The 140,235-nt window shown below is 51.2% G+C and overlaps 5 protein-coding genes across 16 annotated transcripts; 3 read left to right on the top strand and 2 right to left on the bottom strand.

Annotated features, from left to right (window-relative positions):
• Window positions 1-29,667: 29,667 nt before the first annotated feature.
• On the bottom strand, window positions 29,668-65,418 carry ERMARD (ER membrane associated RNA degradation). 8 transcript variants are annotated; one of them, XM_087817764.1, is made up of 19 exons: window positions 65,050-65,418; window positions 62,571-63,045; window positions 46,742-46,910; window positions 45,321-45,460; window positions 44,512-44,613; window positions 43,908-43,997; window positions 42,055-42,152; window positions 41,575-41,711; window positions 40,548-40,662; window positions 39,763-39,865; window positions 39,112-39,141; window positions 37,628-37,696; window positions 36,173-36,346; window positions 35,595-35,678; window positions 33,717-33,808; window positions 32,847-32,972; window positions 32,258-32,476; window positions 31,193-31,306; window positions 29,668-30,155 (listed from the first exon to the last, which is right to left on the bottom strand). In XM_087817764.1, the coding sequence occupies exons 3-19, from the start codon at window positions 46,857-46,859 to the stop codon at window positions 29,987-29,989; spliced, it is 1,980 nt and encodes a 659-aa protein (XP_087673890.1). In that variant the 5' UTR covers window positions 46,860-46,910; window positions 62,571-63,045; window positions 65,050-65,418; the 3' UTR covers window positions 29,668-29,986. The 8 variants fall into 8 exon arrangements, with proteins under 8 accessions (XP_087673890.1, XP_016068426.2, XP_087673889.1 ...); XM_016212940.2 differs by lacking the exon at window positions 65,050-65,418 and adding an exon at window positions 63,172-63,964; XM_087817763.1 differs by lacking the exons at window positions 62,571-63,045; window positions 65,050-65,418 and adding an exon at window positions 48,810-49,063.
• DYNLT2 (dynein light chain Tctex-type 2) lies at window positions 49,615-60,547 on the top strand. Of its 4 annotated transcripts, XM_087817765.1 has the most exons (4): window positions 49,615-49,722; window positions 55,533-55,739; window positions 58,055-58,213; window positions 60,277-60,547. In XM_087817765.1, exons 1-4 carry the CDS (start codon window positions 49,615-49,617, stop codon window positions 60,385-60,387), a joined length of 585 nt encoding a protein of 194 aa, XP_087673891.1. In that variant the 3' UTR covers window positions 60,388-60,547. The 4 variants fall into 4 exon arrangements, 1 of the variants encoding a protein (XP_087673891.1); XR_015714592.1 differs by lacking the exons at window positions 49,615-49,722; window positions 58,055-58,213 and adding an exon at window positions 57,810-57,885 and having other exon boundaries at window positions 55,650-55,739; window positions 60,277-60,301; XR_015714590.1 differs by lacking the exons at window positions 49,615-49,722; window positions 60,277-60,547 and adding an exon at window positions 57,810-57,885 and having other exon boundaries at window positions 55,650-55,739; window positions 58,055-60,107.
• Window positions 65,419-67,331: 1,913 nt separating the features above from the next.
• On the top strand, window positions 67,332-84,159 carry PHF10 (PHD finger protein 10). Of its 2 annotated transcripts, XM_087817761.1 has the most exons (12): window positions 67,332-67,607; window positions 70,184-70,290; window positions 73,103-73,233; window positions 73,854-73,937; window positions 74,821-74,954; window positions 75,050-75,199; window positions 75,802-75,911; window positions 76,225-76,378; window positions 78,044-78,199; window positions 82,384-82,492; window positions 82,762-82,950; window positions 83,967-84,159. In XM_087817761.1, exons 1-12 carry the CDS (start codon window positions 67,332-67,334, stop codon window positions 84,050-84,052), a joined length of 1,686 nt encoding a protein of 561 aa, XP_087673887.1. In that variant the 3' UTR covers window positions 84,053-84,159. The 2 variants fall into 2 exon arrangements, with proteins under 2 accessions (XP_087673887.1, XP_016068429.2); XM_016212943.2 differs by lacking the exon at window positions 67,332-67,607 and having other exon boundaries at window positions 68,293-70,290; window positions 73,860-73,937; window positions 82,762-84,159.
• Window positions 83,213-86,152, bottom strand: C5H6orf120 (chromosome 5 C6orf120 homolog). Its single transcript, XM_087817762.1, has 2 exons — window positions 85,983-86,152; window positions 83,213-85,599 (listed from the first exon to the last, which is right to left on the bottom strand). The coding sequence occupies exon 2, from the start codon at window positions 85,559-85,561 to the stop codon at window positions 85,007-85,009; it is 555 nt and encodes a 184-aa protein (XP_087673888.1). The 5' UTR covers window positions 85,562-85,599; window positions 85,983-86,152; the 3' UTR covers window positions 83,213-85,006.
• A 1,958-nt stretch (window positions 86,153-88,110) lies between these two features.
• On the top strand, window positions 88,111-117,191 carry WDR27 (WD repeat domain 27). Its single transcript, XM_087817760.1, has 22 exons — window positions 88,111-88,296; window positions 90,891-91,032; window positions 92,602-92,742; window positions 94,214-94,311; window positions 95,492-95,543; window positions 96,739-96,809; window positions 97,883-97,979; window positions 98,871-98,967; window positions 100,406-100,506; window positions 100,973-101,034; window positions 101,321-101,442; window positions 101,861-101,943; window positions 104,013-104,091; window positions 104,849-104,923; window positions 106,067-106,164; window positions 107,363-107,452; window positions 109,273-109,394; window positions 110,297-110,430; window positions 110,810-110,907; window positions 112,186-112,307; window positions 114,566-114,663; window positions 115,382-117,191. The coding sequence occupies exons 1-22, from the start codon at window positions 88,111-88,113 to the stop codon at window positions 115,533-115,535; spliced, it is 2,322 nt and encodes a 773-aa protein (XP_087673886.1). The 3' UTR covers window positions 115,536-117,191.
• Window positions 117,192-140,235: the final 23,044 nt, after the last annotated feature.

Raw genomic sequence — 140,235 nt, 5'->3', positions numbered from 1 at the left:
CTGGGCAACCAGTGTCCCATGCACACGGGCTGTGCAAAAGCTCCAGAGGCATTTTCCGGGGACTGTGGCTGTGAACTTACAGCAATGACCCCCCAGGAGCTCTCAGGAGCCCTCATATCTGAGACAGTCTCAGTGTAGAAACAATCCACATGCAGGCTTTCCAAGGTTTCACCCCAACTTGCGTTCACACCAGAGAGCAAGGTGTCTGGCTCCTTCCGTGAGGTTTCAGAGCTTAGTTCCAGAATCATTCATTTAAAAGAATTTTCTTTGGAACTGTAGGCATTGCCTGTCCCCCTGCGTTGTCCCCTGTCTGTTGGGTGCAGGACAGGAGGCTCGTGCGTGTGGCAGTGTCTTCGCCACAGAACGCGGGGGGTTGCCGTGTGGCCGGCCCGCCTGCCGGAGGACGTCCGTGCCTGGGGCAGGCAGTCGTGACGGGCTCATTTCCAAGTGCGTGGTGCTCGGTCTTCGGAAAGAAAATAAAGTCTAGGAAACAGACACCCTTTCGCTTCAGCTGCTAGGAAATCCATGCAACAGCGTCTCCTGCCTCCCGGTGTCATCTCCTCTCGCTTAGGTCTCCATCAGCCCTTCTCCCTCACGGTCTTGCTGCACTGCTCTGAGAGATGAAACGTTTCGTGGGAGGGTGGCTTGTGGCTCCTGTAGGTGCTGTTATTTGTGTCTTGCCTCAGCTCATCTCCCTCTGCCCGCCCCCACCCCCACCATGGCCACCATTCATCCCCATAGCCCTCGACGTCCCTCCCGCACTGTCTGGGAGCCAAGGCCGTCCGTCGAAAGCTGTGCTGGGGAGACCTCGAGGCTGTAAATCAGCCTCCGCCCTGCTGTCCGGCCTCCCTGCTTCCTCGAGGCTTGGGGTGCTGACATTTACGAGGCCTGCTTGTCATCACGGGCTGTGATTTGCAGACTCCAGGTTTCTCCTAGCGAGGCACTCGCCTGCCTTTCGGGACAGGCCTGCAGGGTCATGCCCGGTGGCCTCCACCTACTTCCTGCTTCCTCTGTGGTCCCAGCCCCACCTCCCTTGCTTTTTTGGGGGTTTCCTTTGGAAAAACAACTCAGGTAGATAAGTCTGGAAAAGCCATCTCCAGCTGGGTGTCTTGCAGCAGGCTTTCCCAGAAAGACCCCAGGACGGGCCACTTGACTGCAGACCTCCAAACAATGGTAACTGGACCCCTGTCGTCCAGCACTGTCCGCAGCAGATTGTGGGGCTTCAGCCACTTGCTGGGTCTGTATCCTGCTGTCAGGGGTCCATTGCATCCCCTCAAATTCAGTATCAAAGTCCTAACCTCCAGCACCTCCAGCAGCCTGTGGCCTTACGTGGAGATGGGGTCCTTGCAGATGGGCTCAGTTAAGATAAGGTCATAGTGGCCAGGGTGGGCCTGGCCCATATGATTGTGGACACAGACTCACAGAGAGGGCACCCTGGGGACACTGGAGTCAGGCCAGAGTGGAGTGCCCTCCCTGGAGCCCCCAGAGGGGGCAGCCCTGCCCACGCCCTGCCCACACCCTGCCCACAGACCCCAGACCCCAGCCTCCAACTGCAGAAGAAGAAACTCGTGCTGCTTGAGCCGGTCTGAGGTGTTTCCTTCTAGCAGCAGGAGAAAGTGGCTGCACCTGGCAGGTTGCTTCATTTCTCTTTGGTGAAATGGGGATTAAATGAGATAAAGGAGGAACTAGAGCCTCAGCAGGCTGACGGGGGTCCCGGCGCGTGCCTGCTGTCGGGTGCGCAGGCGTGGGGGCCTCACACAGGACTCAGCATCCGGAACGCCCTGCGCCGAGGGAAGGGTCAGTGCCTCTCAGCTCCTCACCTGTCTGTGCATTTCTCTGTCACGGGGAAGACCAGGGAATTCGTCGTCACTGGACATTACATAAGAGAAAACATACGCGGCCTCTGTGAGGTTAAAATATGAATATTTGAAGGTGCATCATAAAGATGCTGTAATTAAAGGTAGTCTCATCCGTGGGGCTCGAGGAGGGAGGGCTGGGGTTCCCCAGGGGCAGGCTGTCCTCCCGTCTTCACTGGATGGACATGACCCTCCTCGACAAGGAAGGAACAAGTCACAGTGATGTGTTTGCAAATCAGATCCTATGGATTCTGGCCTTGAAACTGCACTTGCCCAGCCAAGGTCCTGGGGCAGGTCTCCCCACCTCTGTTCACTGTATGGTGGGTGGACAGATGTGGGTTGCCAGGCACCCCTTCCTCTCTGTGGCTGTCACGGGGCCAGGTGGACATGGGTGACGACCTGCAGCTAGAACCAGAGACTGGCCATTGGCACTGATGTGGGCATAACTGGCTGCCCCCTGAGTTGAGAGAATAGTGGTGCCAGTGACATCACCACGATTCCGTGGGCCACCCACGGGCTCCACGTCTTACACCCAGCCTACATTTTCACTCCTGATCTGAATGTATTTCACTTGTGGTAGAAATGGCCTCCTAGGGTTACACAGAACCAAGGTCCACGCCCCTCGGATACTCAGGGGAGCCCTTGGGCTGTGACTCGGCGGAGCAGGTGTGCGGCTCTGAGGCTCACTGAGAACGTGAAGCCAGACAGAGTCCCAGAGCCCCGGGGACAGCAAGGACAGCTCTGCAGGTCACAGCATTCAGGCCCCCGGAGCCTGAGCTTCTCCCACACCTGTGGTCTCCGGGCTGGATGGGCATCACAGAGCTGGGCTCCTCCCGGGGCCCACACAGCACCACAGGCGCTGGGCAGGCATCTCCTGGAAGGAAAATGGGGAATCCACGCCCTGGAGGCCACAGCCCCCGTCTCAGGAACATGTGTGCCATTGGGAGGAGGGCGCTGCCAGAAGGTGGGGGAGGCCAGGTCAGGTCAGAGCAGGTGCCCCAGGCCCCCCAGGCCCCACTGAAGATGGGCAGGGTGTGGGGGTGGCAGGGGAACGGGCTTCCTTGGAAAAGACTTTGTTCCGGAGATCAGAGCAACATTGGAGAAAGGCCGCTGGCCTGTGACGCACAGGAAGGAGCGGCCTGTCATCTGGGCCGTGGCCGGCGAGGGGGAGGCTGCCCCAGAACTCATCACCCTTCCGTTTTCTGATATCCTTGAGGCCACGCCCTGCTCCCCAGACCTTCCCGGGACGGTGCTCGGGAGAGACCCCGGGCAGCAGGCCAGGATCAGGACACACTGGCCCAGCCCAGTCTCCACCCCCTCTCAGCTCAGCACACTCCGTGCTTTTAAAGGAGAGACATGCGTCATTCAAGCCTTGCTGTGCCCTGGGCTGCTAAGGGCCGCAAGTTCTCCCTTGAGCCACCCAAACAGCCACCTGACCAGCTCCAGTGGACGAGGCCCCTGGGTCAGAGGCGGCAGGTCCCCTGTCCGTCTCAGTAGGCGGCAGAGTTGAGACTCGTGCCCGGAGCTTGTCTCCATCATCTGCTCCTCCTGCCGTTTTGAACCCTGAGCACCAGAAGCTCTGAGCCAGGAACCTGCCTGAGGGAGGGGGCGGGGGCCCTGCAGTCACGGCCACATGATCCCTGGGATGCTGTGGGACAACCCAGGGCCGAGGAGACGCTGTGCTGGCCAGAAAGTCTGCGGAGAACACGGAGTGAACACTGAGTAAAATAAACAAGGCTGCAGCCGATGTCACCACCCGCCCTCTGTGACCCCGTGACCTTGCCAGGACGCAGAGGGGACACGGACATGAGAGCACCCTTGCTGCCACTGTGTATACCAGCGGCGCCTGCAGACCTACTGGGTGCAACACTGAGACTTCCCGGACCAGCTTCATGGAATTTGCAAGGTTTTCCTTTCCTATGTGACCTAATCGAGAAAAAGCATTACTGCCTCGGAGCAGACTCAGACGTAGGCAGGGGGCAAACCCAAGGCAGGGCTGGGCTTCCTGGCACACGGCCACTTACCTGCTCCCGCACCTGCTCACCTGCCACATGGGAGCTCGTGCACCTGCTCACCTGCCATGTGGGTGCTCAGAACTGCCTGCTGGCTGCCCAGCACCCTCCACTGCACCTGGAGGTGGTCCCGGGCTGGTGAACACCTGTGCTCCCTTAGTGAGGAGGGCGGAGCGTGGTGTCCTCAATTCACAAAAGTTACAATCAAGTTCAAGGGGACAGACATCTGCATGGAATTTCTGGCTCAAAGCAGACATATTTTAAACGTTCAGGCTACTCCTCTACTGATTGGTTGAGCAGCATTTACCTGGAAAGCAGGTGTGCAGTTCAGAGCAGGCGTGGTCAGCCAGGGCCGCTCGGTCCTTCCTCTGTGCTCAGGCTCTGGTGCTGGGCATCCCAGAGGCTGGGCTGGAGGGGCCGGGGTCGAGGAAGTGGCCGCCTGGCTGGCTGGTCATTCGGGAAGTCCCACATCCTGTCCTCCCTTCCTGCTCCATAAACTCTCTGCTCAGCGTCCGTGGGCAGATCTGCTGCTCGGTGGGAGGGGCTGGGGGTAGAGATGCCAGCAGAGCCGTCCTGGGGGCCACCGCCTCCATCAGTCCTTAAATCTGGGAGATGGCGGTGGCCCTCTGAGGCTGGAGGGTGCAATCCAGAGACCCATTGGCCCAGAGAGGCCATGGATATACCTCGTTCTCTGCCCCATCTGCAGGAGGCCAAATGACCTGCTGAACCCCAGGCCTTGGCCCGGCATCTCCGCCATGTCTGTGCTGATGGGGCCTTATTTCCATCAACAGAACACCACCAGTCCAGCAGAGGAAAACGCCGGGTTGGCTGTCTACTGACAACAAGACTTCACCACAGCTAAGTCTGAGGACTGTCCCCTGCCCCTAGTGTCTGTGACATCTGCAACACGTCCAGGTGTCACCCGGCAAAACCATTGCCTCACCATCAGTCCTGTGTCACAGTCCTGGGAGGGTGGTTGTGGACATGCTGGGTTCACACCCTCTGCATTTCAGAAACAAAGGAAACGTTGCTGTTATGACATCCCTTCTGGTGGTTAGACGTGTCAGAAATTTATTATTATGGTTACAGTGTCAGGGGGTTACCGTGTCACGCATAGCATAACTGACTGTGTTTAATAATTCACATAATGGGGTCTCAGATTTGCTGCACTGAGACGGTGCCACGCTCCACCAGGATTTGTGGTGATGACGGCTATTTCTAAGGCCACGGTGGGGTCACCATGCATAGCGAGCTTCTCGTCAGCAGGAAATGAACTTCCCTTCCCCTCGGAGCTGTGCCGATCGTCTATATATCATAGTGATGCGGCGGAGTTGCCAGGCGACAGTGCATTTCATAAATGGGATTGACCACGACTGAGTAACAGCGGCGGCTGTAAAAGCACTCGCCAAGACAAACACTGTAAGGATCATCAGACTTTTTGCCCGAGGGTGCAGCCTGATTACCAGATGGGGCCACAAGGAAATGGGCCCTGCCCATCCCTGCTCCCCCTGCTGGCCCTGGTCCCCTTCCGCCCACAGCAGATTCACCTGCACTCTTACTCCTCAGCATCAGGAACTTGCTTCTTGAACCTACCAAAGCCAGGTCACTGTGTGTCCGGGCAGACGACGCCACGGAGAGGCAGCCCTCTCCACGTGGAGCCACGTGTGTTAGGGTCACTTGGGCTCCAAATTCCACATTCCCCAAGTAAGAAAAACAAAGAGTGAATGGGGTGCAGGTTGGAAAGCTTGCTGTCACACATGCATGCAGACCGCACACACATGCATGCACACAGAGACCCCATGCACACCCACACCCACATTTACATATGCACAAACACACATGAACACACAGATGCACGTGCACATACCACACACATGCACATGCACAACCATACACCACAAGTGCACACACATGCACACACCACACATGCACATACTACACATGCACACACTACATGCTCACACGTACACGCAGCCACTCCAGCTCACTCTCCGTGGTTCTTCACCTCCTGCCCAGAGTATTGTGTTGAGAGACCTAGCTTTTCTCCAGGCTGATGAGAGACCAGGTCTCCACCAGGTTGGCCCATAACAAAATAGCACAGGTTGGCTGGCTTAAAGAATAGACATCTGTTGACCACTTGTCCAACCTCACTGTGACCACTTGTCCTCCCTGCTGACCATCCATCCTCAGTGTTGACCATCCATCCTCACAGTTGACCACTTGTCCTCACTGTTAACCATCCATCCTCACTGTTGACCATCCATCCTCAGTGTTGACCATCCATCATCTGTGTTGACTATCCATCCTCACAGTTGACCACTTGTCCTCACTGTTAACCATCCATCCTCACTGTTGACCATCCATCCTCAGTGTTGACCATCCATCCTCACTGTGACCACTTGTCCCCACTGTGACAACCCCACCATCTTGGGATCATCTGACAACACTGCCTCCTGGTTCTGCTTCTGAGCCCTCAGGTCTTTTTTATCACCTCATTAAGGGGCACCCCTTTCCTTTAGCCATGGCTGACATTTTCTCTTTCAAGTACCACCCTACAAAGATGAGCTCACGATATTTTACCCCAACCTGGCTCCACTTCCTGAGTTTAGCCTCTCGATCAGTGGCACTTACCACTCTGTGCCCAGTCCCCAACGGGACCTGGGAATCACCCTCAACCCTTGTCCCTCCTCCTCCCTACTCACGACAGGGCCGATAGTAGAGGCTGGACCAGGACCAGGACCCGGACCAGGACCAGGACCAGGACCAGGACCAGGAATGGTGCCAGAAAAACTACAGATTGTGGAAAGAGACCCACAGGGCTTTCAGTCATGAAGCAAGATGTAGGAGAAAGAATAAAGGGGTGCGTGAGTCAGTGCAGATCCCACTTAGCCCCCCTGAGATGCAGGCTCGTCACCCAGAGCAAAGCCGACAGGCCCTCCTGCCTTGTTGAGCTGCCACCCTGTCTCCTCCAACCTCTTTTACCAGCAACACATGACGAACAAGGCCTTCTAAAGGTTGCTTTTTCCTCCCACACAGAAACTCCTGCAGATTCACTCGTGATCACAATCCGCTGGGCTAGTAAATGAGATACCGAGGATCACTCGCTGGAGGTGTTATTTATTAACACCGGTTTACCGGGAAGGCACGTAGGAGGTGTGGGGAATGGTAAGTGGAGGAAGCTGGGATTTTCCAGTCTCTGTTGCTGCTATTAATCATCATTAATAATTACAAGAGAGAATCGAACAGATTCCTGTGGTTCGGGACCCAGGGGGATGAGCCTAAACCATGCGCCAGAACATGGCCCTGGATACCTGCGGCCGCAGCCAGCAAGCCTACCCCCAACTTCAGGATGAAGGCAGTGGACTGCAGCTTTCCCCCGGCCCCGTGCAGCAGGCGGAGCCTCTGGCTTTTCTGCCAACAGTCAAGGTGGATGGAAAGACTGCTTGTTGCCTAAGGGGTGATGCAGCACCTGAGAGGTGGCCCCACCTGGCTTCTCCTTCATGGCCCCTCCCCCTCCAACACACTCCATGCCCATCCCTCTGTCACTTTGTAAAGATGCATCTGTAATCCTACCTGATATGCAGGAGTGAAGAACACCACACCTCTACACACATGAAGCGAGGATGTGAAAATGCCCCTGGAATCCCCTCTTGGGCACTCACGCCCTTGAATGGGGCATTCACCTGTGGCTGGCCAGAGGCTGCCTTAAGTTCCTTGCCATGTGGGCCTCCCTATCTTGGCTGATTGCATTGAAACCAGCAAATAAAAGAATATCTTAGCAAGATGTTCCTTTTCTAGAGCCCTGGTACCACCCCAGGCATTTCCACATCAGGCCAGTCCAGACTTTGATCTTCGATGGCTGGTGTGAACAAGGGAGGGTAGAGCTCATAGGGGCTACTAAGAACTCAGGGATCTCAGGGCCTGAGAATCCTTCCAATAAGGGACAGCTGCATGAGATAGGAGGCCAGCTGGGCGCTGTGGTCATACCAGGCTGCCCTCCAATGGCAGCTCCCTCATCTCAGAGCTGTGTGACCCAGGTCTGTAAGGTGCCTGACTTACCTGTGATTCAGGTCCTCCGACTGTCAGGTTGTGGCTGTAGCACTTTGGGAGCACTGGTATCACACAGGACAGCTTGGCTTCAGTTCCACTTCTCACCAACTAGGTGCACAACTGGGTAAGTCACTTGGCTTATCTGAACTTAAGTTTCCACATCTGAAATGAGAATAGTAAATAAGATTTTTGTCACAGGGTTGAGAAGAATTAAATATAATGTAAAAAATGTGTTTAATATAGAATCTAATGTAAATGCTCCAAATTACTATTCATGATGGTGGTGATGATGTTGATGGTGATGATGGTGGTGATGGTGATGATGGTGATGATGGTGATGATGGTGGTGATGATGGTGATGATGGTGATGGTGATGGTGGTGATGATGGTGATGATGGTGATGGTGGTGATGGTGATGATGGTGATGGTGGTGATGATGGTGATGATGGTGGTGATGGTGATGGTGGTGATGTTATGATGGTGATGATGGTGATGTGATGATGGTGATGGTGATGATGGTGATGGTGGTGATGGTGATGATGGTGATGGTGGTGATGGTGATGATGGTGATGGTGGTGATGGTGATGGTGATGATGGTGATGTGATGATGGTGATGTGATGATGGTGATGTGATGATGGTGATGGTGATGATGGTGATGTGATGATGGTGATGGTGATGATGGTGAAGATGATGATGTGATGATGGTGATGATGGTGATGGTGGTGATGGTGATGGTGGTGATGGTGAAGATGATGATGGTGATGGTGATGATGGTGATGATGGTGATGATGGTGATGGTGATGATGGTGATGGTGGTGATGGTGAAGATGATGGTGATGATGATGATGATGGTGATGATGGTGATGTGATGATGGTGATGGTGGTGATGATGGTGATGATGGTGATGATGGTGATGATGGTGATGATGGTGATGGTGATGGTGATGGTGGTGATTGTGATGATGATGGTGTAATGACAACATAAAGCTTTTAGTTGGTCTTCCCTAACCAGCTTCTTTCATATGTGTTCTGTCCACAACCTTCATGTCTGTGGGCATCCTTCTAGTGCCAGGTATGCCTGACCCTCCTGTAGAGCTGTGCTCACCTAGAGCCATGTTTTTGTCCCAAACCAGTCTATGCCTGCTGTAATTATGTAAGTCACTATTGCATGTCAGGCATTTTGGAGGCAGTGAATATACACACACACACACACACACACACACACACACACACAAAGTACAAAGCATTGCTACATGAGTGTAAAAAGGAAAAAGAATAGTTTCTATGAGAGCTGACATGGATTTTGAACGACCTCTTAAAAGTGTGTAAAAAAAAGTCACACAGACATGGGTGAGGCACCTAAGCCAGTGGGGCCCTCAGGTGTCTTCGAGCACCTGGCATCCTCCATCTGTTTTAATGGAAGTGGAACTGGAGTCCTGGCTGATGCGATTGCTGTGGTCTATGCTTGAAGAGCATGTGAGGCTCCACAGAACAATGAAAGAGTGTGAGCTCCTCTTGAAAGGGTTGAAAATAAGCCTGAATGTTTCAGAGAAATTAAAATGCTACATGAAGTAAGAGTTTCTTAGAACTGAAACTGACTTTCAAGTAACAGAACAACCAAAGACCCCACATAATGTTGGATAAATGACTCCCCCACCCTCATATCAATTGACCAGTCCACCCATCAACTGACTAGAATCAAATCCCAGCGACAGCGTGGCTGCTGCAGGGGGCTGGACGTCACGGGGCTGCTCGCGGGGCCACCACAGGCAGGAGTAATTTCCTGACCTGACAGCGCTGGGTGACCACCTGTGTCCTGGGAGCACTTCCTGTCGGCTGAACCTCTGGAAAGGACTCTGTTGCCCCTTCCCAGGCGTCGACTCTGGGAACTGGGACTGTGGGACAGGAGCAGCAACCTGACCAGTGACCCTTGGTGACAGATTAAACAAACATGTAAAAATTAGCTGTAAAATAAACTTCCTGGGCCCCAGTGTGAGCCTCCTACACTCTGCCTCCCTCCCCCCTTCCTACAGCTCCCCAGTGTCCATGGTGGGCCCACTCACCGGGCACGAGGTAAGGACCGGGCTGGGCCCAGAATGCTCTCAGGTGGGTGGGTGGGTGCCGGGAGCCCTGAGGTCCATCGTCTCCCTCAGACCTTCCTCTCCATCTCCTGAGTGTGACACTGGCTCAGGGCTGGACCACTCTAAGCCTCGGTTTCCCCTCTGCCAAGGAAGGGGCTGTGAGCTCCCTGCTCTGCACGCACTCTGAGCAGGGCTGGGGACATGGGGGGGCGGGGGGGTTGGAGGTGAGTGTTAGGTGCCAGTGGTCACCGTGGCCTCCCTCACCGTGCGTAGCTCTGCACTATCAGTTTTGGGGTTTTGGTGGTGCTCGAGGGGCCGTTCCTGTGTCTGTCTGCGCCTTTCCCTGCATCCCACCCCTGCCTCCTCTCTACTACGCTTCAGACCCCCAGGCCCTCTGCTGGTGTTTCATACACGGTCCCAGTTCACCGCCCACAGGCCCAGGGAGACGACGGAGCCTGATTCCTCACGGCTTCCTCGACACCAGGAAGGGGGGCTGTGGGAGTGACACCTGCCCTTGCTCTCGGCCATTTTCACAACCATCCCCAGCGACCCCAGGACTGACGGATAGCCCACCTTTTGTTTTAATTTATTTATCGTTTTAATTGAGGTGTAACCTACATGTAACATAAATTCCCAGTGTTGGTTCCCTCTTCCCTTGGAGACTGAGGAGAGTTTCCAGGAGAGGGAGTCTTTCCTGGGACCATAAATTTGACACTGCAGCCAAGTCCTGGCCGGAGAGTGACCCATGAAATCAGATGCTCCATGGGAGAGGCTGCTCCGGACCCTGCACTGGACTCCTCTTCCTGGGTAGGGAGGAGATGTAGGCTGTGGACACCTGGCTTTTCCTTTTGCTTTTCCCACCTGATACTTTCCTGCTGGGACCCTGAGATGAATGAAGTCACGTCCTGCGCCTCCGTGTCTGCAGCCAGAGCTGGCCACATGCACACGCATCCTCTGAATGTGCTCTTTAACCCTAAAATCCATGCAGAGCAACCCTGCTGGCCTGTGAGGCAGGTCCCAGTGTCATCTACCTCTTGGGGGTGCACACACACATGCACACATGTGCACACACACTGCCAAGCATGCACGCACACACGTGTGCACACATGTTCTCACAGTGCACATATGCCCACACACATGTGTGGCGCACACATACACACACGCACATGTACACACCTGTGCACACAGAGCCCCCTCTCCGCCCTCCCTTGCTCCATACTGATTTTTGCTTCTTTCCCCTGTCACCTTGTCTCAGGACTCGGTGTTTTCACCATGATCCTGACCATGGCCCTCCTTGGCTGGGAGATTAAAACAGCACAGCGTCGATTGCTGAGACACGGAGGGGATGTTATGTTAGGGCCGGGTAGGCACAACCTGCACTGTGTGGACAGCTCACAAAAGGTGCCCACAAAACGTGGGCTGTGCCAGAGGAAACAGACACTGTCCCTTCACGTCATGGCTGTGTATGTCCAGGGCAACGTGCTTGAAACTCCGGGTTTTGTGTTAATTGTTCTTTGAAAAATGTTTTCTGTTCAATCTGAAGGGTGGTAAAAAGAAGGTGATTTTCATTACTTGAGAGCTGGTCGCTGTTATAATTTCAAGCAGCCCACACCCGAGCTTTCCACAGTGCTGATGAAGGAGGGAAGTGGCCGGTTCCGGGACTTCCTCCAGGCGTCTGGTGCTGTTATGATTTACGGGCAAGGCCATTATCTCCCTGATGCTGTTATCGCCCGGCCTCCCTGCGCACAGGCACTGGCTTTATCTCCCCCTCACAGCCTGACCTGCTGACTCCTGCTGGATCGGCCGCGGTTACTGTCCAAACGGCATAGGTCCTCCCACGTGAAGCCAGGAGGGGCCTTCGTGACAACGGGCCCCTGCAGGACCACGTGTGCAGCTCCAGGTCCACCGGAGAGCGCAGAGTCTGACCACACGTGGAGGTGCAGCCGGCGTCTTGCCCGCACCTGACATCCTGGCCCCGCGCGTGTGACAGGCCGTCCATGGCCGGTTCAGGCTGAGTAGGGCTCACATTTGGGGAATGAGGCAAGTTGCAGTGAACAACGTGGACCACAGAAGGGAAGAGTGGATGGGCCGGGAAGAGACCTAGGCCTCTGGCTGAATTCCATCGCGTCCATTTCCCGCACAATGCATGGTCCCGGATGCAGAACTCACGCCGAGCCTTTGGCTCACTGAATGGAGTGCAGCCTGTTCCTGGGATGACAGCCCTGGGCATTTACTTAGAACAGTTGCGACCGAACCTGCTGTCCCCTCATCTTCACTCTTGTCAGGTGCTCAATGGAGCAGACATGGCCCAGCCAGTGTGGCTCAGTGGTTGAGCACTGACCCAGGAACTAAGAGGTCACTGGTTTGGTTCTCATCAGGGCACAGGCCCGGGCTGCGGGCTCGATCCCCAGCAGGGGGCCTGCAGGAGGCAGCTGATCAATGACTCTCATCATTGATGTTTCTCTCTCTCTCTCCCTCAACCTTCCTCTCTCTGAAATCAATAAAAACATATTTTTTAAAAAATAGAGCAGAGACGACCCCAGCTCCTTCACCATTGGCCATGAGGGCACCCATGGAATCAGGCACCCATAGAATCAGGCACCCATGGAATCAGGCACCCATAGAATCAGGCACCCATAGAATCAGGCACCCATGGAACCAGGCACCGTGGAACCAGGCACCGTGGAACCAGGCACTGTGGAACCAGGCACCATGGAACCAGGCACCTGTGGAAGCGGGCACTGTGAATCAGGCATGGTGAAACCGGGCACCCATGGAACTGGCACACAGGAGGGAATGGGACCTCCACACTGTGTCTACTTAAAGAACTGAGCAGGACGTAACCCTGCACACCACTGGTAACGTCAGCAGCGAATTCTCTGACTTAGAAATAAGTATTGTGCAATAACGCCTCCAACATGAATGTTTCCTTGCCCCATTCAGCACAGAGGTAATAAAGCGAGCGACTTGGCCTTCTTGGTGATTGTCGTCAGGATCACATAACCCTTCACTGTGTTGTGTCCAGTGGCGGTTTCCAATGCCAATACGTGAGTGATACACAGGAATCGAAACTGTGAGGACTGACCATGACCACCAAGACCTAACGGCACCTGGCAGCAGCCTTGCTTTGTCGTAGGAGAAGCATTGATGTAAGTACTTTGGATGGTGAAAGAAGGTGAGTGATTTAACCTCCTCAGTGCGTGACAAATGAAGGCCAGGAAAACGCTTTCCACAAACAGCAGTTTTCCTCCAGGAACCCAGCCACGCTCTGCCCATCCCGAGTGCAGCCAGTGCGAGGCCGGGTGGGGGGTCGCCCACAGGAAAGAGTGGACGTGGCCTGTCCTGTCACACACTCACTGTGAAATGACTCAGGACAGCTTCCTGAATGTTTCGGCCACATCCCTGCTGACGGTAAGCTGAGCCCATCGGCCAAGCCTGTCCCTGGCACTGCCCATGCCTCCTGGGCTCTGACGGGGCCTTAACCAGAGGCAGCAGACACACTGCGTGGTCCCTACCCCGAGGGCGTGTCCGGGACAGGCCAGCCGGCCCCTCACAAATCTCATCGTGCTGTGTCTGTTTCCCACTAAAATAGCCTATTGCTCTTCCTAAGTAACTAAAAAAAAGTTTTTATTGATTTCAGAGAGAGGAAGGGAGAGGGAGAGAGAAACATCAATGGCGAGAGTCACTGATCGGCTGCCTCCCGCACCCCCCGACCGGGGATCGAGCCCGCAACCCGGGCCTGCGCCCCGACCGGGAATCAAACCCGGATCTTCTGGATCCCAGGTGGATGTTCAGCTGCTGAGCCACACCGGCCGGGCCCTAAGTGATTTTTAAATGTTTTTGTATAAAAATTCTAACCAAGCTTTAAGGTAGAAGAAAGAAACGACAATCACCAGAAACGTAACCCTGTGGTAACACAGTTAATACGTTGGTGACCATCATTTATGCATCTGAACACACACAGAGACACACACACAAATACACAGGCACTCACACAGACACGCACGCTCTCACGCATGTGCGCGCGCACACACACACGCACACGGAGGAGCCTCACACATGAAGTGTTCTCACGGCCACTGGCCTGTTCTGACCTCCGTCCCCTCCTCCAAACTCCCACCCGGATCGTCACTACCAGCCATCGGCTGTGGCCCCCAGACTTCCCCTCGCTCCGAGGACTCACACACAATTACACGTGTGCATGTACGTGTGTGCATGCCATGGCATGTATAGGGCACCGTGTCACTGTGTAAAAGGCAGAGTCATGCTGTGTAATGTTTACTGTAAGTCCCCTCACTTTGGATTCGGTTCCACGTGGGCCGGCAGAGGTCCCATCGCTTCTGTGACAGAGCCTGGACGTGAATGCTCCACCCCGGCCTCCCTGCTGGGTCCTCTGGGCACAGGGCATGGACTGAGCCCGAGCCACCCAGACGCCTGCGAGGAGCCCTCTCCACAGAAATGTGTCAGAAAGCGAGAACGCCGGAATCAGAAAACCGCAGTGTGCGGCCCCTTGTGGAATCGCGGGTCTGGAGGAGGTCGCCTCGGCCACGTAATTCACAGGCACAGGACACTGGGCCCGGGGCCTGCTCGCGGGAGCCTGCACGTCTCCCGGGCAGGCCTGTCAAGCCCGTGTGAGTCCAGCCACGCTTTCGAGAAACTGACAATTGTTAAAAACACAGAGGCAGCAGACCGGGCGAGTGACGTCACCCGGGGGGCGGGAGGGCGGGCGGCCGAGCCGGCAGACGCGCTGCTCCCCTGGCAGGTCGTCAAGGCCTCTCTCTGTTTCCTCCGCACGGAACTGCCAGGCGAACGGCCTGAGTCACTCTGATTACTTCAAAGCCTGTTTGTCTTGGGCTGCAGCCTGTTTGGGTGAAAACCAAGATAAATTGCAAGTTGGCCCAGGCTGCGAACACACGCGCATTCTCAGTCTTTCTGCTGGGGGTGTGTAGAGTGCCCAGGCTCCGGCCCATCCTGTCCTTACTCAGCACATCGCAGATGGACGTCCCGCAGGGCGAGGCTGTGCAGAGCATGGGCCCTGGGGCTGCAGGGCGGGTCCCACAGTCCTGCCCCCACCAACCGAGCTCAGTGCCACTCGTGCCCAGAGCAGGTGCCGGGAGACGGAGACGGAGGCACAGACAGGCCGGGGACCTGCCCTCCTGTCATGAGCTGCTTGTTGGGCCCAAGAATTACCACAGACTCAGCAGCCTGAAGCAGCAGTGGGCCCGGTGGGTGCGGCGGGCTCCACAGGGGTCTCCAGGCTGGACTCACGCTGCTCGGCTGGGCCAGGGCAATGGGGCTCCCTGCGTGTTGGCGGGACCCGCATCCTTGCGCTTGTGGGACTGGGGCTCTATTTTCCTTCCTGCTGCCGGCAGACACTGCCCAGCTCCCCGAGGCCCCCCGCAGCTCCCGCCATGTGGCCCTCAGCTCAAGTTTACTTTCCCCACAGTCAGCGGGAAGGTCTTGGGCTTCCCCTCACCCACCGGCCTGGGAAGACTCTGTTCTCGGGGTGCGAGCGATTAGGCCAGACCCCTCGGGTATCCCTATGTCAGGGGATGGCAATCACCTGCGAAGCCCCTTCCGGCAGCAGGTGGGCTAGTGTCTGAGTGACCGGGACAGGGGGCCGCTGGGTTCTGTCTCCCACAGTTAAGCACTTCCACAAGCTGCCCCCAGAAGTCAGTTTGAATGAGGGTCCAGTTAATCCCGGTGCTCGGGACAGGGGTGCAGGGGAGCACTGACTCCAATCAGCACCCATGAAACAGCCGTGCCCGGGCGCCCGAAGAACACCGGGAGGACTCCTGACGGAGATGCCTGGGCTCCCCCAGGGCGGATGGAGATGTGCCCAGTGCACCTGGGCCGGTCGGCTCCCGTCCACCCCTGTGAGGCTGCACATGCAGAGGCCTCGTGCCCCAAGCAGTGCGGGTCCACCAGTCCCAGGGCTGCACAGGGAATGGTCCAGGCTGGCTTCCCGCAGCTCCCCGGCCACCTGTCCTCTGACCAGGCGCATGCCCTTTGTCCACCGTTTACCCAGAGCCCACCTTTCCAGACAACACGTTTACACCTGGACCCTCTCGGCCCGGGAATCACCTGTGGCCTGTGCACCTGCCCTTAGCGACGCCTTGTGACACCAGAGGCCGTGTGGCTATACCCAGGGCACTGCCCCGTCCCCACAGGAAGGAGGCCCCGGTGCACAGACGGCATCTCATCCGACCCGGACCCGGACCCGGACCCGGACCCAGACCCGGACCCCGACCCGGACCCAGACCCGGACCCCGACCCGGACCCCGACCCGGACCCAGACCCGGACCCCGACCCGGACCCGGACCCGGACCCCGACCCGGACCCCGACCCGGACCCAGACCCGGACCCCGACCCGGACCCGGACCCGGACCCTGACCCCGACCCGGACCCGGACCCGGACCCGGACCCGGACCCAGATGCGGACCCGGACCCGGACCCAGATGCGGACCCGGACCCGGACCCAGACCTGGACCCAGACCCAGACCCAGACCGCGTCAGTGGCCCGTGGAGTCCCGGGGCGGGTCCCGGGCGCACATGCCTCTCCCCTGCCTCTGCTCTCTCGCTGGGCTGGATACCCACCCTGTGGCCTCCCGTCGCCTACACGGGTGCACCCGGAGACCGCCTGCGCAGAACTGAAGCTACGACAGGGCACCTGCGGCATCAGGAAGGACAAGGGTGTGGACTCTGGGTTTCCATGGGCACGATGTGGGGGTGCCGGGGAGACGCGTGTCGGTGTGAGCCACGTGGGGACGGGAGGCACCGGTCAGGCTGCCTCTGCTCCGTCGGCTCCTGCACACCCTGACCCACCCGCCCTGCCCCGAGTCTCGGCTTCGTGCTGGCCTCGGCAGGGACCGCGCTGTCCCCCGTGGCTCTGAGATCTCAGCACCTTGCATGGTGAAGCCGGGAGGCTGGTGTGAGGAGCAGCCCAGCAGCCACTGGGCACGTCGTCGGGAAGGTGGACGTGCTGGACAGACAGACAGAGGAGGCGGCGGCCCAGGGTCCCACACAGAGCCAGGGACGCAGGGACCTGCCGGGGGGCCGCCTGTCCAGGCGATCAGCACACCTGGTGCTGAAGAGACGAAAGAGCATGTTCGAGGAAGACCCAAGGGAGGCCACGGGACAAGGGACAGGCCAGCAGGACAAGGGAGAGGCCAGCAGGACACGGGAGAGGCCATCAGGACACGGGAGAGGCCAGCAGGACACGGGACAGGCCATCAGGACACGGGAGAGGCCAGCAGGACACGGGACAGGCCATCAGGACACGGGGCAGGCCATCAGGACACGGGGCAGGCCATCAGGACACGGGGCAGGCCAGCAGGACACGGGAGAGGCGGTGTGAGCTCTGACAGTGAGTCAAGAGCAGCTCGGGGCCAGGGCTCCGCTCTCCTTCCCCCACCCTCGTCCATCCACAGGCTCCCTGGAAACCGTGATTGGCAGGCCCAGCTGTGGCCGGGCCCCTCGGGCTGTCCTGACAGATGTTTTAATCTACTGTTTGAAGAATGACTTCTGCTCAGCTCTGCTGTTCAAACATCTGTTTCTGCTTAGGTGGCGCTGGCCATGCCACACGGGGGCTGTCTGAATGGCACCACGCGGCTCCCCCGCGGTCTCCGCCGGGGATGGATTTACGGCCGGTGGGCGGGACACGCTCTAAGCTCTGTAAAATAGATCAGCCACTTGAAAAGCGAGCGGTGTAGCTCCCTACGTGCATCCTTTCTGAACGGGGTGTTTACTGACCCCTGAAACACATCGAGGGAGCGAGGAGCTTCCAGAGCCCACGTGTGGGAGCAGCTTCCTGGCTTTGCCCCCAGCTGCTACCCCCCCCCCCCACTGCGCAGCCTCGGGGCTCGCCGGGCTCGCCACGCAGACCCCTGTGCCCCCGAGAACCCCCCCAGGCTGGGGACAGGGCAGGGCAGCCTGGCGGGCGCCCCCAGACCCCTCTGCGGGGCACGTTTTCGGTATGGCTCTGTTGGTTCTTTACTGACAAGCAGCTCCAAATGCATTCTCATTCACTTAAGCAGAAAATGACCTTCTTAGGAACAAAGGGAGGCCGGCGGGTGCAGCTTAGAGAGGGGCCAGGGCACCGTGCGGTTACGGGGGCGCTCACGTGGCAGGAGCCCGGGACGGGGCAGGGCCCACAGACCACGAATCTGAGACAACACCTGTGCTGAATAACCGAGGACGCTGTGTGGCTGACGGCTGGCCCTTGCCGCTGGCCCAGGACAACCCAAGGCCCAGGGGCCTGTGCCCTGGTGAGCGAGCCCCAGGCGGGGGCCGCACACCCGACCCTCTGCCCTGCCGCCCGGCCGTGGTGGCAGATTACATGGATGGAAGGACAGGAAACAGCTCGCTGGCCGGAAGATGGATGGTCGGAGGCAGAGATGAGCTAGTGAATGTTCAACAGCCTGCTCCTCACACAGAGAGAAACTTGATTTACAGCGTTTTCCGATTTCTGTGGTGTAAGCGATCCCACTGGGGCCAGTTTTGGTCACACCATGGAGTCTCCGAGCGCATGGTGCTGGACAGCGCGAGGCCTGGGGGCGGGCGTGGCTGCTGCAGCCCCACGGGCCACAGGAGTGATGGCCCGAGACACGGCCTGAGTCCCGAGGACCTTGGGAAAGATGGGAGACGCCCACAGCGCGCCCCGCCCCGTCCCGGCCGCAGCTCCCCTCCAAGACAGCACGTGGCCCTGCTCCCCCTGCCAGAGCCCTCGGCTCAGGGGGCAGAATCAGAGCTGATCGGGGCGACTGTCCCCCGCGGTTTAATCTGTGCTCCTTCCCCACAGGAGCCCCGTGTCCCCTGCCCCGTGCTTTTCACTCCGACATTCGCCGTGGTCACCTCACGCTTCCCGGAACCCACTGTGTGCCTGCGCAGTCCGGCCTTGCTTTGGAAACTAACAGGCGAGCCCGGGAGGGCTGCACCCAGCACCTGGAGCCCAGAGGCCACGGCGCTCAGACGAGGCCACGTTAAACTGGATTAGAGTTGGAAGGTGTTGGGTTTTTCTCTTGGCTTATTGGGGCTGTTTTTATTCCCAGAGGTAAATGACATTAAAGAGGAAAATGGACCCTGTTGTGGGAGAAGCTGAGCTCCCTTTGCTCTTTTCATTGGAAGGGGGGTGGTGCAAAGGGCACCTTGCTGCCCGGCTGGGGGCCAGAGTGGACAGGGGCGGGGGGACCACGCTTCTCGCTCTCCTTCCGCGAGGACTCGGGAAGTCAGGGAGGGTCATGGCCGGGGCGCGGGGCGGTGCCCGGGGCGTGGGGAGGTGGGGACTTGGCAGCCGCGGCCGCCAGGTCAGCAGGTGGCCGTGCCAGCCGGGCAGGATGTACGCGTCCGACGTGCGGGGCTGCGGGGCCGGCTGCGGGGGGCCCTCGGTCCCCTGTGGCCTCTGAGGTTAAGGGAGCCCTGCGCCGATCCCCTGGCTTATGGTGTGGCCACATCCACAGCGCGTTGTGTATAAAAGCCTGGATCTCGCCATCTAGGCCTTCGGACCGCACTCGGCTGGGATCATTAACTTGTCACATGTAACCAAGACAAACGCTCGTAATGGCCCCGTGTTTATCAAGTCCATCTACAGCGCGCGGGGAATTCCGTGGCGTTGTTTGCCTGAGCTATAAATATTTTAAGTCCGCGCCAGTAACAGGAGTTTCTGTGTATACTACACGGTGTCCCTTTTATCCGGTCCGAGGGAGCACGAGGGAGCGGATGTAAACTGTCCAAACAAACATGTTTCTTCCCCCAGCTGGGTGCCCCGCTGTCTCTCCCCCGGGAGCCCTGGTGGTCCCGGCACCCGCAGGTGGGCACCGCCGGGTGGCGTGGAGCAGGGGCTGTGCGGTCGGTGTCATGCCGGGCGCTGTGCTGTGTGGTGGGGGAGGGTGGCATGGCCGAGCTATGTTAGGACGTGAGGCGAGGTGTGTGGTGTGGAGGTGAGGGGTGGGTAGGCCTGTCCACCCCTTACGACAGCGGCCGTGGCCGTGGCCGTGGCCGTGCGTGTGATGGAGGGAGGGGGGAGGAGAGGCTGGGGAAACGTCTGTGAGCAGAATTTCAATTAGCAACAAAGGCCTTTAACGTTCCCCATAAGCCCGGCCCCCGCCGTCCCTGCCAGGTGAGGTCAGGTGAACTTCCTCCCCTGAAAGCTGCGCCGACTCATTAGCTAAAAGGGCAACATGAGACCCAAGTGGAGCCTCCGAATACAAAGGCAGAGGCTTTCTTTCCACAGGAGAAAACAGCCAGGAAAGCCGAGCCGGCCCCGTAAGGACACACCGTGGGCCCGGGTGCCCGGCAACCGCCAGGGAAGCTGCTGAGAAATCCCATTTCCACGTGGCCCTCGAGCCGCCAGCTGCTCCCCGGCTTTCAAAGGGCAGGTCTTCATCTTCTCAGGACAGACTGACTTGGGAGGGAGCCACGCCTGGCTGGCTGTCGGGGCCGACAGGGCGCGAGTGCGTATTTCCTGGGCTTCTCCCTCGTCACCGAGAGAGGCACAGGACCACGCGGGGACCACGCCGCGCACAGCGGGAGGGCGTGCGGAGCTGAGGGCCCTTGTCCTGTGTGTCTGTTGCTGCTAAAAACAAGAGAGAGGAGCCTGTGTCCTCAGGCCAAGTGTCTGGATTCTAAGCTGCCTTTCTCATAACACTGTCCTCTCCGCGTTAAATATTTAATGTACACGCCGGACGCACGGAGCTGGGCCTGTGGGGGGAACGCCTGGGAATACGTCCGTGTGTGCGAGCTCCTGGACGAACGTCTCCCGGGGTCAACACCGCCTCCCCGCAGGGACTGCGCAGCGTCGCGGCCACACCGGGGCTCAGGCTGAAGTGGTTCCTGCCCAGGGACAGACGGTCATGCTCCTGCCGACTTGAGCCCACACCCCCATCAGCTGGGCGCAGGGACCCGTCTGGTCTTCCCGGCTTGCCCCCTTCCCCGGCCGCACAGCGCTGCTTACATGTGAGCTGTGGTCGCCGCCTGGCAGCCCGGGTCCATGCACAGCCCGGGGGAGCCGCGCCCCCCACAGAGCGTCTGCGGGAGCGTTTCCACGTGCGGGGGCCCCTCCTCCAGCTCCCTCGCTCCCACTCGGACACCGGGTCACAGCAGCAGAAAGGAACGGGTCGGGCCCCAGCTTCCCACCCCGTCAGACCCGTCCCATCAGCTGCGCTGGCCGCGTGGCCACACTGCCTGCGGGGGAGTGACCACGGGTAGGTGCAGTAACACAGGGACAACGCCACGGACGTCACCTGCTCCGCGCCAGGCACACGGGTCCCCACACTCGCCGCGTGGGCTCCCAAGGCGTCCTCAGCACGACCGCTACTCCTTCGCACTGAAAAGACCGAATAGAAGGAACAGCAGGGACCCCGCGCAGGCCGGCGGTCGTGAGTCGCAGTGTGGGCGACACGGTGCTGTGGCACTGACGTGAAAAAAATGCGTGTCAGTGAAATACGTGGATGAAACGGAACGTTGTCTGGAATTAGTTTTAAAATATGCCCCCTCCTCCCCCCAAAAATGTGTGGGGCAGTAGCCAAAGAAGGAGGGCAGGACCGGGCCCGGGGACAGACAGAGGTCGCTCCTCGCTCCAGGCGTGTCTGAAGATGTTTAGTTTCCGGGTTTGAGGAGAAAGGGCTGCTGTTGCCCCTGAGACTGACCCGCACGTGGTTTCACCGCCCAGTGTCCCACGCTTGCTGTTCTCTCTCCACAATGAGCCCCCACGTTCCCAGTGCCCCCTCTCCAAGGGCCCAGGCCCAGACCCTGGCCGCAGAGGCGCGTGACCTGCATTCAGGAAAGGAAATCGCCACCTGCGCAGACGCTGGCCCCTCACCTGGACCCTAAGCCCTAAGATGCAGCAGAGTGAGATGGGGCTACGGCCCGGGGTGGGGTGGGGCGGGGGTGTCGGCCACGTGGAGAGGGCGCCAGCCTCCCGTCCCCACGGCGGGGAGAGCCGGGCGTGAAAGGCCCTCGTGACCACAGCTTAAAGCAAGTGGAGCCGCTTTCCACTTTCCCGGGAGGTCTGGGAATGGAGAGGAGCGGGAGGGGCCCAGGGCAGAGGGGTCAGCGCGGAGCCGCAGCCCAGGACAAATATATTTTAATGAGCTCCCTGTGCCCTTTATGGCCAAGATCAATAGGCGGCAGCCTGAATGGCCGCCGAGGAGCGGAGGTGACAGCTGTCGAGTGTGTGCCCGAGCGCGCCTGTCGTGGGGGGGCGGCGAGAGGCTGCTGGAGATCTGTCACACGGCGAGGTGGCATCCCGGGGCCCAGCCCGGGCAGAGGGCCGGCTTTCCTGGGGGCGGCAGCCCGGAGCCGCGGCCGGCCCTGTGCGGAAACCAGCTGAGGTTTCTGGAGCAGCCGGCAGGGCAGCAGCCCCGGCATTTAATTAACTAATTGCCGCCTGCTGACATGCGCCCCGACTCCCCGTGTGCAGTGCAGCCCCCCTCCCAAGTCAGGTAACACCTGACGGGCTCTTCCGAGGGCGGGGCAGGCCCGTCCCCTCCGTCTGCCGCTGTGGGGCCGGGCTCTGCCCGCCTGCGGGTCTGCGGTGTGGGGCCGAGGGCCGAGGGCCTCAGGTGGGACTGGGAGCGTCATGGGCGTGATTAGCACTTGCCGGCCCTGAGCTGCCCTGGGGGGCCCACAGGACGCAGTGATCAGCTAGTGGAAAAATCTCTCCTTTCAGGCGGAGAGGCTCAGTAATGACGTGGGCGTGGCTGTCTCTCCTCGAGCTGGGCACAGGTTTGAGCAGAAGGGCTGGTGAGGGCTCGGGAGCATCATGGCTGGTGGCCTGGCCCAGGGGAGGCTGGTTTCCTCATCATTACACGGAAACAAACCGCCCGGGGTCGTGTTTCGGCTCCTTCGGCCGGGACAGCCCGGGTGTGGGAGGAGGGGGGCTGCCAGACTGCAGGACGCAGGGCAGGGCCCTCCCGGGGAGGTGGGGCAGAAACCCCCCTCCGGGGGCTGGGAGGGCAACCCGGTCCCTGGGCAATAAGCCTGGACAGGCCCAGGCTGCAGCTCTTATCACCTGTGAGGGGCTCCTAAGCTGATGGCTGGAGACCACGTGTGGGGGCCACGTGTGGGGACCACGTGTCTCAGGTTCAGCAGTCTGGGCGGGACACAGGGGCTGAGCTCTGCTGCAGTGTGAAATCCACCACCACCAGGTCAGCCACCGGGAGGCGTGCAGTCGCTGCCCAGCTGTGTCATGGACGGTGGCTCAGGAGGAAGGAAAATGCCATCAGTTTAATAGCCCTCGGTGTGGTGATTCCCTCCCACCCCAGCTTCGAGGTGATGCGTCTATCGCCGGCTTCTCTGCGGAGGCGAATAAATAACGCAGATGCCAGCATTTGGAGGCCATTTAGAGGCACCTCCATGACACCCATAATATCAAAAACTGGATACTGGACGTGATGCCAGAGATTTACCGTTGCAGACACAGGGGTGGGTCTCCTCCTGCCCCACGAAGGTCCCAGGAGATAAATATTTTGTGAAAAGCCCGCAGATTGCTTCTTTATGGCGAGTGCCTGCTCTGTGCCTCGGAGGGAGAAATGTTTGTCTGCGCTTGGCTCCCAGTCACCACAAATCATACTGTGATTCCGCAGGACTGAGGTGATAAATGAGCGCGGGGAACGAAGGTGTCGTAGAGAACAGACCGGGCTCCCGCAGCATCTCCCAGTCCTCGCCGCCCTCTGCTGTTGCCATGGAAACCATGCAGCAGGCCCATCTTAACAGCAGGCGCCTGCGGACGTGGCTTCCTACCTACTTGCTTCCTTATTTCTTATTTATTTTCAAAAGGGATTAAAAAGTACGTGTCGTGTCAACTTAAATTTACTGACTTAATTTTTATTTATTCTACCGACCTGCCCGCATGCCCCTCTGCCCACCTCCACACCTGCCAGCTTTGTTCAAGGAGGAACTCGAGAGGCTTCCTGTGCAGAGCTGACTTCACTAAAGAGATAGGCGTCTATTATTTTTCAAATTCAGAGGAAAAACGTAAGCTCCTTAGCAATGGCACGACGGCACTAGCTCTAAGTTTTTTCTGCTATAATATTTTGTTAAATGAATTCAAGACGCTGTTGAGCTCTGAGTGTGTAAGAACAGAAGGCGTTTATGGAGACCTGGGCTCCCAACGACACAGCTACATACACAGCTGCATGGCAGGTAAAACACACTTTTAAAAGGCTGGTTTAAAAAGCTGGCTATAGGTGATTTGTTTTCTCTTTCAACAGATCCAAGGATTGAAAACCAGAATCATCTTTTTAGAAGCTGAGAAAGTGATAAAACTCAGCATTAAATGTTAGTAAAATAGGATTCAATAAATACTTTCTTAACATGGTAAGACACAGACATCTCAGCCCCAATGACAATAATGAGCGAAAACCTTCTGCAAATAATAAAATAGTTTAGTAAGATATCAGGGTATGAAATTAATATAGAGAAACCAGTAGCTTCAGAAGATAAAATGGAAGACACGACCCCATTTAATTAGCCAAAAGCAGAGATGAAGCGTTCAGGAATAGCGGAAGTTAAGATCTGCGGCGTATCCTAAATGCCCGAACAGTTCACGCAACACAGCGGGTACCAGCAGGGAGACTCCCGATGTCGTTCATCACGAGGGGTCAGCATCAAGAATGCCAGGTTCCCCAACTTATTTTACAAATTAACGCAAATTCAATAAAAATAACGAAAGTCCAGGTTTTCCGGGAGCTTTGTGTCTGATCGTTTCATTGTGGGGTGAGCACTGGACAGTCTGGTTCTGAAGTTCAACTAGGGAAAGAAACAAACAAGGGTGGACAGAGAATCCTGCAGAGAGAGTTGGGGAGGGAGGGGCCCCCCAGGTCCCGAATTGTGTAATTGTCCTGCGAGGACACGGCCGTGCTGGCTCATGAACAGACCCGCAGAGCGACACACAAACACAGAAGCGCAGGTGGACACAACATACGTGGGAAGGTGACACCTCAGCTTAGTGAGAAGTGACCGTGATAAGTGGCATTGGGACGACCCAGTCGCTATCCAGCAAGATAACTAATAAAGATAAAAGTTGCAACCATATCTCACACTGTACATCAGAATAAATTCCAAATAATCAATTATTTAAATATTAAAAATAAAATCATAAGTCACCAGCAAATCCCTTTACAACTGTGTAGTCAAGGAAGACTTTTAATTAAAACTGAAAATCCAAATGCAGTGAAAGGATTTACAGATTAAACTGCATCACAATAAAACTTCTGCACAAAAAGCTGCCATCAGCACATTTATGTCAAGACAGACAGTAAGAAAAAAATATATTTCACCACCTTTCACAACCTGTGCCTTTAGTATGTGAAGAGCTCCGGAAAGCAATAAAGAGACAAAGATCAGCAACCCAACAGATAGATGGGCAGACACTGTAACCAGACAGTTCAGGGAAAAGAAACTACAAAATCTAAGATGCTCAACCTTATTAGTAATAGAAAACCTATTAGGCTGGCAAAAGTCAAAATTTTTTATAATAGTTAATGAGACTGGAGACAGAGGCATTTTTATACAGTAAGTGAATAAATTTCATAACCTATTGGGAGGATAATTGGGAAACGGCTATAAAACAACATAGGCACGTATCTTTTGGGCAATTGTACTCCTAGGAATTGGGTTTAAAGATACGTGCAAAGTGACACACATCAAAGCTGTTAGCGCAGTGTTATCTGTTATAACAAAAGATTGAAACAACTTAAAAGTCCGTGAATAGGAAACATCCCTACGGTGGAATACTACGCAGCCTTAAACACGGAGGAGTTCTCCATGCACTGATTCTCGATATGTAGCAGTAAGCAAGAGGGCCGGGGGGAGTGCAGGGCACGCTACATACCACTCCTGTGTAAGAAACGGGGGGCGAAAGGGGGCGCCCGCGCTTCCACTCGTTTCCATAAACACTAGGGTACCCAGAAACCAGTCACAACTCCTAGCCTTCACATATAAAGAGCTCCGAGGAATCAACAAGAAAGTAATTTCCATCTGAACTGACTGCCCCTGACTTCAGAGACCAGTTATTTTAACACTATAGATAAAAAAGTTAATGTAAATATCATGTGCTTTGTATTTACCATCAGGCTTAGTGACAGGAAGTCTTCTCAAACACTACAAAGTGTATTTCCGTACAATACGATTTTCTGTTCTCTCTTTCTCTACCTTACTGATTGTGGACTCAGCAAAACCATGGTACCAGTGAGCTCCTTGGAACCCAGATCGTCCCGCAGAACCTAAAGCAACTTTGTCCAATGTCCCCCTAACACCAAAGGCTGGGGTCAGCAGGTGAAAGGTAGCTGGGCATCTCCGGTCATTCTCTCCCAGCTGCCAGCCAGGCATGGCTCACGGAGGACACAGGATGGACAGACCCCCGAGCCCGTGGAATCTGACAAGCCACCCTCCTGCCCTAGGAGGATCCCTCGGGGGGCCTCTGGTCCCACTGCCCCCGACACCCATTCACAGGAACAACATGGGCTCAACTGTCCCTCTCACCTGCCTCAGTGGGCACCTGGACGACCAACATTCACCTGGGCCCGGAGAACCTCGTGGGACCCGGCTGAGCTCACAGTGCATGAAGCCTGGAGCGGGGCCTCTCGGCGAGTGTGTGACTCCTGAGTGGACGCTGTAGTGGACGCTGTCTACTAGGCTACGGGGACTCCTGCTGGGTCCCTAAGGAAACCAGGCCCACCGTCTGGTCAGCGTGGGGTGGGGTGGGAGAGAGCCCCGATGGCAGTGGGAAGGCGCAGGGCTCTGGACATCAGAGTCCACTTGAAATGGTGGGCAGAGGAGCGGACACCCTCACAGTGGCCAACACCATGATGTTAAATGGAAACGCCCAGGGACTATCTAAGGGAAGGTCATCAGGACTGAAGACGTGAGGCTGACCAACGGGCCTCTCAGGCGATGAAGAGAAACAGTGTCCTGCGGAGCTGGACTCCAGGCCGGCCTCCTGGTGGCTGCAGTGTTGCTCATGAGGCAGAGGCGGGGATGCGGCTGGGACCCCAGCCAAGCAGAGCCTGGCTCAGAGGCCCCTGGGCAGGGACGGAGGGAGGCCTGGCGGAGGGCGGGGGAGGAGGAGGGGTGCGGCCGGACCCCCAGGACGTGTGAACAGAGACGCCCTACGTGGCTGGGCGTGCCAGCAGCCATCTGGACACAGCTAAACTTTAAAGGAAACCATTGCCACCATTTGTCCCTGCCTGCTGGACGCTGCACCTCCAGGTGCCTGTCGAGGTGTCGGATGCTCTCACACCCTCTGGTTTGTCCCCGATGGACAAACACCATGGGGCAAATGGGCCGCCCACAGACCCAGCCCGACGTTCCTTTCAGGGGTGTGAGGGGCGGGACTAGAAGGCGGCATGGGCTCCGTTACTGTACCGACTGCTAACCGTCCAGCGGAGGTGCCCGCAGGCACCGAGGGTCCCCGCACACAGGACGCCCCCAGCCCCCCCAGCTTTGTTCTCTGACCAAACCCTCCCCTGCCCCTCCCCAGTGTTCCCACCTCCCGCCTGCTCTGATCCCTCTGCTCCTGGGAAATCAGCTCTCCTCTAGTTCTGTCCCTGTAGCTTCCTCGTGTACATCTCTTCACATCGCCGCCTCCGAGCCCCTCCGCGTCCGTGTCCCCCTCCCACCCAGCGCACCTGTCTCCTCCTGGGGGCCGGGGCGGGCGCCTTCTCCCCACCCGCAGGCACTGGCTCCCCTCAGCAGGGGCCCCTGCGGCCCTCTGCCCCTCACTGTCAGCCCCGGGCGGTGGGGCCTGGGGGCAGAGCCTGGTCCCTGTCCCCTCGCTCAGCGGCCTTCCCAGGCCTCAGGGCAGCCTTTCCTCACCCCGGGCCCCTCCCTCCTATGTCCTCACTTCTTGTTACTTTGTTGGTCCTTTGAGATCAGGCTGCTAAATGCCGTCCCCGGGGTGTCTCTCCTGGTCGCAGACCCTCCAGGCCCCATCCAGTCGCCCAGGCCCCTGGTCCAGATCCCGACGGAGGGAAAGGGAGCCAGGGGGCCGTGTGGCTCCCACACCCCTCAGCCCACCTCCCGCCAGCCCGGGACTGAACCCAAGTCCCTGGGACGGCCTCGGTCCTGCTCTGGGCCACAGCGACGCCTGGCTCCCTCCGCAGCGCCTGTCCTCCCGGAAAGCTCCCAGCGTTCCGGGATCCTTCAGTCTCCCCAGTGGAGCCTCTTGCCCACAGTGAAGTATTAAGTTTCTGGTTATGTCCACTTATTACATAACTTCCATCCAAGCAGAGAAAACAGAATTACCAGCTATTACAGGGAAGAAAAAGTAAGCCTGGAAACGCAGGAACCTGACCCCAGGGGACACAGGGCCTCTCTGGGCACTGACCACACAGGTGAGGGGTGGCTCCTGAGGGCTCTTTACTGTTTGACCCTTTAAAGAAACATTAAGTCTAAAAACGGGGAGTGGGAGCGTGAACCTCAGGGGGCCGGTTTCGAGAAAGGACTTACTCTTGGCCCGACCGAAGCTGCGCTGCAGGCTGGGGAGGGCTCAGCTCTCCTGGAGGTCTCCAGATAAAGCAGGCCTGGGTGGGCTGAAAGGAAGTGCCGCCCCGGGGCCCAGCAAGCTCGCTTTCGTCTAGAACCACAGCAGTGAGCACGGGGCAGGACAGACGTCTGAGGGCACCAGCCGGCCGGGTCCCAGAGCCGTCCTCTGAGCCGCCCCTGAGCGGGGCAAGGCTTCGGACGCTCTGTCTCCTGCATAACAGAGCCAATCTGTGGTTCGCTCCTGGTCCTCTGGGAGACCCTCCGGAGAGCGCGTTTCACCTGCACCCAGGGCGCACGGGCCCATTCCCTGCAGCTGCCTCGGTGCCTTACTGAAGGGCGCCACCCCGCGGCTCGCCAGGGCAACGCGACACCCCTCCCGAGGCGGAAACAGCTGCCCTCCGCCCTGACAGGAGACAGACTTGCGGCCCCCTGGTCTCCCCACCCCCTTCCTGACCCAAAACCTGCAGCCCCAAGACCAGGCGGGGGGAGGAGACCTGACTCTAGAGTCTCGACATGGTGCTTTATGCTGAATGTGCTCAGAACACACACAAATCTGAGCTTTTATTATTTAAAAAAAAAATCTTTATTGATTTCAGAGAGAGGGAGAAACATCAATGAGAGTAATTGAACGGCTGCCTCCTGCACGCCCCCTGCTGGGGATCGAGCCCACAACCCGGGCATGTGCCCCGACCAGGAATCCAACTGTGACCTGCTGGTTCATAGGTTGATGCTCAACCACTGAGCCACACCGGCCGGGCTCCTGTTTTTTTTCCTTAGAATTGAGCAGACGCTGCCCGACAGCGATGCGCTGACTGCTGGGTCTGGAGGTCGGGGGAACCTTACTCACTGGCGCACACGGCGTCGACACTCACTGCATGGAGAGCGCACAGCAGACACTGTGAAGCTGAAATGAACAGGGACCTGCCCACTCACACGGCAGCCCTTCGGGTGGGTACCGTCCAACAGCAGGCACGCCAAGGGCCCTGCCCCTCCTGCCACCTGGCCTCCACATACCCTCCCTACGTGTTTATCAGACGTGCTGGATGGCAGGGAAGGGCTTATCAGCTTGAAATGCACCAAATATTTAATGTGCCCAGTCCACCCAGAGAGCAAATCTCTTCTTCAGAGGAAGACGACAAGTAGTAAGTATAGACGACACAGCAAAAATTACACGATTTTACATCCACTAGTTCAGGCACATTTATTGACGGGAGCGAGCGACGGAAGCACGGCTCCTGGGAAAACGGCCACGAGGGTTCAGGTGGCTTTCGGGAGCTGTGACAGGCAGACGTCTGTGCTGAGGGAACCAGCGCCATCCGCCTCATCAGAAATGACTAGCTTCCATCACCAGGAAGGGAACAGTAACACACGTGCGCCCAGATGTGCTGCTGGGAAGGACATGCACCGCGAGGGGAACGTGTGCCCCCGGTGTCCCCTGGATTCCCGACTTGACACTGTCGAGTCCGTTCTAGACGGGCTGCCAACGTGTGTTCATGGGGCTGCTTCACTTGGGCTTCTTGGCTAAATGAACTAGCATCTGCTGCTGCTCACTGAAGGCCCAGATCCTCAGCAGGGCCGTGTGCGTGAGCCTGGCGGTCTCGCCCCACTGGTTCTTGGCCTGGCTGGTGAGCGTCGCCAGGTTCTCTGTGTACTGCAGGATCGACCTTAGGAACCTGTTTAAAACATTAATTTCTCTATTCCACTGAAAGATGTGACAATGATTCAAATGTTTTCTATTTTGGAATTATAACTAACGTACTGAACTTAATTTTTATCTGTGAATTCAAGAAAAAGTAGTGCACACAAAATGTAAACAGAACACAAATTATGTGAGCGAGGGAAACGCTGACGGGTCACTGCCACTGGAGAGATGGAGGGACCCCCAGAGTCTCTCTCACATTCAATGCCCATTTAAAAAAATTGATTTGAGGGAGAGAGAGAGGGAGAGAGAGAAACATCAATCGGTTGCCTCCTGCACACACCCCTACCAGGGACCAAACGTGCAACCCAAGTGTGTGCCCGACCAGGAATCGAACCTGTGACCTTCCGGTGCCCAGGACGACACTGAGCCACATCAGCCAGGGCCTCAACGCCTTTCCAGACTTACTCTCAAATCCAGACAGGACATTTTTACATGACGGACCTGCCCTAGGTTAAACTGACACGTAATACACACACTGTGGCACTCAGGGGCCCTGCGGGTAGTGTCCTCCTATCTCTGCCCTGCAGTCGGCTCCACCTTTCAGGAGCAGGGCCCCACGTCATGGGAGACACCCACTGTCAGGCAGCTGCTAGTCTTAAATGGTTTTCCTTAAAGACACTCGTCAGTGGTCAGAGGCTGACTTGTGGGAATGTTACTTTTACATTCTCTGAGTTTTCTCTCCCCCAAATTTTGCAAGTAGTCTAAAATTTTCTCTCCAACTTTTAAAACGCTCAAAACTTTTCTAACTTAGAAGTTGAAAGAATAATACAATGGATTTCCATAGATTTTTTGCCAAGCGAGTGGTTCTCAACTGGGAGTGACTCCGCTCCCCAGGGATATTTGGCCTCATTTAAACCATTCCTGTCGTACTGGGAGTGCTGCTGGCATCCAGTGGGCTGCCAGTCATCCTGCAGTGCACAGGATGGCCCACAGCCCCCACCAGGCACAGGTGGTGGTGTTTTAAAAAATCACCAAGGAAAATTACCAACAGGAGTGGAAATTACTTACTTGAGGTACTGCTGGTGTCCACAAGTGGTTTTCCCATGAACGCTGTGAATGTTGACCAATTCCAGTGCGATCAGCAACAAAATCAGGGAGAGCACAGGAGACAGAAGCTTAATGCTAAAAACAGATAAAATAAATTAAGGTCTGTTAGATACAATGCTTTTCAATTTCATAAGGAAAACAATGTTTCACCTGACCTGCCCTTTTTTCAAGAGTCCTGAAATCCAAACTTCCCCAAAGAACACGGGGCATCCACCGCTGTTTCCCCAACCACGGGGCCTGTTCCACAGCTGTGCCAGGAAAGCCCTCGGGGAAGCCCGGCTGCCTGCCAGCCAGGCCCTGCCCTCCTCGCACTCCTGCCAGGGTGCAGCAGCTCTGTCTAGTTCTAAGCTAGGGGCCTGCCCTCCAGTGGCTGTACTGCCCCTCAGGACGGAGAGGACGCCAGGCCCTGCACCCAGACCTGCCTGCACACCCTTTCTCTCTGCATTTGTCAGCATCTGTCTTCCCATCTGATAGGAAAAACCTCTCACAGGAAGAGTAACAGAAATGGTTTAAACATGAAAATGTGTTCAATGTCTCTGGGACTCAAAGAAATTCCACTTAAAGTGAGAGATTATCTTTCCCATAAAGCTGGTAGGAGTTTTAAACATATTGTTTGGGGAAGGATGTGACGTAACAGGGACCATCTCATAAACTGCTGGTAAGAGTGTAAATTAGTTTTCAGAAGCAAAGCAGGAATTTAAAGCTTCATAGACACCACTCAGCTCAAAGTTCTAGGCGTCTGTCCAAAGCGGTAATTTCCTAAGGACGCAGCACACCCTAAAATGCACAACATTTGTGAAGAAACCGTAGTGAGGGCACCCAGGCTGCCTGCTATTGTCTTGAGATCCAAACTGATTTGGTTGGCGAAACCCCTATTCCCACAGGCCGAAATCACAGTTATGGTAAAGTAACACATACCCTAAGTTTCTCTAAAAATAAGTATTTCTCTGAAAGCAAAAATCAAAACTGCATCCAAAGGTAACACCTGCCCCCAGTGCTCCTTCCAAAACCGGGCAAGAGCCACACCTGCGTAACAGGCGCAGGAAGTTCTGCCTCTGCCGGGAGCGCAGCGTCTTCTCCATCCACTGCCGGTGCCTCTGCTCCAGGGCGGCAGCCACCTGCAGGGACACGCGGGCACAGCAGCTGCAGATGTGTCTGAGCACAGCCAGCACTTCCAGGGCGGCTCTAGGGCAGAAGAGCGTCGGGACGCGGATGCTGCAGACGTCCTGGAGCGGCTGGGGCCACCTGCGGGTCAGAGCGCGACTCCCTTGGTGAGAGCACAACTCCCGCGGGCACGTTCCACACCACGCTCCCGGGGCCGCCACACACGGACCTGCTAAACTGAATCTGGTGAGCGGCCAGCTCGCGGTCTGTTTTTGGCCACGAGCACTCCTGTTAACATGGCAGGAGTTCAATCCGCGCAGGCTCACCTGTGGTGAACTGTCGGCGCAACCAGGGCCCGAGAGTGTCGAGGCGCATCTAACACGTCCTCCCGGGGGCAACAGGAGGTTCTGATGCTACCATCTCGCTCATACAATTTATAACAGGGAAACAGCTAAGCGTGAGACCCCAATCTGCTTAATAATGTTTGAACGATTTTCAAGATGAAACTCACTTCTCAACAGGAAGGTTTTCCAAGTGGTCGAGAGCACAGTGACTTCCTGGCGTGTGGTGATACAGCTCGGCCAAGACTTTCACAATTAAAGATTCGCAGGCATCTGTCTCAGAATCGCCTTCTAATCTAAAAATAGAAAACAGCTAAGTAAACATGACCGTAGTTAAGACGCCCAAGCAGCACCGGCACAAAATAACCTTGGTGTGACTGGTTCACACAGATTGGTTGAGAAAGCACTCAATCTGAAGACTAGTCTCCCCAGATGGGAAATGAGAAGGCGCCATCGCAGGCAGTGGTGAGAGTCAATGGTGCCCTGGCCAGGTGGCTCGGCTGGCTGGAGCGTCATCCTGTGCCCCAGAGGGTTGCAGGTTCGCGTCCTGGTTGGGGCATGGGCCCAATCTGCAGGTTTGATTCCCAGCCCAGCCGGGGGGTCTACGGGAGGCAGCCGATCAATGTCTCTCACTCTCCCCCTAAGTCTCTCTCCAGAATCAATTAAAAAGCATATCCTCAGGTGAAAATAATTAAAAATAGAAGTCAAGGGTTCCACATGCTAACAGCCAGGCATGTGCTGACAGAGATGACCTATGCACCTGTCTCTGATTCTAGGATCCCCAATTTCTCTGCCTCCACTTCTCTCTTGAGAGTCAGACTCCTTTCTAACTGTCCACTAAATATTTCTAGTGGACATTCTCGGTCTCCGCAAATACCCACCCAGACTGAGCTCTGGGTGGGGCGGTCGCTGCTCTTCCTCTCATCCCCGGCTCCCCCAGTCTCCAAGGCCCAGCAGTCCCTCCTCGGCACTTCCTCGCCCAGCGGCCTTGCTGACGCTCCCTGGCAACTACGAGGTCCGCGTGTCCCGGCGGCACCCACCTGGCTGCTTCCTGTGCAGCGTCTTCAGGCAAAGGCAGCAGAGGCCAAAGCCGGATGCCCTCCTCACAGCTCAGCACCTGGGAGGAAGAGGTCTACGTGCTCTGAGAGGTTTGACAATGAAGTCCTGAAGCACGTTCTTAAATTGCTACAGGTGTGGCAGTTACTTTCTAGAAGCGTGCTTGCAAACGAGGTGGTGGGTGTCAGTCGCTCGTTATGAGGTACAGAAAGCCCGGAGAAACTACTCGGGGCTGGTTGGTAGCAATGTCTGGAGCGGCCATGAAGCTCGTTTGACACTCCAGTCAGGGGCCAGGGCCCAGTCCCCTCCCCGAGTCAGGACTGGCTTTAGTGGGCAGGAGTCACAGGAGCCTGCGGAGGAGGAGAGGCTGCTGGGAGACTTTCCAGGCCGGGCCAGGAGGGTGGCGCTTCTCCCTGGCTCTGTGGGCCAAGTGTTCTGGGTGAAGACACGGAGGCCTCAGCGAGCAGGCCCCGCACCAGGTTCTAGCGTCAGATGGGACACCAGCCCTCACAGCTGGTCCAAACTTCTGACCCACGAAAGTGTAAGGATGCCCTGGCGGGTAGCTCAGCTGGTTGGACTGTCCTCCTGTGCACCAAATGGTTACGGGTTTGATTCCCAGTCAGGGCACATACCTAGGCTGTGGGTTCGATCCCCATCAGGGAGAGTATAGGAGACAACCGATGGAGGCTTCTCCCTGCCCCCCATTCTCTCTCTAGGAAAAAATGTGTAAGGAAATTAAGTGGCTGTTGCTGACACCACTGAACGTGGGTAACTTGTTATGCAGCTGTAATAACCTGAGCATCATTTTTAAAAGAACAGGATGCACAATCATCCACCAAATAAAAAGTGAGTAGTAGATGGAGTGAGAGGCTACAGGAAAAGGTGAGAATCTGAAATCCCCACTGTGGGGAGAGGGGAGGGCAGCGACCAGAAACAGGAAGCAGCGACTTGCAACAAGGAGGCCAAGGCCAGCGAGGCCTAAAGACACCTCCACCCGAAGCCCCTCTTCCCTCCAGAAGCTTCCCCCTTGGAGACACCTGGTGCCCTGCAGGCAGGTGTCCTCCCTTGTAGTGACACATCCTGGGAAACCTCAGGTTTGCACAGGCCCAGTGGGTGCTACAGCCAGTGCGTCCACCCATGGAGCCCACCAGGCACTTGGGGCTGAACCCTCCTCTCAAACAGCACAGGGTGGCACCGCCTCCAGGGCCCTCTCTTCTCTGCACGTCTCCTGCGAGACCCCTTCTAACTGGTTCAGCTTTCCTAAGCCATCACTGGACCTGGTTGTCTCAGAGCACCACCTCCCTCACCGCCTCTGCAGACGCTCCTGACCGCACGTGCAGACTGCAGCGGGTCTCAGGGGCGGTCCCACTGACGCGTTCCTAAGTCAGCCACTATGGTGATTGCCATCTGCTTGGGCACAGCTGTTCCTTCACACCCTACAATATGCAGAATAAAGTACCAAACTGCAGTACCTGGCAGGATGCTTTAAACGTTTTCTGTTTGCTTGTTTGTTTTAACAAAAGCTGGTAAAAAAAACTGACACTCTTCATCCCTGACTAAAAACTGTTACCCGTCCTGGGTTAGTGATGACAACAGCCTGCTGGGCACTTCCCAACAGCCACCCACTTAGCATAAAACACCTGACAAAGCACGCACACTACCGTCGCTTCAGCTGCTGCACCCAGAACCTGAGGCTCAAAAAAACATAGCTGCTTGGCCAAGGCCATGCACCTGAGCCACCATGCAAGGCCACACAACTGAGTGACACACTTTGGTTAGAGAGCCAGATCTGCCAACCCCAAAGTCCGCCTTGGCCAGGCTGGACTGCACCCCTCGAACCTCTGCAGCAGACATGCACACACCTGTTTTTTAAGCAGAGCAACTGGATGGAAGCGAGCACTGTACCCGTCTGCGAGACTGACCAGTGACTTTACTGCTGCTTTTTCCTAGTTTAGGAAAAACACACGTAAGTTACTGCAACTTTTGGTTAGGCTTCTAGTTTTCTTCTACTGAATTTAAAGTCACATAAAGTTCTGATTTCTCATCGTTTCCCTTCATATAATTCCATTCAGTTGTAACTGGGCAAAACTCTGTCGAATAGGTTTGAGATGTTGGTCACATCATAACCAACAAACTGATTTTCAATGAAGCTGATTAACAGTGATAAATTAAAAAGGTCACATCCCCTCTTGTCCACAATGCAACAAAACTAGAAATAAGTAAGATTCCAAACATTTGGAAAATTTAAAAGATTCTCCTAAAAAACAGGGTATAGAAATGTAAACATTAAGACTCAATACACTTAAGAATTCCCAATTCCTTGTTCTCATGGAAGCATAACGTCAATCACATAAATTCAGCAAAAAAAGCTTAACAGTTAGTTACACTTAAAATCTAGCTACATCCTTCCAGAGCTGAATGACAGTGATCGATTCGTTACCTTAAACACTGACGCTGGGTCGTCGTCGACGAATCTCAGGAGAAGCACAAGGGAAAATGCAAGCAGCTGGCCTGTGACTCCTTTTGGAAATGCAGGGAGGCTGACTTCCCCGTGGCTTAAGTGATCTCTCACCCGGGGGCCCTCCTGGTGGTTCAGGAAATCCCAGAGAAATTCCTTTCAGGAAATAAACAGAGAAATACTTTGTTAGTTTTCTCTGAGAGGGAAGGAAAGTGCCACAGCCCCCGCCTGACACATGTAAGGAGCACAGTGGTCGTTTACAGACCAGAGAGGTGAGCCTCAGAGAGACTGAATTCAAGGCCACATGACTGCAAAGAACAGAGCTGGATTCCTGTGAGAACCCCTGCTCTAGCTGCACCCTGCTTCCTCAGGCAGGACTCTCCCGGAAACCCCTATTCTATCTGCACCCCACTGCCCCGGGCAGGACTCTCCTGGGAACCCCTTTTCTAACTGCGCCCTGCTGCCTGGGGTCTGACAGGAGGGCTGGGCACCCTCAGGTGTAAGCACTACCACAGAGCTGTGTGGATGGGTGCAGTGCTCAGTGAAACTCACCCCTTCCTGTTCTCAGCTCCTGCATGGAAGACGACTGCTGTGTCCACATCTGGGAATGACTTTCCCAGGCAATGAAAGGCACCCACTGGCTGCTGCCTGAACACAGCCCTTGCTTTCTGTCTCATGCCTCTTTCTTTCTCAGGTGCCCTTTCTTTCATCACTGAAGCCCAATGAAGGCAGCTGCTCTCTAACAGCCCAAGTCTTAGGTCTGTCCCACAGGTTAGGGGGAACAGGATCAGAAAACCGCTGACCTAGGCAACTTCAGATCGACGAAGAGCTACTGGTTGGAGATGGAGAAGCGTATTAGATAAGCGAGCTCCTCATCCAAACTTCCTGACGGCAGAAATGGGCACCCAAACAGTGGACGAAACCTAAGTCTCAAAGCAGGAAGGAGCACCTTGGCCACCAAATCCCAGCCAGAAGGAATAAATGCAGACGTTCTACTTATAGCCCAAAGTAGCCTCTGCAGTGTCGCCATGAAATTCAAAAAGGCGCGAAACAGAAAGGGGCTCTAGATGGCTGCTCCCCTCATCGAACGCTCCATCTCATTCACCTCCTTTGGTGTCGTTGCAGCTCCCAAAGCAAACACTGTCCCTCCTACTAGCACATGCACATAAGCAACGAGTTCACACAGTGCGTGGAGCAGGGCCACCGCACCCTCAGGCCTTAGAGAAAGGACGTCTGAGTACCTAGCACGACCCACAGGGCCCGAGCTGCAGTCAGGGCTTAGCCGAGTCTGCTGCAGAGAAGAGGTGGAGACGGTGTGCGATGGCTCGGAAGCGCTCTCTGAGCACATCACAGGCCAAAGCGAATGCCGGTCCCGAGAAGCGCTAACCACACACACGGACACAAGGACACCGGCCTGGAAAAGACCCAGCACTTTACCATCGTGGGCTCTCCGAGGAAAAGAGGAAGCTGGTTGATTTCACCATCATTCAAGTGTTTTGCCAACATCTAAAAGAGCAAACGTAAATGAACTAACTGGTAATACACACAGAGGACTTTCAGAGTCGAAGGGTCAGTACCTTTGCTATGAACCGTGAAATAAGCCCCAAGCCAACCACATGAAGTCAGGGGAGTTGTAAAGGAAACCACCGTCTGTTCAGAAAAACTTACCTGTGTAACGATGTTAGTATGTGTGTCTTCTTAACTGTGAGAGTGCGTGTGTATGTATGTTTACTGTTATGTATAGTTACGTGTATTTACGTATATTTGTGTGTACATGAGCATATATGTGCATGTGTGTTTGTATTTATAAGTACATGTGCTTATGCTTATGTACACTTGCATGTTTGTAGACCTGTATATGTGTGTATTGGTATGTAAATGTATTTGTATGCACATGTGTGAATTTATGTCTACTTGAACGTATATGTGGGTATCTGTGTACTTGTATATATGTATCCGTGTATGTGTATTTATGTCTACTTGTGTATGTGTGTGTTTGTATGTATACGTGTTTGTATCCTTGTGAGTATGTGTGAATACGTGTATGTATTTGTATATATGTACACGTGTATATGTATTTGTGTCTACTTGTATACATGTCGTATCTGTGTCTACTTACATGTACACGTGTGTATGTGTGCTCAGTACCCACCACAGTTACTTCATGAGTCACTTAGCTCACAAGGACCATGGAGACCAAGCACTGACCCAACCCTGCAGACGTGACCCTACTCAGACCTGACTGCACTAATTCAATATACACTCAGTAATAGCAACTCATTTACCTAACGGGATAAGCTCTGCGGGTAAGCAGGCACCTCTCTTAATTCACCCACCACTTGTTGTTCACTTAGGAACTAACTGTCATACCAAAAGGCAAAATGACTGCAAAGCCCACCTCTCCACAGGAGACTTGCCCCCGTTTCCTCATAGAGGTGGCTCTGTGGTGTCATGAGCACTTCAAGGTTTGTAAGAATTACTACCCAGGATGACACACACAAGCCTCTGTACTCTACAAGCGACGGAAGACATTTTCCAGGGTAATTTACACTGTTCCAGATTTTCACCTTCAGAACCCCACACCCACATGCACCAATGAACACCATACTCACAACAGCAGCTGATGTGCATTTCCTGTGCAAAACAAGTTAGTGTTAACCTTGAAGCTAACATGTGAGCCTCCAAATTAAATTAGCAGCATTTAACGTTAGTATCCCCGGGCATTTTCCAGCATTGGTCTCTCTACAACTTTAGAAACTTGGTTAATCATATTGGGTCTCAATGAGCCTGAAAACTATACTCAACTCTACAGGGTTTTTTGCTTAATGACTACCAATGTTTTCTTGTGTGTGAATTACGGCTAATCTTTAATTCCGTATTTTAAAAGAATACAATGTTTTGTTTGTTTTAAGTTTACTTACTTCATCAAAGGTGGTGTAAAGAGCTGTTGACTGCAAAAAAGGAAAGAAAAGAAATAATTAAAGCAAAACACAAGCAGAATGACACTACTCAAAGCAGGAAAAAAATCTTACATGCCAACAAACAGGAAAACTTAGCTTGAAAATCAATCTTCGCCTAGCAACACTTCGGGAAAAACGTATGGACAAAACACACGCAATACAAACACATGAAAACCCAGTGAGCCTGGCTGTGAGAACCCGGCCCGTGCAGGTTTAGCTCAGATACTTCAAACACTCAGGGTCCTGGGACCTCACAAAGCACTACTCACACCCACAGAGTATTTCTACTAATGGCTGGTATCTGCGCGAAGCAAGAACAACTGAATATTTTATGGCTACAGGGAGAAAATGAGTGGCTACTAGTTTTATTACATCGCTAAGTTTAAAAGGCTACTTAGAAATATTACAGAACTACCAAAAACAATAAATAAAGTAAACCTAAGTCCTATAAAGTTACAATAGAAAGCCACAAAATATGACAGGTAAGCCTTCCAAGGAGAACTCTTAGCTAAAAAGTTCATTTAATGCAAACAAAAACAAGATGTTAAGATCATTTAATGAGGCAGAGGGACTCACTACAGCAACAACAACCAGCCTTTAGCGTACACGTACCTCCGCAGTCAGACGTCTCTTTGGACACCTATTAACTGTGGCAAACAGGTTCCGAAGCCCAGTCTCCAGCTGTGTCAACAACAACATGGCACAGTCGGCGAACCTGTGAAATGGAAGGAAGTCAGTGCAAGTCCCGCTGTGGGGTGGACACTGGCACCCACACCCAGTAATGGGGCTGTACCCAGGCGGGACCATGGTGTCCAAAGGAGGGTGACATCACTGCCTAAAATGAGACAGAAACAGAATCAAACTAGTGATTTTAAACCTGCTTCCCAGAGCTTTCACGTTTGATGGGTCTTTTTTCGTGCCTCAGTAGGAAATGTCATCAAAAGCTGCCTAATTCCTTTCCTTTCTAAAAAACACTCAGAGCCCAGGACTTTGGTGGGTCCTCAGAGTCTGGGGATGGCTGTGTCAGGAAATGTAACTTGAAGGATTGAAGACCACCGGCCCCCTGAAGTGTGTGCACAGCCTGCCCTCGGGGATAAGAGACACACCCAGTGTCCTCTGTTTCACGATTTGCTAACGCTGGACATGGTTTCACTCACAGTAAAAACCCAATAATTTTTAAAAGTTGATTCTAAAAAATAATCTGTATCCACTGTGCTGTGATGCTGAACACAATTACGAGTCTTTACTGTCACAGGAGGGCGTGCTATGCGCAGCTCTCCCGCGTCAGCCCACTCCCGTGAGTTAGATGCCAGCAGCAGAAAGGCCTGGAGGCAGAGGGTCTGAGGAAGGACTGGCCTCCAAACTCCAATCACCACTCTTTATTCCCCCTCCGTTACCTGTGTGACTTGAACTTGATTAAAGCGACTTCCCAATACGGCAACATGATCCTTAGTATGAAAGAGGATTTCTTCATCACTTCCTCCAACACGGAAAGTACCTCGTGAGTAACATCTGCAGAACAGCAGGGCTCTTCAGTACAATCGACTAAGAAGTGAGTGCACTCATGGGGTGAGTGAGGCCGTGAGTCTGTCTCTCCATGCAGGTGAACCGAAGCCCCAGGCAGCTCGTGCCGTCCAAGGGGGAGGAAGACCACCCTGAAGCTCAGCTGTAGGTGACCCCAGGTAACCACAGGTGCACCTGGGGACAGCAGACATGGACAGCTGCATCTCTAGTGATTTAGGCTATGACTTTCTGGAAAGGGGTTCAAGGTGGACCAGCTGACCATACTGACCAAGACAGTATATTTTTAGAAGACACAGGAGTAAGAGTGAATGCTGAGGTAAACGACGAACTCTGGGTGCTTATGACACGTCAAAGTAGGTTCATCCTTGGTGACAAGTGCCCCATTCTGGGGGGGAGACCGTGCATGTGGGCAGGTAGGGGATGTGTGGGAAATCTCTGTACCTCCCTCTCGACTGTTATAAACTTAAAACTGCTCTAAAAAAGTGTCTTAAAATGTACCCATATTACTGGCAGTCACCAAATACTGAAAGGGTCTATGGTACGAAAAGGCTGAGACCGGGAGGGAGCGTGATCGGTACTATCCCCTCCACAATTCTCATTGGCAAATACAGACCTGAGACCTCGACCACCAATGTAAAAAAAAAATGGACTTGGAGCAAACACCCAGTTTAATAGCTTTGAAGGACAGACTGAATCTACCACTAATACTGATCATGGAGACCCACGGCAACCGGGCACAAGGGGAAAGGCCAGGCTCGGGTGGCAACATTTAACATGAAACTTCATGAACTTTCAAAGGCATGTCGCACAGGAGACTATTCCACCTAGAGTTCAGGCTTGGTGCTGCTCGATGACTTTGCTATAAGGATACACCTGGGGGACCTGAGGTGCGGTACTTGCCAGGGAAGACGACCAGGTCCTCTGAGTCCGTGAGTGTGATGAGTGGCCGACAGGCCACTGTGCGTCCAGTCTGCTGAAGGTAGGCCTCCAAGAGCTGACCCAGCCCGGCTGTCAGCAGCACCATCATTGAACAGTACCTGGTGGGAAATGCCAGAGACCAGATGGAAAACCAACTCAGTTGTACATATAAGAGGTGTTCAAGACAAAAAGTTCAAAACTAAGAAAGCAAAGCAATGCAACATCGGCTGGGAGGAGCTGAAACCACAGGGATCCCCCCCAGCAGGCAGCTTGCACGCCTCCACAACCCCTACCCCCCGGTGCAGGTCAGCCATCAGCTATGGCATGACCGTCACCCCTACAGGGACTTCGCTTAACATTCAGTTTTATCTTCACAGTCCTGTCTCAGAGCTCCCCCATCCGCTGGAGACTAAAGATAAGCTTCTGACACCTCCCAAAGAGGAGCAATTCACGGCAACCTACTGCGGAGGGACCTCCTGCGGTGCCGCGAACCCGTGCCATAGGACATTGCGTAGGTTGAGTCCACGTGGAGAGCCGATGAAAACTGTCAGCACGTTCATCTAGTTGGGGAAAGGACGCAGAATCAGTCATCTATAAACCCCTGAATAAACAGTTCCTTCCTTAGAAAGGATGAGCCACAGCAATGTGGCTACTTAGTATACAATCATCGTTGCAGAAGAAACAATAACGCAGCATTACTGGGCAGTCAGCACCTGCATCTGTCACTCCCCTCAGAACACCCGTGAAGAGGCACTACTGTGACTTCCACTCCGCAGGTGAGAGGAGCATGCAGAGGGGACCCCAGGGCAGGGTGAGACCTGTCCCAGGCTGTGCTGGGCATCAAACAGCCTAACATTTAGACGGAGCAACACAGAAAAGGCCCCGGCACAGACATGCCTCAGGGCAGCGTGTGACTGTGTGTAAACCAGGATGGGCAGCTCAGAGGGGGACCACTGAGACTTTGGCCAGCTCCCTCCTCTATGCGAAGCTCCCGAGTCCCCTCCACCTGTAAGTGAGGACACACCCATTCCAGGGACTCTGCTGGAGACTGCGGTCAACATGTATTTATGTTCATGGTGACCTCTGGGTGTGCAGCATGCACTTAAGAGATTCAGATACAATGAAAGATGTCCAGAGACTCAAAGAACTTGTCACGCTGGCAGTGAAAACAGCTGGGCCCCAGCGACTCAGAGAAAGAAAAGCTGCCTTCAAGTTCATGCACCTGAACAGAGGCTGAGAAGAGCAAACGGGGGCATCCTGCCTCCCCTCAGGGTACAGCAGGAGCCAGGGCGTGGACGCTACAGCGGCCTCAGCTCAGTCCGCAGGCTTCACAGCCGCTCCTCAGCGCTGCTCCAATAATTTTAATACTTTAATATGAGCAATTAATGATTGTAACAATACACACAATTTAACGTCACTGATTCTTAATTTAGTATTGAACTTATTCATGCCATCCGGGCAATGAGAAATCCATCATCGGGGGTGAAAGCTGCTGCAGGTCCACAGAAGGCTGAGCACCCAGGCGGACAAGAACATATCAGAACAGCGGCACCCACTTAAGAAGCCAGTGTAGAAGAAGACACCTGTATTCCATCTTCACTCCACACTCCCCGGAAAAGAAACCACCTCCCGGACGGGACGACAAGGAACAAGGAACCGCTGCAAACCGGGGGAGCTTGACTGCGAGCAGGTTCCGTCCACAACCCGTGGAGCCCGTGGCCCGGTGCATTATGCAAACGCCCCCTGGCTCACCTCCTTCTGCGCCCGGCAGCACCTGGCTTTCTCCTTCACCTGGACCTGCCTCTTCTAGCTGCCTAAAGGTTAGTCTTAAACAGTCTTGGTCCTGGCCGTCTAGGAGACTGAAAAAGTCTAGAGCGCTGCAGGTTTTCTGACTGACTTTCACATTTTGCCCACCAGGAATTTGCAGAGTTCCACAGGGCGTAATTTCCAGGTTAAAAACACTGATATTTCAGAACATTGTAATGTTCTCTTTGAAGAGTTAAAATTTTATTCTAGAATAAGTTATACATAATTAACGAAAGCAACAGACTTAAAACTGCTCAGATGACTGGCGCCCGGGGTCATGACACTGGAGGCACCACACCAGAGCCTATTTACACACTAAGACCAGGGTAGCAGGGATGTGTATTCTGGCTTGAAGAGGGGTGGTTTTGAAAGGAGAGATGGGAAGAAAAATATGCTTAAAACTGGATTAATTTTTTCCTATGACCAGGATCAATTTTTGAGGAACACAATGCAGCAAACATTGACTGCTCTGTGCTGTGCGCTTTATGGGCTGTGGGGAGCAAGCTTACCACAGACTGCCCGAAGACTTGAGCAAGCTCCGCGGAGGCAAGCAGATCTCTTAAAAGAAAGGGGCATTCCTTTCCAACCAGTAAAAATACCTAAAATTCAAACAAAAATCATGTCACAACTGCATTCCGATGAGCCAAGTGACATTCAGAAAAAAAAAAAAAATCACTCATAAAGCAACTGCCTGGACAAATGGTGGGAGACAAACACTGAAGATACCAATGTTTTAATTTCATATACATTCAAAAAAATATATTAAAAATCTATACCAAATCATTGTATTTTATAGGAAAATGATCATTAAAATCAAGGAATCTGCCCTGGCCAGTCTGGCCCAGCTGGCTGGGCATCGTCCTGTGCGCTGAAGGGTTGGTGGCTTGATTCCCAGTCAGGACACAAGGCCAGGTTGCAGCTCGGTCCCCAGCAGGGGGCAGCTGATCAATGTTTCACTCTCACATCAATGTTTCTCTCTCCCTTCATCTCTCTCTAAAAAGCAACAAAAATATTTAAAATAATAAAATCAAGGAATATGAGGGTGACTGTATCGTAGTTTAACTTCCATTCAGGTACTTATTGGCCCGACAATGAAAGAGTTTTCGCACTTACATCACCCAGGGACCGTTCCAGACAGGATGTCAGCTTCATCAGGCTAAGGGAAATGGCAGGAGACTGAAGACTCTCCAGGGCATCAAATATTTCTGGAAACAACTATTTAAAATAAAAAACATGTGAGAGTTTATGCTCAATAAGAAATATTTCTCAAAGTAACAATATTATTCATAAGCTTCAAACCTCTAAAGACGTTGATTGTCGTATTTTAATGACATATAGGTAAACCTTTCTATATAACAACATCTAAATAAAAAGAATTAATATCTCAGAAGTCCTTTGAATGTTCTTTCTTTATTTAAATACTTATTGAAAGCAGCAAGTGGGATATAACTGTAAATTGAAATGTCTAATATTCTGACGTAAATCTTATTTCCCATTTTGATTAGTTCCTAAGAATAGCTCACCCTGCCACTCCTGAGAGCAATTACCAAGGGAGAGGAAATGAGCCCTCCACACCAAGTCAGGAAACTCAAAGGATTTCAGAAGCAGACTTGTTAGTTACTGTGCTATTGTGGTCACTTAATGTGCTAAGTAAAATGGTTCGTTTTTCACCAACAAGGTTTGGGCGCCAAAGGACCCTCTCCCTTCGATTCACCATGAATGAGGAAAGTATCCCTCTCCAGGCTGCTGGCCCCATTGTCTCAGGACTACCTAACCGCATCTCAGTACTTCTCTTGGTCAAAGGACATGCCTCTCAGCTCAGACTCAGAGATTCTACAAACAGTCCCAAGTTTCCCTTGGGCCCTCTAAGGAGACCCCTTTAATATTAGCAAGTTTCTAAGTGGAATTTGTAAAGTCCAAACCTCTGGAGAACTTGTCCACTGGAGCCATGGTGCATACTGAGCTTCTAACTGCCGCTTGGTCAGAGATGAGAAATGGATGTGAACAGCCTCACACACAGGGCCCAGCAGCCTCACGCTTCCCTGGTAATCCAGACCCTGGGCTTTGAGGGTAAGAAAATAGGTTAGCACCACAGCTCCGTATCACTGGGAGGAAAAGTGCTCCAATTACAAAATTTCCCCCAAATCAACAACCAACCAGTTTATAACTGAACTTAGAAAAAAACATATACTACATTCAAATAAGTTCCATTGTGCTTATCTGATTATAAAAGAAAAACATGCTATCAGCAGAGAGAGCCTGGAAAATATAGAAGGGCTCAAACAAGAGGAAAAATACTTTCTTCAACTTCTTTACCTGTATATAAGCTTGTACAAGATCAGGTTCATACTATATATATATTTTAACCCCATTTCTTTTTAGTTAACATTACTGGACTGCATTTCCCAATGACCTTAATTATTTTAGAACATATTTATAATGTGAATTTTTTTATAAGTTTGGGGCTGAACATTCCCATGGTTCGTGATAAAAAAAATATAAAAGGGTAAATCTCCCTCCTGGACACTTAACTCTCTTTCCTAGAGCAGCTGCTATTATTAATTCCTTGCGCACATTTAGAAGTATTTACACATATAAAAGCAAATGCAAACACAGGATCCTCATCTTTTCACTTAGTAATATGGCTCAGTTTCCTGTATCAAAAAGCCAGGCCTCTTCCTTATTTTTCACTGCTGTATAGTATTCCACAGTGGATTTTCCAGGATTTTCTTAAGTGATCCCTACTGCCTGACATCTGGCTGTTTCCAAGCTTTTCCTTCTTGGTTGTTATAAATGATACTACAGGAGAACCCTGCACACACACTCTCCTATCTGCAAGCGTGCCAGTCTGATAAATTCCTGGAATAGCACTGTTGGGCCAGAGCACATTCAATGGTCATTTTTATAACTATAGTTAAATTTCCAGGCCAACTCCCTGCTCCAAAAAATGGGCAAAAGTGGGTGGAAGACTTTTAAAATTACTGTGTAATATGTTACCAATCATTTCATACCTAATTCACAGCTTGTATATTCTACCCTCTTCCCCCTGGACTGCTGGCCTGGAGCTGAGATCCATGCCAACTGCAGCCCCTCAGCCCTCACTGCCTCCCAATCTCCCCATCTCACATACGTTTTCTTAGCCCAGCTTTCTGTTAATTTTTCCATGCTTCTCTGGCTTCATTCCCTCTCTTTTCACACCAACTCCTTTTCTGTTTAGAGTGAGGCCAGTATAACAACATCTTCTAACCAAAAGCACCAATGGTAGGAAAGGGGAATTTGGCAGGTGAAGACATTTTAAGTGGAAAGTACCAACAGGTATTTGGGGTGTGGAGAAAGTGCAAACCTGATTCAGTTTCAATCACACAGTCTGTGATCGTCTTCCAGCACACTTCACCGCTTTCAGTCACAATACTATTGATATCCCGACTTTCTCTGACTTCAAACCCGAGTTTACAGATCATGTCATACACCGAGGGAGACAGGCATGTGGTAATAGGATCCTTTGGTTGTATCTGAAATAGAAATCATAAATGATAGTGTTTAACAGGAAGTAAAAACAGAAGAGTATTAATTATACATTTATCATTCTATCATAATAAAAGAATATGCTCAGGTATAACTTCTGTTAACACACTGGATATTATGAGAGCTGTGTAACTAAAACATTGTGATTAAATATTAATTAAAAATAATTTACGTAAATATTTTCAAATAAGTAAACATTTAAAGATTTAAATTTTGATAGTATTTGTTAGGTGTAAGTTTACAAAAGCTCAGTGTTTTACAGACAGTGCATTTTTCGGCATTCCTTTATCACCCCAAAGTCATCCAAATCAGCAATTTTTTGAAATGGGAAATGGAAAAGCAGAAAATCAGGTGCAATGAATGGAAACAGAAAAAGCAGCGAACCACACTGCTTCCCTGAAGGGTTAAATATGGCCAAAATCCTCATAATCATCCCCACAGTACACCAAGGCCACCTCACAAAACCTGCAGTCGTACCTCAGGTCTAACGCCGACCTGGGTCTTCATCTGATGTGTCAAGCTTGGGGTGTCGGTGCTCTAACATTCCTGATTGCACCCAGGCTGCTCCCCAAGTTGGCAGCTGGCCAGTTTGTTTCCACCCTGCTCCCCCCGGCCACCCTGCCCTTCCTCTCCCACTGACGTGTCACTTTTCTCTCTCTGTGCTGGTTGTCAACCAATCCCCGTGGACCCCAGCAAGAATGGCACTGCCCAAAGAGCCTGGGTGAAGGATTTAGAGGTTTTCCATGACTCTGGGGAACACACAGCTCTTAGCCTGTCAGGGCGCTCGAGAGGGACACTGTGAGATGGCAAGGAAAAGAGGGGACTTGCTCCAGCTGCGTGCAACCTGGTGACTTCCTACTTTCTACTCTTTGAGCATCACCTTCTGCTGCAGTAGCTGAGTCCAGGCTGCAGTGTTCCCAACACTGCAGCTTCACCCCCACCCAGCCCCCAGTAAAACCCTGTGTCATGTGTCCCCTTCAAAGGTTGCCTTCCAGGTAGCTGAACAGCACAACCTCCTTAGAGATCTGAGTTTCAGCTACCAGGGACCCTCCTCTCTGTGTCTCGTTTTAAAATCCCACCCACTTCCCGTGGCTCCGACTGCTTCCTGCAGCTACAACCTCCATGCTTTCAGACATCTCCCTTTACCCTTTCAGATACTCAATTAACAATTTTATACCTAGTTAGCTCTTTAAATTCTCTTAGCTGAAAAATGAGTGTGGTTTGTCTCCTGATTGATGCAGAAATATAATACGTACTCTAAGGGTTACTTTCACATCAAAAGGGATTCTGCGTTTTTAAAAGCATTTGAACTCTAAAGGAATGAGCTGCAGTTCTAAAGTGGCAGGTGCAGGCAGAATGCACACTTTTACACAAAAGCACAAAGACTCCACCTCCAAAGTGAGTCCTAGATATGGCAACTTAAGTCGTAAGAAGTCTTCTTTTAGACTATAGATGCCCTATGCACTTGGTTGTGCCTCCAAGCCGTGTGTGACTCTGCAGGCCAGCAGCATGGCCGCGGCACACAGAGATGCGTAACGAAGGGTAACGGCGATGGGCCCCCCGCCCCGAGCTGACTCTACCCTACCCCCTGCCAACACATGCACAATTCCAGTAGTTCACTTTGAGGCCCACACTCTCTTGGACTAGTAAAGATTCTATTAATTTAGGAACTCAACCTCCAACCGACAAACGCCAGGCGCTGCAACACTGTCAGCGGTGACAGCGCCCCCCCTGCGCTCAGGTGCAAGCACCCTGCCCCCCCCCCGCAGCAGGGCCCCGCATCTGCACCCCCCCCCCCCAGCCCTGCCCCAGCAGGAGGGTGGCGCCCCGTCCTCTCCTGGGCAGAAACGCTCCAGTTTGACTCATTCCCAGTCTGCACAGCTTGCCTTGGAAAAGCTACGTAACGTGTCTGGGCCTCAATTTTAACTGCAAAATGGTGCGCAATACGATCACCTCCAGCACCGCAGTCACCGAGGTAACACCCAAAGCAGGGGCTCAGGGCCCGGCCGCCGCCGCGCCAGAGCCGGGACGGGCTGGGCCCGAGGCGGGAAACAAGCCGACCGACCGGCCCTGCGGAGGCCGCCCGCGGCCCGTCCTCGGCGGCGGGGGCGGCTCTGTGCGGAGCCCTTCGCGGCCTCTAAGGGCGGGAGGCGACCGTGGGGCGGGACCGGGCCGCAGGGGCGGTTGCTGCTCGGGCGCCGCGGGCCGCACTGCCCGGGCCGCGCCCACGAGCTCTGGGCGGCCCCGCTCCCGGCGGGCTGACCGCGGGGCCCGGGAGGGGGCAGGAGCCGAGACGGACCTAACGCCGGCCCCGCAGGCTCCCCCACGAGCCTCACTCCCGGAGCCCAGGGGAGCGGCGGGGCAGCCCGGGGCGGGGCTCTGGGGCGGGCGCGGCCCCTCTGCCCGCGGGGGCGCCACGAGCGCACGGCTGGGGTCGGGCGCCGGCCCCGAGGCCCACCCGCCAGAAGGTGCGCGAAGGGGACGCGGCGCGCGGAGGCGCCCACCGCTCTACCTCCATGACTTCCGGCTCCCAGCCCCCGCGCCGCCCGGGACGCGCCCTGGCCCCGCCCCCTCGGCGCAGGCGCGAGACTCGCGCTCTCGCGGGAGGCGGCGGCGGGAGGCGGCGGCGTTAGGGGCGGGCGGGCGGGCGGAGAAGAGCGGCCGGCGTGTAGTGTCGCGGAGGCCGGCGCCATGGAGAAGCGGGGCCGAGGCGGGAAGGCGCCCGCGAACCCGGCCCCGCAGCAGCCCACGCCGACGCCTCGGAGGGACAGGAGGCCTAGCATGTTCGAGAAGGAGGCAGTGAGTGCGCGGGCGGCGGGCTCCCCAGGTCCCACGGCGCCCCGGCCGCAGGCAGGGCCTTCCCGCCACGAAGCGGGCCCGGGGCCTGGGCGGCGCGGCCCCTCCGGCGGGGCTGCGGGTCCCGGAGTGACCTTGCGGCCCCACGTTCCCGGGAGGGGGGAGAGCGCGCGAGACTTCTTAGCCGCCTCGGCCCTGAGCTCCCCGAGAGCGCCGCGTCCTGCCCAGAAGCACGGAGCTTCAGGGAACGTGGCGCCGTCCTGGCTGCTGTTAGGAAGGGGGCAGCCGGCCGCTGCGGCTCAGTGGTCGAGCTCCGTGCGGTGCACCGAAAGGTCACTGGTCCACCCCCTGGCCCGGGCGCGGAACATACTTAGAAAACAAAGAACATAACTGATATACTGGGCAGAACAAGTAGGTGTTTTCAGTTTTTAAAAACAGCGGCGGACTCAATATTTGAACAACTTACAGGAGAAAAGCATGTAGTTGAAGATATTATGCCCATTAAGTTATCGTCTGAAATGGACGGAAAATGCCCTTCAGTTTCACTGGTGATACAGCACCTGGATTTCTGTATGACTGGAGTCTGAAAACCATTACTGTAATCACGACGCCGTCTTTTATTGACACTTGAACAGAAAGATGATGTTTCCAAGAATACAAAACTGTAATGAGAGAGCTGAGACTAGCGCTCTTCTGGTCCCTTCACACCTACTTCATGGAACCCACAATTGATAGAATGAAGGAGAGAGAACACGGAAAACGCTTATTTTGAAGATCCTAATGTATTTCAAACAAAAAGAATCCTCAGTAAAAGTCATGGCAACATTCAGGTTGGAATGACTGCTCTCCGGTGTCTGCGTGTTACAGAGGAAAGAATGAACTGAAGGGGGGAAACATAGGCCAAGTGTACACAGCTAAGAAAAACAGCAAGACCAGAAACCTTAGTTGTACTTGAAATTTCATGCTCCCAGAAACTGCTCTATTGCCTGGCAGTAAGCCTGTGTACCACATAGGTTACCTGCAGGTAAAAAAGCTTCTGTATTTTGAGGCAGACAGAGGTGCCTCTTAATGAACTTACTGCTTGCTAAACATCTGAAGTGGCCATGAAAGATGAGTGAGACTGAACCCAAAGGAGATGCACAGGTACACTTGGTATATAGGCCCAAATCTGGGACGACGGGGACACGGATGAACCGAGGCAGTGGTCGGGTATTTGATATGGATGTGATCGATCATAGCTGTCTTTGAACTAGAGCTTCTAGAGGTAAGAAATTTGAATAGGCCAATAATTGGGAAGAGACTAAGAAAGGATTCTACAAATGCTCACTAGATGTATCCAAGGACAGTGAGTGCACTTCAAGTCATTTCTAACTTGCCAGGTAGCCGATAATTCCCATGTTCCTGAGCAAAGGAAAAATTAGGGGACACAATTTAATCAACACAAGCATCTTTTGCTTTTTTGCTTTTATCCATCCTGCACCCATTGTTTTTTCCTATCAGTAGCACCTCCATTTTCATTTGCAGAGTTAACTAATTCCCCACTGGATACCATTTTGTTGTTACTGTCAGTCACTCTCAATGTTGTGAAGAGACCAAAACCAGGTTAAATAGGTGAACTATTCCCGGAGTGGTTCAAGAAAGTGGCTGAGATTAATTCAGAATGAGGGTGGCAAACTGAAGTGCCTCAAGCGTCTGTCTCGGAAAGAAGAAAGTTCATAAACCTCAAGCCCAGAGGTTGGCAAACAAGCTGTGGGTCAAATCTGGCTCCTAGCCTGTGAGCTAAGAATGGTGTATGTATTTTTATAGGGTTATTTTAAAAGGATGGAGGGAGGTAGGGGAAGAAAAGAAAGGTGTCAGGAAGAGGAGGAGGGGAAATGACAAAGACCCTATGTACCCACAATGTCTAAAATATTTAAAAAATAGAAGTTTGTCAACCCTTGTTCAAGCCAGGCTAATCAGGAAAACAACAACAACAAATGATTAGTACCAGGAATGAAAAGGGGGAATCACTGCAGACTGAATAAATATTAAAAGGATCAGAAGGAAATGCAAGACTGACTACGATCATACATTCATCTACTAGGATGAAATGTACAAATTACTTGAAAGACCCTTGTGGACTGAATTGTGTGCCCCTAGTTTTTGTATGTTGAAACCTAACTGCAGTACCTCAGTGAGGTGATTATGTTAAAATGAGTTGGTTAGGGTGTGCCCTATTCTCATCTGTCCTGTGTCCTTGTAAGAAGAGGACACTAGGACACAGAGACACCAGAGCCAAGCATGCACAGCAGGACAGTTTTTATGTGAAGAGTCAGCAAGAGGGTATCTATCCATCTGCAAGAGCAGGGCCTCAGGAGAAACCCATCCTGTTAGCATCTTGATCTGAGACGTCCAGCATCCAGAATCCAGAGTTAGGGCAAGTTTTCTGTTGTTTAAGGCAGCTGGTCTATGGTATTTTGTTATGACAACTCTAGCAAACTAATACATAGACATTACTGTAGATGTCCTGAACAGCCCCTATATCTTAAAGAAAATGAATATATAGATTAAAAACATCCCATAAAGAAAACTCCAGGCCTAGATGGCTTTTCTAGTGAGTTTCTACTAATTGTGGGAAATTGAAAAGGAGGAAATTCTTACCAACTCGTCCTCTGAGGCCAATAGTACCCTGCTATCAAACATGGAGTAGTTGCCCAGCCGGGTGTGGCTCAGCGATTGAGCATCGACCTAGGATCCAGGGGATCGGGGTTCGATTCCCGGTCAGGGCACGTGCCCAGGTTTTGGGCTTGATCAATGACTCTCTCATCATTGGTGTTTCTATCTCTCTCCCTCTCCTTTCCTCTCTCTGAAATCAGTAAAGATATATTAAAAAAAACACACACAAAAACATGGAGTAGTAACATGAAAATGGACCAGTATTACCCATTAACACAAATGCAAAAATTCTTAACAAAATTATAGCAAATGAAATCCAACAGTATATAAAAAGAATAAAATGTAGGTGCTCTCCAAGATAAAGAGCATCTAAATTTATAAACCAAATGTTAAAAGACCTAAAGGGAGGAACAGTCAGCAATACAACATGAACAACTGACTTCTATACCTGTCCTAACTTCAATGGATAGAGCATCCAGACAGAACATCAATAAGGGAACAGTCTCAAATGACACCTTAGGTTAGATGGACTTAAAAGCTATATTCAGAGCATTTGGTTCGAAAGCAGCAGAATACACATTCCTTTCCATGCACCTGGAACAATCCAGGGTAAATCATATATCAAGCCACAAAACAAGTCTTAATAAATATAAGGAAATTCACATAAACACCTTTCATACCACAATGTTACGAAACTAGAAATCAGTTACAAGAAAACAAAAATTCATACATAATGTGGAGATAGAACAATATGTGAACAGTGTGTGAAGAAGGAAATTAAAAATCAAAAAATGTCTTGACACAAATGAAAATGGAAATACAACACTAAAATTTATGGGCTGAGCAAAAACAGCCTAAGAGGGATGTTCGTAATGGTAAATACCTACTTCAAGAAACAAGAAAAACCTCAACCTAACTTTATACTGCAAGAAACTAGGAAAAGAAGTGAAGCCAAAAGTTACTAACAAGATCTGAGTGGAAGTGAGTGAAATAGTAAAAAGAAGTAGAAAAGGTCAATGAAACCAAGAGCTGGTTCTTTGAGAAGATAAGCAAAATCGACTAGTATTTACCTAGGATCACCAGGAAGAAAGAGGGCCCAAGTGAAATCAGAAATAAAAGAGGAGACGTGACAGCTGACACCACAGAAATGTAAAGGAGCATAAAAGGTTACTGCGGGCGATGATAAACCAACAATTTGGACAATCTAGAAAAAATATAAATTCTTAGAAACACAGCTTTCTAAGACTAATAATGAAAAAATAAATCTGAAAGACCAAGTAGTAAGGAAATTGAACAGTAATCAAAAGCCCAAGTTCAGGACAAGATGGCTTCAGAGGTGAATTCTACCAAACATTTATAGAAGAATTAATGGCTGTCCTCAAACTTTTCCAAAAAATAGAGGAACCCTTCCCAACCCATTTTGTGAGGCCATCATACCCTGACACCAGCATTGCTCACAGGACACCACAAGGAAAGTTGCGGACGAATATCCCCAGTGAATGTAGATGCAAAAATTATCAACAAAAATATTAGCGCACTGAATTCCACTATATATTAAAAAGATCATACATAAAAAATAAAAAGATCATACATCATGATCAAGCAGGTTTATTCCAGGGATTCAGGAGTTGTTCAGCACCCCCAAACCAATCCATTGGATTCACCACTTTAACAGAATGAAGAAAAATTGTTTGAGCATCTCAGGTGCAGAAAGAGCATTTGACGTACAAAGTCAACATCCAGTTGTGACAAAAACTCAACAACCTGGGTATAGAGGGAACATACATCAACATAATAATGGCCATATGTGACCAGTCTCTTGCTGACATACTCAGTGGTCAAAGCTGAAAGCTTTTCCTCAAAGATCGGGAGCAAGACGGGGATGCACTCTCACCACTGTTTACATAGTACCGAGAGCCCTAGCCAGAGCCTCGAGGCAGCAGAAACTTTCAGTTATGAAGTTCTTTGTAGTTAACATTACTTGTAAAAACTATTATAAAGTTACTGCCTTCAGGCCTTGATTGCCCTTTCATCTACCCACCATGCAGTGGCCAGAATGATCTTCTAAAACATTTGTAACATCACCTGCCTAATCCTTGTGCGGGCTTCCATTGTCTGTGAATGAAATCCAAACTCCTTACCACATCCCACTCGGTCCTACCCGTCTCCTCCTTGGTTGCCTTTCTAGCCTCATGTTTGTCTCTGCACACACTACAGACACACTGACCCATGTCTGTCCTGAGAGCACCCTAAGTTCCTGCTTTGATGGCTTTGCCTTCCTGTCTCCTGTTCTCCGAGTTCCTCCCAGACCTTACCTCAGAGGGGCCTTCTCTGGTCACTCCGTGGAAATGAGCCCCTCACACCAGTTTCTATCTGGTCACATTATTTTTATAGCAATCACCACTATTTAAATTAAATTAGCTTATTCATTTCCTATGTACTTTTTTATTGTCTCTCAGCCCTCCTCACACTAGAATGGTAACCCCATGAATGCAGAGTCCTTGATGACTAGTGCAAGTACAACAGTTAATTCCTGGCTGTTAAATGAAGTTCACCACTGCAGTTCACACCTAGCTCATGTACCTGGACCATGTTAGGCCTGTGTAAATATTTCCTCAGAGTGTTGACTCAGAATAGATGTTGAATGTTGAAAGCATGGATGGTGTGCATACCAAGTCAGTACACCTTTGTTATCTTTCAGCTTCATACTTGTGAAAGTGCTACCTAAGTAATTGTATTATTTATTCAAAGGTAAATAAGTGAAAGTAAAATGATTAAAAATGTAAGGAGACAATGAAGAAAACTATTTTTACAGTCTTGGTAAAGAACATAAAAGGTTTTCCTTATATACCTGTCTCCTAGCCACTCAGCTGCCCTCTTTGCAAGACACTTGTTTCTTGCATTTTTATAGATATTCTAAATATATGCATGCAGATTTGTTTATAGATAATAGGTATGTGATAGCTATTTTGATTTTTTATGAAATTGACAGCAAGGGGTGAATCAGCGAATCTAGGATTTAGCAACCACATTATAGAAATGTGTTGTAATGGATTTCTGAGCTTTGTGTCAGCCCTGCCCCATTCCACCAGGGTCCTTAAATCTAAAATTTTATTTCATAATTTAAAAAATAACCTCTCCCCACCTCTTTCTTTCAGTATACACAGATTTTAAGAGAAAGACTGAGAGAATCATCTCATGACGTTCAGTACATAGAGCCTCCATTCGATGACTCCATTGCTGACCTAGGGAAAGAGTGGAGGAGTGCTCTGGCAAAGTTAAAGTTTGCCAATTCATACAGAATGGAGCCACTGAAAAAATTCCAAGCTCACCTAGTGGAAACTAAAGTCCAGCAGGTATTAAAGGTAGGTTGATAGACATATGATAGCAGTATCTTAGCTTTATGGATTTGATAAACTATGTTCAGATTTATGGCGGTATAATTACTGTTTTATTTTATGGCACTTATCTCTGAAAGTACGGCAGTCCTTTGTAGTGGATATCTTCCCACTGATGCAATGAGCTGGATTAAAGGGAAACGCTTTTGTTACTTCATTTAGCTCTTAAATATCCATATGTTATTTATCCTGCTGATCCCATGTTTCTCCCACAATTGGAGGGATGAGTAAAAAAGAACACGTTGAAGTGTTCTGTGTATGTGTGAAAAATCAGTTCCTTACTCTGCTGGAACATCTGAAGAACAGGCCAGCCCCAGCTTGGTCTCTTCTTTAAACTGAATGGAACATAAAATTCATTTAAGACCGTTGTTTGAAACTCAGACATGATTCCAGACTTGTTCAAAACAGTTGCTCAGTTTTACAAAACTTAACTCTGTAATACTATTATTAACACCAACATGAGTGATACTTGTTTTGGTATCTGAAGGCTGCACTGTTCAGATTGCAGGAATTCCCTTCACCTTCTTTCTTGATAAAGGACCAAATTATAGGTTGTTTTTTTTTATTATGGGACGTTTGCTTGGGGGAACCACCTTGTCTGAGTCTCCTTGTCATCTTTGGCCTCTAGTTCTGGGCAGTAGGCACTAGGGGTCTCCTGATGAGTAGATCCCCTTTGTGGTACCCCACCCAGCCTAACCCCATTCTCTCCATTGTTAGAGACACAGATCCATGTCTAAACTGAGTAATTGTAAGATGATGTTTGACAAAGTATAGCTCATGGCTTTGGGAAATAAATTCAACTCAGTTTTGATACAATAAAATAGCTATTGATTACCTTCCTCTCTGACCTAAGCACTAATGGCAAGCATTTGTGACGTGAGAGTGTACATTTTGGTGTGTCAGTCAGTTCTACCCCATAGACTGAATTCAGATTTATTGAATGTAGTAGGATTTCAAGTCATGTTGTTTAATTTGATAATATATAGAATTTCATAGGGCTTGACAGGGCCTGGAACAGCTTATTGGGTATGTAGGTGGGTGCCCGGGGTCATAAAGAGGTCAGGGATTTCCCCTTGAGTTCAGGGACTCAAGATGCAGAAAGAGTACATATTGATGGAGCTCGTGGGTATCTTTCTATAGGAGGTGCTCATTAGTTATTTTAAGAAAAGGCTTAGGTAGATAAAGCCTGGGATGTGTTAGGCAGATTCAGAAGAGAGAGTGGATGTTGCTAAGTGTCCAAAAGATAGAGCCACAGCCAAGTGCCTGAGGGAAAACAATGCTTCTGGACCCCGTTTTAGATCCAGAGCATTCTAGAAGGGAACCAAAACAAAGAAAGGGCTAGTTCTTTGGTTTTACATGCCTGTGAAATTATCTGGGAGTCCACCTGCTATCACTTAGAACCCAGAACATTGGTTACTGTATCACTGGTCCAAGTCAGTCAGAGCATGTGCCGTCTGCTCGCTAGATGGTCCAGGTAGCTTATGGTTTATATGGAAGTGTAGTGCTTCATGGCCCACACCTGGTGCCACTGTTGTACATTAATTAACAAGTGTGATGAGAAGCCTTGATGTTCTTGGCTTCCTCCTCAACCAAGTGGGAAGCCGTAGGGAGAGGTTAGGAAGAACTGGGCTTCAGTCCTAGGAGACAAGGAAGACAGGAATGCCTGATCAGCTCCGGACCCAGGTAACCCGGATTTAGGATAACCCAAAGTTGAGTTTTAGCAAATATGTGTATGTATATGTTTTAAAAATATGTTTTTACTGATTTTAGAGAGAGAGGAAGGAAGAGGGGGACAGAAACATTGATGAGAGAGAAACATCCATTGACTGCCTCCTGCAGTCCCTACTGGGACTGAGCCAGCAACCTGGGCATGTGCCCTGCCTGGGAATTGAATTGGAGAGCTTTTGGTGCGTGGGCGATGCTCAACCACTGAGCCACACTGGCCAGGGCCAAATATGTAAATTTTAAAAAGATTTGTTTCCTCTACCTAAGAATTCCCAAAAGCTTTCCTTTAAACCCCACCTCATGTCTCCCCAGTTGTCTGATAAGAATAATCTAATGAAGGGAAACTTACAGCTTAATGAAGAGGAATTGAACATAATTAAAAACCAAAGTAAGTTTTCTTCAAAATTGTTATTGAAATAAATTGGTAAGCATGACATGTATTTAATATTACTTGGTTAAAAAGTTATATGTGTTATTTAGTCATGTTTTTTACTTGAATTTTTGTTTAGAAAATATTTGGCTTGAAAATTAAAATATATTTTTTAAATTTTTTAAAGGAAAGTCTTAAAGATGTCAAGTATGATGACAAGCTCTTCTCTCACTTGTCCCTTGAATTAGCAGACCGCATATTGTCAGCAGTCAAAGAACTTGGGTACCAGCGTTATAAGTTCATTATAAAGGTATTATTTATTCAAAAGGCTGGTCAGGCAATAAATGTAAGTACCCCATTGATCCAGCATTTATCAGAACTATGAGGTCTGTCTTCTCTCGTCACTGGGCATCTCTCACTTGGCCCTGTCACTAGGTAGTGATGGCTCCAGGGCATGTCAAGGCCCTTTGGTGCCTCTGGATAATCAAAAGATAATTGTGTTAAATTTATGTTCTTTCACCATAATTACTTAAAAAGTACTAACCTATAAATGACAATTTTCTATTGATAAATTTTTAAATTGTATAGATAGCCTATTTATTAATCATCCTGTTTTGACAATTTATTGTCATTTAGTAATTAACCACTAAATTTATTTTAGGTATTAACGGGTGTTAGCTATTCAAGAAATTAACAGAATTATAAGGCAAAGAGTTTTTACTCTAGTCAAGGAAATGAAGCAACACAGCTCAGAAATGAGAAAATAAAATAATGCAGACAGTGTAAGAGCCTAGGCTTGGGAGCCCGTCTGGCCTGGATATGAGTCCTGGCAGCAGCACTCACTGCTGTGGCCGGGGCATGGTTTTTTCATCTAACATGGTGATGATAAGACCTACTTGCTAGAGTCACTGTAAGGACCAAATGAGGTTAACTGCATTAAGATCCTTAACATTTTCCCCAGCACAGACTCCTCAATAAACAGCAAGATTATTATTATTTACAAATAAAAGTGCAGTCCCACTAGATTGTGTAAATTTCTCATGAGTTGATCATAAATAATAGTTGGGTACAGTCCGCCGAGGCTTCCTCGAGGAGGACCTGACAGGCAGAGGCTTGCTGGCCACATGACAGGCAGCAAGGTAGAGGTGGCTCCCGCGGAGAAGAGGATTACCACCACACACTATGTATGCACCTCAGTAATGGGAAGCTTCTAGGTGGTGATAGTGCTCAAGAGAAAATTAGGGCAGGCAGTGTGGTAGAGTGACAGTGACTGAATGGATTGCCTGGGAGACTGAGAAGGAGCCTGGTATCCGAATGCCAAGGAGAAACCCACTGTGCCAAATGTCAGGGAGAACTGCCAAGCAGTGACAGCATGGAGTGCAGAGGTGCTCAGGGGGTGAACTGTGCGCTTGAGTAATAGCCAGTGTGGCTGTGGGCATTTAGACAGCGGAGGGTGGGGTGATGTGTGTGGAGTAGTATCATAGCACAACACCCCACTCCGGAGTCCAGCAGCTTAAAACCTCAGCTATGCCTGTGCTCACCATTCTGTGGGTTGGCTCAGCCTGGATTAGCCATTTGTTTTTTCTCCTGGTCTCACGGAGGTGCCTGCAGCCACCTGGTCACTCAGCTAGGCCTGAAGGTCCAAGATGGCCTTAGCTATGTGTCTGACAGTTGGTGCTGGCTGTTGGCTGGGCACCTGGGTTCTCTTGCACATGAGCCAGCATCCTCCAGACAGATGGGCTTCCATGTGTGGGGGCCTGTCTCCTCACAGTGTTCCTAGAAGGTGAGAGCAGATGACCTCTTAAGGCCTGGCTTAGAAGTTGCACAATGTCACATTTTGCTCAAAGCAAGTTCCAGTGCCAACTAGTATCTGGGGGTGAGTTGGGAGGTGGGTGGGGATAGACTCAACCTCTTGATGGGAGAAGCCAGAAGTGATCTGTGGCCATTTTAGATGCACACAGAAAAGTGGGCTTTGTGAGCAAAGCACAGGAGCAGCCACTTCTATAATCAGTGCCTTTTCTTCATTTCGAGACAAGGTCCTAACAGACTTTCAGTTGAAAGTCTTTTAAGGGTGGGCAGAGTGGACTATAGGGTGGACTATAACACATCAGAGTAGCACTGTACGCAGAGCTGCTAAACCCACATTACAGACAGCCTCCTGGTCCTTCCCAGGTATCCCGCTGGGATGGGCCTCTCTGTTAGACAGTGACCAGCTGTGGTAAGAGCAAGTGGAACTGGGAGGCATCACTATTGAGTCTCCTCAGGAAAGGGACCATTGGGCAAAGTTCTTGTTAAATAGAACTTTCTAACATGCTACTGATGCATCTTTAAAGAAAGCAAACTTGTGTAGGTTTTAAAATTACTTCTTAACATGTTCAGTCTAAAGTTAATTTTTAAAAATGTCTCTAGGTTTCCAGCCGGTGGATCTGGGATGTCGCATGGGACAGCTGGGTTGCAGCTCAGCATGAAACAGAAACTTACGTGGCCTTGGCCTTGGTGTTTGCTCTTTACTGTGAATAACTCCTTATGTGTCCTAAACAGTGTTTCCTCTCAGCTCCGCCAGTACATGAAATTTACAGGCTGTGAACCTCAGGAGTATTGATTAGCTATATTTTAATCTCCAATTGAAGCATCTTAATTGTACTCTTTTAACGACAAGTAAAAACTGGATTTACCTTCATATTTCTAGTTATCATATTTATTAACATTCTTATGTCAAAATATAAAAACAGGAATATGTGAATGCTTACAGTAGATTATATAATAAAGGAAAGTTATCATTCTTAGATTTAAGAAAATTATAATTGACTATAGGAAATTATGACACAGCTTTGTTTCAAATTAAGTAAATGTTAAGATACATTTTGGAAAACTTCTAAAGACAGATGTATTTTCAATGGTATTTTAATACATTATGTGCATTCTTTTGTAGGGAATTACCAAGTTTTAAAGAAAAATGTTAATGTACTTAACTTCCCTAACTAATGGCTCCTTCCCCAATCAAGATGCTTACAAATGTGCGGTCAGTCTTTCTACTCATCAGTTAGGCGTTTTTTTAGATGCCAGAACCAAAAACCTAACATAATTGTTTTTTAAGAAAGAGGAAAATTGTATTTCCCAGGCATCTGATCAAGGATCCAGGTTCGTTCTGTCTTCGGACTCTCCCTGCCAACTTCTATGTACATTTGTTCAAGTCGATAGAATTTAATCATGTTCCCATAACTAGACTGGACATATTCACTCCCTGGGGCTGAGGCTGGAGCCCCTTTTCCTTGAAGCACATGGCCATGTGCAGAGAGTAGATACAGCTGTACATTGGAGCTTTTCTAGCATAGAAGCAAAGGGTGGGCAACCGGTCATGTCTGTGACAGCCTGTGCAATTTCATGGTTGCATGGTCACATGCCGCAAAACAATGCCAAGATGGTGGTCCCATAGGATTATAGTGGAGCCAGAAGATTCCTATATTGTGGGTTTGGTTCCCAACCACTGCAGTAAAGTGAGTAGCACAATAAAGCTAGTCACAGGAATTTTTGGTTTCCCAGTGCATATAAAAGTTGTATTTACACTATACTACCTATTAAGTGTGCAATAGCATTATGTCCAAAAAACAATGTACTTGCCTTAATTAAATAATACTTTATTGCTAAAAAATGCTGACCATCATGTGAGCCTTCAGCAAGTTGTAACCTTTTTGCTGGCAGAGGGTCCTGCTTTGATGTTGATGAAAACACAGTATCTACAAAGCACAATAAAGTGCAATAAAAGAAAACATGCCTGTACTTGGAACTTGAAACATGTCAAAGGTAATGGGTAGTCACAATGCCCATTAGTTGAGTAATCTGCAGACAGGAAGATAGGAAGGCAGAGGCTTTTTCTTTTACGTGCGTATTGTGATGACTGGCTGATCCAGAGCTCACAGTTCCGTACCACACAGCACAGACATGAGAGCTGCAGCCTAAGGAGTCTTCAAAACGGGGGCTCTCAGCTGCTAACTTGTCACAGAAAAATTAGAAATAACAGATTTTTGACATAATACAAGTTAAGTAAGGTACCTTCCTGTTGAACTTGTCAGGACAAATTGGTTGTAAAATATACTGCCTCGTATTTGAGAGGACCAACCACCATGTAGCTATAATTGTATGTAAAATGAGAACTGTACCTGGTTCCTAAAGTTAGTACCATATCCGTGTGTGAATTGTAGGTAATATATCGTCAAGCACTTGTGCCCAGCATCTAGCATAGCCCCAGAGCACACTACGTCATAATGCTACCTGTTATTGTTGTTCGATGTGTGTGAGTTACCTTTAGCTCCGCTCTTTCTCTTGCCATTCTCCCAACCCCATATATATTTACTTGTTAAATCCTATAGACTCTGTGTTTTTGAAGTGACTCAAAATTAACTTGTCACTATAGAAATCTGAACATCCCAAATCAACTCGCTGCTTCTCAGACAGCAGGTTACTGACCGTCCTTTCCTTGGTTCATGGAATTCCTCTCTCTCCCTAGTCTCTCCCCTCTGGATGTATTTTGAGTTTCTTTCCTGACTTTTCCCTGAGGAGAGTCCCACTGCAGCCCTCTCTGGTGAGAGCTGGTTTATCTCCCAGTTCCTAATGCCTCGGAGCCAAGAGGTAGGGTAGCAGCTCCTCTGCCTTAGGAACTCCAGCTCCTGGAAACGTATGCTGTCTGGATATACAGTCCTTACCTCTGGGTGTCACTGTGGCCTGCAGTCCCCTGGTGGTTCCTTCTCACAGCTTGAGGACTCGAGCTACATATCACAAGCTTCATCTCCACTCAGCTCCTGCCATCAGTCTTTGTGACTTCAATATCCATGCAATCATCCAACAGGGCTGTCCTCGCCTTGCACAGTTCTGATGTGTACAGATTTTAGTCACCACAGTGTTAGTTAAATAACAGCGGCCCCCTAACAACATGGTTAGAATTTCAACTACCACAGTACACTGAATAATTTCAGAAAGGACAAACTCCACCGCTCGCTCTTCTGTCCAAATGTCACCGTGTAAATGACAGATGGCACCCCGATCCTGTTTTCAGTCTGTCAGTCGCGGTCCCTGCACGTCTGCTTTCTGCTGCTCAGTTCACAGTGCAGACAGCCACACGTGGGGTTGTTTGGTCTCATCTCCCATGACAAATCCACGTGCTGTTCTACAAAAATGGACCTTTAAAAGAGGGAATTGGACAAAAAAGATGAAAGTACATCAAATACATAAGTGATGATGCTGGAAGTGAGATGAAAAAACATTTGAAAATGGTAACAACAAAGCTGAGATGGGACGAGACCTAACCTGGCTGGAGGTGCTGTCAGAACCACGGGGAGAAAGTCCAAGGAGTAGGAAAAACAAGGTAGAGTTGCACCAACATCCTTTAAGTTGCTCTAGGAGCAGAAAACTGCTATGGCCGAGAAAGACTTCTACTTTGGATAGGAGACGAATAAAATAAAAATCTCAGCATTCAGGCCAAAGTGTTGGAGTTAGTAGCCATGCTGAAAGGAAACTAATTACAGAGACCGAAAACAGCCTTTTGCTGCCAGTGAAGCCCAGTTCTGTCGTTTGTAAGTCGACAGGAGTTGAGCGGTGAGCTGCCTGGAAAGCCGCTCGCCCAGACCCGGGAGTTGCTTGAAATCACAGGCTGGTTACAGCCGTGGTCGTGAAGGAAGGATGGAGATGTTTGGGGAGTGATGTGGGTAAATGCTTTGCTTTAAAGAAACACTCGGAGGTGTTTTACAGCATTGAAAAGGCAAAAATAAAATGTTTGAACCCAATCCAAACCTAGGCAGGAGCTGATGACCTGTCCAGGGCATGGAAAGTGCAGGTCAGGGTGAGAAGGCACACAGTTCACACTGTTCTTAGTAGTTTTACAAAGAAATGAAACACTAATTCTCAAAGTTTTTCTTGTTTCCAGTGACTGCACTAAATTATCACAAAATTCCATAGGCTTTTATACCCGGCGATCTTTCGTGGTCATTCTGGAGCCCTGTGCTATGCAGAGCGAGGGCTGCCTGCACCCCAGCTCCTCCGTGACCTTTAGCCACTGCCCTCAGCTCACCCTGCAGCCCTTGTCATGGTCGCCTGGGCGCGGCCCCTGTGACCTCAGTGTCAAGCAGGACTCTCATGCATGTTCCCCGCCCGCCCTTGCAGCTCACCCGAGGTACCCAGGAGACCGCACTTCACCGAGCACTTCATCGGCCTTTCCCGGGGTCTGGCCCCCTCGTCCCTCCCTCCATTGGGCTGAGCAGGTGTGGTGGCCCATCGCCATGGTCGCTCCCGCACGACACACTCCAGGTTCCCTGGCTCCTGCTCCCGTGGGAAACCCGGTCCTGAAGGAGCCTCCTATCCACCTTGTCCTGCCCTGAGCTCAGGAGCTAACGTGGCCGAGACCGTTGCAAAACCAGATGCTCTGGCTGCACTTTAAACTGATGACCACAAACCTCCAGGGGGCAGACCGCTGGCCTCCTGGGAACGTCTTTCTACTCTCCACACGGCCTGCTCCAGCCCCCGGCTGACGACCGGGGAACGGAAAGGACCCGAGGCCGCCTTCGAGCCTCCACCGCCGGCCTCGGAAGGACCCAAAGGCGCAGCCGCGCTGCTCTGCGCCCAGGACGCGGGTGGGCGCCCTTCCCGCGCGCCTCTGGCTCCGGCCTTCCCCGGCGCCCCGCACCTCCTCGAGCCGGCCCCGCGGGCCCCGGCCCCGCCCCGTGCCCGCGCGTCCCGGGGGCTCGTGCCGCTCAGGGTCTCAATAGCAAGGTGGTTTGCCTACCCCGACAGTCCTTAGCTGACCCCACGAAGTAGCTGTGAAATGACATCGTTGCTCCAGTTCCCCAGGAGGAAATGCGGGGTCTGGGCCCAGTAACTGCCCCTGGTCGCAGCCGACGCAGCCGCTGCGGCGCAACTGAAGCCTGACCTCAGCCGGAGCTCCCGCCGCCCGTCCCCGCGCCTCCCGGGGCCCCGCGGGAACTGCCCGCACTCAGCTCGCCCCGCCCGGGACACGCCCGCACCCCCGCTCCTCAGGCTCCCGGCTGGAACCTTATCGCCACGTCTCGCTGCACATTTGCCTGTGGCTGTCCCACCGACCTCTTCCCAAATTCCACGTCAGCCTTAAAAACCTTAATTTTTCTCGCTGCAAATGCGTTTTCTCCCGACCCGCCGTCGCGTGGGGCCGCGCACCTGCGCCGCGTGGTCCAGCGCCGGGAGCGCGCGCGGGCGGCCGGTGCTCCGGCGGCGACCCCTCGGCGTCCTGCCGAGAGGCTGCCCGGTGCCTGTCCCCCCGAGCGAGGAGATTCAGTTTGTGGGTGACGCAGAGACAGGCTTCCCGGGGCAGAAGCGCGGCCCAAGCACCGGCACGTCGGCTCCCGGACGCGCGGCCCAGCTGCGCCGCCCAGCAGGCGGACTTCGACGGCCAAGGCCGTTTTCTTCAGCGGGCTGAGGGCGGTGAGAGGCGACGCCGGCCCACAGGGGCTCCGCGCCCCAAAACACACCGCCGAGCAGCGGAGCCCACCAGCCGCCGCAGCGCCGGGCGTCACTCACACCCACTTCCGGAGCAGCGGCGCTGACCCGCCTCCCGCCGAGTCCGGCCCGGAGCCGGTCCTGTTTCAGCCAATAGGACGGAGGCTTTCTTCGTCGCACGGGCGCTCCGCCTCCACCTCCCCCCAATCCTCCTTCAGGATCTTCACCAATCAATCAGAGCAGCTTTATTCTGACCAGTCAGAACGATGCCTTTGGACCAATCAAACAGGATTTGGATCCCTCGTGTGCACGAGGAAGGCCAATCAGGTGCCGGGGGCGGAGACTTGTTTCTATACGTCGGTCCCCCTCCTGCTCCCTCCCGCACCGTCTCCTCCCGCGGGGGGCGGGTCGTGGTTCCGGGCAGGAGGCGGAACCCGAGGGTGAGGCGCCGAGGCCGTCTCGCGGGAGCGGGGCCGGCGGCGGGCGCGCCGAGCCTCCGGCGGCGGCGCTGGGTTCTGAGCTGCGACACTGTAGCGCGGGCCTGTCGCCCGCAGTGTCGCGAGGGCGCTGTCCCGCCTCCAGGTTCCCTTCCTCACCGCGCCCCAGGCTGGGAGTCCTGCTGGTGGCGACTCCAGGACCCGGGTCTTGCAGCGGGGAGCTGGTTTGACCCGGCGGAGGGTAACGGTGTGCAGCGTGAGAGCCTGACGCTGTGACGCCATTTCCGATGGGGCAAGTGGAGAGTGGTGGCCCATCTCTATTAATGCAGTGTCTGGACCGGCATTATTCCGAGTAAGCAGAAATAATGAATGAAAGGGAAGCCACGTTGAACCCTACGTCCAGGAGCCTTCTCCATTGTCCCCAAACGAGCCATGCACCTTCTAACAGTGTGTGCTGCAAGGTCAGCGTCAACCAGCTTCTGACACCCTTGTCGTCTTATCACAGCTGCGTGTCATGTGTGAAGGTTTAGTTCTTGAATGTTTTTTTAATTGGAGTCCTAGAAGTGACCAAGTGAAGCCTAATAGGTTGGGTTAATAATAAATTTCAATAAAACAGCTCCCATTTTCTCGATCCCTTTCAGGGGCCATGAGTCCCTGGCCCTCGACACCCATCCTGAGGATGAGGCGTTTCTCCCCAGCCTACAGAGGAGCAGAGTGAATGCTCGGTCCAGGCTGCAGGAAGCACCGGCGCAATCCACGCGCCCTGGGTCCTCCGCCGCGCCCCCGTCGGACCCGCAGCAGGAGGCCCCGCGGCGCCGCCGGCCACCCCTGCTCGGTCCCGGCAGCGGCTGCAGGAACCGCGCTCCGGCCGCCGCCGTGAGGTGCGAGCGCAGTTCAGCTCCTTCCACAGCGTCGCTCGCGCGTCCGCCGAGGGCGGCTTTTCAGACGCCAAGGCCCGCGGCGGGCAGGTGGCTCGGGAACAGCCGAGAGGCCGCCTGCAGAGAACAAAGGCGGGCGGGGGGCGGCGGGCAGACCGCGGCCGGGGGAGGGGGCCGGAGCCTCCGCGCCCAGCGTCGGGGGGAGGCCGTGGGAAGGGGCGAGGGGGAGGGGACCCCGGGGCTGACGTGTGGCGGGGCCGGGCCGGGGGCGCGGGCGGGGGCGGGGCCGGGCCGGGGGCGCGGCGGGAGGTGGGGCGGCGCATCGCGGGGAGCGGCTGCGGGCGGCGGGGTGTGCGCGGCGCAGGAGCGCGGGCCGCGGGGCGGCGGCAGCTGCGGGCGGAGCGGCTGAGGGGCGGCGGGCGGAAGCGGCTGAGGGGCGGCCGGCGCGGCGAGCGGGAGCCGGAGCCGAGGGGGAGCGGGAGCGGGGCCGGGGCCGGGCGGGAGCCGGAGCCGGAGCCGGAGCCGAGGGGGAGCGGGGCCGGGCGGGAGCCGGAGCCGGAGCCGAGGGGGAGCGGGAGCGGGGCCGGGCGGGAGCCGGAGCCGGAGCCGGAGCCGGAGCCGAGGGGGAGCGGGAGCGGGCCCAGGCGGGAGCAGGCCGGGCGGGCGGCGCGCGGCCCTGGCGGCGGCCATGGCGGTGGCGGCAGCGGCGCTGGCGGCCCGCGGGGCGCGCGGCGGGAGGGGCCGGCCCCCGGGCGGCGGGCGGGCGGAGGGGGCGGGGCCGGGACGGCGGGCGGCCCGCGCGGCGGCGGTGGTGGCGGCGGCGGCGGCCGGGCCGAAGCGGCGGCGGAGGCGGAGGCGGCGGCGCGGAGCGCTCGGGCTGATGGCGACGGCGGCCCCCGGGACGGCGCTGTCCCCGCGGCCGTGCGACAGCGACCCGGCCACCCCCGGAGCGCAGTCCCCGAAGGTGAGGAGGCGGCCAACGGCGGGCGGGGCCGGGCCTCGGGCGGGCGCTGGGAGCGGGGTCGGCGCCGGGGCGGGCGGGGGGCACCGGGGGCCCGGGCCCGCCGCCCGCCGCCTCCGCGGGTGCGAGCCGCAGGGGGAAGCGCGCCGGCCCGCAGTTTCGGGCGATTCGCGAGTGGGGGGCGATCGGGGCTCGTTTCCGGAGGCCGCGGCCGGCCGGCCGGACCAGCCCGCGTGCCCCCGCGGCGCGTCGGCCCCGAGCCCCCGGTGCCGGGCCGCGGGAAACACGAGCCTCGCCGGGGGGACCGGGGTCGGTTGGCAGCTTCGTGCGCAAACTAACGCCCCACCGCGCGGTCCTTAGAGGGACTGTTCCTCCCAGTCCGTAGTGGGTGCTGCGCTCAGGGGCGACGTGAGGTCGTGTCTGAAAGTCAGAGGTGGACGGAGAGCAGAGGCCACGCGACACGGGGTCTTCGAGCCGCGCGGCGCTGGGGAGCAGGCGGGGCGCTCGGTCGGTCTCCCCGGAAGTCCGGCGTCGGCGGGACGGGGCGGTTTTCCCGGCGGTGGGACCGGGCGCCCCGCCAGGCGCTCCGTCCCGGGCTGCGGAGGAGACCGCGTCCGAGCGTCGCCCACCTGCCCCGGGCGCGGAGGGTCTGTGACCCCGGGGCGCAGCCTCCGGCCCGAGCGCGCTGCCGGCCTGGCGCGCATGCGCAGCCCCGGGCGCGAGCCGGTCTGGCCGCCGGGGCCTCACCTGCGGCCGGGCCTCACCTGCGGCCGGGGCTGTGCCCGGACACACTTGCTCTACCGGCGGGAACCACCGGATTCTGAAATGCAAGTGTCCGGTAGAGTAGACGCGGCCGTCTTAACACACAGACTTCTGTGTCAATGTAAAGGTTATAAGCAGGTGGTTTTAATTTAATTGTATTCCGTCAAATGCTGGGAAAGATAGTGTCATTCCTCTCTAGGAAAAGGTCAGCCGACTGTTCCCTTTAATGTAATCATTTGCCGAGAACTTGTAACAGCGGATACAAAACACTACGTATGAACTTGTGGTTTCAGCTTTTTTGAGGCCGTTGCATCTTTAACGTTTTGTCTCTTCTTGAGCGTTTCCATTTTTTAGCCAATGAAAATGTAAACGAATTGACATAAAAATCCTTAAAATCTCAGAAACAAGTAAAATAGAAAAAAAAATATTTGAATGCTTAAAAAGAGCTATTCCTGAAGTATTGAATATGCGATGTCTCAATTGTGATATTGTTAAACGTAAATTTTTGGAGAATAGACTGTTTTCCATCTCCTACCTAGTTATTTGTTTTAATGGGAATATACAGAGCTCTTTAATCGAGTGCTTATTTTATTAGAACTGAAAGAATATTCTGTATATGTTACTGTTTGGGAAAGGACCTGAGTAAATCTCCAACAGCTGGAGCCATTTGAGACTTTCTAATTACCATCATAATTATATTAACTAACTTTTAATGGGCACTTGATTATTTGCTAGACCTTGCTCTTCTGTGCTTCCTGTGTGTTAGCTAATTTAATCCTTTCATTAGCCAAGTAATACAGGCGCTATTATTGTTTCAGTTTTACAGCAAAGGAGTGCCTTACAGAGGGTAACCACTGGGCTAGAGAAGGGCAGTGCCCACAAAGACCCCAGGCAGTCCAGCTTTGGCCAAAATACATTACTACCTCTTCATATTCTTCTGCACGATTCCTTTTTTTGAAAACATATGTAGCAAGAGGAACACGGTATTTCACAAAACAATATTAGTCTTAAAAAGCTACATGACCTGACTTTTTAAAGGAATATTTTTAAAGCCTTCTATTCATTAAGCCTTAGCTAATATGTGAATAAATCAGTTTCCTAACATCTGATATCTCATTCATTTTCTTAATGTAATGTTCCATCTTACAGCCTTGATATTATTGGCACATAATGGATAATGCCAGTTAAATTTTTTTAAGCTTCTCTTTTTTGTGTGTGGGGAGAGTGTTGCTATATAGAGTGGCGATTCTTATTAGGCTATATTTTTGCTAAATTTTTGCAACGTAAGAAGACACTTAACAGGGCTGGTAACCTGTTTTTAGTCCTCGTGTGTCCTGTTTTCACAGGGGTATAATCACTTAAAACAGCCAATTCGTATAGTCCTGTGAACCAGCTGTAAATTGAGTTAAACACTAAATGATCAACTTTATTTTTTTCTTAGCTGGGGTAGGAGGGTTTGCTTTAATTTTAGAGTATTACAGCAATCTTATGTGTTTATTTAAACTAGGAGGCATTTTAACCTCAGTTGGTAAGGAAGCAAAAGTAGATTTAGATTTGTAGGTTAATTGAAAGTTTTCCTTTTGTTTTGTTTTTTACTTTAATTGTATTGAAGATCAGTTTCTAGTTTTTTCCAGATCTTTCCCACATTCTTGGCCTCTATTTAGTTATAATAGAAAGTTAAAAAAAAAAAAAGTTAACATTCTTATAACCAGTTCTCCTCAGAAAGCCTTTAAGTCGATCCTTTGAACAAGTATGAGAAGATGCATCTTCCTCATGATTCTTCCGCTCATTGTTTTTCTAACCTTTTAAATGTATAGGGTGATAGTGGAGATAATTCAAACGACGGGACCCAGCCATCCAAAAGGAGGCGCATGGGCTCGGGAGACAGCTCTAGGAGCTGTGAAACTTCCAGTCAGGACCTCAGGTACCATCATTTTATTGCTTAATAGTTTATGTGGAATGTCTCTCTGCATTAGCGCTCTTCTCTCCTCTCCCCAGCCCTGACAAAGGTAGCTTTCAGAAATTGGAGGGTATGTCTCGTCATGTTTTACAGTGTGACACCAAAGTTGCTTTTGTTCTCAGTGCAATTAATTTTTAAATATTTTTGGTAAAATGCACACAAAATTCACCATTTTAACTATTTTTAACTGTATAGTTCAGTGGCATTCATTACATTCATAGAGTTGTGTAACCACCAGAACTTTCTCACTACTGAAAACCGAAACGCCATAACCATTAAGCACTAAAAACTCCCATTTCCTCGTTTCCCCAGCCCCTGGCAACCACCACTCTGCTTTCTATCACTACGAATGTGCCTATTTCAGGCACCTTGTGTAAGTGGAATTTTACAATATTTGTGTCTGGCTTATTTCTTCAGAGCTCATCCATGTAGCAGCATATATGAGAATTTCCTCTCTCTTTAAGGCTGAGTTACACTCTGTTGTGTGGGTGTACCATGTTTTGCTTGTCCGTCATCTGCTGATGGACATTCGGGCTGTTTCCACCTTTCGGATGCTGTGAATCATGCTGCCGTGAGCACTGGTGCGCGCACCTGTTCTGAGCCCGTGCCGCTGTTCCTAGAGTGGAATGGTTGGATTATGTGGTAATTTTATGTTTTCCACAGTAGATGTATCACTTTTGTTCCTGCCACGGTTTCCAGTTTTCTGTCCTTGTCAGTTTGTTATGTTAGGGAAGGTCACGCTGCAGTGAAGAAAGGGACTGGATTCGGTGCCAGAAGCTCGATGGTGATACAGGGAGGCGGTTAGGCGGCCGGGTGAGGCCAGGCTGCCCTCTGGCTGGACAGCTCCACTCCGCTCTGCTCCGCGCGCCCGCTCCCCGCGATCCTCTCTCTCCTCTCCTCTCCCCTCCTCTCCCCTCCTCTCCCCGCTCTCCTCTCCCCTCTTCTCTCCCCCCTCCTCCGCTCCCCTCTCTGCTCTCTCTTGTTCTCTCCCTCCTCCCCTTCCCCTCTCCCCCCCCATTTCCCCTCTCCTCTCCCCTGCTCTCCGCGGGGGGTTGGGGTGGCGCAGGCTTCAGAGCCTCCGCGCCAGCGTGGAGGCCCTGGTCGCCGGGGACCCCAGCGGAGGGGAACCCTAGGGGAGGGGAACCCGTGGAGGGGAACCCTAGCGGAGGGGAACCCGTGGAGGGGGAGCGCAGGCCCGGAGGGTTGCGGCCTTAGAGGGTTGCGGCCTTAGACCGCAGGCGTCCCCGCCCTGGTCCCTGATTGGCCCGCCTTGTAGAGGAAGGCTTCAGATCCTTGCAGCTTGATTGGTCCAAAAGGCACTGTCCTGATTGGTCAGGACAGAGTTGCTCTGATTGGTCGGTGAAGAAGCTGATAGCCGTGGGCTCCCTGGGGCGGGGAAGGCTCCGTCTCGATGGCCCTAGCGCCCCGGACCTTCCTGGGGGCTCGTGGAGGGCCGTCAGCCAGGCGCCCCAGGTGCGTGTGCGGCGAGGCCTTTTAAAAATTGATTATTTTAATTTAAGCCCAGTTAAGCCACCAGGAGCCCTTCTTTGTAGGCATCTTTCTCAGGGGTCACAGTTACTTTCTGGGTTTTGTTTGCTTTTTCAGGCATGAAATGGTATATCTGCTTTGGAGAAATGTCTATTCATGTTTTTTGCCCATTTTTAAATTGGTTTGCTTCTTTTTTGTTGTCGAGTTGTAGTTTTTTTAGTATATTCTGGATATTAATCCCTTATCAGGTACATGCTTTGCAAATATTTTATTTCGTGGGTTGTCTTTCTGTTGTCTTTAATGAACAAGTTTTTAAATTTCGCTGAATATCTTGTTATCTATTTTCTTTTCATTGCTTGTGTTTTTAGTGTCATATCTAGAATCCATTTCCAAATCTGAGATCATGAAGATTTACCCCCTGTGTTTACTTCTAAGAGTTTTCTAGTTTTAGTTCTTATATTCAGGTCATTGATCCATTTTTGAATTAACTTTTTGTATGTGATGTGAGTTAAGGGTCCAATTCCATATTTTTGCATTTGAATATTCAGTTTCCCAGCACCGTCTTTGACAACACGGTTCTTTTTGTTCCATGATAGGTGCATAAAATAGTGTTACATTCCTGCCTCTGTTATCCACTGATGAACTTCAGAGGTTGACTCGGCCCAGGTCCAGAAATCTGCAGTCTGCTCTTCAGGATTGGGACTGATGTGCAGTACACTGTCCCCAGCAAACTAGGTCCATTCTCTGCTTCTCGATTTGTGGAGTCAGTGAGAACAGATAATTACTGTTTATAGTTCGGTTCATTGAGAAATAGGTTTTTGGAGTTCTGCTTTCTCAGCTTCTTGTGATACAGTTTATACCTTGGTCAGATGAAGTAGCAGTTATGGGTGTCAAGCCCACAAAAAAGAATTCAGAACTGGTGTCACTGCCCTGTTTTGGCCTAGAGGTCTCTTAAGCTTAAAAATGGCTTTGTTCCTAACAGTTGTGAGTCTCGATTCTTTGTGGTATATAGAAAGTAGTGTTTCCATTGTCCATTTTTGCTTTGGCACTCCAGACAGTTGTTTCCTTTCCCGAGACCTGCTTTGTAATTTCCTTTGATAACATACAAAGTCATGGGAATTTCTTTGTATTGCAATGTCATAGAAGAATGACTGAGAAGTAAATAATTAAAGTAGATTTTAAAAGTCCTTAAAAATATCTTCAAAGTAAATTCTTATAAATAAATATTCTTGAAAATGACATTTAGTAGAAGCCACATGTAAGGCATAACATATATTTCTGTGTCTAGCTTCAGCTACTACCCAGCAGAAAACTTGATAGAGTACAAGTGGCCGCCGGATGAGACTGGAGAGTACTACATGCTTCAGGAACAAGTCAGTGAATATTTGGGTGTCACCTCCTTTAAACGGAAGTACCCAGGTATTAAGTCTTAGTTTACGCAACAGATTAAATCTAATTTTAACTAATAGTAATTTTTGTTAGGTTGTCAACTTATGAATATTTGCATATGGATTATTTATATGTTATATTCTTCTGCTGGCTGGTTTTCATTTACTTCAATCGCTCAATCTCTATATATATCAGTTCTTTTGCCTTATAAATTGCTTTAAAAGCAAAATGAGGAAGATAAATTTCCTGGGAAAACATTTAGAAGAAACCATTTTATAGCAATAGGAATCAAGGGTTTTGATTCTTTCCCCCTGCTCCCCAGCCTGAGGCCTGGAGGTGGCTGCATCGCTGTATCTGAATTACAGAAAGGCCACACTTGAGCTGCCGTTAGTTATGTTACCTTCTTGCTTGGAATTGTTCTGTTTGCAATTTCATTTTAACGTTTATTTCTTGAACTTTTAAGACTTTTTGTGTGTATTCTCTTTAATAATACTTGGAACATGTAACATGAAATACTTTTTAAAACTGTTGAAGATTTTGACTTTAATAATTTTAAAAAGTTTTTTTAGCTTTTTAAAGTTTTACAAATGCATACTGTTACAAATGCAAACAACTAGTTTTAATAGTCTTTTGTTTTGTTTTTTTTGGAGATTTAGAGCGACGAGATTTGTCTCATAAGGAGAAACTCTACCTGAGAGAGCTAAATGTCATTACAGAAACTCAGTGCACTCTAGGTAATGGAAGCTTTTGATGTGAATTTTTAAAGCTGAATATTTATGAGGTGATATTGGATGAGTATTTATCTTTTTTCCTAAAATGTTTTACAAAATTAATAGAATACATTGAATTATTTTAAGGCTAAATTATTTACTTTACTTTTGATTACTGTTAAAATAGGAGAATGGTATATTTTACAACCATTTTCCAGTAATATACACAGAAGTGTCAGAGTGTGTGTGTTTTGTGTGCAAAATTTGTATAGTACTTTTTAAAAGCATTGATTCTTATCTCTTAAGAGGCAGATGTTCAGTTTTTATTTCTGAATAGTTACCTCCATGCTTTACTTGCAGTTCTCTGTTCACAAACATTGTAATACAGTCTGGCTGCTCTTTAATGTAAAACTGTGGAATTTATCTCAGCCGGTGTTAGACGGGTCCTGTGAGTGTTGCAAATCCCGTGTGGCTTGTGTTTGTGAGCTGATGCTTTTGGTGAAATTTAGTTTATCAGATTTGAAGACTAAGAACTGTAATATACTGAAAATTCTTAGTGTTTTTCATCGGATATTTTGTGTTATTGCCACTAGTTAGTGTACGTGATCACTTAGCAGTTTTTCCTAGTAAAGGGATATATGTCTGTAGTACATAAAACCTTATAAAAAAACATTTGGTTGAGAAATTGATTTCTTTGCCTTTGCAACTTGGGTAATTTATTTCTTTTTAATTGTTTAATTTATATCATGAGTTTCTTTTTATTATTTTAAAATGTATTAAAGTGTTTTGCCTGGTTGACGGAAAGCCTTGTAACTTCAGAGCAGTCCAAAGGAGAAGCCTGTTTTAAAAAGTGGTTTTGTTCACTCAGCCTTAATGGGTTTCTTTACTTGTTTTTGGTCTAAAATAGGTTTAACTGCTTTGCGCAGTGATGAAGTGATCGACTTAATGATTAAAGAATATCCAGCCAAACATGCTGAGTACTCAGTTATCCTGCAAGAGAAAGAACGCCAGCGGATCACAGACCACTACAAGGAGTATTCCGTGAGTGTCGGGGTGCTGGCATCACTTACCCGGTTTGGGGGAACCGCGTTTTGTAAAGTTACCTGTGACTTCCAGCTGTAATGTTTCTGTTTCAGCAAATGCAGCAACAGAATACGCAGAAAGTTGAAGCCAGCAAAGTGCCCGAGTACATTAAGAAAGCTGCCAAGAAGGCCGCCGAGTTCAACAGCAACCTGAACCGGGAGCGCATGGAGGAGAGAAGGGCATACTTTGACTTGCAGACACACGTAGGAACGCTGCCTCTGTCCGTTCCGCGCCCGCTTTCTGCTTGTTACTGCTGAGTGCTCAGGGCCTCCTTCATTACTGTACTCTCTGTGCCAGCAACAGGTCCTCTTCTTCCCATAACTTAGGATCTTGTTAAGGATGGCCTGACCAGACTCCATTTATGTATACAGGCGCGTGTATGTGTGTGCATTGCGTGTGCTGCGTACACGCGTATGTGCTCACAGTGTGTCTTGCTTTGTGGTGTAGTTCTCCTGAATGAGACTGATGCCTCCTGTGTGCTCTGAGGGCCGTAAGGGATTTCCACATTCGCTGAATTCTCAGTTGTGTGCGGTTGAGAGCAGTAGTACTTCCGTTTCACAGACAAGGAAGTTGAGCTGCCGAATTCTGGTAGTTGCCCAGGCCATGTGGCTGTTACACGTGAGCACATGGCCCTTCCTCAGGAATGAGGGCGTGGGAGAGAACTGGAGAGCAAGAAGCACCTCTGTTGCCCTGGGCGGCAGCTCCTGTGTCCCTTCTGGTGTTAGCTTTTTTTTGGGGGGGGGGGGGGGGGTGGGTCGCTGAGACTCTTTCCTAAAGTCCTGACTCCTGGCATGGGTTCACACAGGTTATTCAGGTGCCTCAGGGGAAGTACAAAGTGTTACCGACAGAGCGGACCAAGGTCAGTTCCTACCCGGTGGCCCTTATCCCCGGACAGTTCCAGGAGTATTACAAAAGGTAGGAGGTAGTTTTATTTACTGTTACTATTGGCTGTTTTATTTTTGGGGGTTGAGGGTAAAGGAGAGAGTCATTTTTTGTAATTAAGAATCAAATGCGTATTTTACACTCTTAGTCTGGTGAATGAATGTTTAGGCTTTTTATTTATCACTTGTCCCTCCTTGATCATCAAAAGGAAGGTTATTTATTGCCTCTGATAATTTTTCACAAGTATTTGGGGTTAGTTGAGAAGATTAAGTCTATCTCCGCAGCTCAGAGACGAGCCGCTCATGTTTAATAATGAGGGAAACCTGAGCATCATTCTGACCTCCAGGTACTCACCGGATGAACTGCGCTACTTGCCACTAAACACGGCTCTTTACGAGCCCCCTCTGGATCCTGAGCTCCCTGCGCTTGACAGCGACGGAGACTCAGACGATGCCGAGGACGGGCAGGGGGACGAGAAGAGGAGGCAGAAGGGCACCTCGGTGAGAACCTTGGTCTTCAGTAGACATGTCTCCTCGCCCTCTGAACTTTTGATGATTGCTTTCCTGGAATGCTAAGTTCAACTTGTGCCACCACCCTCTTTCTGTAAAAGGACAGTTGCACCTACTTTCCAGGAAGGTTTCATCAAGAAAAGTTGTTTGTTGTGTGCGTTGATGTAGACGCACTGGTGGCCTCGGTAAGTTTTGTAGTTAAAGTTGCCCCTCTGTAGTTGTCACAGCAGCTCAGGAAAGGTGCCGGACATTAACTACAGCCTGGCGTCGGGCCGTCGTGATCGGGAACACCTCCACAGTGTCCTGCTGCTGAAGTGATGATTTTGTTTCCTTCAGAGAGATGCTAGGTTATTGATCGTGTGTTGTGCTACTAGGTTTTCCTGGATGAGGGTTTTTTGCAGCAAAATGCAGTGCCCGGTCAGTGGGGGGTGGTGTGCGCTGTGGCTGAGGGGAGCAGGGTTCTGATGTTACTCAGCTCCTCCTAGTCGGTGACGGGCCTCTTCACGTTTCCCTGCAGCCAGGCTGTACCCCACAGTGCGCTGCTGTTACATGTGCGGTGCATTCCTCAGTCACCAATAGCTCTGAATCATAGTTAACAACACGTGTTTTATAGAGTAGATGCTACTCAGTTATTAAAGTGCTTCCCCCTTCTCCTGTCCTGTCGCCTGGCGAGGGCGGGACCAAGTTGACTTTCGCCCGCACTGCTAGTGGGGTGTAAAGTAATTGAGCATTTTGGAAGGAGAGCATTCTGACAGTTTTTACCGTGATTTAAAACTCCCTCAGCGTGCAGTAGGGAGTGTGAGTCACTCCAGGGGGTCTGTTTGTGTGCAGTGGAGAGTGAGTGACTCCGGGGGGTCTGTTTGTGTGCAGTGGGCAATGTGAGTGACTCGGGGTCTGGGCTTGTGCGGTGGGGAGTGATTCGGGGGTCTGGGCGTGTGCAGTGGGGAGTGTGAGTGACTCGGGGGGTCTGCATGTGTGCACACGTCACCAGAAGAGGAGAGTGGAAGTGGGCTCCTGTTCCTGGGGTTGTCTCAGTGTTTGTTGGTGGTTATGGGTAATCTGGTTTTTTAATTTACAATTTTTATAATTTATATGTACATAACATTTTTATTTTAATTAGAAAATATTAAGTTAAAAAGTGAATTAAGTGATCAAACATTGAACTCCTAAACTTGGAATATCTAAAATGTCAGATACTCAGAGACCCTGGCCCTGCATCATCTGACATGAAAGCAGGAGTATGCGCGGGACGAGTGTGTTCACTGGCTTGTATTACTCACCAAAATGCCCGCACTTAACTAGACATCTATTTTCTAAGTGGTATTTTTGTGTAAAACAAGCATGCTCCCTGCATGCGCCTGTGGCCCGGCGCAGTGGTGTTGCAGCCCTGTGGTGGGTACCAGGCACGTAGATGATCTGTTCCTGCAGGTTGAGTCAGAGGACGGAACACGGTGATGTTCTCATGAGGCAGGCACATGATCTCTACCCTGGCTTATCTTGGTCTCCACTAGAAAAAGGTTCCTTACATTTGGAATTATCTTTTTATTTTTAAGTTGATGGAACTTTAAAGATTTTTTTGAATATTTTCTGTAGTTTTCACAATTCAGACTCAAACCACTGTGAATTCCAAGGACTGTTTGTGCCTTTGACCCACAGGACACCTCCTCCGGCAATGTGTCTGAGGGCGAGGGCCTTCCCGAGGGCCAGGAGGAGCCTCTCCAGGGGCGACAGAGACCCAAGGACAAGGCTGCCACGCCCAGAAAGGATGCTTCCAAGCGCTCTGTACTGTCGAAGTCAGTTCCTGGGTACAAGGTAGAAGAAAAAAGCCCCTGACTCAGCTTCCTTGACCAGCCTCTCTCCCTGAAATGTGTTGCCTTTGAATTTCACAGCTGTGGAGCTCCCGCCTGCCATGCGCCCCACTCACTGGTCCGCTGGCCTGTGCCTCTGCCAGCTTCCTCTGTCGCTCTGTCTCCCGGTGGCTTTCTGTCACTTTGGCTGTGGTTTAGCTTCTGTTTTCTGTATGTGTACAACTGATAAGAGAACCTTTTTTTTTCTTCTTTTAAATAATAAGCAGGCAAGTATGGGCTTTTTAGAAATTACTTTATAGGCAGAACTTGACACTTTGTTTCCTTGGAGTAAGGTCATGATTATCTGACGTCTCACACATCCTGGTATTTGGTAGAACTGGACACGCCGAGCTCACATCTGGCTGCCCGGTTTGTAGGCCAGGCTGTGTTCCTGCTGTGCCTTCGTTAAGGACATTCTGGGTTAGTCTGGGGAGTGTCTGATCCACCTGCAACTTTAGCTCTGATGGAAGCTTGTGAGGCCTCCGGGGTACAGTGTGGTGGTGTTTAGTCTGTAACTATTTCATGGGTAACCTGGCTCAGAGATACTTGTGAGTTTTGACCTGGCTACTCGCAGAGTAAGGTGGTGCACTGTTGGCATTATTACTTTATTATTTCCTCCTGAGGTCTGCCCCTCTCCATAGAGCATTAGCGATTCGCACAGGGGGACTTAGGAATGCCACAAGGGTGCGATTAGCTGCACAGGTTTATGTCTTGGGTAGTAATAGTAAAATAGACAATGGTTTGGGTCAGGAATGTTATCAGAATATGCTTTTTTTGTGGTTGTGAAGGTGATTTGAAGGGATGTTTAAGAGTGAGGTGGTATGAGGAAGTTTGGCTGAGTAGAGTTGTTAGCTCCTGTCGTGTGTCAGCTGGGATGGTGGGCAAAAAGTGGGTCCCAGGGAGCCGCAGCCACAGCCCTGCAGCCCGCCAGGCCCTTCCGACAGTGCGTGTCCCTTTCCTGCCCTGAAGTGAGAGGCAACTTACATTAGCGCATTCCACACGCAACGGGAAAATGCCGTTACATAATCCGCTTAAAGACTCTTCTTCCATCCGAGGGCAGTTCAGCTTCATCAGCAGGGTTGGCTTCCTAGGGTGTTGACAGGCTGCGGCTACATGATTTTTATACTTGTTTTCACATATATAGCTTATCTAATTTTTTAAACTAAAGATTAAGTTAATGCTTAATCATTAAAAGCAGATGAACTCCAAAGATTAAATTTTGGAAGGCAGCCTGGCGTGCGCCACACTGTGGGCTGCCGGTCTGACCGTGGCATGGCCACGAGAGCGCACGGGCTGTGGGTGGAGACCTCTCAGTGAGACAGCTGGGTAATCATGGTCGAGGGCCGTGGAGGTGGAGGCTTATGGAAGCGGGGTTGGAGGACGCCAGCGCTGTCACTGACTGACTGTGGGAGAAGTCAGGGACTGGTGGTGCTCGAGGTCTCCTCACTGAAACTGTGTCAGCATCTCAGCCTGGGATGGCCCGGATTTAGACTCGACATTAATGTGAACATGTTTATTAAAGGTTAACCTCTGTGAAAGTATTAATAAGCCACGATGTGCCTAAATATTAGGATACTTCAAGCCGAAGGTGATAGATATAAATAGGTTTTGAAATACGGGAGTTAAGAAATGTATTTGATTTCTTGCCTCATAAGATTCCCTCGTGCTGGCCCTGAGCGTGTAGGACAGTATTGTTTAGGTTACATTAACCTGAAGTTAAAGCATAAGTCAGGATCCAGGCCTACGTTACAAGTATATGAGTAAAGCCTATGCTCTATTAGTGCTGCCAGAAAGTCTCACTTATCTTTGGTTACTTTTTAAGCAGAAAAATAGGTGTATTATGAGCCTTTTAGTTGAGATGCTAAGAACTATTGGGATGAGTATTTTAATTTTCTTGTCAGTAGTGAAGCTGTGATGTTGCTTATTAAAGTAGAACCGACTGTCTCCCATCAGATGTGCCTAGGGTTCTCTTCACTAATTGTCAGGGGACGTCTGCCACTGTCCCCCCCACAGTCCACAGTCCCTGAGACCGGCTTCCCAGCTAGCGACTGCTGTCTGCCAATCCACGTCCTGGCGTAGAGCAGACACACTGTGGCTTCTTGCTGTGTGCAGAGGGCTTGAGTGAACAAAGCATTCTTTATCCTGAGCCCTGGGGGCACGTCAGAAACCTGGAAAGTGCTGTGCTCTCCACTTCTCCCCCGCCTTCCTGTTTCCATCAAGTGAGGACTGTTGGTAAGGACAGTTTTAAGTGGTTTAACAAACATGGTTTTAAGTTTAGAAGTTAAACCTAGAACTTTCTTGGTGTCCCTTTTGTCACAGGTGTTTCATGTATATTTTAATGATTGTGGAACTTGAATTGATCTAGAATGTGAATGACCAGCCTTGTGTTTTAGTCCTTTTGACTTTTGTAAAGGGTCTCCTGTGAGGCGTTCTCTTTAGAATTTAATGTCGTGTGGTTACGTCCTTGGCTTTAGTGGAGGGTGTTAGAGCACCTAGTATGCCAGTATCTACCTTAAACTACAAGTATTAAATAAGCATCTTTACATTTAGTACAGGCGCGTAGCCAAAAGGTAGCTCTTACTGTGGTGGGTGAGGGGTAGCTTTCTGCTGTGCATTAGGGCAGTGACAGATCTGGTCATAGCTGAACTAGAACTTGGATCCTAGAAGTGCACTTCCTAGTATTTTTATTGAGGTAGAATGTAGCAGTGACAACAGAGGGTGACGACACTCAAGACTGAAAGGTTTGAGCATGTGACACAATCCTTTTGTTGGGGGAGCAGGGTATGAAGATACACACAAAGGAGATGTAGACTAGGTAATGGTAAAGTTTTATATGTATGTTTTACTTCCATGATATTTATTATTTTGTAGAGATATTTGTGATTGTTTAGAGTTACTGTTTTTATTATATTTATGTATAAGGTTGACTTTTTAAAATAAATAAGCCAAAAATTATTTTTGAATGCCTCTGTCATCTTTTTGCAAAGAAAGACAATTTCAAAAGTAAAAATGACTAAATAATTATGAACATATTGGTTAGGCGAACAGGTTTTGAAGGTAGCAGTGAGATATGTCAAGCTGGAATACTAAATACAGTCGGAGTTTTGTTCAGGCTTCTCTTGGTTCAGTGACTTAGGGAAAGGAAATGTAAGACGCATCTGGCTAGGTTGGACTAAAACAGAAATTTAATAATTCTGTTTAAAATAAGTTTTCTCCCCGTATACACCTCTGTGCCCTGGCCCCCATTTCACACTTGGCGGCGTTTCCTCTTCACCCCTCCCCGTTGCTCCCTGAGTCAGAGCGTGAGCGAGCATCGGTTCCTTACGGCCGGGCCGGGCTGTGACGTTCAGTGTCCTCCCTCCCTGGTAATTCCAGGTGCGGTGAACCTGTCCTGCTTTGTTCTTTCCCATGTGTTGCCAAGTTTTTTTCGAGCCCAAATACTTCCATTGGATTGAGCATGTTTTAAATATGAACAATGAATGGTACTCAAAATATAAGGGTGTCTATATTTTTTAAAGTGAAAATTTTTTTGTCTGAAAACTTTTATATCTCATACTGAATACTTTCCCCCTAAATGTGGGCTCTTTTACTAATTTATTAGATAAACAAAGGAAATAATCTCACTGGTTTTCCACAAACATTTATGCACATGACAATGTCTGCATGAACCATCTTTCAGTTAAAAATGGTAAAACCCTGGTTTTGTAACTTTGATTTTACATATTTAGTTTTATAACTTTGGAAAATGTTAGTGTTTAAACAAAATTGTGTATGAGCTGCTTAAATTGGAGTCTTCTCCTTAATGAGCCTGACTTGGTAATAACGGTCGTCAGGAGCTTGGGTTTTCTCTTGCGACCGTTAGTGCACTTGGACACTGTTCAGTCCTCCCTTTGTTTGTTATGCTGTCTTACTGGGCATGCAGGGCATGGAGGGTGCCCCGGAGTCCCAGCTGGAGATCCTGTTGACAGGGTTTAAAGTGAAGTCCGAGGCTCAGCAGGCCATTGTGTCAGAAGCAGAGTCAGGTTACGTCTTTCAAAAAGGCCCTCACTAGCGAGTCACCGAAAGTAAAGATGAGGCAGAACAGTAACAGCACTCCTTAACCCGCAGCAAGTTCTGGCATGAATTTATAGCCCTCTTCTACCCTTCCAGCCAAAGGTCATTCCAAATGCTCTATGTGGGATTTGTCTGAAGGGTAAGGAGTCCAACAAGAAAGGGAAGGCTGAGTCACTTATACACTGCTCCCAGTGTGATAACAGTGGTAAGTACCCGCACGTCTTCTTGACGTTTTAACCACCTTTTGTTTAGTTGTCAGCTAGACTTGCACCAAAGATTTATCCAGTATTATAGGATAACTTGTACGGCGTAGATTAAGTCCATGTGTTTTCTTAAGCTCTGTATTTTCATTTGTCTTTGGCGATCTTAAACACCATAGCCATTCCTGAGAAATCACAAAGCAACTAGCATATTATTATTAAGCTAAAAATTCCTGTGAATTGGTGAATCCTACTAATACTGGTTTTGGTTTAGGCCATCCTTCTTGCCTGGACATGACCATGGAGCTTGTTTCTATGATTAAGACCTACCCATGGCAGTGCATGGAATGTAAAACTTGCATTATATGTGGACAGCCCCACCACGAAGAGGAAATGATGTTCTGTGACATGTGTGACAGAGGGTACCATACTTTCTGTGTGGGCCTTGGTGCTATTCCATCAGGTAAAGACCACAAACAGGAGGCCCATGACCTTCCGTGGGACTCGCCCAGCATTGTCTCTAAAGGCTGCAGAAACACCAGTGACAGGAAGGGCCTGTGCAGTGATCACCCAGGTCAGGGCCACCGGCTCTTCTTGCGTAGACCTCCCAATCAACCGAGGGGACACATGCATGTCAGGGAGTCCAGTCTAAGTCTGGAAGTAGAACTCAGTGTATAGAATGAGCCACTGTTTTTCTACTAAAATAGTTAGAGCCACAGCATCACTTTATTTCAAAGCCTTGATTTTATTTTCATGTCATCGACACAGAAACTTAACAAAATGAATGCTATGCCTGTGGACATACTAAACCAGATTTTACATAGATTTCTATCAACTGAGGCAAGCGTAACAATTCTAAGTAACTTTAGAATGAACGCAAAATTGAATAAATCACAGTAACTGGACTGAAACATTACACACGATTGTGTAATTTCAGAACTTACTTGCATAGTTAACACTGTATATAACGCTTTATAAAATAATGCCTAGAACTACGTTTCCTGGGAATCACTAAGAAGCGAGCAACTTAAATAACTGAAGTTCTGCAATAATTCAGATCAAGTACATAGTGCAGCTCATCTTCAAGACACAGCTGCCAGTGAGCAGCACAGAAAAGGGCTGAAAGTAGGCAAAACTCAGTGACAGGTTTACAGTAGGATTTGTAGTATTGAACTTTGAGTACTGCTGTGTTTGGGTTTCAGAAAGGATTATCATTTTTTAAAGGTTCTTGTCATTACATAGCATTGCTCTGCCCATGCCCCGCCCCCACTTGAATTTCACATGGCATCCATTACGCCGACTATCTTAGACGTTTACGATTTTCTCCTTAAATTAAGGAACTCAGTAGTGCCCTTCCTACCACAAATCCGCAGAGGGACATCATTAGTGAGAGCTGAGGAAGGAGAGCTAAATGGGTTTAAAATTCAGTCCTAAAAAAATTAAATTTCATTCTATATTAACTAACAATTTTTCTCCTAGGTCGCTGGATTTGTGACTGTTGTCAGCGAGCCCCCCCAACACCCAGGAAAGTGGGCAGAAGGGGGAAAAACAGCAAAGAGGGATAAAATAGTTTTTTACCCCAATATTGTAATATGCATTTAAGTGAACTATTTGGTGCCAATCTATTTACACTTCTCATTTTTATGCCAATAAAAGATTTTTTTGAAATTAACTATGTGCTTAGAATCTGCAAGTTGATTCATTTCTGTTATAAGCTCCTCTTATCCTTGGATCCAACTTCAGGTAGAGAAATAGTTCATCTTCCAAAAGGTTTTTACCTTAGTCCCTTGGCTCTCTCCAGAAATTCAGGGAAAGTATTAGGCAATTTTATTAGAAATAATTATCCCTCCATTAGCCTGAGAGTTACTATTATTTTCATGAAGTTTTCCTCATCCTTAGTTTCTGGCCTACCACGGGTACTGTAATGACGTAGTGATGGAAGAATCTTAGCAGGTAGCCAGAGATGGTAAAATTCCAGGACTGGTGATAGGGAGCAGCTGGGTTTAGAACTGTCATCCCTGGCCAGGAACACCTGCTGGGCAGGCCGTTCCCTCCCTCCCTGCTGGGGTGGGGCTCGGGCTCTAGTCCTGTTTGGCAAGTATGAAGGCAGGGTTACCTTTCAGACTTGCTTACACACTGACTGCGTTTAGAATCTGACCAGTAAAATTACAACGTTGTCAATCTTTTCATCGGATCTGTGCACCTGCATGGAAAGCTGCTCCGTTTTGATTTATTTTACATAAACCTAAGTCACTGCCATCTTTCTTTTTAGTTACCTGACCAGCTATGAAAATGGAGTTTAAACATTTTATTGCGCATACTCCTTTTACGGGAATTTGAGCTTTAAAAGAAAACAAGCATCCAGCTTGCTGCTTCTGCTTTTGGGGTAACTGAGGTAACAAAACTGTATGGCTTTATTTTCCATCCCCCAACTAGAAAAGTAAGAGCTTCCAGTCGGGTGGAAGCAGCTGGGTTCCTGCCATCACCTTCACAGATTACTGGTGTTCTGCAGACAGAGTTCAAAAAAGAATTTCAAGTACCAGTTTCAAAATGCTGATTAGTATCGTCCAAAGCACGGATTCCTCCTCCTGAGACGCACCTTCGGGGTCGTAGGTGTGCGTGTGACTCGCCTCCGCGTCGTCCGAGTAAGCGGAGTCCCCGAGCGGGTGCCGCCGGACCGTCCGGTCTAAATACACCTTCATCTCGAACTCGCTGTCCTGGTGTGACGGGTGCCCGTACACCCCGATCCCCACCGGGCGCTGGAAGTGCGCGGGGATGGAGACCACGTCCCGGCCGCAGGTGACAGACTGCAGCTCGTAGTCGTCGAAGTTGGGGTGCAGGGTGCTGTCGGACACGTACAGGTCGGCGTCGCCCCGCAGGCTGCGCATGGCCAGCACGATCCTGCCCTCGTGGTTGAGCCGCAGGTAGCTGTAATTCCCGGCGCCCACCTGCCCCTGGACCACGTGCAGGAGCAGCCACTCGGCCGGCACCTCCTCCTCCTCCGCGGCGCGCGCCCGGGAAGCGGCCTGCGCCGCCAGCAGCAGCAGGAGGGCGCCCCGCCAGGCAGCGGCCATGGGGGCGACGCGCGGCGCCGGGACCGCGGCTGCTCGTCCTGCGGAGACACCACGGGGGTCGCGCTGAGCGCCGGGGGCCGCGCGGCCCCATCGGGGGCGTCGGGCCGCCCGTCCGGAGCCTGGACGGCGGCGGCCGGGAGGGGACGGGAGGGGAGGAGGGGCCGCCGGGAGGGGACCTGCGAGCGCGGGGCCGGGCGGACGCGACGGGCCCAGGGGGCCCCGGGAGCCCCGGGAGCCCCGGGAGCCCCGGGAGCCCCGGGAGGGTGGGAGCGGCCGGCTGGGCGGGGACCTGCGGGTCGGCCCCGGAGGCGGCGGGAGGCGGGGCGGCGCGGGGGGCAGGGGCTCGCCGGGGACGGCGCGGGGCGGGCGGGGGCGCGAGCGCGGCGGCCGAGGGCAGCGCGGGCCTCCGGCCGGGACTCACCACAGCTCCCAGGGGCCCGGCCGGGCAGCTGCGCCGAGGAGCCGGAAGCGAGGCGCCTCCCGGAAGTGATGGGTCTCCGGGATCTCGCGAGGCTGGGGAAAGGGGCGCGGCGCCAAGCGTCGGCTGGGCTGTAACCACGGCGACGGGGAGGGGGCGGGGCGCCCGCCCTCAGCTGGGGACGAGCTCTGGAGGCTCAGCTTGGCGGCCCGCCCGCCCGCCGCAGGTGAGAGGCTGGTGCGCGGAGCCCCAGGCGCGGACACCTGTCACCTGTCGCCACCCCCAGTCCCCGTCCCCGTCCCCCCAGGAGCACGCGCCCCTCGAGGAGCCCTGACGCCCCGGGAACGGGCCGTCCGTACGGAGGGGGCCGGGCTGCCCCGGACCCGGCTCAGGGCCCTGCGCCGGGCGCACCCCCAGAGGCGGGACCTCAGCTTCGCGCCCCTCGCGGTGGCCCGGCCCTCGTGCTCGTCACGGGCCTGCGGGGTCGCGTTGGTGGGGACAGGTGGAGTGGAAGCTGGAACCGCGGTGACCCCAAGTCCCGCGGGTCGTGTGGGGGCGCGAGGGGGGCGCGGGGCCGACGGAGCCGCCACACCGGCCGTCGCCCGCGGCCGCGAAGGAGGTGACGGCCTCGGGCAGGGGACCGGCTTCGGGTCGCTTTGCCTGAAGTTGGGAGGAGCCGTGCCTGGGTGGCGCTGTCTTCGGCTATTACTGGGGGACACCTGTGGGTCCCCGCGGCTCCTGCGGGAGGGCCTGGCCGTGCGCCCTGAGCCTCCGCCGCCCGGGCGCCGCTCCCCGCTTACCTGCCGCTGACGGGGCGTCTCGGACGGGGCAGGGCGGGCTCCCGGGCTCCCCGGTTCCTCCGTCCTTGAGGCGGGAGCCTGCGGCCCGGGAGGGGGTGCGGGTCCCGCCCACGCCCCGCCGCGAGCCGGGGTCGGCCCTGCGGCCCGCGCTCCGCCCGGTCACGCCGGCAGCAGGGACGGGGCGGGGACGGGGCGCAGCCGGCGAGCGGCCGGCCCGGAGGCCCGGTTCGCGGGTCAGCTGGGGAGCGGAGGGGCCGGGGCGCGGGCCCCGCGCAGGCCGGGCGGGAGCGCCGCCTCCTGTCCGCCGGCCGCGCGCGCAGGGCCGCCCTCCCGGCGTGGGGCGCCCGCCGGCGCAGTCCCCAGCGGGGCCGCAGCTCCTCTGCCTCGCCCTGGGCGCCGAGACCCGGGGGGCGCTGCTCAGGACCCAGCCCCCGCCCCCTCGGTCTCCGCACCCTGGAGGCGGGCCTGGGAGCGGGGCGCGCGGGGCCCGCTCGGGCCGCGGTAACGGTCCGCAGACGGGCGGCGAGCCGACCGCCACCTCTCCCCGCTGGGCCGCGGGCGCGAGCCCGGGCCTGTGCGTCTCTGCCCGGGGCGGGCCCCTCCCCGGTCCACAGAGGCGCCTGGGCATCCCCGGGCTGAGTCCTCCTGGCTGGTCGCTCCCCGGGTCCCCTTCTAAAGGCACCGATCCCGTTCCTGGGGGCCCACCCTCAGGACCTCATCTCCTCCCAAAAGCCCGCCTCCAAATACACTGAGGATTAGGGAGTCGCGTGTGAATCTGGGCGACAAAGGTTTTAGGTGGTTGTGTTTTCATGCAGGTTAGTGAAAGCCGGTAGCACGCGCGGGTGTTTTAGCTGCTGTGCTTTCCCTCACTTGTTCTGAGATTGTTTTTCCCCTATTCCCTGACCCATCGCCCTGGCTCCACTCACACCATGTCCCCCCTGTGGGGCTCTAGATCTGACCTATCCCGTGTTCTCATGGCAGGCTCCAGCGCAGTTTCTGTGTGTTCAGGCGTGTGCTCCTTTTCGGGGACACTCGTGCTCCCCAGGGCGCACTGGGGTGGCTGAGACAAGCTCTGCAAGTGTTGGCAGGGGTGAGTGGGCCTTGGTCGGGTCTGTGTCGTTTAGACGCTGGTGGGGAGTGGAGCGGTGTGGCCGGGGCCTCCAGGGTCTCCAGTGACTTTCCCTTTTTCTTGGAAGCAGTGGGTGCGGGGAGGAAGTATGATGCCTCATGTGTGTGTAACCACATCAGTAATTATGAATAAATAACAGACTGGCGTCTGTATGAAATATTCCCGCAGCTGTCATGCATGTTCCTGTGTTTTCAGATTGAAGATGGAAGAACCACAGATTTTCTCCACAAGTGATGGCTGTGGGGGCGACAGAGTCACAGAAAAGTACCGGGTTGAGTCCAAGCAGCCCGCCTCGCACGTCCAGCTTGCCTGCCGCCCGCCACACTGCGCTTTCCCCTTAGATGGAAATCACCTCTGCGTGTGGAGCACCGAGGACCCGCCCCAGCAGGTGCTCGGGTCTGCGTGCTTCTTGTTCTGTCGACAACACAAAGCGCCCTGTGTCACCTGTCACCTCTCCATTTCGCCTGTCCGTCGTCCCCCCCCCCAGTGAAGGGGGCACTGTCTTCACTTCTAGCACCATGGTGCTGTCTGGGTGATATGGCCCTATGGGATTCAGCAAACAACTATGGAGGGAAATGTGAACACAACAAAGGCATTACATTAACTTTGATTTTTATAAAATAAACTGGAATCACTTTATTAAAAAATTCTCCAGTATGAACGTGAGCAAGAACAGGTTCATCTCAACACACGACAAGTTGAAATTTTATAGGTTTTTAATATTAACACATTTAAGGAAGTTTATTATGTTTATTGCAGAATCTTTTACCTTAAACTGATAGAGTTTTAGAGTCATTAATTTTCATTCTAAAGCCTATTTCATGACTGATGTAATTATTTGAATATTCTTAATAAATACAGGTTTCATGTGTTGGGAGCCAGTGACGTGTCTGGACATGGTCCACGCCACCTGAGGGTCTGGAGTCAGGGACTCGACCCTCCCCACAATGACCCTTGATATTGAGAGCCCGCTACATGTCTGGACATGGTCCACGTAGCCTGAGGCTCTGGAGCCAAGGACTCAATCCTCCCCAAAAGTTCCCATTAGAAGCCGAGATAAAGATAGTTACCAAGGTCTGAGCTCATGCAGGTGGCAGAGTGTTTACTCTGAAAGAGCATTCAAACAGCCTTGTAGGAATGTGGGGAGGGGTGCTATTCAGCAAAATCAACAGTGCCTGTATATATTGAGCTGGGAAAATAAACTAGAGGCTGGCAGCTGGCAGCAGGCACGAGCTGCAGCCCTCCCGATCCCATCTTTTTTGTGTCTGTCTTTTCTCCATCCTCACCCCTTCCTCAGGACCGTTCGACTCTGCCAGCGGGCTCCGGCATTCATGGAAACAAAAAAGTAAATTCTATCCACATGTTTTGGTATCTGAGTAACTTTTGCCTTCACTTTGGGCTTTGGGCGTTTGAGAACAGTGAGCACAGCACGTTGGAGCCATGACTGTATTTACCTTGAAGTTTTTCTTTAGCTTTCAGCCTTACTGACAGTCACTTGGCTAATCACGAGTAAAGGGGAACCTGTATCTTGGACATTCTCCTGAGTTTAGAGCTATGTTTAGATCTCCAGCTTGATCTCTCTCACTTTTGCAGTGGACTATAAAATACTCAGAAAACCGTGTCCCAGACATTGAGCACACGTCGTGGTCATAAAAAGCGGGCACAGCTGGGTGACCGCCCCTGTCAGTGTCCCTCTCCCCACCAAAGAGGGCACTGTCTCCCCTTCTAGCACCGTAGGTAGTGGCTCACGTTTGAACTGTGTGTACACGGCCTGAGGTTCATCCCTGTTTGTTTTCATTACTGCATAGTACTCCACCGAATGCAGGGACCACACTTATCCATTCCACTGCTGGAGTACCTCTGTTTTGATTCCACAGTTTGACCACTGCAAACATTCTCTAGTATGTAATAGGTGTGCCCACCTGCTGAGTCATGGGGGATTTGAGTCTTTAGTTCAGTAGATAATGCTAAGGAGACCTGCAAAGTGGGGGTACCAGTCTGTACTCCAAATGGTGTATAAGAGTTTCCCCTCCTTCCCTACACTTGGTCCTTTTAATTTTAGCCCTTCTGGTGGGTGCGGTGCTACTTAATTGAAATTTATAATTCCCTGCTGACTAATGACATCTGATACTTTTTTTGTACATTTATTGGCCACTTGGCCATGTTCTCTTTTTAATCTTGGTCAAGGTTGAAGGATGTATGTGTTCGATCTCTTGCCATTTTTCTATTGGAGTGTCTGTCTTTTTTGATTTGAAGGAGTTTTTTTAATCTATTCTAAATATAAGCTTTTAGGTTACTTAGCATTTTCTAGAGTTTTATGTAAATGGAATCAGACAGTATTTACTCCTTTGTCTGCTGGCTCCTTTCATCCTGGATGATTATTTTGACACTTATCTGTGTCCTCGCACATATCAAGGGTTCATTGTTGTTATCACTGGGTAATATTCCGTTGTGGGAACATACTACCATCTGTTCATTCATTTTTCTGTTGGGGGACACAGGAATTCAATAGTAAGTGGTGAGCAAAGGGCCTACCCTTCTGGTTGCCATGCTGTCTGTGTAGATTCAAAGACCTTAACCAGCTGGTCACTGTGCTAGTCAGGCTCGTTCTAACCTGAGCATCTGTTGACCACGCTGGTTAAAGAGAAAGGAGACAAAAACGCACTGAATCTGTTACAGGCCACACGCTGTTACCTCCCCAGCACGCGGTGGGCGCAGTGGGCACTGTTGGATCACACACAGCGGGTGCAGGGTGAGGGCAGCTGTCACTTTGCTGGTGCCTGTTGTTTGTGATACTGAGCAACGGCGCCGAACTTGAGAGAATCCTTTCCTAGGACACATGGATCTTAATAAATGAATATGTGAAGTCAATATATCTGAAAAATTCAGTCCCTTTAATTTTTTAGTTTTGAGGTTACATTGTTATGGTTTTTTATTTTGTTTGTTACCTCTAATCTATGATATTTTTGTGAATTGTTTTAGCTTCTGGTCTTAAGAGGACACCATCAGCCAATCACTGCCGTGGCATTTGGAAATACGGGGAACCCCCTTCTGGTCTGTTCTGCATCACAAGATTATGTTATCATGTGGAGGCTGGACGAATGCAGAGAGAAAGTGCTTCAAGGTAAGCGCAGACTTAAAACAGATTTTAAAAATGTTCAAAGGGAACCATGTATCCTTAGATATACTTGGTAATGTGAGGGGGTTGGGATCCTGTTTGACCCCTGTGACCTTGAAACCAGGTAGGGAGCTGGGTGCCCATGGGAAGCACACCAGGCCACTCTGACCTCCGACCTTGGCTGTGTGTGAAGCTGGTGTCCTGGGCTCTGTGGGTTTTTTTGTTGTTGTTGTTCTCACTCAAGGATATTTTTTCCATTGCTTTTCAAAGGAGAGAGGGAGAGAGAGAAACATCGATGTGACAGACAAACCTGGGTGGGAGGGTGGCAGCGCATGTGAGGCAGAGGGACTGTGGGGGCCTGGGCCTGCGTGGGAAGAGCTGGGCCTGAGGAGCCGAGAAGGAGCCCATGTGTCAGAGGGTGGTGGTGTCCGAATCCTGTCAGATGGTGGTGAAACGTCAGTGAGGACCACATTGAGAAGTTCCGTTCAGAATTTTTAGAATTATTCTTAAATCAACTCATTTTAAGCAACAGCCTATATAATAGTTTATACTCCACTTTCTTTAATTTATACTATGGTCACTGCAATATCAGTGTGTCACCACCAACATCTACACACACACACATATATAGTACACACACATGTAAATACAAATATACACACATGTATGCAAATACAAACACACATGCACACACATGTAGCACCCACATACACATGTACACACATATTGCGTACATACCCCCACACGCTGTCCATACACACATGCACTCATATACACTATGTACACATGCACATTGCATAATACTCATGCATACAGATACAGCACACACATGCGCACACATACATACACACCATACACGTGCACAAATAGTACATATAGGGAAATGCATACATAGCTCACACACACCACACACACATGTACATGTGTGTATAATACACACATGTGTAGTATATGCATACACACTTATACACATGATGCATACATTTGTGGCACATACATTCACATATAACACAGTACACATGTGGGCACACACATACAGCACACGTAGTACACATGTATGTAGTGCACACCTGCACAAGCACATGCAAGTATAATATGCACATGTGCCAGTGTACAGTGAACCACATGTTAGGTATCTGCTTCCCACAAGGTCTTTGTAAACAGACAGCTCTTGGTGTTGAAGGGGCTGCGCTCCCAAACTTTGTCTTTAAGTTGCTCTTGGGAGCCTCACGTGAACTTTGATATGTGGGGATCTCCTCCCAGGTCAGCAGGCACTGGAGGTCGGGGCTGTCCAGCGACCTGCACTCGGCCGTGGGTTAGAACAAGCTCAGTTTCCATCCTTCCCTTGGGGCTGCATGGGGAGTGCCCTCACACTACTGGCCAATTCTGGCCAAGTCCACGAATTTCCAGAAGAATTTTTATATTCAGTGTTTTTAATGCTCTCAAAGAGCCAAAGTCATGTGACAGCTCATTGTCACCCCGTGTGTCACTGAGAGGAGCTGACCCCCACGACACTTTCGCTGTCACAGTCCCACCTCTGATAACGACACTAACAACCGACCACACTTCCCCCAGGGTTGGTTCCTTGCGGGCTCATCCTGGACACCCTCCCAGGAAAGGTGCAGTATGTGAGGTTTGGTCCAGACGACCAGGTAGCCGCTGTGTGTGCTGGTAACAAAGTCCTCGTGCTGGATGTCCAGGTGAGAGATAACCTATGTGAGGGTGGCATGGGGGGCGGGATGTGCAGAGCTGGTGGGGCCTCATGGGTGCCGAGGTGCCCCTGCCTCTCGTCAGCAGTGCTCCTAACTGGGCGAGTTTTGTGAACCTTACTCGTGACCCCAGGCCATGGACAACCTGTGCCCACGGGGGGAAGTGAGTGAACACGTACCTCTGTCTTGAAATTGGAAGGCTGTCTGCTGTGAATGGAGACTCTCCATGAAACCCGGGTGCTGGAGACTTGAAACAGACACGCTCCGTGAAATGTGTGCTTCCCTGACACTCTGCTTCAGCAGCTGCTCGGAGACCTTCACCCTGTGCTGCTTTTGTTGATCTTTCAGCAAAATTTGCTTCCATCAAGAACTGGATTTTCTCACTTATTATTATTATTATTTTTTTAAATATATCTTTATTGATTTCAGAGAGAGGAAAGGAGAGGGAGAGAGAGAGAGAAACATCAATGATGAGAGAGTCATTGATCGAGCTCACAACCCGGGCATGTGCCCTGACCGGGAATTGAACCCCAGTCACCTGGATCCTAGGTCGATGCTCAACCGCTGAGCCATGCCCGGCCGGGCTCTCACTTATTTCTTAATGGGGAATAGTTTGAGTAAATGTGTTGCCACCTGCAGGTTCTATGATCATTGAATCTTATATCTGATCCTGAAACAGCTTTTTGGGCCACTGTGTCAGACAGCAGGATGTGGCTCTCTGTTCCCTCTGATTCGTGGTCTGTTCGAGACATACTGTGGGGACAGGTTGTCCATGGCCTGGTGTCACGAGTATGGTTAACAAGCCGTTTGCCTGCAGAGAATTCCTTGCCATGTCCACGTTAAAAAACATAGGTTGGGAAGGATGTTAGGCATGAAATCTTAACTCATTGTATGTGGGAAATGTATTTATACGTTTTACGTTGACTGGTAGTAGAGCGCGCGATGAAAACTACCCGCAAACAATGTGTTAATTATTATTGGTGGGGGCCTGGGGTGTGCCAGGCTGTTGGGGGCACAGTCCTGTCTTTGAACACTTCTTGGCTCACATTGATTGTGAGATTGAGGCTTACCCAGGGAAGGTCAGTGTGGGAAAAGAGTCACAGACGGACATGGAAAGTGTCCTCAGACTGGGGGGCCCCCACACCTGTCCCGGGATGGCTTCATGGGCCCCCTGGTGTCTGAGCTCTAACATTCAGATGCTTTGTGGGCAGGCGCCTGCCCAGGCTCAGCGGAGGGTCAGCCTCAGTCACTGTTTCTCTCTCACCGTCAGGGGCCGTGTGGCCCTGGAGGCCTGAGTTCAGCCATCTGAATGGCAACTCCTGGGTCTGTGTATAAAGAGCGTCAACTTTGGAAGAGGGAGGGTTTATTTTAACAGGAAGTCTTTTCTGCGGGACACAGGTAACTTCTTAGTGACAGTCATTGTCAGAACATCCAGTGACTGGTCCCCCTGTCTGACCCCCAGAGTCAGTCCCCGCGAGCCCAGCTGGAGGGGCACCAGGGCCCTGTGACGGCTGCTGAGTTCTGTGCGTGGCAGGCACACCTCCTCATCTCGGTGTCTGAGGACAGGAGCTTTAAGGTAGGGACGGTGGCAGACCACTCACAGGTCAACGGGAGCTTAAACCGTGTGGTGAGTGCAGCAGTGCAGAGCCGGACGCTCGCGCCCACTGCCTCCCACATGACTCTACTTCTGCCACATTCTGCACAATGGTCGCTGTCCTGACCTGCGGCCAGACATTCTGGCTGGGGCCGCGGGCTGAGTGTTGGGAGTCAGGTGGCGCTTACAGCCCCTCTCTGTCACCACATTCCTATCTGGGCTCGAGTTGTTGAGTTACCTCGGACCACCTCCTCAAGTCCAGGGCCTTGGGGAGAAAACTGACTCGTCTCCATGGTATTAACGAGGGGCTGGAGCAGAACCATTTTCTAGAACCTGGATTCAGTCAGAACAAATTGGGCTCAAGAAGAAAATAAGTTAAAATGCAAGCTCAGTGCCTGTCCGTGTCCAAGTTAGCTAGTGTCACGATTATCTCGGCGACAGTGAGGATGCTACACGTGCGAGAGAGAAAAGTGGGAGGAACTTACCACACAGCTGCTCAGGGAGGGGCAGGAGGGGCCGGGCACAGGGAGGGACGGAGAGACTGGGCACCACTTCCACTGTCACCCTGAAACCTGTTCCTGGCACAACCAGCTGAAAGGGTGTCAAGTCCCTGCTCTGGAGCAGCTCTGGGCTGCACCCCAGCTCTCTGAGTACCCACTGCTGCTGACAGACATGCTGTGCTGTGCCTCACGCTCCTGTCTGGACATAATGGGAACAAGTGGGCTAACGGTGCCCACCACCTCCGTGCGTTGTGGGAATTAAAGGAGCTGATGATTGGAGAGTGCCACGTGTCTGTCTCCCAGTAACCGTGTGTGTAGGGCTCTCAGGCACACACTTTATGTGAGGTCTGCTTGCGGGGACAGCTGGCTTCGTGCCTGCGCCTCGCGGGGCAGGGTGGGCTGAGTGCCTGAGCCTGCCTCGCACCTTGGCTCGGGTCTCCAAACCCACAGGTTCTCATTTCTGGAAATGGAGTGTTTTTCTGTATGAGTCTGACATCTTCTATTCTGTGTGTACAGTTTTATTACTATACTTATTACTTGTTTCTCTTTTAGAAAACCATTTATACAGGTTGATTTGTAATTGGCTAGAAGTATTAGTTGAAGCTAAAGCAATAATGGAAAAGTTTGAACTCTTCTAAAGGAACCTGTGTGTCTGTCCAAAGGTCTGGGACTACCACGCGGGATCGTTAGTGCACAGCTCCTCGGTGCTGACAGGTAGCCCTGACTTACATCCTTTCTGCCCATGTCTCCGAGTCTCCGCTCTCCCCGTGTGTGAGACCCGTAGATGGAGCGTGACAGCTGGGGATCTGAGTGTCCCTCAGAAATACTAGTTTCACTCCCACCTGGTTTTCTTCCTTTTAACTTTAAAGCATGAGCCTATACGGGGCGTTCTGGGGGTTTGGGAGAGGTGTGGGAAGGTGCCGTGCACCTTTGCTGTCCCAGGAAACAAGGTCCCGGGCTGTGCATCCGCAGGGACAGCGCCCGGAGGGCCCAGGCCAGTGGCTGGGTTGCCACACACTCTCCTCAAACTGTCCCTTTGGTCACAACGGACACCGTCCACGGTCACACAGGGGACGGGAAGGTTGAACAGTGGGTGCAGGTGCAGCCTCCACAGGGTCCCCAGCACCTGCTGGGACTGGTTTCCAGGTCCCCGTGCTCCTGTGTGCACATCTGGTTTAGGGCAGGTGGCTCCTTTTTGGGATACGACCCATGGAAACAACGTAGGAAAGTTTAGGTGCCGCCCGAAGGCTCAATGTTAAAGGTCGACCTGGAGAGTGCAATTCTTCAACAGCTCGGGCACCAGCAATCCAGGGATAAGACATTTCTCAGAATTGTGTTGGAATTATTTCCTGAAATTATGTGGAGTTATTTGTTAAGACATTACAAACTTGATTTTGATGCCTTTTATAGTTTTTAGGACAAGGAGTGTCTTTTAATATCCATGTATCTGAACCCTCCTTCTAAATTTTTTACAGTTTAGATTCAGAATATGTCATAAGTGAAATGACATCCTCGGCAACAATTTTTAAAAAGGCATCCATTTAATTGCTGTTTCATCGTGAATCCCATAGCTTCATGACTTCTGGCCACTCAAGAACCGTCCTGGGGAAAGTCTAGCGCTTCCTGGGTACTTGCTGCCCTCCCCCGGGTTAGGAGCCACTGGAGTCAGTGACCAGGGTGGGGGTTTGAGTGATGTGGGCAGACAGGGGGGTCTACCTGGACCCCCGCTGATGGTAGCCCTGCCTCCCCCGAGCACATGAGATTCCTCCCGCTGTGCTCACCCAGTTTCTACTTCCTGGGAACAGATTGTTTCAGAATAGTCCAAACTTGACCAAAAGGAGTAAAACTGATAGTTGTCAGTTTAAACTATGTCAGTGCCCAAAGCAAATGTCCTCTATTTCGCAACCAGCCTCCCCCCTCCTGAGCCTCTTCCTGGATGGACGGAGCCAGCAGCTTGTTGCCGGAAGTGCCGAGGGCCAGGTGAGCGCCCCGCCCCTTCTAGTCCATCCCAGCATCACCGTAAAAACCACCCAAACCTGTGAAGAACTTTTGTGAGTTTATTTGAGCCAAGCTGTTGACTCCTGTCAGGAAGCAGGATCTCAAGGGATTGCGATAACGCCCCGAGAATGGCAACTGTGCACCTTGCTTTATCCATTACAATCAGAAAAGGAGAGAGGTCAGTGGGTTCCAAGAAACCCTCTGGTGATAGATGAGGGAGGCGGGAGAAAGCAAAGCCGGGAAACCTCTGGAATTGGATAAAACGTTAGATGAGAGACACACACTTCTTTACTCAGGTTGGTGCAGGATAGTTAACAGTCCACAGTTAACTCAGGACAGTGGGGGGTGTGGTCTCCAAAGCTGTGCCTGTGCCCTGAGGGGTCTGGAAAAAGAAAATTACTCTGACATCCTAACGATAAGTGACCGTAGATGCAGAAAGACAGTAGACAGGGTCAGTTCAGGTAAAGATGGACCTTCGTCAGGGAAGCTGCTGGCCTAGGACGTGACTCCCCACCGTAAACTGCTTTTAGTTTGGGGCCTCGGCGTCTGTCTGTCCCGAACGCTGAGCTGAGAGCCTCTCAGCCTCACTGTCAGCTTCACCTGAACTGAACATTTTGAAGATACATGATCTTTTTCAAAACCTAGAGTTTTGGGCAAGCGATTTAGCTCCACTTCGGAGGGTGCGTGCTGTTCTCTTTTTAAAAGTCGATGCAGTTTGGGGACGACATCCCACCAGGACCCCCAGTTCTCCCCTCCTGTGTGTCTCCTTCATTTTCACCCAGAGCACCGCATGGCCCACTCTCTGGCCCCCCGATGTGAGGTGGTTGGTCCCCCACCAAGAAGTTCTCTGTGACCCCAGCTGGGTGTCCTCCAGTTTAGCTCAGTCCTGACACCATCGACCCCAAGGTTAGGGGCCCCATCCCACAAGACTGTTCCTCACCTCAGAGCCAGTCCCGAGTCCGGGTCCCAGGCCCCCGCCCTTCCTCCTCTGCTTGTCCTGCCTTTTCCTCCCTCCGTTCAACGAGACTGACATGTCTCTCACCTCCTTGGTCCAGCTGTGCATCTTCAGTTTGGTGCAAGGTCATCATTACCGTCGTGTGACTCGTGTGGACCTGAGGAAACAGATGGAAAGTTTCTCCACCTGCCAGCCAGGTAGCCTCACTGACCCCGCCCACCGAATCCTGCCCACGGCACTCTGAGCAGCCTGTCCAGGTCCTGCCTGAGGGCCGGAGTGGGGACAGCAGGGTCAGGGTCCTGACCTTAGACATCTCCAGGCACCGGCTGGTCTGCGAGAGGACAGGGTGGGGGTCCAGCGAACACCCCTCCTGTGGGTGGTTGTCATGGCTGTGGGGGTCCCGTGGATCTTCCACGCTGAGCAGATGTGCACTCTAATCCCGATTCCACCTTGACCGCCCTGCCCACATCCTGTTGCTTGTCACCTGTCCTCTCCCTCCTCCCAGTGCTGCCACTGTGCCGGGGCTCAGCCTGTCACCATGTGCTCTGCTAACTGTGATACTGTCACAAACGGAGCTGACACACCGGGAAGCTGTTATTTTACTTTTTAATCCAGCCAGCGCCTCTTCTGCAGGTGAATGTGGCCAGTAACATTCGTGCTGCAGCAAGTGTGGCTTCGCTCGGCCAACAGTCACGTCACCGTGGTTGTTCTTTAAGTTTGGTTTGTTTGTTTTTTCGCAGATGACTTTAAGCCCTTTCTTTTTCAAACAGGTCAGAAGTTACCTGTATCCAATGTATGTATTTTTCCTAATGCTCTAAGTCTTGGCTTTTATGATTTCTTGCATCAACGCCCACTTAATATGAACTAAACCTCAAACCCACTACTCCCTCCCTCCGTGGCCTGTGCTTGAGGCCCAGCCACCCCCTGCAGCCCCGTGACGGGCCCACTTCTTGTCTCTCACCTGGTCTTTATGACGAAGGAGCTTTGCGTCCTCTTGGCTCCCGACCTGAGTGTTTCTACCAACCATTTTAACCTGCATGTGGGATTGTCATAGCTGTTCCCAGGAGAGAGTGCGCTTCCCTCGGCAGGCGAGCTGAACGGAGGGGACCTGGTCGACATCACGCTTCCTGTCCTGGCCCTGGCGCACTGCAACCTGTCACGCATCCTTGGTCCTGGACATGAGCGGTAAGTGTGGTGAGCTTGGCTGGGGCTGCTGGAGGAAAACCTCAAGTTAGGTTTGTTTCTTAGAATGATGGAATTAAAACCCAATTATTTTAGTCTGTTTGAGTAACTGCAAGTGTTCTTAGAATTGCCTATTGTAAGTCTTAAAGTTGGCAAACTTAGTCACTTATTTTAAATTCATTTAATAAAAGAAATGGGGTTATTTTAATTTTGCTCATAAAATCCAGGCAGACCTTGACTTGTGTAATGGGGTGAAGGGGAGACGTAGTTACAACTCATCCTAGACTCTCTCTGTCTGTGCTGCATGTTACGTGTTTAACATTGACCTCAGATGAGTTTTATTTATCACTGTATTTGGTAGAAATATTATAAATATTTGGCCACGTAAGGAAGCCACTGTTTAACTGTGATTAAAGGACAGGCAGTGAGTGTGTTCGCCTGCAGCTCAGAGCGTGGGAGGTTCTGGAGATGACTGAGGACTCTGGTCCCCGACAGGAGGCGAATGCTGGGGGCACGTGCAGGGTGCAGCCCTGCCTGGTGGCCCAGCTGGTGTGGCCCTGTCCCTGCACAGACGCCCCTTCCTGGCTGGCATTGCGGGTGGAGGCTGGGACGGAGCAATTGCTTTGCCGGCAGTTGGGCCGACTTAGGGGTCTGAGACTGTGGACACCACCTCGCTCAGAGCAGGGCAGTAATGGGAAGGGAGTATACCATGTCACAGGGTCCGGTTTCCGTCTAGGATGACTCGCTTGGTGGCCCTGTGGTCTGGCTTTGGAGGTGAGGGTGCCAAGAATGAGTCCTGGGGAAGCTGGGCTGTTGGAGGTGCCAGGTGCCGAGGCTGGTGCTTGGGTTAGTGTCCTCAGGGTGCAGGTGGCAGGCAGGCAGGCCTGGAGGGCCGTCCTGAGTCCCAGTCTGGCGGATTAATCAGCCAGACAGTTTTATCTGGCTTGCCAACGGAGAAGGAAGACACGGCAGAGCTGTTTGCCAGCCACAGGCTCTGCTCCCTGGGAGTCGTTTCCTCTCAAGCGTGTTTCTCCTGTGCAGAGCTGCCGCCGTGGCCGTGATGGTGCCGAGCGCCTCACAGGACGCCAGCGTGCACCCTCCTGCAGGGGACGCGGCACCAACCTCTGGTGACCTCGGAGGAAATAAAAATGTCACAGATGAGAGTTGAGTTGGGACCAGGTTGTGGCTTTTGTGTTTCTTGTCTTCACTCGAGACTAGACCCCGAGGAAACCCCAGAGGGTTCAACACCGGCCTCGTGTGGGTGGTGGTGATTGTGGGCGACAGGAGCAGCCCCTGCCACCCCGCAGAGAGACCCTGTGCGGTCTCCGCGGCGACACAGCCGTGCTCCACTCGCAGGGAGGGTTCGGGTGGCCCTCGGTAACTCTGTGGAACCGAAACGTCACAGGTGAGATCAGTCCACACTGTGCGTCTCTCTCAACAGCCCTCTTCCTGGGACCAGCTGCGTGTGGGTGGGAAGCTCTGCGGGACTGTTTGTGCTCAACCTGGCGAGCTTTGAACTGGAGGCCGTCTTACGTTACAGGGGTGAGCTCAATGTTCAGAGAACCTCTGATATAAATTTCATGTTAACTTTAATTTTTTTTTTTTTTACTGCTGTGGGGAACAAGTTTTAGGGTAGAAAGCCTGTCATTCGGAGTGAGGAAATGATGGGTGAGAGGGGCACCCTCAGGGGCGTGGGCACCTCTGTGTGCCAAGGCCCAGGGACATGCGTCTGGCTCTGTGGGGACCTCCCTGTGCTGGTCCCCATCTCCCAGGCCTCCCTCCTGTGCCCTCAGCCACCTCTCTGTCCTCCCAGATCCAGCTGGCATGTCGCTTAGCTGCGGGGTCTGTGTTCTTGGGGCACATGTCTGTGTGTGGTCAGCTGCACCGGCGGCTGGCCCTGCCCCATCCCTGCAGTGTCAGGAACACAGCAGATAACGTGTCCCTGAGTATCTGGTTCCTTTTCTTACCCCTTAAATGTGCTTGTTTCTTTCTCTTTGTGAAAATTCAGATTTTCAGAACCTCAGCATTCAGGTGGCCGGGTCATGTGCTGTGATGAGCAGCAATGACAAGGTCAGTCCGCGGCACTCCCTGCCCTGGTGTCGGGGCGCCTGTCCTTCTGTCCATACCTATGAATCGTGCTCACCAGCTCCCGCGTGTGACAGGGCCGGGTTCCTGCAGAGGTGTGTGTGTGAAAGCTGTTAATCACAGTGCTGTGCAGACACCTGCAGCGAAGCCACAGAACCGTTAGTGACAGGCGAGGGCTCCCCGTGGAAAGGCTGTGTTTGCATTGGAGTCAGGTTTTCACGGTCGAGATGGTGTCACAGTCACGTCTCTCATTCTGCCATGCCCCTCGCAGGCCTTCTGCTTGCTCGCAGCCATGTTTGGAAATGAGATCACGGGCTTGGAGGTCAACCTGGCTGCTCTGGTGAGGTCCCAGCAGCGCCCCCACCTGGGAGCACATCTCTCAGTGCTGCCCAGGTAGGTCATCCCAGGTGGGTCTGCCCAGGTGGGTCTGCCCAGGTAGGTCATCCCAGGTGGGGGCTGCATGTGCCCGTTCATCATGTGGCAGGATTTAGAGTAAAGTTCAGTAAACTCCCAACTATCTTAACCTTGTTTGAAAGAAATTACTGCTCATGTTGTTGCGTCCACCTTGTATAAATTTATTTTAATGTGAAACTGCTGTATTTCAGGGTAGAATGTAGATTACAAACCAGCACTTTTATTGAAATACAAATTGGTTCCTTGGGAAGATGAGAGTGATCTTGACAGTGTCCGCGCCTCAGTGTTGCAGCTATAGTGCAGGAGCCTTCGTGTGAACTGTCCTTAAAGCGTGCGCTTGGTTGGAACAACTCTGACATGTTTGTGCCCATGGTACAGTTTTCTGTCTTTATTTTAGCTCCTGTGTCTCATCGACCTCCCCTCTGTATTTTGGAATCGCTGAGGGAAAATGTACCAAGCCGGCTGGTCACAAACAAGCTGGTCAGTATAACATGCCCTAAAGTGTAGAGACTCAGACGTTCGTCATTAGCATCATTACACTGCTCGTGGGTTTGCGTTTGTTCAGGGCGCCTCTGTCTCCCTGCCCCTTGTGTGTTCTGTGGCAGGGAACTGAGTGTAATTCATAGGAATCCGGTGACTGTTAAGAATACGTGGTTGTTTCTCCAGTGGCCGGCACAGTGTGGACCCGTGGCAGGGGGCGCTCGGCGACGGGTTATCATGGGACCTTTTTCTCTCGTTTCTCTTGGCTGAAGAACTGAAAGCAATTCCAACTACATCATGTAATTTTACTGCGCACACTGGACCCGTTTTAAACACATGGGCATTTTCTTCCTAGGCACACGCACCGTATGCAAACTGACAGTGACCCTTGGTGTCTTGGATTAGCCAGGACACATAAATATGCTTCTCAAACATGTTTTTTCATCGCTTGTTCTAAGAAGATCCAAAAAAAAATCCACATGTTGCTTTTTACAAAGAAATACTTTGAAAAAGTATCTTGTATTTTAAGTGACATCTTTTATTTTATCCAGTGACCAACCCGAAGTCCTGGTCAGTCATGTGGGGCCTCTTACTGACCACAGAAGAAAACAGCAAGGTGTCTGTCAGTCTGTTTCCCTGTCCCATTGCCTGTCTCCCTCTCAGCCTCTCACCCCACCCCACCCCACTTCACCCCACCCCACCCCACGCTGCGACACAGGATAGCACATGGCTCGCACCACGCCTTGTCACATGCCACATCCATCACATGCCATGTCATCACGTCACGTATCACACGTTACCTCACGCCACACACACTGTGCATCTGTCCGTTTCCTGACGCTCTCTTTGATCCAGGGGGGAAATTCTAAAGTTCTGATTTCTGTGACAGTTAGTGTGCTGTTTAGGAAACATTTATGTGGGAAATGAGTGAGGATGACCGACTCACAGAAATGCTGAGCACCTGTCGCGGACAGAGCGTGATAGACATAGAGGAAATGTGTGGGACACGGACTCTCCCACTTTCACGCTTGGAGCACCTGTTAACGCCCGTGTGGCCTCGCGTCGTGAGCTTGGCATCAGGACCCCCGGCACTGACGCAGTGTGACTCGCCATCTCCCCGATCGCGGTCTGCAGCTCTCAGGGTTTCTTGGGATGGGGTTGGCCCCTCCACCCGACCCCGGTGCCTCCCTGGGGTTGTGTTCGGTTGTCCTCCCCGGACGGGTCTGAGCCATGCAAATGTCCACTTAGTTTTTATGGCTCAGGTACCAGGTTTGAAACAGAACTGAAGTCCTTTGTTTTTAGTTTTTAGAACAGAACTGTTTTTAGAATTCATATAATGAAATTACCCACTTTTCTGAAGTTTTATGATATTATAGAGGATTTATACTGAATAGCGAGTGTTGAATGTGGGTAAGGTAAATAATTCCGGCAGAATTTTATTTTTTGGGAAGCAGTGCTGAGACCTGTAAACGTCTGTGGTACCAGAGTCCATGCGACATCTGGGTGTCTGCCCATCGGCAGAGCTGTGAGGACTTGGATATGTTGGGTGTAGGACAGGAAGCCTCACTGCTGTTGGCTGTGCTGATGTGACCACCTCAGGGCTTGTCTTACGTGCGATTCTATCATGTGACGAAGCGTGAGAGGAGTTTTCATGGTTGAAGTAACTGCTGTTCTCTGGGTGGAGAGGCTGCGTCACTGGTGCGTGAGGTGAATCCCCACACTGGCCGGTGATGTCCCACGGACAGAACTGTCACACAGACTGAGTTCCGTGCGTGGCCGTTTTGTGGCCACGTGGGTCCTTGTGGCAGGCACGCAGGAAAAGTATATTGAATATGTAGCAGTAAATATACTGCAATTGTGTATCATCTAAGGAGGGAGGAAAACGTTTTGTTTTCTTATGCTTGACCCATCCCTGCTGGCACTGGCTGGTTCGGCGCTGGGTGTAAACCTCCTGAGTTTATAGGCCGGGGACTCACTGTGGCTGTGAGAACGTTTCTGTTTGGAGGACTGTTCTCGTCAGGTCCACACGAGTGTCAGTTAAAGTGCTGTTTCTCTGACTGTCTTTGCAGCTGCTCGGAGCGCCCTGCGGGACCAGCCCCTGGTCTTCCACAGCCGCGTCAGGTCCTCGGGGTACACGGCCGCACCGCAGTGAGTAGCGGCTCACAGCCGCTCCCCTGGGGGCAGAGACATGTGACGGTCGTCCAGGCCGGGTCCAAACGTGGCGGAGTGTGTCCTGAGGGCCATGCAGGACGGGAGACAGACATGAACAGCAGTTAGAACCAGATCGGACCCAGAATGTCCTAGTCACAGAGGTGGCAGCAGCTGCAGAGCCAGCGTTTGCTGGGTGCTCACTGTGTCCGGGCTCCACCAGCAATTTGGGCCTCACCTGGTCATAGTGATAATGACCTGTGAGGGGAGGATGGGAGAGGGACGTGGCGTGGAGGCCTAAGGGCACCGTCCTCCCCGACCACAGCCTCACTCTCACAGCAGCACCTGCCCCTTCCTCCCCAGGTGCACCTGGAGGCCCACTGGTGGTGCTTGCGGAGTGGCCCGGCCGCTGCTCCCTCTGATAAAGTCCCTGCCTCTGACTCCCTGCCCAGCCCTCTGGGCTTTACTCTCCCTGTGGCCTGACCATGGGTTGGCATGGCCAGAGCTTTACTTATAAGTAAACTGCACGGTGTTCCCCAGGATTTTTATACCAGATACAGCCTGCTTTCCAGCACTGATTGGCCAGTGATCGTGTATAACTGGAAGACCAGCTGTTAGTCTCAAAGTTAAATTACCTAGTTTGTTACTAACTCGGGACACCGATGGCATTTCTGCATTTACGTGTGTTTTTCCCTGTTCTCTTGAGAAGCTCAGAGCTCGTGACCCCTGAGACTGATGTACAGCTTCCCTCCCACAGGGTCACCATGTTTTCACCGAAAACCAGTCTCAAGAGTGACTGTAAAAGGTCAAAACGCAAGAACACTCACACTCGGTAGGCACCTGGCCTGTGCTTCCAAAGCAAACTTAAATAACTTGGAGAAAGCCTTTAACAAGCTAATTAGCTTTTTCAAACAGGTGTGGGACCTTACCTGCGTCTCTGTAACGCACTTATGTGCACCGCGTGTGCACACATCGATCTACTTCCTCTGGTCAGACTTAACTCTGTCATGCTTGTCATGTTTCAGTCGCTGCCGTCCCCCCCAGCAGCTCTGGACATTTGATTTTTATTGCTGTGCACCCTCCCAGAGGGTGTTTTTCCCATGGCTTTTTTCACGGAGTGGCAGGGAGGGAGGGGGAGAGAGAAACATCGATGTGAGAGAGACACCTGTGTGAGTAAAGCGTGTTGACATGCATGTGGATACATGTGTGGTAAGTGTGTGAATGTGCATGTGGACAAGTGTGGACAATTCCAGATCAGAGCTGCTCCCCCTCTGCAGCCTCCTACTGGTTCTGGCTGTCGCTGTGCGACTCGGGCTTCAGGCTGCGTTTACCTGGGGCTGCGGGACCCAGGAGGGGAAGGACGGGGGAGGCCTCCCTCACCTGGCTGGTCCTGGTCGTGGCCTGGCCCCCACCTGAGGCTGTGCAGCGGCTGCTGCAGCTGGTGGACTGGGAACTTTTTGTAGAAACAGGGTTGCGGGGCCCCTGCCTGGCCCCCGGGTCCCACCCGCCCGCCTGTCCTGCACACTGTCCCGCCCGCCCTGCCCTTGCTCTTGACTTTCAGCACCGGCCCTTTCCCCCCAGGCCTTCCCAGCTTCTTTAAGTGCTGGGACGTGACGATTTGTTCATTAGGGAAGTTATCGGTGTATGGAGATCACCCTCAGAGTCTGACCTGGGCAGTAAAACTGGTTTCCCAACCACCCTTCCCTGGAGCCATCACGGTATCCATGCCCATTTATATTAAATACAGTAAGTTCTTGGTATTTCAAACTTGAAACACCTGCTTTTTGGCTCTAAGGAACGCAAGTCCATTTTAAAGTTGTTTCATGGTTTGGGATGCACCAGTTACATATGGAAATATTCAAGTCTGAAGGAGTGAGACTGCACCTGTAAACGGGGAGGTCCGTGGTATTTACTTTTATTTCCCGTCTCACCGTGAGCTCCCTCTTGACCGTGGTCTCTCCCATCCCTCTTCAAGTGAGGAGTACCCTCTGGAGAGCTCTCCACCCACCCAGCTCCGCAGGCAGCTCGCTGTAGCCCAGGGCCCGGCAGCCGTGCGCTGCGTCCAGTTCTCAGGTACGGCATCCGGTGTCCTGGGAGGTGCTTTGCCACTCACTGTCCGTTGTAAACAGATTTTAAGAAATCTCAGTTACTTGGAGCTTGACGGCAGTGCTTGAGTTTAGATTAAGATCAGAACGCATGTTCCCCTGCGTTGATGGGAGTAGGCGCAGAGCTCTGGCCACACCAGCCTGGGCTCAGGCCGTGGGCTCCCGGGACTGTGTCCTGCGTCCCCGGGTCCCTGCATCCCCCCTTCTCCTCTTCACGTGTGAGGGGAGGCCTGGCAGGTAGGCTACTCGGAGAGGGTCTGTGTGGCAGGGAGGAAGAGCCACACTCTGCCCTGGACACTGGTCACCTGGCCGCGTGGTAGCTGGAAGGAGAGCACACAGGTGGACGACTGTGATGTCCCAGCCACACGCCAGGCTTCTCAGCCTTGTGGCAGCCATTCTGTTCTCAGGGGCATTGAAATGCCTCCTCTAGACTTCCCTCCTGGCTGTTGGCCTTTTTCTAATGAATTTGGGGAAGGAAGGAGGCAGCTCCCATCCGGGAGCTCTCCGATCTCAGCTCTTTTCAGAGTAAACACTGTGGTTCTGAGGTCCCTGCCCTGGGTCCTGGGTGGACATGGGGCCTGGGCCTGGCAGCCCCGCGCCTCCCACCTCCAGCGTGTGAGCAGCCATTGGCCACAGTATCGTAAGTGGATTCCTGAAGGCTGTCATTATGTACAGCCACCCTAAATCCCCTTGTTTTTCATGTAATGCCAGCAAAAGAAGTTTTAAAATGATGTTGGGAAATTAGATCTATAGTGTTATCAGTGAACTAAATATCCCTGTGATGTTTGACATGCTTGTGACTATAAGCATCTGACTATACAGGTAGGACCCTCAGGTCTGAATGTTCTGGAGGAAACCTGGTTTATTTCCACCTTGTCTCAGGGAAATGTGTAGATGGAACTACTTAGAGAATATGCCGCTTACAAGTCTCCTGGTGGGAGGTGGGTGGCACAGGCTAAGAGCGGGCGCCCGAGGCTCAGGGTGCTCTGGGCTCAGACCCACCTGGCCCCTCCACTGCGCATCCTTGGCTCCCTCTGCAGACGAAGCCGAGTGGCCTCAGAGCTGGGAGTTAGCTGGTGGGGAGAGCCAGGACCTGATTCTTTCATGTCCTGAGAAAACTGTCATCGTGTTAACTAAACATCGAGTCTCTCGCTTTGCTCTGGCAGGAGATGGGCGGCGGCTGGCCTGCGGCTTAGCCAACCACTTGTCACTGGTCTTCGATGCCGATCTTACTGGAGTACCTGCTATTTTCTCAGGTAAAATGTGCCTAAACTTTAGTTCATGTGAGTTTAGGGGCAAGTCCCACTCTGGTCCTGGTTGTTGACTGCTGGGGGAAACCTTTGTTTCCTGTAAGATAAGCTCAGACAAAGCTGAGCACCGTTCCTGAGGTGGGTCCCTTGTTAGTAGCAGGAGGGATGGGAGGACAAGGGAGGAACAAGTAGGCCACAGCGACCCGGGAATAATTGAGCCCAGTTACACGTGCAGCTTCCCATGGGCGGGAGCCCCTCTGACATGTGGCCTCATCAGCTCTTTGCCACATGTGGGTGAGGGGGTCAGAGTGACCTCACCAGGTGCCGGGAGAGGGAGCCGCTCAGCTGTGAGAGGGTGTGTTTGAAGGTCCTGTAGCTGGATATGGTGGGGCCTCCCTCCCCGGGGCCTCACGGGCGGCAGCACCCAGATCTCCGGACACCCGGGCACCCAGGCACCCAGGCAGCCAGGCAGCCTTGCAGAGCCTCAGCTGCTGTTACTGGTGACGGTTGCCCGCTGAGCGGCAGCGATGACCGAAGCTCCCAGGAATGCTCACCAGAGGGCGGCAAAGCCATTCCGGTGTTGGCTGAGTTGTCTTGGTCCCCCTGCTGACGCCTGTGAGCTGGAGATGCTGCACTGCACTGTCACTCGTAAATGGCCGTGTGTAATTCACACGTGGCAGCAGCGTGGGGCCCCGTAACGAGACCCTGGTGATGGCCACGTGCTTGTAGCCATGGGGCCTTACTCTCCATGGTTTCCGTGGCAAGGTGCTTGGATACGGGGCAACGTGTGACCATCCTCCAGGCCCTGCTGCCTGCTGCCCGGGACACGGGTTCAGAGCTGCAGGTCATGTCTCCTCTGTCCCGCTGGGCAGTGCAGGCCACGGTGCTCCAGCCACTCCACCTGGATGCAGCTGACAGCCAGGTGCAGGGCAGGCGAGGCAGGTGTGGGGCAATCCATGCACCACACTGGGGCCCAGTGCACGATCCTGGCCATGTCAGGCCGTCCTCCCCTTTCTGAGCGTCAGCTTATTTCTCTATAAAAGGGGAGGTGCATTACTGGTAACTAGACCCATTACCTGTGAAGTTCATTATTCTGACATTCCAATCTTCTGACAAGAAGGTGGGTTCCATCCTCACACATAACTGGCTGTCAAACTGGCGCCGAGCATGGTGGTGATGGAAAAGTCCAGCGTCGTAATGTCCCCAGGGATGGACTGCCCTTGTCACAGTGGAGCCTGTCTGGGCGTTTGGATAAGAAGTGAGAGTCCAGGGGCTGCTGTGTCCCGACCCGGTGGGAGACTGAGCTTGTCTTTTCTCCCTCTCTCGACGCGTCGTTTATGTTCCCGTGTTTGGAAACCTGTGGGGCATGTTAGGTTAACAGTGTTGGCGTGAGAGCCCACCCAGGGTGACATCAGAGCGCTTGCTCACGGTCATCCGATGCCCGAGACCAGCCTGCTCACCTGGAAATCAGCCACGTCAGTTCTAGATGAAGCTTCTCAGGTCCATCACGACAGACGATCGGATCCATGGAATGTGCTCAGTAGATCCTTTCAGTTTTTCCTACCATGTTAAAAGAACACAGTTATTTAAAATGCATCCTAGCGAACCCCAGGTTTCTATACATTTTATGATTTTCTACATTTTCTAAGGTTTTTTAAAACACACTCTCAGCTGCACACGTAATTTTGAACTTAATATTCTACAAAACATGAATTTTGGAAAAACATTCTTCAGAAACCACATGAAGCCTTCAAAATGAAGTTTGTCACCTTCGTGGGCTTTGGTTCTACTGGCATCACTGGTCCCTCCCTCGCTGTCTCCCACAGGTCACAACGGGGCAGTGAGTGCCCTGGGCTGGAGCCACGACGGCCGATGGCTGCTGTCTGCCTCCCAGGATGGGACCGTGAGGGTGTGGTCAGCTTGCAGTAGGGAGCTCGCCTTGTGTCTGGTGAGGGGCAATTCCTGTTGATTTCATGGACCAGCCCTGTGATCAGAGATGGTCAGGTAGTCACAGCTGTGCAGACAGACCTTTCTCCATGTCCAGGAGGTTAGGAAACAGAGCAAACTAGGAGTTTGCTTCAGGGCCCTGAAAAGTAGTGACTGGAGTGTTCTTAAGTGTGTGTGTGTCTATAGAGACACACACAATGGGCACACATGTGTAACACCTACGTACATGTAGTTAAACATGCCCTTCCCTTGTTACAGTCTCCAAATGGCAAAACTGTTAATACCGAGATACTGGAACAAAATTAAATATTCATTCAGCAGAACGGGGAAGGAGACATGGGAGAGGGCAGGAGGGGGGTTGACAACAGGGCACGAGCTTCGGTTCATTACCCTATGAGCCTGTGAATCGCCAACCTGCAAAGACGTTATTTGCATTTTTTCTGTGAGTCCAGTTGTGAAAAGGGGTTGGATACCAGGAGAACTAACCCAGAAGGGGCATGGGTCAGGTGAGGGCTCTGGGGTCCGGCGGCACCCAGCTTTTGAGGAGATGCTGGTTTGGGGGCATTACCACCACACGTGTGGGCTATGAAATGTGAGTGTGGACACCTCACAGCTGTGGCTTTAACAAAACCCTTGATACTTAATACCTTTGCTGCTAAGTTGTAAGTGTCTTTTATTTTAAAGTTTTTAACGGCCAGATTCAAAGCACAACAGGGAAATTTAGTCATATAACGTCTTTAAAAGAAGCCGGGAAGGAGGAACCAACATTGTAAATGGGCTGAGCAGAGACTGACGTGTAGGAGAGACAGGCGCTTGGTGCTGAGGCGAGCTCCCGCTCGGAGCCGTGGCGTTCACCGTGCGGGCGAGGCTGCGTGGTGGTGACGACGGCCATGTGCATTGCAGGGCACAGACCTATTCCCCCAGCCAGTGCCCTGCGCCCAGTTTTACTACCTCGACGCTTTCATCCTGCTGTCGGTGGGCCCCGAGTTCCAGCTGCTCACGTTCCATCTGGACACCGGCAGAGATGAGATCAAAAGGTCAGCCTGTCCGACGAGCCTTTTCTGTCTAGTGGGCGGAAGCCCTGTTTCATCGATGAGTGATGTGTAAATATAGTGTTTACACTGAAAAATGGTTTACATCCACAACGTGGTAAGGCCCCAGTTACCCAGGCGCTGGGGAGAGCAGAGGAGGGGTTCGCCCACGCGGAGCCTCCTGGCAGGTGGCCTCGCCTCCCGCAGCCATTCCTGTGTCCTCGGGGGGCTCCCCGGGAGAGCTGGGCTTCGTGTCCCAGGTCCGTGCGTCCCTCGCAGACCTTTTCCCCATGGGCACTGGCCTCAGCGGGAACGCTTTTATTTTTAGTTTTTACAGGTAGCACATAGTTGTGGAGGGAAATGGATACCGATCGTCTTTTCCCAGGTACAAGCAGAAGAGCAGGTGCAGCCCCGTGTTCAGACTCCACACCACGGGGGCCGCGGAGATCACCAGCCTGTCTGCCGTGAACGAGTTTTACTCCCGTATCCTTTCTCCCGGCGTCCTCCAGATGGCTTCACGCCAAGCGCTGCCTCCAGTGCAGCGTCCGATGAGCATCCGAGCTCTGGGCACCGCGTGGGCACCGGGACCCACAGACCCAGTTAATTAATTCTGAGAAATGTGATAGTTTCATCTGACAGTGAAAGTGCCTCAAAGGCATAAACCTGGATGTAGTGGAGCCTCTGACCATAGTGGGTGATGGAGCCACTGTCTCTGCAGCTTGTGGAAAACATGTAGTGATTCAGGGCGTTTACAGTAACTCGCCAGGCTCGCTGCTCGCACCCAGTAATCGGGGACTAATTGGACAGCGTGTGTCATCCTGTGGAGGCCACAGAACTCTGAGCAGCTGTTGTCCTGTGGAATGTAAAACTGAGTCCAAACTTTAATCTTTTTGAGTTTTTATGGAAGCACCATCCCTTTTAATTAAAAAGCATTAATTTAAATGTACTTAGAAGCAAACATCATAATCTTGAGGAATTTATTTTGACATTTTAATTTATTCAAAGGCCTAATTTGAATGCTTTTGACAAGTCTGTAGTTGAAATGTCACAAGGACCGGCCTATGGTGTTGGAAGGTTCTAGTATGTTCTTTCACGTATGTGTAATTTCTGTTCTAGAGCCTTTTGCTAAAAACAGAACAGAAGAGCCCCCCAGCAGAAATGTGTCACTCTGGTGGTTGTCGCCCCGAATGACGGGTTCTGCAGCTTCTGGTGTCAGCTTTGGGTTTATTATCACACCTACTTCTCTTTCCCAGTGTGTACGTTTTAGTATTTTAGTGTAGCTTTTCTGCCATGTATACTTTCCAGTATTCTGGGCTAAACACTGGCAGTTGGTAGTTTGGGGATCACATGAACCCCAAGTTCATAAATTGCCCTCAAATACCAAATTCACGGAGTTTATCACACTCATCTGGTGATTTGTCCTCTGCTCACACACCTGGCCCCTGTGGCACCAGCCACCTCGTGGCTCCACTGTCTAACGTTTGCCTCAGACCGGCCTTCTGCGCCCAGTACCTGTACCCACGCACTCAGACACCTGCTGCGCTGTCTCCTCACTGGAGCATTTCCCCGGCATCTCAGACCTCACTTATCTGTTAATACAACCCTCAGTCTTTCACCTCGAAATTGGGTCCACCCAGGGTCTCCCCTCTGTCCTCAGCAGCCCCGCACCCCCCGATGGCTCTGGGCAGGGGTGAGGCCAGTGTGGGGCTGAGATGGGACTCAGTGGAGCTTCAGGGAGACTTTCCTAACGGAACCCCGCAGACCTCGTGCTGGCTGCTGGCCGGAGCAGGACCGTGGAGGTTTTCGACCTCAACGCAGGCCGCAGCGCCGCCCTGATCAAGGGAGCCCACTCTCGGCCTGTCCACCAGATCTGTCAGAATAAAGTGAGTTTTTGGTACTGCGCATTGTCTATAAAATCGTATGTTTAAAGTGTGTAACTGATACAGTTGTGTGATGCAGTTTTATGTTTGCCACTGAGTCAAAGGTTCATTCTTGTCAATTATTAAGTAATTCTAAGCTTTCAAGTTTGCCATTGAAGATATTTCCACATCATACTGGAGTTTAATTTTTGTACGTTGGCCTTGATTGTTTTGTGACTGTTTCGACTTCACTAGTCGTATGTTCCCACTTATGCTCCGTGAGGGTCTGGGCAGGTGCGGGGACTGCGAAGCAGCCTCCAGGGGCCAGTAGCTCGTTTTCAGGGTCTAGCTCGTTTTGACAGAAATGGTTTAAACACACCCACAGCCTTGGGTTGGGACTCTGGATTAGAGGAGATGGGCATTTAGATGGATTTATTGTCTCACAGTTCAGTTTAAAAGATAATTTGTTACTCAAAACCGTGTTGGAGAGGCTTGGGAGCAACTCCAGTATTGAATTTTGACACATCCAGAACGTCTTTGCTAATGAAGGGCTACTTTGTGAAGCCCTCTGAAATCACGTTGTGATTCAGGGACTCATGTTTTTAGAGTGAAGTCTTACTCTATTAGTTAAAAGGCTCTGTTTCCCATGGTTACGGTACATCGTTCCAGGTTTCCTTTACGTTACCATCTGATAACCTGTGAGGTGGTAACAGGTGTGAGTGGGAAGGAAGGCACAGACTCTGAGCCCCTGTTCTGGACAAGTGGGTGCTGGGGGACTTGGGCTACAGTGAGACTTTTCTCCCGGGTGCAGTGGGTCGGCCGCGGATTCAGAGCCGGAGCAGCCTGACTCCGGTCCAGGTCCCTACGAGCTGTCAGTCTGGACGGCTGTGCAGATGGCTGTGGGGGGAGGGGTAAGCCAGCCCAGGTGGGGTCGGGCTGTGGGGTGGCCCCGTCCAGGCGGAGCACCTGCAGTCGTGTGCCATTTACGCACCTCGCAGGGCCTCCTTGGTCTTGGATGGGGCTCTGAAGGCTCAGACAGGCATTATTGGACCTGTTTTCCTCAACATTATACCTCAGAGGCTAATTAATTAGGAAATTAATAATTTCAAATCATGACCTGGGCAGGTTTTTCTGGTTTGTGTATGGAAAACATCAGCTTGGAGAGGGTTGTCGAAGAAAAGACTATGCTGCTTCCTTTATTTGTACAGAATCTTCTTGTGTAAAAACAGAACAAAACTATTTCACTCACAGTGCAGTAGGTACCGGGTGAGGGAAGGCATCCCTCTGAAGCCTGTTGTAACTCCTTTACGAGGCTCTAACAGTCAACTCCAGAAACGAAGCGCCGGTCAGGCGGCCCCGCAGCCATGGGCCTGTGTTTCTCTGCTGTGTCTCTGAGCGGCCTCAGCGTGGAGTTGTGGCAGGAACAGGCCCAGGGCTCCGTATTTGAGGTGCAAAGTGTCTAGAATGTCATCTGGCACAGAGTTAGGGCTCAACATATACATTAGTTATTGCTGTTGGATTTATAAATATATATAATCATTGCTGTTGGATTTACAAATATATATTAGTCGTTGTTGGATTTGCATGAGCCTTTATTTCCAGGTTGTGGGGAAGAATCTCTTCTAGGCCTGGGCACAGTTTACGCATAAAGGCCCACAAATATACTTCAGTACACTTGTCCTAATATTTTGGATATCCTTGACATAGAAGGAGGAAGAGAATCGTCATGAACCATAAAATATTTAAGTAATGTTTTCAATCAAGTGGCTCAGCAGATGGATTGAAATTCAGTTCTCTTCCATGAGACACTTTAAGTCACATTTTAAATCTACGGCAGCAGCTGGGATGAGCCTGCTGTGGGCTCAGCTGATCAGATCAGAGTCACCATTCAGGTGACTCATGTCACCCAAGTCCTCACACAGGCGTCCTAGGGCCTGACAATCAGCAGATTATCGAATATGGGTTGTGATCTATACTTTAAAAATGAGTTTTGCAGTGCTAATATCTTGGTCCTGTGATCTTTTACCACTTGTATTTTTATGACTTTCTGTGTCTTTACATATGGAGAAAACATACATCAGTAAGTCTTAGAGTCAAAATGCACTGTTAGTAATTGTTCATATGCAAGTTTTTGGAATCCAGTTATGAAACTGTTATAAATAAGAATGAAAGTTTCTGTGAATTTCTTACTTTGGATTTGGTGTTGTTAGATATTGGGAGTATGGTGATCATTAATTCAGTCTTCAGAAAATACACCCTAATTCCCCCCCTCGTGTTTACAGGGATCGTCATTTACGACCCAACCACCTCAGGCTTATAATCTTTTTGCAACCACAGCTGTTGGTGACGGGATCCGGCTATGGGATCTGAGGACCCTGAGGTGAGGCCCGTCCTGTTCACAGGCCATAGCTGGGGGAGGCCAGAGGCCAGGGGCCACATGGACGTGTTTCTGTGGAAGCTCCTGGAGCACCTTGCTTTAACCTGCTGCGAGCTTGGGCCTGGCCGGATGTGGGGAGTCTGCTCACACTGACCCCTCTCAGAAAGGTCCGATGTACACACAGAAAAGGTCACAAATGTGGAAAAACAACAGCCGCTGGTCTTTCCTCTGTTCTGTGTGCCCTGTGGCCCTGAATGTGGGCTCTCGTCCCAATAGCTGATGGTGTTTCTCAAGAAAACCAGCATCAATTCCCTTACTTTTTTTTTACAATAAACAAATCTTATTTAGCACTTTATAGTTGGTTGTAAAACGTAACCAGCCTAGAGAGAGTGTTGCACCTCCCCAAAGTCTTTGACTTATTGATTTAAATAATTTATGATTTTAAAGATCTCCAGAATAAATTGATCATTTACTAGTCTTCATATATAAGAAGTTTGATTAGTTAGTTTGCTCATCTTTGAGAATTTGTGATTTTGAAAAGTCTTTAATTACTTTTGAAAATCTCTAGAATAACCTCAGTGTTTAACAATCCTCACGTATAAAAATGTTACCAGTGTGTTCATTTTTTTGTGAAGAAAAGCACCTTGTCAGTGTCTTTATCTTAATTTGTGTTGAAAATGAAGAAATTGTTTTTCTCCCGCTGCTTCCATCTCCCTCATAGGTGTGAGCGCCGCTTCGAAGGCCACCCGAACCGCTGCTACCCATGTGGAATCTCCTTCAGCCCCTGCGGGCGACTCGTGGCTTGTGGAGCAGAGGACAGACACGTAGGTGCCAGCTTTAGTCCCAGGGGTCCTAGGCCCCCCTGTGGAGTGTAACCCTGATGCACATTCAGATAAAGACACAACTGAAATTTGAAGGCCGTCCCGCGGCCATAGTATTTTAATAACAGTAATGAGCGAGGCACTTTTCGTGAAGCACATACTAATTTATATTCAGTTGAGCCCTGGCCAGTGTTGCTCAGTGGTTAGAACGTCGGCCCACGGACCGAAGGGTCCTGGGTTCGATTCCGGCCAAGGGCACATACCTCGGCTGCAGGCTCAATCCCTGGCCTGTCAGGGAGCGTGCAGCAGGCAGCCAGTCGATGTCTCTCTCACATCGATGTTTCTCCCTCTCTCAGTGTCTCTCCTTTCTACTCTCTCTGAAAAGCAGTGGAAAAAATATCCTTGAGTGAGGGTTAAAAACCCCATTATATGCACTTGTCCTTAACATAGTCGAGAAGGTCTTGTTTTGGATTCCTAGGGATGCTGTGTGACCAGTGACCACACACTGGGCAGCTTCACACAACAGAGCCCTGCTCCCCCACAGTCCAGAGGCCAGGGGTCTGAACCCAGGTGCTGGGAGGGTCCGTCCCTGGCGGCTCTGAGGAGGGTCTGGCCCTCGCCTCCTGAGACCTTCAGTGTTTCTGTCTGTGGTCGTGCACTGCGATGCCCACTGCGCGGTAAACGGTGACATATGTTTGTGGTTGCATTTAGTAAATGCCACTCAATATGACTCCGTAGAGAGCCACTGGACTCACTCCATCAGCGTAATACCAGCTACGGGCTGAGAGAAGCTGCTCTTCTGCCCGACCCCCCAAAGAAATCAAAATGAACGAACGAACTGGTGGTACTTAAAGACGAGCAGTTATATAGCTGATCACAGGCCCAAAGATGCTGGAAAAGACCAGGTTGTATTAGAAGTAAAGTTGATCAAGACCTTTTCAAGACTGTGAGAGCTTTGACCAGCAGTTGGTGCCACATGAGGGACCCTCGTCCCCGACTCTGCAGAAGGACGTATCGGGGAAGGGCAGGTCCTAGCCTATCGCTGCGCTTGTTGTAGCTCCCGACGCCCGGCCTTCATGGAGGTTGAGGATGGAGATTGTCCATCTCCCTTGGAACCGGGTGGGGGGCCTGGAACCAGGGCTCCCTTTTTGGGGGCCAGCAGCCCCGCATGCCACAGTCAGGGGCTTCCTGACTGAGCCCCTGCTTCCAAATGGCAGTGGCAACATTTCTGTGTTCGTGTGATTTTAAGCGAGGCTCTGTATGAAGTCTGGAACATTTTGTCTTCTAAGAAAAGTGTGTTTTTTTTAAATGTATTTTATTTTTTGTGAACTGAGAGTTCAGTGACCTGAAGAAATGCGCACAGTTGTGATAAATGTCATTTCTGGAAATACTTTTAAGCAGCAGAGTAAAAAATCTGATGGTTGCCCCCCCGGGACAGTGTCACCACTGTCAGGAAGTTTCAGAAACACAAAGCCGGCTTCAGTTTGCGGTGTCTCCCCGTTTCCTCTGCGGGGACAATTCGGGCAAAGGGAGGTGAGCATCTGTGAGAAACTCTGCGAGGCAAAAAAACGGAGGAAGCTTCAAAAAATTACAAGACTGTCGTAAGGAGCTGGTCTAGTTGGTTTGCAGTATGTTTATCCTTTCCGGGGTACATTCAGTCCCTTATGGTCCTTGTAAAAACATTTTTGGACAGTAAAGTGTTATTCCGGCTCCCGAGCGTGTGTGCCACATCCCACCTATGCCTAAAAAATACTGCGCCCTTTTCTGCACCCTCTTCTCGGGCTCATTAACTTAGTTTCGGGGTAAGGTTTACTTTATGTAGGTTTTATTTCCAGTTTCACTTGTTTCTTGGTGCATTTTAGCTACAGCTTATTTTTCTTTAATGGGGAGAAGTCATTTCATGAATCAAATAGCTGTTATTCTAATTAAGGCATTCTGTTCTCCCATGGGTTGCAACATTGAATCACTTACAAAATTACTTCTTACTTTTCCACCATATTATATGAGGCACATCGTGTCCCTCTGAAGTGATTGTTGCCACCGTGTGGAGGGACAGCTCATGGCAAGTGCGCATCTATTAAAATATTTCTGATATTTGGGCCTTCAAACTGCAGTTTCACATCAAAGTTTCTCATGGCCAGAGAGCTTCATTTGACTAAAGAGCCTTCTTGGAGACGAGCCTGGCGGCGCCCGCAGTGGCTCTGGTAGTTTTAGGGCCTCCCAGCTGCACCGTGGGGATGTCACTCATGGTTAGAAATGTTTCTCCTTTTGGTAGCCTGGAATCTATAGGGGCGAGGTGTGTGTGTGTGCACATGTGTACATTTCTGGGCGTGAGTCCGTGTGTGTGTGTAATTGCAATATAGTCCTGACATGTAATTTATATGCAGATCATACAGTTGGTTGTATGTTAAGTTTATAAAATACAGTTGCCACAAGTGGTTTTATGCAGGTCTTTGTGTGGACTTCTGTCTTCACCTCTCTTGGGCAGATGCAGAGGAGTGAGACGCTGGATCGGAAGGGTGGTATGCATTTAACTTCATAGGAAACTTCCAGACAGGTTTCCAAAGTGGCTGTGCCACTGGAACAGTTTAGCTCCACATGCTTGGCACACAGGTGTGCACAGAAAAGTGTAGGCAACGGGTGAGGCAAAGGCGACTGCCAGGAAGCACACTGAGCTGGGCAAGGGCTCCAACAAGGGGAGCGGTTCAGATTCTGAAATGAGGCAGCTGTGGTTCGATCCCTGGTTCCGACTCCCACAGCTGTGTGACCCACCAGGAAGACTGCCGGCCCCCAGCCCTGGTCTCCTTGTCTATAGAATTGGGACAATAATGATATTTTCTTCATTGGGCTGTAGGGAGGATTACGTGAGGCTACAAATATAGAAGTTAGTGCTCACTAAGTGTTAGCTGTTATTACTAACCTCTGTATTTTATAATTAGAAACAAGAGATGCAAAAGAGGTGTGGTTTTATAATTTCCTGTATTTGTTTAATCTGAACAGCTGACAAGAGGGGAGGGGAGCCTTGGACTGAGAAATCCTCCAGAGTTAATTAGAACGTTGCTCGTTAAGTCAGAACGGAAGGCAAAGCATCTTTGATGGACGAGACAGTCTCAAATCACCTGCGAGACTGGTGGGCTTGAATGTGCCTGAGCCCTCCTTGGAGGGGCCTTGTCCCCAGGTCCCTGCTAAAGGAGGCACGAGTTCAGAGTCAGGGACTAGCTCGGGGCCTCAGCATGGACGCTGGACGGCAAACTGGTAACCCACGTCTGCAAACCCTGTTTCCTTACTAAACACACTAACGCATGTGCACACTCAGTTGACAGCTGTGACTCCTGCAGGCGGTGTGCCGTCCCAGCTGCGACTCCTGCAGGGGATGTGCCGTCCCTGCTGCGACTCCTGCAGGCGGTGTGCCGTCCCTGCTGCGACTCCTGCAGGGGATGTGCCGTCCCTGCTGCGACTCCTGCAGGCGGTGTGCCGTCCCAGCTGCGACTCCTGCAGGGGATGTGCCGTCCCTGCTGCGACTCCTGCAGGCGGTGTGCCGTCCCTGCTGCGACTCCTGCAGGGGATGTGCCGTCCCTGCTGCGACTCCTGCAGGGGATGTGCCGTCCCTGCTGCGACTCCTGCAGGGGATGTGCCGTCCCTGCTGCGACTCCTGCAGGGGATGTGCCGTCCCTGCTGCGACTCCTGCAGGGGATGTGCCGTCCCTGCTGCGACTCCTGCAGGCGGTGTGCGGTCCCTGCTGCGACTCCTGCAGGCAGTGTGCCGTCCCTGTGGTGAAGCATCTGACGCGCGTCTAGATAGATGGGAACACAGCCGTGTAGACAGGTCTGTGTCAGCTTCCTGTGCATACTATGGTTGAAGACGAAGGTATGTCGTATTTTTATTCTTTTATTTTTTATTTTTTTAAAAATTTTACTGTTTAAAATAATACAGATGTCCCTTTTTCTCCCCAATGACCCGTTCCACCCTGTTCCTTCCCCCTCCCCAGTCCCTCTCCCCACCATTGTCCATGTCCTTGGGTTGTGTATATATGCACATAAATTCTTTGGTTACTCTCTCCCCCTCCACCCACCCACCCTTCTCCATCCCTCTGACATTCATCTGACTTCGTATTTTTAATTTCATGAAGTCATATACAGATTCTAAATATCTGAACTGCTCAAATCTCAAGCTGATTACTGGCAAGTTCTCTCTCAGGTTTACGGAAAGGGCAATAAAACATCATTTTTTCACTTAACTTGGGACGTCGAGTGAGGTCCGCGAAGCCCGAGGAGGAACCTCCCAGCGAGAAGGGCCGGGCTGCTGGAGCCGGAGCTGAGCCAAAGCAGCCTGCAGCCCTCGGAGCTGCGTCAGCCAATAGGACCGAGGCTCTCCCCGTCCAATCGGAGCCGCGAGTGCTGTCCTCATTAGCATCCTCACCAACCAATCGGAGCAACACCATTCTGACCAATGAGGGCACTGCTTTTTGGACCAATGAAACAGGATTCTCATTTGGATGGACCAACCAGGGCCAGGGGCGGGGCCTCCCGTGAGAGACGGGGCTTCCCGGGTGGAGCGCGGGGCTGTGCGGTCCGGAGGGGCCGAGCCCCCCCCCCCCCCCGCCGCGGGGGTTTGCGGGGTGAAGCGAGCCCCTCGCCGCGTCCCAGAGCGGGCTCCCGGGGCGCCGAGCCCGCGGGCGGGCACGTGGAGAGGCGGGCCTGACGTGGCTGTCCTGGGGCTCGGCCTTGCCCGCGGGGCTGCGGTTGGGTGCCCTGCCCGCGCGGGAGCCTTGCCGGGGGGAGCACGGGGCCCCCCGCCGTCCTGTGCGCAGGCGGGTCCGAGCAGCCGCCCCAGCGCGCCCTCTCCCCCAGGCCTACCTGTACGACGTGGGCTCCAGCACCTTCTGCCGCCGGCTGTCGGGACACACGGACACGGTCACCGCGGCGGCCTTCCGCCCGTCCGCCCCGCAGGTACCGGCCTCCCGTGGGCCCAGCCGCTGTGGGGAGTCGGGCGTCGGGGAGCGTGGGTCCCCCGGAAACCCTGCGGGGAGGGCCCGAGGGTCTCGCTCCGCCCCGAGGTTGCCGCCCATCGGGCCGCCGGGCCGTGGGAGCCCTGAGAGCGGGCAGCGGGCAGGACACACGGGGGACGAGCGTGGGAAGGACTGAAAACCCCCGTGAAGACAATTGGGAGAGAGGGGCCCCGGTGTGGAGGAGTGTACACCATAGGAGGACAGACGAAGGGACCGGACGCGGCGCAGACGGCCCGGGAGCGCGGGCAGCCTCGTGCCAGGCGCCGAGGAGGGTCCCGGCCGGCGGGCGAGGGCCGACTGCGCGGGGCCTGGGGCGGAGCCTGCGTCCTGTGGGCCCCGCGGCGCGCAGCTGCTGGGTTTAGAGGAAGTACGCCTGCCCGAGACGGGGGCGGGGCCTGAGGGTCAGCGCGGGGGGCGGGGCCTGAGGAGGGGCAGGGCCTGAGGGGTGTCAGGGCCTGAGGGGTGTCAGGGCCTGAGGGTCAGCGCGAGGGGCGGGGCCTGAGGGGGGTCGGGGCCTGAGGGGTGTCAGGGCCTGAGGGGTGTCAGGGCCTGAGGGGTGTCAGGGCCTGAGGGTCAGCGCGGGGGGCGGGGCCTGAGGAGGGGCAGGGCCTGAGGGGTGTCAGGGCCTGAGGGTCAGCGCGAGGGGCGGGGCCTGAGGAGGGGCAGGGCCTGAGGGGTGTCAGGGCCTGAGGGTCAGCGCGAGGGGCGGGGCCTGAGGGGGGTCGGGGCCTGAGGGGGGTCAGGGCCTGAGGGGCAGCGCGAGGGGCGGGGCCTGAGGGGGGTCAGGGCCTGAGGGGCAGCGCGAGGGGCGGGGCCTGAGGGGGGTCGGGGCCTGAGGGGGGTCAGGGCCTGAGGGGGGTCAGGGCCTGAGGGGCAGCGCGGGGGCGGGGCCTGAGGGGGCAGGCCCGTGGGCGGAGCCGAGCCGGGGCTGCGGCGGGCGCGGCGGGCGGCTCCGAGGGTGCGCGGTGAGCCGTCTGAGCCCAGCGCAGCACGAAGCGTCTTTCAGCGTCGCGAGTTGACCTGCTTCCAGCGCTTGGCCGTTTAAATTGGGAAAAGCTGTGCAAACCTCTGTCGCCGCTGAGGCTTTTTCGTTGTTAGATTGCTCGTCCCTACCTTTGGTAACTTTACCTTACGAACCCGATGTTTTGTTTATTGGCTGTCCTGGCTTTTATTTTAAAGTCAGTGTTTTGCCCTTTGCATTCACAGTAAGTGCTTTTCTTAGATTGAAGTACAGAACTTTGACTTTTCCCACTTATTTAATTTATTTTTAATGCTCACCTGAGGGTATTTTCCCATTGCTTTTCAGAGAGTGGGGGGGGCGGGGGAGACATGATGCGGAAGAGACGCCGCCGGGCCGCCTCCGGCCTCCCGCCCGCACCCCGGAGCTGGGGGTCGGGCCTGCAACGTGCCCTTGGCCAGATCGAACCCCGGACCCTCAGTCTGGGGGAAGCCCAACCCCTGAGGCATCTGGCCGGGCTCTCCTAGTTGCTTTAGGGCTGCGTGATTCGCTCCTTTCCAGTGACTAACCTCTGATAAAGCACAGCAGAGTCTTTAAAACAGTACTGTAATTTTTAAATTCCGTGGCCGACAGTGCCAATATCTGGGACATTTCAGGTTCTGCCTTGTGTCTTGACAGCTGCTCCCCCTTTGATGTGTTTTGTAATTTTTGAGTGGAAGCTGGATACTGAAGGTGAGGGATGTGAGCACGTCTCTCTTCCTGCCAGGCTGGTAGTTTGGTGATTTGATTCATTGGGGTTAGGACTTGAACCAAGTGCCATTCACTTTAATTATTGAAACGTTGATCTTAGTAGGGCCATTAGAATTCGTCCCTAGGGGCCATTTTACAAATAGAAGCACAAAGACAATATTGTTACCCTCTAGGAACTTTAAAATATCCAATATTCTTTCCCAAGTCATCTCTTGTCAAACTTTTAGAAAAATTTATTTACTAAAGCATATGAGGCTGAAACTTAAATCCATCTGTTTTAATTAGGTGATGTTACTTTGGGAGCCATGGTTTAGCTCTGCCAAGAAAAATAACCCAAGTTCGTATCTGGAAAACATGTTACTTGGTTTTTAAATTGAATAAAAGTTTGTGATATTTGTGACCATTGTATCAGTTTGGATTCATAAGTTCAGTAGTCAGGTTACACTATTTACTTAATACCCACAGTTCAGATAAGCTGCTCTGGAGATGCTCTTGTGCAGGATGGGCACAGGTGAGAAAGTCGAGGATGGGAGTCTCCCTTCCCGGCCTTGCCTATTTTGACCATGGTTGTCATGGAGATGCTGCTCCTGCTGTAAATGTTCTATCTTATGAAGAGAGATTTCCTAATTTTTTTTAAGTTAAAAAAAGATTAGCTGAGAATAAGCTAGCCCACATCTCATAAAGAGAATTTTCTGATTTACCAAAAACATTTCTGGGCAGTGATGTATCAAGTGTGCACTGTGGTCTTGCCTCCCGGTTGAAGATTCCGAAGTGCAAGTGGTTAGGAGAATGCGTAGCTTCCCATCTGCACTGTCCCCCGGGAGTCCCGTGATTCGGAGCCTCCTCTGTGCTGAGATTTCGGCTTTTCATTTCTGTTTTAGTTCTCGTGTTTGTCCCTGTTCAAAGTTCAGGTTTAACTACCCTTGTTACTCGTTGACTTGCTTGGAAGGCTCTGCCCCTCACCAGGAGTCTCTGTGGACGCTGCCTCTGGTTTCCTTGTGGCCAGACTTTGATTACAGAATCAGGAAAAGCCACGGGAGATAAACCGACTCCATGTGGGTGCATTGTGACCCCAACGGACTGGAAAAGTTGATGAGAAAGGAAATGGCATCCAGTCAGGTGGTAAAGTTCAACAGGGTCATAAAACATTACGTATGAGCAAAAGTTACCCAATGGAACGAATGACCTCAAATGTGTTTTTTTGAGCAACTTGGGAAGACATTAATTTGCCTTTGGAGGGCTAAATGCAACCAAAGTCCAACCAAGACTAGGGAGACTCTAGCTGCCAAAAGGCAGAAGAATTAGGAAAAGGTATTACCTGTACCGCAGAGGTGCAACCCTCTCAAGGGCATTCGTTATACAGCGGGCTCAGCTTGCCTAACTGTTGGGTGTATTCTAGCTTCCCTGGGATGGTAACGCTAACTTCAGGTCGGAAAAAGTTTCTTTAGTGGTTAGAATTTAGAGATGAAACCTCTTAAACCCACTGTATTAATACAATTTCATGGATTTAGGAATGACCTGAGAGTAATTAATATTTAAGGTGTTTGTAAAGTTTTAAGGATTTTGATTCTCATTTGAAACATGAGTTGACTGAGACTTGGGAGGCCCTGTCTCAGAAAAATGAGACCATTGCACAAGCTTGTTAGCAGCACTTTAGCATCTGAGAAAACTTGAGATTCACCATATTTATACGTTTACTTTATTAAATTTTTGAGAATTAAGAATTTGGGAGCATTTTAAAAAATTTTTGTCATTTAAAGTGTTCAAGAAAATGTAACATACTAAATTTGAAATGAATCTTGACAATTTTAAAGTAACTTAAGTTGTAAGCTTGACTCATTGCCTAAGAAATTTCTAATTTGTTCATTATGAGTAGATTTAACATAAATCAAAGGCTGCTTTGCATGTAGATGCTAAAATTCACTAGATTTCTAAATATAATAAGATAATAAGTTGAATTAAAGGCTTAAGGAATGAGGTTTTAAAAATTTGAACTCTTTATAAATTGAGTGGTAATTTTTAAAAAATCAAAATGAACCACAAGTCGTTTTATTCTGTGGGAAACTGACTTGTGCATCTGTCGCTCGAGTTGCCACCTCGTTGCAGCACCTCCCTTGTGTTCTTAGCGGGCAGTGGTGTGGCCAGTCTTCCCTATGTGGGATTGTTACCTGTGCTGCGTTGGTCAGAGGGGGTGTGAGGTCTCTGAGTAAAGTGAGCTGCTTCCTTCTGGGGACCCACTAAGCAACCCTCCTGCTGCATGAGAAACGTGGCCCCAAAGCTGTCAGGGACTCTGCTCTGTTTCAGTCATGTCCCAGTCCTGTGGCTTATCCTTGCTGTGAAGCCAGGTTCCACCCAGAAAAGTTTCATGTCGCACATGGTGGGTAGCAAGTCTGAGAGCTGGTAAATATATATTAGAGATGTTTAATGTCTGGTAGAGGGGTTAGAGTAAGTGAAACTTAACCCTTGAAATGTTGAATAGTACACCAGGGCAGGCAGTGTTCTTTCTCATTTGGAATAGTGTCCATTTACTTAGGTGTTTCTAATTTAGACTATTATGTAGGACTTAATATTAAGTCAGTCCTCTGATGATTGATGGAGGGTAAAGTTTCATCTTGGTATAAAATTTTACCCCAAAATGGGTTTTGCATTTAGGAATTGGCCTTAAAGTCCAGGCCTCTGGGAAGGGAGCACTGGGTTTCTCTGCCAGTTCTTAGTTGCTGATTCGCAAAATATGTCAGGACAAATACGGTGCCATTTAAGCAACTTGACAATCTGTCTCCCAGACCCACAGTCTTCAAAACTTGGTGAGATAGATCAGCTCAGCAAGGCTGAATAAAACTGGCTTCATTTCCTCCAAATATAGCAACTCCCGTGGATTTTTCTGCAGTGAGTGCAGCATCTAATAGAATGGCTTTTCACCCTATTTAAAACATTCTATATGAAAGTATAGTTGGTGTGCAGTATTGTGTTGGTTGCAGGTGTACCACGGTGATTCAACATTTCTATACCCTGTGCTTTGATCACCATGGTAAGCCGTCACCCGGTTATTGACTGTTCCCTGTGTTTCCAAAAGAAACAATCTGATTAAAAAAATGAGTGAAAGACCTGAGTAGACACCTCCAAAGAGGACATACCAATGGCCAATAGACCACATGAGAAGATGTTCAACGTCACTGATCATCAGAGAGATGCGACGTTCTGGAAACTGTAAGAGACTGGTCAGGACCACACCCAGGACCCGTGGATTCCAGCCAGGTCCTCCCTGTGAGGTGCAGACAGGTGAGTAGGTGTGTAACCGCCTGGGCTGTGTCTGACGCCTGCCCTGTCCTGTCTGCACTGGGACCATGTAGCCAACAGTCTGGCCAGGCAGGTGGGCCTCTATCAGCTGCTTTGGGTCTGGTCCAAGATCTGGGCCTTGCTTGTAGAGGCCACCGAGATCTCCTGGGGTGGGGCAGAGCTAGTCGCCCTGGTGTCAGGAGCAGTTGGAGAGCAGTGGACCCTGGGAGTGAAGTGCAGCAGAGGCCCCAGCAGTGTTTAGGGTGCGCTGCCCTCCTGCTGGGAAGGTTGAATGAAGTCCCACCCCTGCAGCTCCTGCAGCAGGGTTCTGGGCCAGCCCCTCTGTGGGCTCAGGAGACGCTGACTTCCCCCTTCGAACCTCCCTCCAGTCTGCCCCCAGCTCCAGCTGGCATGGGAAACTCCTTTAAATTCCTTCCCATGTGCATTCGAAGAGCACAAAGTTAAGCCAACCTGCGCACTTGGAAAACAGATACTCTCATCCTCATGGTTTGGATTTTAAATTCTAAAATAAGGGACAAAACCTATTTTGATTAAACTTAGTCCTTAAAAGTTATGTTGATGGGAAAAGATGTTTACTACCACATCTATTTGAGCAGTTTTCCTGTCTTTTTATGCCTTGTCTTTTGCTCTTGAATTTGATGTTATTGAAATTACGCCCGACGTTTTCCGTGGAAAACAGCCTTGGAGAGCTAGTGGGCACTGGGGTGCAGACGCCCGGTTTTGAAGCAGAAGCCAGTTGTGTCTGGTTTGGTGGTTGCGCATTTGATGTGCTCAGGACCACTTTTCATCACAAGGGTTTGCTCCTCTCAGATCCATGTGCGCTGACCACTGCTCACAGGTGTGGCTGCTATGCTGTCTGTGTGCTGCCTCCCCTCACCTCAGGGCCTTTGCAGAGCCTACCTCTTCTTTTGGGTAAACATTCCTTTCCTCTCCCCACCTAGTTACTACTAGGCCTTCAAGACCCTGCCTGCCCAGTCTGGGGCCCGCCTTCTTCTGAGTGAGTTTCCTGCTCCACCCCAAGCTCCTTCATGAGCCGGTTGGTTTATGGAGCTGCGTCTGCTCTGTGAGTCTACCTCCGGTGACCTTGCAGCTCAGTCCAGCACGCTGTCCGCACACACTGTCAGGGCCTAGGAATATGGGTCGAGTTGACGTCACAGTCCGATGGCCTCATAGTGACACAGGTCCGGGGCTCACTCCCCTTTGAGGCGCCACTGCAGCCGAAGCAGCTATTCCTCAAGTTTGCCGGTCCTGGGGACCTCAGCTGAGACATTGTCGGGAGTCAGAACTTAAAATTCTTATTTCAGTTAGCGCTCAGTAAGGATAACCTGTTTACCCATCCACCTCACCCATGCACCTTATCACATCAAAATGAAAAATTACATAAAGCTTTGCATTTACATGACTGAAGTTAACAAAAGTTTAAGTGAATATAATTAGCGTACATGTTGGATGTTCTGCCTAAGCGTTGACAATAGTGTTAAATCGTCATTTAATAAGAAATATGAATAAAAACAGGAAATCGGCTGGGCTCGGTGAGAGAGTGGGCCACAGTGTACAAGACCTGCTGCTACTCAGTGTTCCCCCTGAGATGAGGTCTCCTGCAGGTGCTGGCACCTGTGCCTGGGTCAGCTACCCCCATAGGTGGGGCGCTGGGAACAGTGTCCACCCCCACCTGGAGGTGCAGACTGGTAAGGTGGGGGTTTCCTAAACGTGTGGAAATTTCCCAAAAGGTGCTTAATGGTGAGAGAACACACAGGTACCCGTTAGGGAAGCCATACACAAGTATCTGCTACGTGAACCCACCAGGGTAGGGCTGCTTCCCTCACAGTTAGAGGGCACATAGGGTGTTTTCTGTTTACATCCATGTTAGAAAAGAGAACGTTTGGAGACAATGGCTGTAAAACTGAGGACTTTAAGGTGTGGACAGGTTTGTCATGTGCTTGTGTTGACACTGACAGTACTGGGAGAATGTTCTTCATTGGTTCACAGGGGAGTCAGCAAGGATGAGCCCCAGTGGAGAAACGAAATGCAGGTGCCTGTCATCCTGTTCTGGAAAACATTGCTCCCTAGCAGGTAGGGGGTGGCGTGCACTGTGGATGAGGGAGGGTGGGAGGCATGGCCATGGCACTGGACTGGCTTTCAGAGCTGGGTCCCACCCGCCTGCGCATGGGAGCCAGTGGGCAGATGAAATCCCAGACTCGGAGCCCAGAGCTGCGCTGTCTTCACACAGTTGAGGCCATGTACTTCCTGCCTCAAACCCACAGGACTGCATGTGCCGTGAAGCCCACACAAGCCTGTGGCGGGTGCAGTTCACAGAGATGGGGGTGTTTGTAACTTGGCACAGACAACAGGTTGGAAGGAGGGACAGGGAAGGCAGTGTTTGACCTGGGCCCTTGGGCTGTGGCTGTCCTCCTGGTTGAGAGGCCACGGGATTTCCACGGCAGCACGTGGACCAGCCTGTGTGACAGGACGCCTGTATTGCGAGTGACACATTTGCAACTGTTTGTACTGCAGCTTTTGAGTTGTGGCCACGGGAGATGGTTTGGATTATATTTAATGGCCGTTGATCTAATATCTGGCCAGTGGAAGCTGTTTGTTCCCCATGGTCTGGCAAAGCTTTCGGCTCTGTGAACACTCACTGCCATGGCCTCCAGCCCCAAGCACGCTGTGGTCACATCAGAGGAATGTGACAGCTGGGCTGTAATTTTAGTTCTGCTCAATTTCTTTGTAAGTGATTTATAAGCCCAACTTGAAAAATTCATGTTTGAATAAGTTGCAGCATTTTAGTTCTCAACACACAGTTCCTCTCACACATACTCCATTTTATAGTCATTGCCCGAGGCTGGGCGGGCGGCGAGTTATAAACACGGCAACTGGTGTTTTATTCAAGGGTGCGCAGTGTTCAGAGGACAGCTGCGTGCGACCAACGAGAAGGCACAGTAACAAGCCGTCCCCATTAAAACCACACAAACTCGCTGTGTTTGCCTGTGGTACCTAATGGCATCTTCACATGGTGACTCACCTCAGGGACCCGGGCCCAAAGCCCACTTCATCTGTTCCCCAAAACAGAAACTGGAGCTGAATTAAAAAGTGGATCACAGTCTGATTTAACGAGTATGGTTTGGCCATAATAAAAAAATCTCTTATCTTAGAGCAATTTGTAGAGTATGCAGTTATTTGAGGGGAATTTAAGAGGCAGATACACAAAAATAATATACTGGTGGAATTATGTTTTAACTTCAGAGATATTATCTCTGGATGCTTTCTCACTTTTTAAAGAAGCAATATAGACCATTCTGGAAAGTAGAAAATATACGTGAACATGACACAGTGAAAAAACTAAAGGGGAGAAACAGCCGTTCTGGTCACAAGCTTCCCGCACGCAGAGGCCGCCCCTGTAGCACGTCTGTGTACAAACATGCAGGTTTTTCCACGTGTGTGTGGGTGCAGATGTGATAGACACACACACATGCATAGCAAAACAACCTGTTGCAGGTACTGGTTTTAGTCTGGTTTTTCACCTAATGGAATTGGTATCACGCACCGTAATTTATCTAATGAACATTTTATTGTTGCGATCAGGTAGCTTCTAGCATGGCCAGTACATGTAGTGCTGTGATGAGCACCCTGTAAATATGTCTTCATACTCCTGTGGTTATTCTGTAGAATAATTTTTAGGAATGTAATCGCCCAGTTAGTGTCCTCACTTCTTGACAGCTTTTGATAAATATTGCCACGTTTTCTCTAACTAGTTTGGGTCAACTTATTTACCTCCTAATAGAGTTTGAGAAAGCAGTGTGTCTACATCAAACAGTAAAAATTATTATTTTAAAACATTTGTTACGCAGAACACAGGTCTGTGCCCAGGCTGGACGGGCCTGGAGGGAGGCAACTTCGTTTCAGATCTCGGGGAATCTCCTCGTTTCTGCCTCTGCAGCTCACGAGGAGGGGCTGCTACAGCGCATGGCCTCAGGTTGTGGACAGCGAGAGGACTCCCCTCGGTATCTCATTTGTGTCTCATTTTTAGTGAGTTATTTTATTCACCCTTTAAATTACTTTTCTCATGGAGACACTTTTTAAAAATTTAGGTATCAACCCCTTTCCATATGTTAGCAATAATTTTTGCGTTTGTGATATTTAAAAAAAATCTAAGATCCATTTTTATTATTAGATTTAGGAAAACTTTCCCCTAAGATGATATGTTCATTGATGGTTTCCTAGTTTTGTTTTATATTTACATAGTTCTTAAGTATTTTTAGTTTTATTTAAACATAATCTTTGTGCATTTCATCTGTACGTGTGGTACCAGGTGAGGCTCCACCCACTTACTTTTCTCCCATAGGGCTGGCAGGAGCCCCGACTACTACCCACTTTTCTCACTAATCTGCAACTCGAGGTCCCTCGTGCTATTCTTGGGTCTGCTGCTTAACATTTTCCAACAGAGTCCACTGGTTTTTATTATGTAGCTTTGTAACAGCTTCTTCTCCACAGCCCTTTTTATAAAATTTGCCTATTCTTTCAAAAGTAATTATATTATGCAAAATTCCAAATATGTCTAAAAGTAGGGTGGACAACCTCATGAGCCCAGCGTTCCTGTCACCAGCGTGCTTGGGCATCAGCCTTGTCCTCTCCGCATCTCCTCCGGCCCTTAGGTCACACGGAAGCAAGCCTCAGCCGGTGTTTCATCTGCAGATGTTTCAGAACACATTTTATTAGATATTTTTATTGAAACATAGTTTATGTGACATAAAATTCACCATTTTTAACAGTGTGGTGCAGTTGGTTTGAGCATATTTATATATTGTGCCACCATCACTACCCGGTCCCAGGCGTGCCACCCCCAGAGAGACCTGTGCTTGTCAGCCGTCAGACCCAGGCCAGGGCCCCAGCCCCTGGCTAACATCAACTTACCTCTGTCTCTGGATTTGCCTTTTCTGAACAGTTCACGTCAGTGGGATCTTACATGTCCTTCTGGGCTTGGCCTCTGTCGTTTAGAACAGTGTTTCGAGTTTCATCCGTGTGGTAGCTCGTATCCTACTTATGGCTGAAAATACCTCATCGCGTGGCTAGAACATATTTTGTTTCCCCACCTGTTGGTGGATTTTGGGGTGGTCTCCGCTTTCTGGCTACACTGAACAGTGGTGCTGTAAAGAGTCATGGACAAGTTTTTGTCTAAACATCTCCTCAGTTCTCTTGTGTACATACCTTGGAGTGGGCTTCTGAGCCACGAGGTGATTCTATTTTTGTTTGAGGAGCTGCCAGACTTTCCTATGTGGCTGCGTTGTTTTAAACCCCTCTCGTAACGTGTAAGGTCCCACTGTCCCCACATATTTGCCAACATGTGTAGTTCTCTGTTTTTTATTGTAGCCATTCTGGGGTGTAAAGTGGTTTCTCAGGGCTTAGATCAGCATTTCCCTAAGGTGAGTGGTGGGAGCACATTTATGTCTGCTGGCCGTCTGTGTATCTCCGTGACTTCTCTGGAGAAATCCCAATTGTGGAGACATTCTGTTCAGATTCTTTGTCCTGTTTAAAACTGGGTTACTTGACGTTGTTCAATTTTAATAGATTTTTGTGTATTGTGAGTACCAGACACTTACCAGATATGTAACTGAACTATTTTCTCCCAGTCTGTGGGTGGTCTTCACTTCCTTTATAGTATTTTTTTAACACAAAAGTTTTAATTTTGATCAAGTTCAATGTACCAATATTTTTGGATGCTTGTGGTTTAGGTGTCATATCAGATTCATTTGCCAAAGTTACGGAGTTACAAAGATTTACCTGTGTTTTCTTTCAAGAATTTTGTAGTCTCAGCTCACACATTTAGGCCTGTGGTCTGTTTTGCATCAATATTTCCATAGATGTGAGTGAGGGTCCATGTCCATCTTTTATTTTGTGTGTATACAGTTGGCAGCCCCAGTCACCTAACTAACTGGACTTGCCCAGTTCCTGACCCACAATCCTGAAATGCAAGAAAGTGGTTATTATTTTAAACTACTAAGTTTGGGGGCAGCTGGTAATGTAACCGTCAATAGTTGAAACACCTTTTTATATTTTTTCTCTTATTCTTGATTTCATGAAGTGTATTTTCTTAATCTGTTTCCATTTCCGTTGGGGTTGGTGGTGATGTTGCCCACAGTTTGGTGCCCTTGTTTCTTAGTTTTCTACATTGTCTCTTCCCTGTCTGTTCACACATTTTGTTTTCAGATGAAGAGACTCCGTCAGGCCCACCAGCCAGGTGCTACATTTCTACGTTCTGTTTTGAGATATTGAACATGAGTTTCTCAATATAAAATCAGACGTGATTCAAGCCATTATCTCTAGTATCTAAGGGGGAAGAATAAACAGCTGTCTGGTTGCCTCCCGGTGTTGAAATGCTCGTGTCTGCAGCCTCTGAACAGGTGTAAGTTTCACACTTGGAACCTTGCTTGTGTGTGGCCCCGAGAGCCGCGGCACACGATAGTCTCCGTGGCTGTCGCTACACATTCTCTGCTGTACTAATTTTGGCTTCCTCTGGAATAAAGTGGCTGAACAGAAAACAACCTGAAGTTCTGTTGTGGCCCATGATTATACTCCTATTTTACAGACTTGTTAGATTTTAAAACTCAATCTTTTGCCATCTAGGGTTCAGATTATGAGTAAGATTTGAAATCTTGACTTTTTGCCTCTGCTCTCCCCCCATGTTTGATTGTTGGAGGGCAACAGAAGCTAGTGCCTCAGGTGGAACCTGGCCCCAGGGGATAGCGACTGGACGTAGCCAGCGCCTGCTTGACCTCACGGGGTCATTTATCTAGTGATTTAGCGTCGTGTCCGAACTGTGCTTGTCTGACTCTTAACCAAGTCTGTTAAGGAAACAAGTCACAGACCCGGAGTAGAATGTGGAAAATTGAACCTGAAATGGAAAGAATAGCATTTTCAGAACTCATAATATTTTAATTTTCTTTTAAAAATCCTCAATGATTTAAGTAATGTTCAGTCAGATGTTATTTTATACCATTAGAATGTCAACAGTGTTGTTTGAATTCAACCCTGATCCTTACATAGACACAATCAAATGCAGAGTGAACATGCTACGTAGTAATATATTATAAAGTCCATGAACCTCAGTAAAGAGTTTCATTCTGTTCCTAACCAATGCAGGTGAGCAGATACGGGAGTCGGAAAGTGACCCCGAGGTGCTGTCTGTCTCCTTTCTCAGTAGCTGTAGAGGACTTGCCCGCGGTCCTGGAGAGCACGCTGACCTCAGCGGTCAGCTGCACAGGCGCTGGGACATGTGGGAATCACACTTTGAAGACGGTGACTGCAGGTGTACAGCCAGCCTGTAGCAGCTATATTTTCACCTGTTTCACCTATAGCAGCTACGTTTCGCCCTTTTAAAATGCGTCTGTGGATCTCTGCCCTCTGCTGCTCTCTTTAATCCTGGAATCATGACCTTCCCTTATTCCATCAGACTTGCTTGCTGGGCGCAGTGTTTTGTTTTCCTGGGAGACTGGGAAGTGATGACTCGGAGGCACGGTTTAGAGATGATAAATCCTGACATTTGGGAAAGTGCTCACTCTACTGACAGGCAGCACGAGACCCCTGGCTTTTCTTTTGGTCCTTCCAGTTCTGTGGGCACAAGAGTGGATCAGCATCCACAGGTGCTCTGCATTTGTTGTGCGAGATGAAGTATTTTACGATTATCCCGTGTACGCTGATTATTGGCTCCTGAAAGTTCCGAACGACTTCACCACGCGCCACAGCTGTTCTATCAAAGGGGAAGCATGGTTAACATGGAACCAGGAAAATTGGTGCCCGGCAGTCCCCCAAGGGCAGCTGCTGCAGCTGCTGCATTTCTTTCTGAGCTCGGGGAAGTCATGCAGCTGCATGCGGACGAGTAAATGCAGTGTTGCCATGGAGTTAGTCCTGGAGCTTGTGTCTGCCCCACAGCTGGCAGGGTCGGCAAGGGGTATGGAGTGAGGGGTGAGGGGCGTGGGGAGCAACAGGGCCGTGTGCTGTGCTTCTCAGAGGGGGTCCTGGCTGTTAGGATGCAGGTTCTGGGCCCTCCCCCCAGTCCACTGCAGCAAAGGTTGGAGGGCACAGCGATCCGTATTTAATCAGCCACCTGGATGATTCTGACCACTGCCAGTGGCCAAGGGGATGGGACCTGCCTCACTTTCTCACCTGCAGTATGCCTTCCAAATACCTGGGAGCCTGTGAGGCTGCAGATCCAACAGGTGGGGGGTGAGCCAGAGACCCTGCATTTCTAACAGTGGTCGGGGCTTCACCGGGGTAGGCAGTGTCCTCAGGCTGCCTGAGTTTCATCCCTAGCTCTACCAGCCACACGTTAACCGTGGACACGATACTCAGGTCACCTGAGCCCTGGTTCCCATGGACAGAAGGGGGGACACACTGCATACCCTGTGGCGGTGGTGTGTGTACCCACCTGTGCACTTGGGCGTAGACAGCTGTCACCCCAGCAGGTGGAGATGGATGGTGTCATACAGGTGGCAGTGGGCAGGGCAGGGCCTGCCAAGGAAGTCACAGCACTGACTCCTGTGTGTGTGTGTGTGTCTGTCTGTCTCTGTCTGTCTCTCTGTCTCTCTCTTTATGTCTCTTTCTCTGTGTTTCTCTCTGTCTCTGTTTCTCTCTCCCTCTCTAGAGAGACCTCATGAACAGAACTAGATTGGACAATTAGGTGATTTTTAACTGATTGGCGCTTGCTGGGAACACTCCACAATAACGTAAGGATGAAGCTCAGGCTGATGAGGTTTTATATGATCCATACTCAGAGCCAGAGGGAGAGTTGCTGGTGGTGCCGTGGTCATTGTCAAATGGAAAACGGCACCACTCGCTAACCCACAGGTGGCATGAAAGCCATTAGCACTGTCTCTCTTGAAGGGTCTCATGTGAGATCCATGTCAGATTCCACAAAAAGCAGGAGAAAAAAGCCTAAAATAGTTTATTTTCATAGAAGCCTTGAAAGGATGTAAACAGTGGGTTACAGGAAACCACCTGAGACATATCAGCATCATGAAACATCCTGATACACAGCAAAGCGGAAAAATCTTTGCAATAAACAGTTAATTTCCATCATTTAGATTCTACCACTGACCACAGGTGCTTTCTCACAAAGCTGTCTGGCCACCTTCCCTCCAGCCACCTTCCATCTGTCCACTCAGTAACCCATCTGGTTTTTGATGTGTTTAAAATAAGTTTCACCCCTGATACCTCTGTATCTAGCAAACTTTACCCCATTACTCACATTTCAAACCAAATTCTGTCTCTTTTATTAGGAAGCTGTTCTTTTAATTGCATCAGAGCTCAGCGGCTACACCAGGGACATAATTAGAATAGATTGTTTGGCTTCTAATTTTATCGCTTTTGGCTGAAACCTTGAGTTTGCTCGATTGATACGGGTTTAAAGTAACGGGAAGAGGGTGTTTAAAGACCAGAGTGTAACTGAGAATCTTTCACTCCATGTGGCTGTGGGAATACTGGGCAGGCCCAGGAAATTACAGCAGAAATTAAAAATGTGAGCAACCACAAGTGCTGAGAAGTCCCAGAGGCACCAACTGAACGTTCTCATCTTCCTTCCAAGAAAGAGCATGAAACAAAGCAAGCGCCCGCTGGAGGAGATGTCAGGGAGGCTCAGAAGCCTAGAAAGAGAATCCTGTTCCCCGAACCCGTAACTCGTGTTTCTTCCTGGAATTGTTTACCCTGCGCGGGTGAGGCTACCATCTGTCCCCAGCGGTGAGGATTGTCTAAGTGACCAGAGGGTCCGTCCATCCTGGGACCCAGTGCTTCACAGCCCGGATCTGAATTTGTGTTTTCCATGAAGTTTCATTGTGGCTGCTGGCTGGACGGCCTTCGGAGCTTCCTTCACAGCTGCGGAATGTGCAGCCCCTGGTCAGGGACCCTGTCCACTGAGCAACCTTGGGGGTCGGCCTCCTGCGTCTGAGCTTGCGTTCTGTCTCCAGGCTGGAGGCCTCTTGCCAGCCGGACATCCCAGGATCCACCCATGTGTCCTAAGGAAGCTGAGGACGGGCGACGATAACCCAGCCTTCGTTTGTGGAGGCAGACTGTGTGGAACTGGCCACTGGTATTTCAGGGGGACCTGCTGAAGTCTTTTTTTTTTTGGCCTATAGAAGAAAGACTTGGACCTGACTTACCTCTTTTTAACTCCTCCCCAAGAATGGGCAGGATCACGGCCCCACGGACGTCCACACAGAATCCGTGGAACCCATGAATGTCTGACTTTACGTGGCAGTGGGGGGAGGTAAGGCAGATGGAGTGAAGGTGGTGTCAGCTGACCTTGAGCAGAGAGAGATCGGCCGTCCATGCGACCCTCTGGTTATCCCCAGCCTGTTTCTACCAGGCAGGGAGGTGGTTAGGTTTCCTGGGGCTTCCCTTCAGATGCCCTCAGATGCTGCTATCCTGTTCTTACCTGTGTCCATCTGCAGTGACCACAGGACAGGATCAGGTCAGACCCTACGCTATCCACACCCAGTAGGAGAATCCAGTCTGTCATTCTGTCCTGGGAAGAGGTCTGTCATCTGGACCTGTGCGTTTTGGCTACCAGTTGTCGGAGTTCACCGTGTTTTCTTGTTTGGGCTGCAACATTTTAACTTCCCTTCAGCAGTACCTTTTCTCTCCTTGTGTTTTGCCTGATGGTCAGATTGGTGGCACAGATGTTTTATCCCCTGTGGGGCAGTACCCGGCATGCGGAGGTCACCTCTGCTGTGTTGGGAGCAGGTGTCCCTCAGCGATGGCCAGAAAAGCTGTGCATCAAGCCACTACCTGAGTTAACACTCTTTGTCTCCCGTGTGTGTGGGTGGACGGGAGGTGGATGTGCAGGAGTGGCCTGCAGGACAGCGGGGACTGGGGCGTCAGCACCGGCGTGGGTGAGGACATGCATTCCCAGTCCCACGTGCCCCCTGTCTAGTGGTAGGAGCATCCTGGCGTCCTGCCTGTGTTGTGAACGCAGCCCACGTTGCTTCATGCAGATGGAGCTTCTTTTTCTGTAGACAGTTAGTGGCAGGTGGATGGTTGGAGAAGCTGTCAGGGTTCAGGAGCTGGGCGTGGCCCATCAGCACAGGTGACATTCCAGGCGGTTGGAGGTGACGAGGCTTCATTCTTTGGAGGAAACATCGTGGCTCTTCACTGAGTGGGGACAGGCACCACTCATGCCTCAGGTGACTTCCAGGCTCTGTCTGCCATCTGAGCTGGGTCAGACGCTGGGCAGCCCAACCCGCTGCTCAGGTTCTCCAGGGACTAAGGAATGTGGGTGCGCAGGGCACGTGGGAGAGAGTGGCGTGGAGACAGCGGTCAGTCAGGTCTTTGCCACCCTCAGCAGGTCAGTCACAGAGCTGGTGGTGTTTCCCCCACCACTACAGCAGCCAGCAGGTCTGCGATTCCTGCCTTCTTGGGCAGAAGCAGCTGCAGGAGCTCGGAGTCCAAGCCTAGCCAGCCTGGTGTCCCCACACACCTGCCTGCTGTCTGCCACTGAGCTCAGCATTTCATGGTGTACTCGACTACTGTCACCCATGGAGCTCATCCTGGAGCCCCCAAAGCTGATGTGCGTGAAACCCCTGCTCCCTGCATTCAGAGCTGCCTGTTCAGGGGTCATGGGCAGACCCAGCAGCAGCCACACTTGAAGCTACACTCCCTCGACACAGAGGACACAGCTGTTTGTATTCTGATGGGACATGTGCCCAGGACCCATCCTCCACTCCTACACATGGACGTCCCAGTGGGAGCACCTCCTGGGTGCCTGGCTCAGCAGGGCCTGGGTCCTTCTCTCAACACATCCTGGGTCCCTGGCTCAGTACATCCTGGGTCCCTAGCTTGACTCTTGAGTCACCCGCCTGTCCATCTCGACAGAAATGCCGCTAGGACCAAGTGTGTGACGTTGAGTTACTGGAACCACTGGTGGGAGAAGCCAGAGGACGACCACAAAACATTTCCACATGTTGGATTCAGCAACTCTAAGCCAAGTGGAAATATTTATCCTGGATTAGGGACCTTTGAGGAGTAATGAAATTATAGAATTTAAATCTCCGCAGCTCTCAGCTTGGCTGCACACTGGGACCATCTGGAGGAATTTCAGACGCTGCCGCTCAGGCCCAGCCCGGAAACTCTGAGTGAGTGAGCAGGAGAGGGCTGGGCACAGCCAGCTGTCCTCCGGGGGGTCAAGGGGTCAGGGGGCCTGAGGACCAAGATGGTGGGCCGAGCGGGGGCACAGCGACCTGATCTGAAGTGAAGTCCAGGACCCCAAGGAAGCTCGTAACCATCGTCACAGCGTTTCATCTCTGAACCCTGCAGACAGAGCAGCGACCCCCAGGCAGAGATGGGCACATGGCACGCTCCAGCTGCCTCTGTCACATTGGCCCATGGACATGTGGTGTGCTCCAGCCACCTCTGCCATGTTGGCCCACAGACACGTGGCGCTCTCCAGCTGCCTCTGCCACGTTGGCCCACAGAGCAGACGTTTTCACATATGATCCAGTTTCAGGCTTTCAATCCAAAGTAATTCTTTTCCTTCTGCCTGTGAGTGTGGGGTCCTGCTGAGGGTTTCTGCTGTGGAGGGGACGCAGGCAGCCTGGTAACCAGAAGTTTTCATGAGAGTCCAGGCCAGAGATGGGGACATGGGTCCTTGTCCAGCTCTGGGTCTCACAGACCCGCTCAGCATCTCACCTCACTGTGAGTCAGGATGTGAAACAGCTGGACTTCTCTCCAAGGTTACTTCACCTCTGAAATCACGTGGCCTGAGTGAGTGACCACGTATCCACAGAAGCAGATACTGGGAAATTACAAAGGATTTGATTAAAGGAAATGCAAAATGCCTCATATTCAGGGACTTAAAGTGTTAGGACACCGGCTTCCCTTTATCTTCAACCTGGTCACTGTGTGGGAGCAGCTCCTGCAAAAGGTTAGTCATGAGAACGACTCTGGTGACAACCACAGGACACACCAAAAACACAGAGTCTTAGGCCATATCCATGCAGGAAGAACAGGATTTTATTACAGAGATGGTTATGGCCTAGCTTTGCTTATTGCTGGGAAGGGACAAAACTCTCATTATTTGCAGATGATTTGATTCATTTAACTGGAAGGTAAAATCTAGTTACAACAATCAATACACCAGTAGTAAGTAAGTAACTAAAAACAAAAATAACATTTCTTTCATAGTAGCAAATAAGACTTGAAAGTGTCTAGATTAACTGAGAAACACAAAACTATGGGGAAAATTTTAAAACTCTGATAAGCTGCCCATAAGAGGGTCTGAATAGTAAGCCGTGTCTTTCATAACTTACGTCACAGCTCGGTGTTATCAGGATGATTCTTCACTGATTATAAATGTATTGCAAGCTCAAAAATTCCAGTAAGGCTCAATAAACTTTTTCCAAAAAAAATATATTGGGGAAAAAAAGATTTGTAGAAGGCTAATTTAACTTTATAATTTCTCTGTTAGATAAGAAATACTTCAAAATCATAGACATAAAGACAGAGTGTGATATTGATTCAAGAACTAAAATACAGTCAGAGGAACATAATAGAGAATTCAGACCAGTGCATATTTGGGGGCTTAATATGTATTAAATATGGCACCACAAGATAATGTTTAGGAAGAAAGGATCTTGATATGGAAAAAAAACCTATTTCTCTTTAGGCAGCACATATCTGATGATTTAATTATGTGAATGTAAAGGAAGAAGGGTAAATTGTAGGAGACTAGCTTGTGGTCCATGGTGAGTTTTATTTTCCTCAAAATTAAAGACATTTTCAATGAAGGACTCCATGACAGAGTTAATGGCCAATAACTGATGGTGATATTTATTCACCTGTATTTACCTGGAACCCAGTCCAATGAGGTGGAGATTCAGAATAAAGCTCACCACCTGAGCAAGAATGTTACATATCCTGTTCTGGATACTTGCTGTAAATCTAAGTGTCAGTTTGTTACTGTTCGTCTTTCCCAGAGCCCGTTTTCTCCCTCAAAGACAATTTGATGTTTCCCTAATTCTGGGTAATTCTAGCTTCATTCCTTCAAATGCTTCCTCTTCTCCATTCTCACTGTCTCTCCTCCTAGAACTGTTAAATCTCTGTCGGACTTTGTCATTTAACCTCTCCTCACTTTTTCCATCCTTTCAGCTCTGAGTTCTGGGTGATTTTGTCATGTTCGTTTTCCAGTTCACTGATTCTCTCTCCAGCTATTTTTAATCCGCCATTAACTGGTCAACTGAATGTTTATGTTGAGTGACTCTACTCTTGTTTCTTGTTTCACTTTGGTTCTCTTTAGTCTACCAGTTCTTTATTATATCCCCTAATTCTTCTGTTATGTCTCTAATCATTTTTAGCACATCAATCTCAAGACTGTATGTGATGGCTCCACTGTCTGAGGCCCACTCTGCCAGTTGTTCCAGGAACATTACCAGCTGAGACCATGTTTCTTGTGGTTGTTGGTTACTTGGCTTGCACACCCTTGTATCACACACCATGAGTTAAAGCGGAAACTCTCCTAAGGGATTTTGGAGGTGATTTCAGTGCCTCAAGCTAAGATGTCCTTGTCTCATCTGGGCTTAAACACATGGACCCTCTGGCTCTCTGCGGGTTCCTCAGGCCCACTCCCTTCCTCATGGGACCCAATCTTGTCCTCTGTGTTGTTATGGCCGTTAAAGCCACTCCCTTCCCTTTTTAAAAACAGAAACCAGAGAATTACTGAAGGCAGACCGAGTGTGACTCCATAAACTTATGCTCTGGTT

The sequence above is a fragment of the Miniopterus natalensis genome, chromosome 5 (genome assembly GCF_054644295.1).
Source record: "Miniopterus natalensis isolate mMinNat1 chromosome 5, mMinNat1.hap1, whole genome shotgun sequence".
Lineage (NCBI taxonomy): Eukaryota > Metazoa > Chordata > Mammalia > Chiroptera > Miniopteridae > Miniopterus > Miniopterus natalensis.
This window is presented reverse-complemented; position numbering and strand designations above follow the sequence as displayed.

Bases quoted from the DNA above. Each gene is read 5' to 3' on its own strand.
- ERMARD (XM_016212935.2), bottom strand. From the start codon at position 47,430: ATGAAGACCCAGGTCGGCGTTAGACCTGAG. The intron at 40,663-41,574 runs GCAAGTACCGCA...GCTGTTCTGCAG, and splicing joins GGACCTGGTCGTCTTCCCTG to ATGTTACTCACGAGGTACTT. The intron at 30,156-31,192 runs GTAAGTAATTTC...TGTTTTAAACAG, and splicing joins GGACACCAGCAGTACCTCAA to GTTCCTAAGGTCGATCCTGC.
- DYNLT2 (XM_087817765.1), top strand. From the start codon at position 49,615: ATGGAGAAGCGGGGCCGAGGCGGGAAGGCGCCCGCGAACCCGGCCCCG. The intron at 49,723-55,532 runs GTGAGTGCGCGG...TCTTTCTTTCAG, and splicing joins GCATGTTCGAGAAGGAGGCA to TATACACAGATTTTAAGAGA. The intron at 55,740-58,054 runs GTAGGTTGATAG...AATTTTTTAAAG, and splicing joins AAGTCCAGCAGGTATTAAAG to GAAAGTCTTAAAGATGTCAA.
- PHF10 (XM_087817761.1), top strand. From the start codon at position 67,332: ATGGCGGTGGCGGCAGCGGCGCTGGCGGCCCGCGGGGCGCGCGGCGGG. The intron at 73,234-73,853 runs GTATTAAGTCTT...TTTTTTTTGGAG, and splicing joins CTTTAAACGGAAGTACCCAG to ATTTAGAGCGACGAGATTTG. The intron at 73,938-74,820 runs GTAATGGAAGCT...GGTCTAAAATAG, and splicing joins AGAAACTCAGTGCACTCTAG to GTTTAACTGCTTTGCGCAGT.
- C5H6orf120 (XM_087817762.1), bottom strand. From the start codon at position 85,561: ATGGCCGCTGCCTGGCGGGGCGCCCTCCTGCTGCTGCTGGCGGCGCAG.
- WDR27 (XM_087817760.1), top strand. From the start codon at position 88,111: ATGGAAGAACCACAGATTTTCTCCACAAGTGATGGCTGTGGGGGCGAC. The intron at 88,297-90,890 runs GTGCTCGGGTCT...GAATTGTTTTAG, and splicing joins CCGAGGACCCGCCCCAGCAG to CTTCTGGTCTTAAGAGGACA. The intron at 97,980-98,870 runs GTAGCCTCACTG...TTCCCTCGGCAG, and splicing joins TTTCTCCACCTGCCAGCCAG to GCGAGCTGAACGGAGGGGAC.